This window comes from Colletotrichum abscissum, assembly GCF_030869225.1.
Source record: "Colletotrichum abscissum strain IMI 504890 chromosome Unknown Scaffold_38.1, whole genome shotgun sequence".
Lineage (NCBI taxonomy): Eukaryota > Fungi > Ascomycota > Sordariomycetes > Glomerellales > Glomerellaceae > Colletotrichum > Colletotrichum abscissum.
In genome coordinates, this window is record NW_026850298.1 from 107306 (window position 1) to 240996 (window position 133691).

At 53.7% G+C, this 133691-nt stretch overlaps 43 protein-coding genes across 43 annotated transcripts in view; 24 read left to right on the top strand and 19 right to left on the bottom strand.

Annotated features, from left to right (window-relative positions):
- Window positions 1-2412: 2412 nt before the first annotated feature.
- On the top strand, window positions 2413-3663 carry CABS01_12491 (Cys/Met metabolism PLP-dependent enzyme; the record flags this gene model as incomplete). Its single annotated transcript, XM_060545844.1, has 1 exon — window positions 2413-3663. The coding sequence occupies one exon, from the start codon at window positions 2413-2415 to the stop codon at window positions 3661-3663; it is 1251 nt and encodes a 416-aa protein (XP_060396379.1).
- A 511-nt stretch (window positions 3664-4174) lies between these two features.
- Window positions 4175-5894, bottom strand: CABS01_12492 (uncharacterized protein; the record flags this gene model as incomplete). The annotated part of the gene is made up of 2 exons (XM_060545845.1): window positions 4175-5577; window positions 5630-5894. The coding sequence occupies 2 exons, from the start codon at window positions 5892-5894 to the stop codon at window positions 4175-4177; spliced, it is 1668 nt and encodes a 555-aa protein (XP_060396380.1).
- Window positions 5895-6596: 702 nt separating this feature from the next.
- On the bottom strand, window positions 6597-7920 carry CABS01_12493 (arsenical-resistance protein; the record flags this gene model as incomplete). Its single annotated transcript, XM_060545846.1, has 4 exons — window positions 6597-7232; window positions 7293-7400; window positions 7459-7601; window positions 7653-7920. 4 exons carry the CDS (start codon window positions 7918-7920, stop codon window positions 6597-6599), a joined length of 1155 nt encoding a protein of 384 aa, XP_060396381.1.
- A 1609-nt stretch (window positions 7921-9529) lies between these two features.
- Window positions 9530-10153, top strand: CABS01_12494 (uncharacterized protein; the record flags this gene model as incomplete). The annotated part of the gene is made up of 1 exon (XM_060545847.1): window positions 9530-10153. A coding segment is annotated over one exon (624 nt), but the record flags the coding sequence as incomplete, so codon positions are not given.
- Window positions 10154-17466: 7313 nt separating this feature from the next.
- Window positions 17467-21581, top strand: CABS01_12495 (uncharacterized protein; the record flags this gene model as incomplete). The annotated part of the gene is made up of 2 exons (XM_060545848.1): window positions 17467-20240; window positions 20291-21581. The coding sequence occupies 2 exons, from the start codon at window positions 17467-17469 to the stop codon at window positions 21579-21581; spliced, it is 4065 nt and encodes a 1354-aa protein (XP_060396383.1).
- A 2127-nt stretch (window positions 21582-23708) lies between these two features.
- CABS01_12496 (ribosome biogenesis protein nsa-2) lies at window positions 23709-24950 on the bottom strand (the record flags this gene model as incomplete). The annotated part of the gene is made up of 7 exons (XM_060545849.1): window positions 23709-23747; window positions 23879-24098; window positions 24155-24172; window positions 24249-24704; window positions 24769-24803; window positions 24872-24877; window positions 24942-24950. 7 exons carry the CDS (start codon window positions 24948-24950, stop codon window positions 23709-23711), a joined length of 783 nt encoding a protein of 260 aa, XP_060396384.1.
- Window positions 24951-25373: 423 nt separating this feature from the next.
- Window positions 25374-26003, top strand: CABS01_12497 (uncharacterized protein; the record flags this gene model as incomplete). Its single annotated transcript, XM_060545850.1, has 1 exon — window positions 25374-26003. One exon carries the CDS (start codon window positions 25374-25376, stop codon window positions 26001-26003), a length of 630 nt encoding a protein of 209 aa, XP_060396385.1.
- A 440-nt stretch (window positions 26004-26443) lies between these two features.
- CABS01_12498 (uncharacterized protein) lies at window positions 26444-29027 on the bottom strand (the record flags this gene model as incomplete). The annotated part of the gene is made up of 2 exons (XM_060545851.1): window positions 26444-27247; window positions 27297-29027. The coding sequence occupies 2 exons, from the start codon at window positions 29025-29027 to the stop codon at window positions 26444-26446; spliced, it is 2535 nt and encodes an 844-aa protein (XP_060396386.1).
- A 969-nt stretch (window positions 29028-29996) lies between these two features.
- CABS01_12499 (60S acidic ribosomal protein P2) lies at window positions 29997-30392 on the bottom strand (the record flags this gene model as incomplete). Its single annotated transcript, XM_060545852.1, has 2 exons — window positions 29997-30173; window positions 30234-30392. 2 exons carry the CDS (start codon window positions 30390-30392, stop codon window positions 29997-29999), a joined length of 336 nt encoding a protein of 111 aa, XP_060396387.1.
- A 964-nt stretch (window positions 30393-31356) lies between these two features.
- CABS01_12500 (uncharacterized protein) lies at window positions 31357-32625 on the top strand (the record flags this gene model as incomplete). Its single annotated transcript, XM_060545853.1, has 1 exon — window positions 31357-32625. The coding sequence occupies one exon, from the start codon at window positions 31357-31359 to the stop codon at window positions 32623-32625; it is 1269 nt and encodes a 422-aa protein (XP_060396388.1).
- Window positions 32626-33824: 1199 nt separating this feature from the next.
- CABS01_12501 (uncharacterized protein) lies at window positions 33825-35802 on the bottom strand (the record flags this gene model as incomplete). Its single annotated transcript, XM_060545854.1, has 2 exons — window positions 33825-34626; window positions 34676-35802. The coding sequence occupies 2 exons, from the start codon at window positions 35800-35802 to the stop codon at window positions 33825-33827; spliced, it is 1929 nt and encodes a 642-aa protein (XP_060396389.1).
- Window positions 35803-36585: 783 nt separating this feature from the next.
- Window positions 36586-37359, top strand: CABS01_12502 (RNA polymerase III subunit Rpc25; the record flags this gene model as incomplete). The annotated part of the gene is made up of 4 exons (XM_060545855.1): window positions 36586-36597; window positions 36661-36856; window positions 36919-37069; window positions 37125-37359. 4 exons carry the CDS (start codon window positions 36586-36588, stop codon window positions 37357-37359), a joined length of 594 nt encoding a protein of 197 aa, XP_060396390.1.
- A 99-nt stretch (window positions 37360-37458) lies between these two features.
- Window positions 37459-38420, bottom strand: CABS01_12503 (uncharacterized protein; the record flags this gene model as incomplete). The annotated part of the gene is made up of 4 exons (XM_060545856.1): window positions 37459-37643; window positions 37697-37858; window positions 37912-38306; window positions 38374-38420. The coding sequence occupies 4 exons, from the start codon at window positions 38418-38420 to the stop codon at window positions 37459-37461; spliced, it is 789 nt and encodes a 262-aa protein (XP_060396391.1).
- Window positions 38421-38791: 371 nt separating this feature from the next.
- On the top strand, window positions 38792-39617 carry CABS01_12504 (microsomal signal peptidase 25 kDa subunit; the record flags this gene model as incomplete). Its single annotated transcript, XM_060545857.1, has 3 exons — window positions 38792-38828; window positions 38911-39194; window positions 39291-39617. 3 exons carry the CDS (start codon window positions 38792-38794, stop codon window positions 39615-39617), a joined length of 648 nt encoding a protein of 215 aa, XP_060396392.1.
- Window positions 39618-40182: 565 nt separating this feature from the next.
- CABS01_12505 (uncharacterized protein) lies at window positions 40183-44149 on the bottom strand (the record flags this gene model as incomplete). The annotated part of the gene is made up of 6 exons (XM_060545858.1): window positions 40183-41250; window positions 41305-43050; window positions 43105-43694; window positions 43753-43815; window positions 43876-44001; window positions 44062-44149. 6 exons carry the CDS (start codon window positions 44147-44149, stop codon window positions 40183-40185), a joined length of 3681 nt encoding a protein of 1226 aa, XP_060396393.1.
- Window positions 44150-45373: 1224 nt separating this feature from the next.
- On the top strand, window positions 45374-46590 carry CABS01_12506 (tetrahydrofolate dehydrogenase/cyclohydrolase; the record flags this gene model as incomplete). The annotated part of the gene is made up of 3 exons (XM_060545859.1): window positions 45374-45579; window positions 45709-46441; window positions 46498-46590. The coding sequence occupies 3 exons, from the start codon at window positions 45374-45376 to the stop codon at window positions 46588-46590; spliced, it is 1032 nt and encodes a 343-aa protein (XP_060396394.1).
- Window positions 46591-51268: 4678 nt separating this feature from the next.
- CABS01_12507 (uncharacterized protein) lies at window positions 51269-53938 on the top strand (the record flags this gene model as incomplete). Its single annotated transcript, XM_060545860.1, has 2 exons — window positions 51269-52006; window positions 52058-53938. The coding sequence occupies 2 exons, from the start codon at window positions 51269-51271 to the stop codon at window positions 53936-53938; spliced, it is 2619 nt and encodes an 872-aa protein (XP_060396395.1).
- Window positions 53939-55628: 1690 nt separating this feature from the next.
- Window positions 55629-56138, top strand: CABS01_12508 (uncharacterized protein; the record flags this gene model as incomplete). Its single annotated transcript, XM_060545861.1, has 1 exon — window positions 55629-56138. One exon carries the CDS (start codon window positions 55629-55631, stop codon window positions 56136-56138), a length of 510 nt encoding a protein of 169 aa, XP_060396396.1.
- A 670-nt stretch (window positions 56139-56808) lies between these two features.
- Window positions 56809-57853, bottom strand: CABS01_12509 (uncharacterized protein; the record flags this gene model as incomplete). The annotated part of the gene is made up of 2 exons (XM_060545862.1): window positions 56809-57759; window positions 57824-57853. The coding sequence occupies 2 exons, from the start codon at window positions 57851-57853 to the stop codon at window positions 56809-56811; spliced, it is 981 nt and encodes a 326-aa protein (XP_060396397.1).
- Window positions 57854-60280: 2427 nt separating this feature from the next.
- Window positions 60281-61613, top strand: CABS01_12510 (methionine adenosyltransferase; the record flags this gene model as incomplete). The annotated part of the gene is made up of 3 exons (XM_060545863.1): window positions 60281-60358; window positions 60432-61097; window positions 61152-61613. The coding sequence occupies 3 exons, from the start codon at window positions 60281-60283 to the stop codon at window positions 61611-61613; spliced, it is 1206 nt and encodes a 401-aa protein (XP_060396398.1).
- A 5677-nt stretch (window positions 61614-67290) lies between these two features.
- On the top strand, window positions 67291-67989 carry CABS01_12511 (uncharacterized protein; the record flags this gene model as incomplete). The annotated part of the gene is made up of 1 exon (XM_060545864.1): window positions 67291-67989. One exon carries the CDS (start codon window positions 67291-67293, stop codon window positions 67987-67989), a length of 699 nt encoding a protein of 232 aa, XP_060396399.1.
- A 1069-nt stretch (window positions 67990-69058) lies between these two features.
- Window positions 69059-71994, bottom strand: CABS01_12512 (uncharacterized protein; the record flags this gene model as incomplete). The annotated part of the gene is made up of 3 exons (XM_060545865.1): window positions 69059-69770; window positions 69832-71641; window positions 71700-71994. 3 exons carry the CDS (start codon window positions 71992-71994, stop codon window positions 69059-69061), a joined length of 2817 nt encoding a protein of 938 aa, XP_060396400.1.
- A 1866-nt stretch (window positions 71995-73860) lies between these two features.
- Window positions 73861-74661, top strand: CABS01_12513 (uncharacterized protein; the record flags this gene model as incomplete). The annotated part of the gene is made up of 1 exon (XM_060545866.1): window positions 73861-74661. The coding sequence occupies one exon, from the start codon at window positions 73861-73863 to the stop codon at window positions 74659-74661; it is 801 nt and encodes a 266-aa protein (XP_060396401.1).
- Window positions 74662-75062: 401 nt separating this feature from the next.
- Window positions 75063-75626, bottom strand: CABS01_12514 (uncharacterized protein; the record flags this gene model as incomplete). The annotated part of the gene is made up of 1 exon (XM_060545867.1): window positions 75063-75626. The coding sequence occupies one exon, from the start codon at window positions 75624-75626 to the stop codon at window positions 75063-75065; it is 564 nt and encodes a 187-aa protein (XP_060396402.1).
- Window positions 75627-77141: 1515 nt separating this feature from the next.
- On the top strand, window positions 77142-78620 carry CABS01_12515 (phosphatidylinositol-specific phospholipase C; the record flags this gene model as incomplete). The annotated part of the gene is made up of 1 exon (XM_060545868.1): window positions 77142-78620. The coding sequence occupies one exon, from the start codon at window positions 77142-77144 to the stop codon at window positions 78618-78620; it is 1479 nt and encodes a 492-aa protein (XP_060396403.1).
- Window positions 78621-80588: 1968 nt separating this feature from the next.
- On the top strand, window positions 80589-81875 carry CABS01_12516 (casein kinase II beta 2 subunit; the record flags this gene model as incomplete). Its single annotated transcript, XM_060545869.1, has 1 exon — window positions 80589-81875. The coding sequence occupies one exon, from the start codon at window positions 80589-80591 to the stop codon at window positions 81873-81875; it is 1287 nt and encodes a 428-aa protein (XP_060396404.1).
- A 360-nt stretch (window positions 81876-82235) lies between these two features.
- Window positions 82236-84380, bottom strand: CABS01_12517 (uncharacterized protein; the record flags this gene model as incomplete). The annotated part of the gene is made up of 2 exons (XM_060545870.1): window positions 82236-83846; window positions 83877-84380. 2 exons carry the CDS (start codon window positions 84378-84380, stop codon window positions 82236-82238), a joined length of 2115 nt encoding a protein of 704 aa, XP_060396405.1.
- Window positions 84381-85171: 791 nt separating this feature from the next.
- On the top strand, window positions 85172-88436 carry CABS01_12518 (CAP-Gly domain-containing protein; the record flags this gene model as incomplete). The annotated part of the gene is made up of 6 exons (XM_060545871.1): window positions 85172-85295; window positions 85456-86212; window positions 86525-86544; window positions 86622-86723; window positions 86789-87185; window positions 87245-88436. The coding sequence occupies 6 exons, from the start codon at window positions 85172-85174 to the stop codon at window positions 88434-88436; spliced, it is 2592 nt and encodes an 863-aa protein (XP_060396406.1).
- A 321-nt stretch (window positions 88437-88757) lies between these two features.
- Window positions 88758-90203, top strand: CABS01_12519 (uncharacterized protein; the record flags this gene model as incomplete). Its single annotated transcript, XM_060545872.1, has 1 exon — window positions 88758-90203. The coding sequence occupies one exon, from the start codon at window positions 88758-88760 to the stop codon at window positions 90201-90203; it is 1446 nt and encodes a 481-aa protein (XP_060396407.1).
- Window positions 90204-91306: 1103 nt separating this feature from the next.
- On the top strand, window positions 91307-92296 carry CABS01_12520 (aldo/keto reductase; the record flags this gene model as incomplete). Its single annotated transcript, XM_060545873.1, has 1 exon — window positions 91307-92296. One exon carries the CDS (start codon window positions 91307-91309, stop codon window positions 92294-92296), a length of 990 nt encoding a protein of 329 aa, XP_060396408.1.
- Window positions 92297-92951: 655 nt separating this feature from the next.
- Window positions 92952-95087, bottom strand: CABS01_12521 (WD domain-containing protein; the record flags this gene model as incomplete). Its single annotated transcript, XM_060545874.1, has 2 exons — window positions 92952-94913; window positions 94965-95087. The coding sequence occupies 2 exons, from the start codon at window positions 95085-95087 to the stop codon at window positions 92952-92954; spliced, it is 2085 nt and encodes a 694-aa protein (XP_060396409.1).
- Window positions 95088-95930: 843 nt separating this feature from the next.
- Window positions 95931-96496, top strand: CABS01_12522 (ATP synthase subunit E; the record flags this gene model as incomplete). Its single annotated transcript, XM_060545875.1, has 3 exons — window positions 95931-95954; window positions 96116-96305; window positions 96423-96496. 3 exons carry the CDS (start codon window positions 95931-95933, stop codon window positions 96494-96496), a joined length of 288 nt encoding a protein of 95 aa, XP_060396410.1.
- Window positions 96497-97438: 942 nt separating this feature from the next.
- Window positions 97439-100085, top strand: CABS01_12523 (oligosaccharyl transferase STT3 subunit; the record flags this gene model as incomplete). The annotated part of the gene is made up of 5 exons (XM_060545876.1): window positions 97439-97664; window positions 97805-97828; window positions 97887-98561; window positions 98611-99763; window positions 99815-100085. Coding segments are annotated over 5 exons (2349 nt in total), but the record flags the coding sequence as incomplete, so codon positions are not given.
- A 947-nt stretch (window positions 100086-101032) lies between these two features.
- Window positions 101033-103808, top strand: CABS01_12524 (uncharacterized protein; the record flags this gene model as incomplete). Its single annotated transcript, XM_060545877.1, has 4 exons — window positions 101033-101096; window positions 101157-101555; window positions 101670-102004; window positions 102057-103808. 4 exons carry the CDS (start codon window positions 101033-101035, stop codon window positions 103806-103808), a joined length of 2550 nt encoding a protein of 849 aa, XP_060396412.1.
- Window positions 103809-105162: 1354 nt separating this feature from the next.
- Window positions 105163-106720, bottom strand: CABS01_12525 (uncharacterized protein; the record flags this gene model as incomplete). Its single annotated transcript, XM_060545878.1, has 2 exons — window positions 105163-106175; window positions 106267-106720. 2 exons carry the CDS (start codon window positions 106718-106720, stop codon window positions 105163-105165), a joined length of 1467 nt encoding a protein of 488 aa, XP_060396413.1.
- Window positions 106721-110384: 3664 nt separating this feature from the next.
- CABS01_12526 (uncharacterized protein) lies at window positions 110385-114325 on the bottom strand (the record flags this gene model as incomplete). Its single annotated transcript, XM_060545879.1, has 2 exons — window positions 110385-111764; window positions 111827-114325. 2 exons carry the CDS (start codon window positions 114323-114325, stop codon window positions 110385-110387), a joined length of 3879 nt encoding a protein of 1292 aa, XP_060396414.1.
- Window positions 114326-115671: 1346 nt separating this feature from the next.
- On the bottom strand, window positions 115672-116674 carry CABS01_12527 (uncharacterized protein; the record flags this gene model as incomplete). Its single annotated transcript, XM_060545880.1, has 2 exons — window positions 115672-116417; window positions 116497-116674. 2 exons carry the CDS (start codon window positions 116672-116674, stop codon window positions 115672-115674), a joined length of 924 nt encoding a protein of 307 aa, XP_060396415.1.
- A 515-nt stretch (window positions 116675-117189) lies between these two features.
- Window positions 117190-118653, bottom strand: CABS01_12528 (uncharacterized protein; the record flags this gene model as incomplete). The annotated part of the gene is made up of 4 exons (XM_060545881.1): window positions 117190-117245; window positions 117303-117985; window positions 118056-118488; window positions 118554-118653. The coding sequence occupies 4 exons, from the start codon at window positions 118651-118653 to the stop codon at window positions 117190-117192; spliced, it is 1272 nt and encodes a 423-aa protein (XP_060396416.1).
- Window positions 118654-120459: 1806 nt separating this feature from the next.
- CABS01_12529 (uncharacterized protein) lies at window positions 120460-120759 on the bottom strand (the record flags this gene model as incomplete). Its single annotated transcript, XM_060545882.1, has 1 exon — window positions 120460-120759. A coding segment is annotated over one exon (300 nt), but the record flags the coding sequence as incomplete, so codon positions are not given.
- Window positions 120760-125093: 4334 nt separating this feature from the next.
- CABS01_12530 (uncharacterized protein) lies at window positions 125094-125276 on the bottom strand (the record flags this gene model as incomplete). The annotated part of the gene is made up of 1 exon (XM_060545883.1): window positions 125094-125276. A coding segment is annotated over one exon (183 nt), but the record flags the coding sequence as incomplete, so codon positions are not given.
- Window positions 125277-127295: 2019 nt separating this feature from the next.
- Window positions 127296-127631, top strand: CABS01_12531 (uncharacterized protein; the record flags this gene model as incomplete). Its single annotated transcript, XM_060545884.1, has 1 exon — window positions 127296-127631. One exon carries the CDS (start codon window positions 127296-127298, stop codon window positions 127629-127631), a length of 336 nt encoding a protein of 111 aa, XP_060396419.1.
- A 140-nt stretch (window positions 127632-127771) lies between these two features.
- Window positions 127772-132437, top strand: CABS01_12532 (PH domain-containing protein; the record flags this gene model as incomplete). The annotated part of the gene is made up of 3 exons (XM_060545885.1): window positions 127772-128315; window positions 128431-128588; window positions 128697-132437. The coding sequence occupies 3 exons, from the start codon at window positions 127772-127774 to the stop codon at window positions 132435-132437; spliced, it is 4443 nt and encodes a 1480-aa protein (XP_060396420.1).
- Window positions 132438-133637: 1200 nt separating this feature from the next.
- CABS01_12533 (uncharacterized protein) overlaps window positions 133638-133691 on the top strand; it is a gene marked incomplete at both ends in the record, with an annotated part of 4677 nt that continues 4623 nt past the window's right edge. Inside the window, one exon of the mRNA XM_060545886.1 lies at window positions 133638-133662. Within this exon, the coding sequence (XP_060396421.1) occupies window positions 133638-133662 (25 nt within the window). The remainder of the gene's footprint in view (window positions 133663-133691) is intronic.

Here is a 133691-nt window from a genome sequence, read left to right on the forward strand (position 1 = left end):
CGGGGAAGAAACAACTGGGAGACCTATACGCGAAAGACCTTCCGAATTGGGCCGAGCTGTGCCCGTGGTCTCGTGGCCTTGTTTTGTTGACGATGCGCTGTCGAAGGGGGGCGGTTGGAAGTTTCGTTTTTATTCTTTTGCTGCGACCCAGATGTAACATGTGAAAACGCTCACAAGCCCCCCCTTTCCCTCCCCAAATCCGTAGATGGAACTCATTTCCCTTGAGCTGTCCCAATGGCATGGGTAAGCTTAGGCGAATTCCCTCCTTCTTCCTCCCTGCCCCCTTGCGCACCCCAGCGCGCGCCCGCCCGGGTATTTGTCACTTTTCCCAGCCAGAGGATCTGAGAAGAAAAACAACCCCAAGCCTGTCAAACTCGGCCGCTGGCCCGTTTTAACGCGTCTACGACGCTTGCATTGTTTTGGTGTGTGGCAGGGATTGGTGAGTGTGTTGACAGTTTTTCTCGACGTGAAAGCTTGTTGTGTGTGCGGTGTAGTACAAGGTGAGTGTAAGGCAGGGAGTTGGGGTGAGGAGGCGGCTGTCTGGGAGCCGGAGGGGTGGTGATGGTGTGGTGGACTATCTATCATACTATCTAATACCTTACCTGTCCGTACAGTAATACAGTAAGGTAGGATGAGGTGGTGTGTGGTTGTCCGCCAGAGAAAACCTTGAGCTTCGCTTTCTGAGGTAGCACGGTGGTTGTTGGGGTTCGAGATAGGATATTGTAAGCGGTTGCATTAGTCAGGAGAGTGGGAAAGAAAGCGAGGAGGAAATGGATTATGAAGCCTGTACGCAGTACGTAGGGCCGAAGCTGGCCGCCGCTTGTGCCGAGCCGGGTTTCTTGTACCCCACCTTTCCGCAGTTCTCCCGGCCGCTCTGCTCTATTAGGTCCCCCCCCGTTCGGCCTTGAGTTTCTTCCCCGGTACTGGCCAATCTCTGGTGCGCAATGATACCACATGCAGCTTGCAGCTTTCTTCCACCTCACCATGCCTTATCTTTCGAGGTACAGCAAAAAAAAAATCCCCATACAAAAACTCGATATGTCAGCAATGCGGACCTGCGGAGCCAAGACCCCGAAAAAAGGACCCTGTTACGGAATTGTGTGCCGCAACGGTTGACACTTGCCTCAAGGTGCCCATGCCATGGTGTGCGCTACTAAGGTGTTGTCAGCAAAGGCAGCTTACGGATACATACCTACCAGTCGAGGCAGGTAGTATTACCTTGGTCGGCGAAAAGGGAAAGAAAAAAAAAAGGACAGCGACAGGCAAACTCTACATTGTGCATCATTGGGATTTGTGATGACGGAAGCTCATCGAACCACGTTTGCTCATCAAATTTTCAGCTCCAGCTCGTTCTCAGGCTTTCAGCCTGCGCCCTGTTCAATCGCGTCAGCTTCTAGCAGGAGGCGGTGTGTGCTTGGGGAATCTTTTGACATGTTTGAAATCGAAGGCGTCATCCAGGGGGAAACCGAGATATAAAATGTGATTTCATATGAACCTCTGCCCATTTCTGAGCTCTACACTACCTTACCTTGCCTTGCCTTACACAGTTACACTACTGCGTAGCCCCTCCACACACGTATCTTGGACCTTCCCGATCACTCCGATCACTCCGATCGAAAACCCTGGGGAATCCCTCGAGCACCTCATCACCTGCCTACAAGAGCTCAGTGCCTGGCATAGCTCCGGATTGCGCCATCCTCAACCATCCACGCAAAGCTGCAACCCGTGCGAATAATCGGGAGTCATTGGACCAGTTCGTTCTTCCCTGCTCGCAGACCGCCAGTCTCCGCCAAACAAACCCCGGTACCTCAACGTGCCCCTCCAAGACAAGGGCGCAAAGTAAATAAGACCAGAGGTTGACGATAATCAGAAACAACAAGCCACCGAAAACGTCTCTCTCAGCCCGTCTAGACACCTCAGCTACCACCCCCAACCACCAAAATCAGCCCATTGACTCACCAAAACCAGACCGTCTTGGTCAGCAGGCGCGCGATTGCGTGATTGATTCCTACTTACCAATTCGGAGCTTGGGGCATCCCCGACACAAAGCACCGTCGTCTTTTTCGGTCACCGGAGTGTAGCGGGGCAATTTCCACCTTAAACATCCTACCGAGACTCGAGCTACTTTTTTTTTTTACTCTTCATAACGTAACAAACTACAAGAAAAAAACGACCCCGCGACTCGACTCGGTTACCGTCGACTTTATTTCGCACAAACCCCGAGACGTAGCCCGGATATTTTTCTCTCGAGCCTACTTTTTTTCTTCTTCTTCATCCTTCTTTCTGCATTTTCTAGATACCCTCGACTCTTCATCCTTTCTTCTCACTTCAGAAGATAGTCGCAATCTATTACCCCGCCAAAGCTCTTCTTATCACGAAACAACGAACCCCTCCATCGCAAGTTTCGCAACAATGACCGTCCCCGTCGCCGAGCATCCCATCGAGACCCCTCCGCGGGCGCCCTCGCCCGTCCACAACTTCGGCACCCTCGCCGTCCACGCCGGCTCCCCCCACGACCCCGTCACCGGCGCCGTCATCGAGCCAATCTCCCTCTCCACGACCTTCGCCCAGACCAGCGTCGGCAAGCCCGTCGGCGTCTACGAGTACTCGCGCTCCAGCAACCCCAACCGCGACAACTTTGAGCAGGCCGTCGCCGCCCTCGAGCACGCAAAATACGCCCTCGCCTTCTCCTCCGGCTCCGCCACCACCGCCGTCGTCCTCCAATCCCTCGCCGCCGGCTCCCACGTCATCTCTGTCTCGGACGTCTACGGCGGCACCCACCGCTACTTCACCCAGGTCGCCAAAGCCCACGGCGTAAAAGTCACCTTCACTCCGGAAATCGAGGTCGACATCTCGGCCCACATCACCCCGGCCACCAAGCTCGTCTGGATCGAGAGCCCCTCCAACCCGACCCTCCGCCTCGTCGACGTCCGCGCCGTCGTCACCCAGGCCCACCAGCACGGCATCATGGTCGTCGTCGACAACACCTTCCTCTCCCCCTACGTCCAGAACCCCCTCGACCTCGGCGCCGACATCGTCGTCCACTCCGTCACAAAGTACATCAACGGCCACTCGGACGTCGTCATGGGCGTCGCGGCCTTCAACTCCCCGGACCTCAAGCAACGCCTCGGCTTCCTCCAAAACGCAATCGGCGCCGTCCCCTCCGCCTTTGACTGCTGGCTCGCCCACCGCGGCCTCAAGACCCTCCACCTCCGCGCCCGCGAGGCCTCCGCCAACGCCACCGCCGTCGCCACCGCCCTCGAGGCCTCGGACAACGTCATCGCCGTCAACTACCCCGGCCTCGACTCCCACCCGCACCGCGCCATCGCCAAGAAGCAGCACCGCAACGGCATGGGCGGCGGCATGCTCTCCTTCCGCATCAAGGGCGGCCACGCCGCCGCCGAGCGCTTCTGCCAGCTCACCCGCATCTTCACCCTCGCCGAGTCCCTCGGCGGCGTAGAGTCCCTCGTCGAGGTGCCCAGCAGCATGACCCACGCCGGTATCCCCAAGGACCAGCGCGAGGCCGTCGGCGTCTTTGACGACCTCGTCCGCATCAGCTGCGGCGTCGAGGACGCAGAGGACCTGCGCCGCGATGTCCTGCAGGCCCTCGACAAGGCCGTCGCGGAGCAGAAGAACGGCTCCAACGGCGTCAACGGTCACTAGACTAGCTAGAGAGAGAGAGAGAGAGAGAGGCGCATTTCTTGACATTTTGGATGGAACTTTATTCTACGAAAGCAATCTAGAATTCAGTTCGCCTGTTTTCTAAAGGGAGGGTGGCTGCATTCGATTTGGGAATTATCTTACGAGCTAGAGACGGAAAAGGCCATCGACTACCGCTAGCATTATGACCGAAACATCATCATCATATATAAAGGAGGGTTTCAAAAAAAGGAGCATTAGGCATAGTAAGCAATTGAAATTTTCTAGAACAGGGCTGGAGGGGTATAATGAAGAAGAAGAATGGTAGCACACACTCTACCAGAGAAACCATTTGACCAGCTTGCCATCGCTGCTATTAGGAAGCAAAATTTCGTGTCGTTCAAACGCTTGGCCGCGACCAATCCATCCATGTCTTTGAGAACATTTCAAAAAGAACAGTCCGTGTAATGTTGACAAAGTCGTACAATGCCACTCAGTAGCCTACCCATTATGTGCAACGTCTCGGGAAACTCCATCACTCCTCTGCAAAGTTCAGATTCAGCAGATTCTCTGCCAGGTTTCCTCCGCCGCCGCCACCATTCTCGCCATCACCGGCTCCGCCTTCGCCCCCTTCCCCTTGGCCGGCGTGCTCATTGCGCTGCCTCTGGATCTCATTCATGCCCTGGCAAGCAGTCTCGGCAATGTAGTGAAGTTCTTCGAGGGTGCCGCTATTGCAGTTGGGGAAAACGCCGTCGATGCTGCGTTGCCAACCGCTCGTGGAGTTCCGCACCGCCGTCTGGTAGGCATTAACGTCGTACTCTGTGACCCGCAACGCGCGTGTTCTAGGCCGCATCTGAGTGAGGAGGTAGTCGTTGGAGGCCAGAGCCGGCAGGTAGGACACGGGTGAGCCGTCCGACTGCGGCGGCTGGTAGTAGCCCAGTGCCACTTCGACGAAGCGCTGCGCGATGGAGCGGCCGAGCCCGCAGGGGTCAATGAAGTCGAAATCGGGGGATGAGGGCGCGGGTGACGGAGGCAGATCGTCACGGGTGTATAGGTCGTAGCCGAGGAATGAAGCACGGCACGTCTGGAGCTTCGGGCACGACTCCCGGATGATCATGGCCATCCAGTCATCGTGGAGACCAGGCCGCTGATTCGGCAGACCAACCCATAGGATTTCCTTTGAGTCTTCGTTGAGGTTATGACCCTGTTCCGCTTTCAGATAGACCTCATTGAGGTACAGCTCGCGTAGGGTCTGGCCAAAGTTGCGTGCGGCGCATCGAAGGACATCCGGTGTGATTTCGACGCGCTTCAGTTCGAGGGCCGTCAGGCATGGAAGCGTTATCGGTGGAGAGGGAAGCGCGCGGGCCCTCCACTCGTCTATCGTCATGTTCCAGGCTTTTGTTTGCTTGAGGCCTCTGGGTGGACGGTCGTCGTCGGTGCCGGACAGACAAAGGGTCTGTAGAACCTCAGCATTGTGGATTAGATCCCATAGACAAGTACCGTAAAAGGCCACGCGTGGAGGATCGACTTCATGACGACGGAAGGATATTACTAGGTGCTCGAGTTGGAGGATGGCGCGCATGATGGCAAGGACATCGGACGGGTTGGTCCATAGGTCGACAATAGCTTGGTCAGACACGTTCTCCAGCACAAGTGTTTTGAGTGAAAGAGAGTCCTCCGGGCGGCGGGAGAAGGCGGAGAAGGTGTTCGCGAGAATCATTGTTGCAGCATTGCAGCGGTGGCCGACGAGCTGAAAGGGGAGGTTCAGGCGTAGTGAGGAAACAAATTGGCAGTTGAATAGTATTGATTCGAGGGTATGACGGTAGTCCAGCGTTGTGAAGCTAGCAGGTGACATGCAGTACTGGCGTTGGAGTGTCTGGACGAAGTGCTTCATCGAGGGTATTCGATCGAAGATGGTTGACAGAAATTCTACTTCCACTATTGGTGAATCAGCAACAATTCGCGAACTCGGGACGGTGTTCTAGCTTACACTCATCGCGCAATACCATCAAGTCAATGTACATGGACTTGCAGTGGTATCCAATTGTCTGAAGAGAATCGATATCCGGCTGCCGCCGCCGGCTGTTCTTGCTGAGACGGCTGAATTCGAGGGCGATTGTCCTCAATGCGAAGGGCTTTAGGAAGCGGTCGAAGGCCCTGCATACGAGACGCAGGTCCAGGATGTGATTTCGGGGTGATAAAGCGACGCATTGCCGGAGGATCGCATCGATCAGCTCGCGGGGAAGCGACTCCATCGCGGGATCGTGGGAGGGAAGCTCCGGCAAGGCGTGGAAATAGTTCTCGGGGTTCTCCTAGGGGTCCAATGCGCGATACGGAGCCCCGCTGCTCTGACTCTGCCGAAAAGTTGACGATGAGAAATACAGTACGGGGTTCGCAGACTACTCGAGTCTCGTTGCGGAGGCGGATCGTTCGAATCGGTCGTGAAGTGGTGGTTGATGAGGGTCGGATTGGGAGATTGTAGGTTATCAAGATGAGTGTTGACAATCAAGTTGGCGGTCGGAACCTGGACGGATCCTGTCCAAGGCGGAACAAGAAGCGGACGGTGATAGGGAGCTTGGGGCACCCGAGGTGTCACTTCAGGCAGTTGCAGCGCAACGTGCGCTAAGGCCGACAAGGGTTCAGTCACTAGGGTCCCCGCATCTTTACCTTATCATTCCAAGTTCAGTGGACGTCTTGCAACACCATGGACCTGATACTTTCGAAAATCCTGGGAGTCGACGTGGACTTCGATTTATCAAAGCAGTGATATCCACTTGCTTCTGAAAAGCTATCATAGATGGCACTCGTTTCCCCTCAACATTGAGCATCGGTACTTCAGCTCCTTCGGCACGGCATCATCCGCAAACTTTCGTGCTACCTTAGCTCCTGCATGCTCTTAGACCCCATGACACCGACATGTGCTTTTGTCTCATCGCGCCGTTTGCGAAAGCTCCGACTCAGTCCTCCCAGTTGTAACGCTTAGCAAACCACTTGACAAAGTAGACCAGTCCAAGAAGCACCGGCACTTCGATGAGCGGCCCGACAGTTGTGGCAAGGGCTTCGTCCGACTCTGGCCCGTACGCCGCGACCGCGATCGCGATGGCTAGCTCAAAGTTGTTGCTGGCCGCCGTGAAGGCCTGGGTGCATGCGAGGCCGTAGCGGAATCCCAGTCTGCGAGCGACGAGCAGGGTCGCCGAGAAAATGACGGAGAAGTAGACCACCAGCGGCGCCGCCACTCGCACCACGGAGACGATTTGATGGACGACTTGGGAGCCCTGAGAGGCGAAGAGGACGATGATGGTGTACAGAAGACCGATGAGTGACCAAGGGGCCAGAAAAGGTATGACCTTGCTGTTGTAGGTGTCGACCCCCGTGGTGTAGACCAGTGACAGCCGCGTGAGGATGGCCGCACCAAGAGGAATGCCAAGAAAGATGCCAACTGCTGAGGCCACTGTCGAGTAAGAGATAGATGAGATACTGTAGTCTTGACCTATTACTCGAATGAAGAGCAGGGCGACAGGGGCGAAGAGGACGATTTGCAGAAAAGAGTTGACTGCCACGAGAATCGCGCAGTAGTTTCCATCTCCTCTTGCCTGCAACCAACAGTGTCAGCATACCTTGGGCGTATAAGTTATCCCTAGCGATGTTCTTACCAGGCTTGTCCAAATCAGCACCATGGCGATGCACCTTGCGACTCCAACAAGAATCAAGCCGTTTCTGAGACCCTGCTTGTCCGGTAGGAACGCCCACGATAAGGCAAGCTAAGCCTTTTGTGTTAGCAGCTATTCGATACTGTCTTTGGAAGCATGGAAGGCTGACCATAAATAACGGTGCCACTATCCAGTTGAGGATAATGCTGAAGCCGAGTTGGATCCAAATCTCTCTCGTACGGAAGATGGTGTGTAGTTTCTCATACTGCACCTTGCACAATATGGGGTACATCATCACCAGCAGACCAACGGCTAGAGTCTATAAGCATAACGTATTGAAGAGCCGGTTGAGTCAGAACTTACCTATCGGCACAGAGACGCCAGCAAACTTACCCTGTTGCAGCGCTGGCCTGGCATTGGGTACAAAGTTTCCAAGGAGAATGCCAATCAACATGGCGAGAAAGATCCAGACGGCTAGAAACCGATCAAGAATACCGAGAGACTTGAAGACTGAGGGACCTTGTTCGCACGTGGATTCGATAGACTGTTGCTGCTCGACATCTCGATTTGTACCATGTTCACTCGGTTTCTCAACCTGGTTTCCGTCTGTTTTCACTCTCAGATCCTGCATATTGCTGGGGGGAGTACTAGACGTTACAAGTACTATGAAAATGAACCAAGTATGAAGGAAATCCAAAACATAGATTTCGTGATTTTTTTTTTGTAATCTTCTGAGGTAGTCAATTTTGGAATTCTTGAAGTCTTCTTCTATGAGAGCTACTGGGAATAGGAAGGGGTGGGCACCTCATGCTTGAGGGTTTCCCACTAAAGGCGAGTCTTTCAATTCTGACCAATCAGAGGAGAGGGGTGACATTTCATTGAAGAAGAAACCGCACCGACTGATTTTCCCGCTTGAAGAGACTTCGCGCTGCCGTTCAGCTCGGGACGAAAATGGTTTACCCAATCACCGCGCCATCTGAGTTGTTGGTCTGAAGCCGGACTCACAACTATTCCAGTCCGAGACTTGATTAGTTCAGGTGCCTTTCGGTGCCGAAGCTCTTTGAACCCCGACGACGGTGATAGTTGGCATAGGCAATCATGCAAAGCTTGCAAGAACACTTTCCGTCTACTTGCCTGCTTGCATTCGTCATAGAAGAGTTGCTCTATGATCAGCTATTGCTGTGGACTCAAACATGAATATGAATGGCCCTTTTGGTATCAACCAGGAAGAGATCGTGCGGCGTTGAACTTTGCGACTAGCAGAGCGAGAGGTTGTGTATTTCCGGAATGCCAATGATCCGCGACAACTCCTTGGATGCGAGAGACAGGAAACGGAATGATTCTCGTCTTCAAAACTGTGATCTAAGATGTCGACTTGTTCAGAAGTCAGCTCTGTGTTGTTCTGCTAGCTCCAAATTTTCATCTGATTGACTTTGGCATGCACACGGGCCGGAATCTTCAGCCCCAGCCTCATTCATGCGTTATATCGATTAGTTGACAAAATACTGAAGCTCTGTAGGCTATAGTTCATCATGCATTCGAAACCACTGGACCCCTTAATTTGGGCATATAAACAACTCGCTCGCAAGGAGTTCCTGTGTAGTTTGCAAAGTGTGGAAAGAACAGATACTGCGCCTCAGCTCTTCCTCTCGAAGCACGGAGGGGATATCCTTAGGGTGCTGACCATATGAATGACTTAGGGCGAAAAGTAACGAGACCTTCACGTGCACTTAACCAGATGGTATAATTGCAACTGCTAGCAATGGAGAAAACACATGGCCATCCAGTCTACCTTACATGTTGAGCCTCGCTGTGGAGGCTGTGCTTTGGTGAGGCTGTTTGATTCAGGCAGAAAGTCGGTACATGAGGTGACTACTTAGTCATGTTGATCCAAGCTACCACCGCTATCGTTGAGAGTAAGTGACTGATCTTACGATCTCAGCCAAGTTACTAACTCATGTCTCCCCGCGATCGTCAACAAGCTAATTTCCCCCGCAGGTTTTCTCATGCATTCCTCAATCGGACACGGCAACGGAGCCGGCGGAGGCTTGGGACATCCCAGCTCCGATAGTAGGCAGGTGTACCGGCCAACGTCGCGACTTCCAGGTTGGAACACGACCATGGATTTAGGCGGGGCGGCTTTAGGTGTCGGGCCGAGAAACCTCCCGAGCTTGCTGTGCCCTCCATCCCGTGCCCACCTGCCTCAATCCTCATGATAAAATTTTCTTCAGCCTGCCAACTTGCCTGCAACTTTGTCCTTCCCTCACAACCACATTATCCGTCAACCGACCTCCAAAGCCGGTACCGCGACTGCGATTCACCTCAAATCATCCGCGTTGTTTGCACTGGACGGTTGGTCCGACGATGTGACGTGGGCTGTGGGACGCGATTTCGCCATTCGCAACGTCGTCATTCTCATATCAGCAAAGCGCCAACCTCAACGAGATGACGAGCGGTGCCATCTCCAAATGATGATGGGCATCCTCGATCTCCTCTTGCGGCGCGCTCCTGCATCCTTTCCCGCAACTTGGGCGTTTCTACCGCTTCGAAACCTCGGGAACCATCAGACCAAGCATCCCACCATCATTTGTCGCACCCCCATGCCGCATTGGTGTCGTTTCGGATTGATCTTCCCCACGAGGAGCGCAGTCTTGGGTCGCATTTCAGACGCGCGTGCACAATCGGCGCATCGCAAGTGTGAGGCGGTTACGCACAATGTGTTACTTTTCGAATATCGGAAAACGTCTCGCAGAGCGCGACAAAAATCTGCTAACCAACCTGCCAGCTTTCGTGATATCCGTCCCTTTTGGACACAGGCATTAGTGTGTACAGCAATGGGCTTCTCTCTGTGCCATTCTTGCTGAAGGAAAATTTCATCGTGCCAAGATCAAACTCTGCCCTTCTATTACCAAGCACCTACGTCGCTCTTTATCCGATAGCTCTGGTGCATGAAGTAAAGGCAACATTTTGTCAAACTATGCCTGAACATGGTATTTGCCCGAACCATGGACTTTGCGCATCCGAAATACCACAGTTGGACGCGTCTTTTCCAGCGGCCGACCTATTGCCAAGTTCTCGGTGGAAATGTCTCGAATCCGTTCGGACAAGCCTCAAATGAAGCCAAATGTGGACTCCACATCAATCTGCCCGGTTCCATTTCTGCTGCCCGGACTGCCCGGCTCACCGCCAACATGAAGTCAAGGCGATGCGAGCAGCGAGCAAGGGATTTGATACCGCCCGCCCGCGTATCGGCCACATTGCAGGCTTGCGCTACGGGACTGCGACCAGTCGCGACGGCAGAGATTTCAGCTTACATGTCCTGGCCAGGGTTGGAAAAAATACTACTAGTATTTAGTATTAGTCTAGTCTAGTACTAGTAAGTCTAGTATTAGTCCACCCTTTAAAATACTAGACTAGTATTAGTATAGCTAGTACTAGACTAGACTAGTATTAGTATACTAATAGTATACTAATTAGTATAAAATATACTATTTATAGTAATTTTATTACTATTTTTAGAAATTTAAATATTAGTTTTTATTAATTCTAAAAAGAATCTAAAAAATATAATATAAAATATTTCTATAGTAAATATAAGTAAAACTATTTAATTAAAAAATATCTATAGTTTAATTTTTAAATTCCTAAAAAGAATTAATAAGAAACTAATATTTTAAGAATATTTTATCTAAGTAATAATATTTAAGCTTTTAAAACTATATAAAAGAAGCTTTTAATAGTTTTATTTTAATATATATTAATACTTATAATTAATTATTAATTATAAATTTATAAAGAATTTTTCTAATATATACTAATTAGTATACTAATACTAGTCTAGTATAGTATTAGTCCAGGCCGTACTAGACTAGCCTAGTATTAGTCCTAGCCGTACTAGACTAGCCTAGTATTAGTCCTGGCCATACTAGACTAGACTAGACTAATTTCCAACCCTGGTCCTGGCGGCCATGATCTGATGGCGAGCGTGTCTGCCGGTGGGGACAGTCACTCAGGGGAACGCTATGCCTAATTCGCTTGTCTGCTAATATTGAAGCTGATGACAGATCCAGAGATACGGCTCCTTAGGACTTGGCCGCAAGGCTAAGTGCAAGTTCCTAACTTCCTCCTTTTGAGGCGGAGCTCAGCATGAGGATGACTGCCTGGAAAGGAGCGCCATCCGGGTCCACGAGCCTCGCTCACGGACGCTGTTTAATCTCTTCGAGTCGCCGCACCTTTCTTCTTCTTTCGTTCTTCCGACTTTCTTTTTTACCCCGAGGTCGCGCTCTCAAGTCTGCTACTTACGGATACCTAGCAGAAGAAATTCAACTATGGTTCATCCAGCGGAACCCAAACAGATTGTTGATGGGGCCGATTGGCAGACTGGGCAGGCGCCTCTATTCCTGGAGAACACCATTTACCTAGGACCCTGCCTGAAAGGAAGCCCAAGGAAGATCGGAGGATTCGGAGAGCAAGACGGACCCCTCCTAGCAGCCCTGAAAGCTGGCAGGGCAAGGCCCACGAGTCCCCTTCCCTGGGCGATGATGGCATAAGCCGCGTTGGGATACAGGTGGGAAGGTTATTGGCGAGCTAACGTTCCCACTCCCGGACAGGGGGGCATAGCAACGGGGCATGGCAATTCGAGCAAAGTCAGGAATTGCGATGTGCGATGCTTGACAGCTGACAAGCGGAACCACATTGGATGATGCCCTGCTGGCAGTCGCACAACGATTCCAGGCACTCTAATCCAGTGTAGATCGATGCATACCGGCGAAGCAAGCACGCAAGCCACCGGCGTATGACGATGGCACGAGACGGTACTTTAGCATTATGAGCCGAGACACTTTCATTCTTCCCGGCTTACCGTTCATGTGGAGGGAGAACAAAGTTTTTGTCTTTTTGTGCTTTGGAGCACGGGATATCCTCCCGCGAATTCCAACGGCGACGGCCCTGCACAGCTGAAAGGACAATGGGAACACTGGGAATTACTGGCCCCTGCGTACCGGTGACGCGCGCCTGGCTACTCGAATATGGGCCGCCAAACAGCCACAACTCCCAAGATGGGAATAATGTGGCGCGTTGGCAAACGCCAGAAGCGGAACTTTGAGTCGAACGGGGCGTACAATTTCATTACCGCCGTTACCCTCGATGCTCAAGGCGCTTTCACTAGTGGGAATGCACAAAGTGTAAATTGGTCGGATGCGCGGGAACATGATCAAACCCGAATCGGACATCTTGTCAGGCGACTCTCACACTTGCCAATTGCCCGCCATGGACAGATACATCTTGGAAGTTGGAACTGCCGCCATTATCTTCCTGCCTGCAGCCTGCAGGGGCCTTTCATCTGGCTGCAGATGCGCACATGCAGCTGCAGCAGCGCTTCAATATCGGCCGAATTACAGCAGGATGGCACGGTGGGCTGGAGAGAGAGAGCCCCCACGCACGCCATGCGCCCATCCCGAAGTGTTGCGAGTCGTGATACTTGCGGCGTTCTGTTCCAGCGTCCACGGTACCCTGCCGAGTACCGATGAAGCGAAGCGGGTCAAGCAACGGTCGACTCGTTTGATCTCCCTCAGGTGTTGGCTCCTAAGTACCTTATTATCGAAGAAAGTTAATTCTTTCTAAGTTATAAATATAAGAATATAGTTTTAATAAAATAGTATAGTACTTACTTAGTACTTAAATTAAAATACTTTTTTAAGCTTATTATAAAAAAAAAATAACTATATTATTAACTACTTATTATCGAGGTTTATAATTAGTACTATAGTTTTAATTATAATAACTTTACTTATAATAAATAAAAAGTCTAATTATAAGTCCTTTAAAAGCCTCTTTTTAAGGGCTATAAGAGCCTCTAAGTTAAGTTAAAATACTTATTAAAATATTAATAACTAAACTAACCTTATAATAACGGCTTTAATAAAAAAACTAAAAAACGAACTAAAAAATAATACTAAAATCCTCGCTAATATTAAATATAATTTATAAAAAGTAATAACGTAGCCGTAGAGTATTAATAATATATTTTATATTAAAAAGACTATTATTAATATTAATAAAATAAATAGGGCCGTATTAATATAGTACTTTAGCTTCTTTTTATAACTCGAGGATAATTATTTTAAATAGTATTAAAAATTTATTAAAAAGCTTTTTTAAGTACTTTAGTATATTTATTACTATTTTTATAATAATAAGATTCCTAATACTTATATATAAGAGTAAGTTACTTATTTTTAAATAATAGTATTAGCTTATTAATAAGCTATTAAAACTACGATTTTAGTAATCCCTTAACAAGGGAGAGGGTAGAATAAAAGAAAGGATAAATAACTTATAAAAAGGGTTAAGGTTAAATAGTACGGAATTCGAGGGCAGGGTAGCGTCTATATGTACTGCGGCAATCCTCTAGTAATACAAAACGATGGAGTTAAACAGTGCAGGTGTTGGCTCCCTCGCCTTGTTGTGCGCTGAGCCAGGAGGCCCCAGGACAAGGCCAGACGAAAATCGCCCGAACACATTGTCAGAACTTGGCGCCCTGAGAGAGACTTGGAGAGGGTCGGGGGAAGTTTGTCTTGACGGTCGAGCGTTTGCAGATGTCAGCTATCAAGGCTATCATGCAGAACGCGCGACTCGCACCACGCCCGTCCGTTCGACACATTTATTCAGAATGTTCTGTGCGTACCGAACGTATTACTAACTCAGGGGCTTTTTCTCACTGTCAATGCCAATGTTGAGAGTTGGACAGCAGCTGCTAGCTCTGCGCCTTCCCACTAAAACGCCGTACCGCTCTCGTGAATGCTAGCACGAAAGAGAAAGAAAGAAGAAGAAAAAACGGAAGAAAACGCTGGACGAATCCCCTCTCGATCGGTGAGACACCGCTGAGTGAAGAGCCGATGGGACCGGCCGCCGAAGCGTGAACGCTTTAGTCTTAGCCAGGGGCAGTCCTGAAGGGGGCGGACACGTAGAACAAGCTTGAAAGACAAGCCATCCGTCCCGCGGGTAGATCCCCCTCTCCCCTCTAACACTTCAAAGACGACTGACGTGGTGTAGTGGGAGGATTGAGCGCGCACAGGTCTCAGACTCAGGTCAGGTCGGTCCCTCGAGTTCGTCGCGAAGGGGATTGGGTGCGTTTGAGAGAGAGTAAAAGCGCGTCTCCTACTGATACTTCATAGGGTCTAGAGACTCGGAGATGCGGTATCATGATTAAGGTACGTGCTGGTCGGAATGTGCACAATGACTAGCGGCTCGTTTGAACAGCTGGACACATGTGCTGTTGAACAAAAGTCGGAACAATGGGAGGGCGTTTCCAGTACGAGTTGGTACGAGTACGGGAACACTGATCATAGGCACACAATGAACGAGCAGCTTCTCCTCCCCGCCCGCTCCTTGCAGGCATCTCGTGTCTCTCTCGGCCAGCAGAGCTGCCGTGGGCCAAGGCAGGTTTTCTTGTCTTTTTCTAGCTGTCTCTGATTTTCCTGGGACGGCACTGGTAGAAAGGGGAGGGAAAAGGCGGGTACCCTCGTTCGTATTAATCCCCGCTGGCGCTGGCGTTGCGGCGATCATCCACCCCGTCAAACCCATCCGTGGACCATGGAATCCATGATCCAACGCGCCAAAAGAGAGGAGCCCCTCCCCTCGTCACCCCGTCTAGCTTCGATCCATCCTGTTATCCGTACCGTAGTCCGTAGAGATACGGGAAGGGAGGAGGTTGGGCTTTTGTTGGCACATGTACAGGTACATTGATGAACACCTTTACTTTTTTTTTTTTGTCAGGTATTTTGGCGACGGAAGTGTTGCACGGCCGCACATCTTACACGCGTTCAAACATTTCGCGCGGGAAGGGAAAAAAGGGAGTGAATTGCAGTAGTCCGTTTTTTTTTATTCTCCTACATCAGACCGGACGGGAGGCGACTTAACGTTTATCTCTCCTGATTTTTTTTCTTAACGTGCCGCTGTGCTGCCGAGCTGCTTTAGGCAGGGTGCGGCGTCTGTGAGTACCTTAGGGAGGGCGGCGCCGCGGCGGGAAAGCTGACCGTCTCAATTCTAAGGATCTTTGCACATGAGGCGGACCAATCTGATGGATTTGAACGAAATTGAATCTGACATTGGGCTGCCCGTACCTTCTCGTGTGTATTAGAATCTGGTGGCTTAGCGGGATATCCTTCGTCTTCGTCTGCCTCTTCCGATTAAATCAGAGAGGCAGGCATACTTCATCATGATCTAGGACGAATGAGAATAAGAGCAAGAGACTTATCGAAAAAGACCAATGCCAAGACGAGGGAGGTACAGTACATGGCACTTCTTCTGCCTCGTACTGCGTACGGTGATGTACCTTTAGTCCGTATCCTCACCTCACTTTCCCAGCGACTACGTAGTACTACGTAAGGCACGTTGTATGTGGCATAGAGGGAGTAATATTACTACTCCAGTTGCTAATACCTGATTCCCACTGACGTATTATGTGCGCTCCTGGTTTCTATTATTACTGCTACTCGCTACTTGTTACTCGCGAAGGTACTTACTTGCTGCATCTCTGCGTCTACGTCTCCTCCGTCTGTGGCCGCTACCCCCGTACCCCCCCGTACCTCCCCCGTCCGTCGTGTTCCCGTTTCCCGATTGTTCGATCCGTCCCTGTACTTCTCTCTCTCGCTCTTTCTGCCTTGGACCTTGAAGCTTTCCCTTGTGTGCCTATCCTTCCTTCCAAAGATCATTCTGACATCTCGTCATCCCTTTCGCTACCGTACCTTGGGCAAACGCACGACTCTTACCAATCCACTCTCGCTACCTTGCCTACTGTCACTCTGCCTACCAGGCTGTCAGCTTTCTCTCGTTATTTTTTTGGTGTCATTTGCCTCTTGAGACATTGAATATCGGCCGATCCATCGAGTCCAAGACCCTCTTGCACAATTCTTTCCCCGTCTCCTCCTCCTCCCCCAACAAGCTTCCTTGTCTCGCCCGGTGACCGGAAAGGCGTTTAATTCGCATCATCTTAGCATCTACCGTCTTTTCTCTCCTGTCGCATCAGAGCAACAGCGCGCGTTCCCTGGCGACAAGAAAAAAAGGTGGAGGCCGTCATAATATTCCCAGCTCCGCTATTTATCGCCCTCTCTCACTTTGAAACGTTCCAGCTCCAGTCTTGGACAGGGAACCCTTCACCCCGACCGTCACCTCCCGCTGCGGCTGCACCAACTTTCAGATTTCCCAGTCCTGCTCGCTGCTCAGACACCCTCGCTCGACCTTGGGATTTCTCCGTGTACACTGCTACACACAGTACTCCGTACGGATACACAGCAGCCTCCTCTTTTTGCGTTGTCCTTGCGTCGACAGTTGATCCCCGACGACGCTGCCGCTGGATTGGACCTTGCAACGAACCAGGAAAGCAAAAACCCAGACAACCCGCTCAACCACCACCAGCACAACCACCACCACCACCACCACCGAATAACAAGACCTAGACCCAGACAGACCCGATCAAGGTTTATACCTGAGAAGGGACGCAAGAGAAGCAGCTGGTTGCCTCGCCTCACCACCAGTCGTTCGTTCCTTTTTCGCTCGTTTTACGGCTCCGCCGCGATTGTTCCTTCTTGTCTCGAGAACCTGAACGGTTTATTCCTACGGACCCCGAACGGATACTATTCATATCTCATTATCCACACCCTGGATCGCCCACCCTCAACGAACGAACCCTCCCGTCCACTTGCCGCCTTGTATCTTTTTCTCCCTCCCTCTGCCGGCCCAGAGCATACCTTACCATACCGATCGCCGACAAACCCAAAACCAAAGAAACACCTTTCCTTGCCTGTACACACCCCAGGTTTTTTTTTTGTCATGTCCAATTGAGGGGGAATTCCTTAACTTGACTCTACCACACCTTATCTCACAAGGCCGCCTTACTACATACCTTAACTTGGGAGACTGCAGACGTCGTGCCACCGTGACACACCGAGCATTCCGGCCGTCCTCCCTTACCCAACCCAAATCGACCCTCGTACATTGCATTCCTAGTCGCAACTGCATGCTCTAGGTCACTGTTGCCCGCGCGATCGCAAATAACAGCCCTCCAGAGCTCGGCACGGGCACCGACACCTGCACCTGCTGCTCTGTCTCTGTCTCTGTACCAGTGTGTACTGGCAGAGGAATCCTCTCTAATTGTGTTGGTGCGACTTGCCATGAGATGAAAGGCCCGACGCTGACGATGGCTCCGGCCGTTGTCCAACCAGTTAATGGTTCTTACCTACACCGATCCCATACCTCCGACGACCGTAACAACGCCTCAGCAGCGTCTACAACTTCAACAACAGCAGTACCCACACAGCAGAAAGGCTCGAGCGTGCAGGGACGAGCTGCATTCGAGCTTCCCTCATTTGACACCCTTCCCGAGTTCAACACCAACCTCTACCTCGACGGCAAGTCCAAGGAAGCTGCTGCTAAAGAGCAGGCGGCCGCAGCCGCAGCCGCAGCAGCCGCGCCACGACCAAACCCGGCCATGTTGTTAAAACCTCCAAAAGAGGAGGACAAGGAGAACACGAGAGATGGAAAGCAAAAGGAGAAGGACAAAGATGCCGAGAAGCTGCAGAAGAGGGGGAGGAGGGCTTCGTTGATGGAGCGTCGTAAATCTTGGCTACCAACATCTAGATCGCCGTCAAAGTTCAAGGAGCCGCCGGTGCCCGAACGACCCGCCATGCCCGAAAGACCCAGCACTCATGCCGGAGACCACGTGAGCGCTGCACCTCTTGCTGCGACGTCTGCCGCCCCCGTAGCACCGACACCGCCGACGCGACCTCTTGAGCCAGAACGCCCCAGGACGGTCTCGGAGAGTTTTGCTACCTTTGCGAAGAAGTCATGGATGTCCACATCCCGTTCCCCGTCCCCGAAGCGAAATCCAGACCCTCCAGCTCCACCGCCTTCTCGCCCTTCCCGAAGCAGGGCCCCGAGTAACGAGAACATCAAGGGTGTGGACTCGACCCGCAAGAGGCCAGTATCTATGCTAGTCGACACAGAGACTGCCGCTTCAAAGAGTGCCGAATCATTAAAGCCTGCACGCACCCTGAACAGAACCAGCACTTTCTTGACAAAGATTAAGCAGCGACCGAAAAGCATGCTCATTACCCTTGGATCAAACAACGAGATCGATACAAATGCCTTGCCCCCATCATCACTAAGCTTGCCCCCGCCCAAATCTGCTGTTGAGAGCGATCAGCCCAGCAAGAAGACCAAAAACAACAGCAACAATAATAGTAATAAGATCAAAAAGCCCGAGTCGAAACCAGCTTCGTTCGCCGAATCCCAAACAACAGCAACAGACGAGTCTCTGACGAGCGAAATGTCAGCCAACAAGGATACCATCTGGTCGGTTTTCCGGTCGCTCGACACCGAGAGTGGAAGCTTCGCCACCAAAACCATGGCCCAGCGCATGCACTCTGTGCGTGTTACATTGTTGCCATTTTTGCGGACCTATATGAACCACATCACCAACAAGGGACTCATTCTGGAAGATGTTGAGCGGAGGGCCATTGTGCTGAACAAGTGGTGGACTGGTTTGCTGGATATGCTGGACGGTCAGGGCCAGCAGCTCCCAGGCGTTGATCGGCCGGTTTTGCTGGAGGCTTTGACGATGCTGATGATGAGACCAGAATGGCGACAGACGACGACGTACTTCATGTCGTTGGTGGATCGCTCACCAAACGAACGCGTCCGACCGCGATCGGGGACCCAGTCAACAGCAGACTCATCACAGGCATCGAGCCAAGCTTTCCTCGCCGAATCCGCCGAGCACAATGTGCGGACCATGTTTGTGAGCAACCTCATGAAGCAGATGCAAATTGTGGTGGAAAAGATGTCGCTTCGACACGCACCTCTCAGTCTCGTCAATTGGTGCGGTAAGGCGTGCGCATACGCATTCTTCTTCTGCCCGTCTGTGGCCGAGATTCTCGTGCGATTGTGGGATTTGCGACCTGAGCTCATTCGAAGGACGGCTGACGAGTTTGGACTGCCCAAAAAGAATGGCGGCGAGAGCGAGGACATCATGGCCCTGTTCCCACCTAATGTGGGCGTATTGGGCTGGCAATCGCAAAAGACAATCAGTGCTCGCTTCAAGGAACGAGTGAAACTTTCCGTGATGGCGGCGAGGATCCCTTGGTTTAGCCCCTGGGTGACGCGATGGCGTGGTGGTGATACTGACTTGTTTTTCATCTTCTGCAAGTACTACCACATTCTATCTGAGGAGTTCATGCCCGAAGGCCTCCCTCTGCTTGAGAAGGCGCGGTCGCCAGGTTTCATACTGGTACAGGCCCAGATCCTCGCGTGTATCGAGTCCACGATCCACCGCCAGGCCGAAGTCGACGCTATTTACAACCCGCCCATGCCGACAGATTCATTTTACGGCGCCGATGCTGCTGCGACCGCGATGACAATCCCAGGGAACTTGTTGAAGAACATGGCCGAGAACCGCCTCATCGTGTTGTTGAAGGATATTCTGGGCGAATCGTTACCAGTCATTGCTGCCGCGAGACGAACCTTTGCCGAAGCCTTCCTCTCTGTGACTCGTGCTGCGACCCGCCGCGTATCCGCTTTCGACCACAGCGCCGTGTTCACGCTCTGTGATTTCTTGGAAGAGGCACTGGTGGCTTACGACCAGCTCGACGATCTCGAGAACCCGAATATCGCCAAGAGTATCGACTGGTCTTTTTGGCTCAATGTCTGCAGAAAGATGCTCATCTCCGACAACGCTATGACGGAAGTTCGGCTCCTGTCCTTCATCTTCTCGACCTGGGAAGCAGTCACGGCAAATCCCGTACGGAAGAAGGCTTTGTGTCTGGACTGGCTGCTTACCGAAGAGACGTTCGACACCTACTTCAACCACTGGTGCCCAATGGTCCGCGGCTACTACATGCGCCTGCTCTGCTGGCGTATCTGTCGTGACGGCGGCAGCGCGAACGAAGTTGATGCGTGAGTTGTGCCATATCCCGCAAGTCAACAAGACTTACTGACATTCACAGTGAAATCTTCCTTGTTGCCGCCGCAAGACTGAAGACCGTCTGGGCACATTACCTCTTCCTTCGCAACGCCGCCGATGCCGCAGGAAGGCTGCCGCCCTCGACATCACCATGCCTCCCCACGCCGGGCAAGAAGTTCATGATCATCCGTACGGAAGTGAACATTCCGCAGCCAGGCTACTTCAACCAGCCATTCGACTCGTTCTCCAAGATTGTCAATGGCGAGGGAGTCATGTCGTCAACGCCGGCGACAGAAACTAAGGAGGTTGCCAAGCCTGATAACAGCAAGAAGCGCTGGTCTCTGCTTGGCAAGGTGCTGTCTTTGGGTGGTAACGGTTCAGATGGCGAGGATAATGAGTCCTCGCGCAAGGAAACGACGTCGTCCAAGTCCGCCACTCTTTCCAAACGCCGTCAAGGAGGCCCGCCTCTGCCTCCCAAGATTTCCACTTCATCGGCCTCAGCTGTCACGACGTCGTCTGACGGCAGCTCGCCGGGCACCTCGCCGATCTTTATGGAGCAGAAGTTCGTGTTCAAGTTCACGCTGACCTGGCAGCCTCCTGCCGTCACCCAGCCTCGCGATCGCATCCTTACTCGCCCACGCCTTCCCGCCCCGGCGCAGGCCTGGGTCACTTCCCGTTCGAGAAGCGGCAGCACCCCTCCTCTACCTGCTGCTGGTCTTCCCGATCCCACACGGTGTGTCTCTGGCTCTAAGAAGAAGGGCCTCGTCGACGAAGCCAAGAACGCCAGTCCTCTCGCCTCCCCTACCCTCGAGCGCAAGTCTTCAGTCACTGCGGTGTCGTCATCCTCTCTCGTGCGCAGGCTCAGCAATAAGTTCGACTTTGAGAACAACCCGAACGTGGAGCTGATGACCTTCGACTTCGAAAGTGCAGAGAAGTCATCTGCTTCATCCGTGTCTTCCGACTCATCAACGGCCTCATCGCCTACCGAGAGCAAGACCGAGGAGGAGGCGCAGCAGCCGTCGGAGTCTGCGCCCCAACCCCCGCAATCCAAGGCCATGGCCCAGGCTCATGCCGTGCTCCAGGCTCAGCAACGGCCTCACCTGTCCAAGTCCGGAAGTCGTAGGACCGGCCCCGAGCCCCTTACACAACCCCTTCGCCCAACGGGAATTTACGTCAAGCGCGCCGTTTACGCCGGTCGTGCTTTGGCCGAGTGGAGCATCGTCGTTGCCGAATGCAACGGCTTCGTCGACCGCAGACGCGATGAGGGCGTTCTCGGCCTCAGCGATGTGGAAGTCCCGATGCTTACTGTCGAAGGCTTCCGAAAGCTCGGCTAAATACCTAGTCTACTATACCCGCCATGCTTGCTCTCAACACTCGAATGCATTCATACACGAAAATTGCGTATCTCTTTCACAGCAACGAAAGTTACGACATGAAACCGGAGAAGAACACAGAACGATTCTCTCTCCGCATGACAGCAATAACAGCAACATCAAAAAGTACGGCGTTGACAAGCACATCCTTCTCAGCCTCACGAGGCGGGCTTATCATTTCAGTCATGGAGAATTCCCTTGCATCACCACAGCATTATCTGGATCCGTCCAAGCCGACGGTCGCTTAACCCAAAGCTCTTGAACGAGCCCTCCTTTTCATCTCTGTTTCGGCGCTCCTGTTCAAGTCTTCGCAGCCCAGAGCAATTTCCGACTTTTTCTCCCAAGCTCAGGTGGCTTTTGCTCTTCTTCACCGTCAGTATTGTTCGAACCACCACATCATCAAAGTAATGATAGTTTAAATTTCTTCCCTTCTTACTCGTGGTCACTTGTTTTTATTTTCGGCGTTTTTGGGGTCAAACTGGAAAGAGCGGATAACCCAACTCCCTCTCAGTTCGGGATCTTCAAGGGATGTGTGTGAGGAATCAGGGTTCGCAATTATTTTCCGTTTTAAGGCCTTTCAAGGGAGCTTCTTCTACTTCCCTTGAGAACTTTGTCTCCTTGACTTTTTGCTTCTTTTCTTTTTGCGTTCGTCACAAACCGGGGAACACGGGACGGATTGTTTCATTTTTTCAACTGTTCGGGTCGCATTACACACACATGCCAATCTTTGTTGCTTTGTTCGAATCCAAGGGAAGGGATCGAGAGGAAGATAGGTATTGAAGGATATATCCCAAACAAATCAAAGTCCAATGAGAGACAACATTCTGAATCAAATACTGGCACCTTGCCTTGCTTTATATGCTTGTAATGGAAAAACTCTGATATTGGCATTGGCGCCATAGAAAGCATGTTCTTTTCGACACAGTGACGTCAGGTGAGATTGCGTCTCAGCGAAAGACCTCGGACTAGGTCTGGACTAGTTTCTGAACTAGAACGCCTGCTGTAGAGGCTCCGAGTTATGGTATAGAAGAACTCGGAGATGTGTCTTGCCACTGCGAGGAAGCATTTGTATGCAAAGCTTACTCGATCATGATGGTCTGTAGTGCAACGCTTACCTTTGCAGGTCTCTCTGTGAATTATCAGGTGCGACCAAAATCCACTCTGCAGGAGACCCATCGAATGCCTGCCTCGTGAATACTCTCAGGACTCAAAAGCCGTCGCCTGGGCTACTTCTAAGCGAGAGAACCCCTAATAGGCAACTCAAGTGAAGGGAAAGGCATGAGCGGCGCTTGAAGTGTATATGGCCCTAGTGGTGGATGGTTGAATGCCTGGTTTCGGCAAGCGAATGCGAGCTCGAATTTGGTGACCCTACGTAAAGCCACAGGTGGCTCATTTTTGTTTCTGTTTTGCTGTTCCTTGTTTCCTGCTTTCCCATCGTCGTTGTACCTATTTACACTCTGGAAACCAAACACCCTTGACTACCCGTCTCCTCGACTGTGGGCCACTCGACGGACCAGAACGTGTTCTGTCGCCATGGAAGCCTGGACCTCGATACCGGTGCCTCGTCGCAAGCATCGCTTGAAACTCGATAACTGTCCATATAGAAGGATTTCTATGATGCGGTTCTATTCAATGCAAGAGTTGATCTGAGGGAGGATTTTGCGTCTGATTCGGTGGAAGCCTTGGGGGGCCAATCCATTTTGAGCCGAGAGGAGTGATACCTAGATATCAAGCTGGCTGGCCGTGGGTAATAAAGGGCCTATTTAAAAAAAGCCCAAGCAGCGAATACCTTGCAGTCATCCTCGTCACCCAAGTCGTCCTTTGCCAGTCTACAAATGGGAATCTTGTTTCATCTACCTAGGTTGAAAACTTTTCATATTGTCACTCACGGGCATCCACCCATTCCCCCCTTACACGAGGTGACAGAACGCCTTAACGCCAGCTGGGACTCGACTGCCCCAAGTACCACTACCTCAATAGGCTTTTCCGCTCCACGTTTCGATAGAGGCACGGCGTCCCTGCTGTGCCCCGATGCCATTATGTGACACTCCTTGCGCGATTGCCTTGACTTTTTTTTCCTGTTTCCATCTAAACGAGCAGGACTGCGTTTACGCAGCCATCGTTCTCCTGATGAATACCGTGCGTTAGCTTCTCGTCTTACAAAAGTTGACACAGTGCCACGACCAGCTCGTCCGAGCAGCCAAACGAAGCAATCGAAATAGCAAAATCGCCGCGCTTTTCGATGGAATTTCACTTACTGGTGAATTCGTCACCTGGGCGTATCTGCCCCAAACCACTTTACCGCTCGCTGTCGTAAGGCCCATGTCAGAAACGTTTACTTCCAGCACAGTTCCTTTCGTGAGGACACCCAGGTTCGTGTAAAGAGGGTTCTGAGGGTTCTTCTTGACTCCCAAGATTGGCAGTTTTACGGTCACGTTGAGTTCCGGGTGGCACACGTGCGCGTGCTTGTAACGCAGACTAGAGATCATTGTCAGTAAGACGGAGGAGAAGACAGAGCGCTTCCGGTCACGTACCCCATAGGACGGATGAATCTGATTTTGGGAAAGCACCTCGTTAGCAAAGATCCTCAAACTGCCAAGTTGGCGCCAAATGCGTAGGAATGATTACCGTTCGTGCTTGGGATCTCTCCGGGTGAAGTTGGGCCCGACAAAAGTTGGCTTCGTAATCATACGCTTCCAGGACTTTTGGTGCGTCTTCTTTCCGGTCGAGATAACCTTGAACATCTCCTCTTCAGAGATACCCTTCACCTTGGGCAAAGGAACCTGGAACCGGGCAGCCTTTTCGGCGCGCTTGTTCTTGATCTGGGAAGAAATGGCCTTGGCGTTGCTCGGGTTGTTTCGGTCGAGCAGGTAGGCGGGCATGGGCTCGGAGGGCTCCTTCTCGTCGTTGGTCTTGACGTTGCGCTCCTCGTGGGCCTTGATCTGCTTGCGCATCTGGATCTTCTCGTTGTGGCGCTTCTTCGCGTGAAGCTTGGCGCGGAGACCGCGCAGGTTCTGCGCATCCTTGGACGCCTTGTGGCCCTCACGAGCCTCCTTCTTGCGGGCCTTCTCCTCGTGATCGAGTCTGAGAAAAGTCGGATGTCAGCCCTCCCCTCGTCAATGTTCCTGGTTGATTTCGAGATTCTAACCTCCGACCATGAAGCTTGCGCCATCTCTCCATATACTATAATTTCTTCGTTAGCGGGCGCCGCGATTGGGAGACGGAGAGGCCCTTCTGAGGGCGTGTCGTACCTCGTTCTGTTCGCGGATTTGTTAGTACAACAGGTAAGAATAGAGGGCTGCGAATGGGAATGCTACTCACCTGAGGCATCTTGAGTGATTTACGCCCGTAGCGACTTCGATTTTACAGGATGGTGTTACTGATCTGGACGAAGTCTAGTCGTCCGTAGTGTTGATGTCGGCGAAGCTCCTCAGGGTCGTCGTCCGTCGAAGTGGCGGGTAGCCAAAAAAAAATCCCATATCGATAGCGATGTGGGGTCCGACCCCAAAATTCGAGGTCCAGCCGCCAACATCCCTGCTTGCATCAGCGGAGCAACATATTTTCCGAGCACCCAGAGGAACTGCACTCCAGGTCTATCCGAACTTTTTTGAAGCTTCGTGTTGGCCGGGTCCCAGTCGCGCAGAAAGCTAAAGTCGACGAACGTGAGAGACCAGCAATTGGACCGACAAACGAGGTCCGACTGTCGCTCTGTCCAACGACAACAAAAGATTTCAAACCCTCATCAATCAAAAGATGAGTCGCACATTGCTGCGCTCCGTCCTGGAGCTCAGGACACCCATCACGCGACTCCCGCCGACCTTCCTCCTCCCGATCCACGCCCGCCGCTTCAACTCCACGGCACCCATCATCGAGCCCGCCGCAGCCGCACAAGATGCGCCTCCCGTCGGCGCGCAAACCTCCTCAATAGCACAACAGGCCGCCGCCGGCGCCGCCCAGCCGTCGACGCCGTCCGCAACGACCCCGATCTCCGAATCCGTGCAGGCGGCGCTGCCCTTCCTAGCGGCCCAGCCCAACCACTACATCACCTTCCACATCCATGGACGCCCGTACCTCGTCCAGCCCGGCGATAGCGTCCGCCTGCCCTTCAAGATGCCTGGCGTCGTGCCTGGCGACGTCCTCCGCCTCAACCGTGCCTCGGTCATCGGTAGCAGAGATTACACCCTCAAGGGCTCACCCTTCATCGACGAGCGGGTATACGAGTGCCGTGCCGTGGTGACGGGCACGGAGAGCGAGCCGATGAGAATGAAGGAGAAGACGAAAAGGAGGCAGCGGAAAGTGAAGACGGTCAAGAGCAAGCACCGCTACACAATGCTGACGATTAGCGAGCTTAAGATCAATGCGCCTGAGGAGATTGAGGCTTAAGAGGCAGGGCTGGGGGGTGTGCAAGCTTGTTCGAGTATGAATCAGGAATAGTAGGCCATGGATCGTATGATTTCATGTCCTTGTATTGTTCCCCGTCGGGGCTGTACCAATAGACAAATAAATACATTCACGTCATATGGGATTGGGGACTTTGATGGTCGCCGAAAATGTTGAAGCCAAGAGGCTGTAGTACAATTGATAAGACGCATTGTCTAGGTCTGCGTCTCCAGAAAAAACGTGCCCAATCACGGGGGAAGGCCGAAGCCTAGGGAATCAATATTGAAAACAGTGGTGGGGAAGAAAACGACTGCACGAAGCAGTTGAACAAGAAGTAAAACAAACAGCCCAAGAAACTCCGAGCTATGGATATTCCGATGATCATTAAACCCAAGTAATGTCTCCATGACGCCTGATCCAACAACAATGCTCATACGCTTTCATCACCTGCTAGGATTCGTTGCTTTTTTGACGCTGGTCCAGTAAGCCGACGGCCACACAGACATGGCCTCCGCATCTGTCGGCATGCGTTCTCGACACCTCGAGACAACGCTCTGGATGATTCTACCAAGCAGCTCTTCGTCAATGGGAAGCGCCTTTTCGCTCATCTCAGTGGGGTATAGGAAAGGATCGGTCTCGTGAAGGAGTTCTTCACATGAAGGTCGCATGTCGACGTCACGGTTGAGACACCGCCTCAAGGTTCGCAGCAGAGAAGGAGGTACTGGAACTCCACCCATGGCCCTGGACGGGAATTCAATGTCGTGGTCCCAGTTGATGATGGCTTGGCACTTTGCCATTTGATTGCTGATGTGGCCAAAGGGAGGCATTCCGTAGACCAGTTGGTACAGAATACACCCGAGAGACCAGACATCGCTCGGCTTTCCAACTTTCATCAGCTTAGGTCGTCCAGGAACTCGGCCGCCTCGAGGCGCATTGGAATCTAGGAGCGACTCTGGCGACATGTAATTCGGTGTGCCCACTTGCGTTTCGCGGTGAACGTTGACAGTCTCATCTGTTCGAATTGCATTGGCAATACCGAAATCGATGAGTTTCAAGCGACCCTTGACAAGAACGAAATTGGCTGGTTTGAGATCGGAGTGCACGATTTCGGACTGGTGTACCGATTGCAGGCACTCCAGCATTTCTTTCCAGTAGAAGCGGACCAAGACCGAATCAAATTTAGGCGATTCGGGATTTTGGCGACTCCTGAGAAGGGTGTGGAGATCCAATTCGCCCATTTCCATAAGCTGAGTACGGGTTAGCCATGCCATCACGATCCAACGGAGGGTGACTTACTAAAGTGAGCATTTTCTTTTCACTGTTCATCTCGTAGTCGAAAAGGTTGATGACTCGTTCATTGCCTCTCAGCTTGCCAAGTAGGTCGATTTCGCCCTTGTAGCCCCGGACGGTCAACTCGTCCGCATTCTCCAGCGATACTCTTTTCAGTGCAAACATTGCTCCGTTTTCGGCAGTAACACGGTAGACCTTAGCGCTACCGCCCCGGCCCAGACAGTCGAGCCTTGTGTAGGACTTTCCGTTGACACGGAGGATATTTCGCCTTTGCTTGCCTTGAGTAGTTGTCGCTGCGCCTGCGGATGTGGTGGCAGCATCAAGAACAGACATCTTAGGCGGAGGCGGAGGAGCGGCTCGGCGCGGAGTGTTGTTGGCCAGGGAAGCCAGAGGCTTGCGCTCAGGAGATGCCGCGGGTCTTTGTTGAGCAGCCTCGGGGTTGATCGAACGCCTGACTACTTTTTCCATGACCATTTCGGCAGGCTTGATGGCGGTAGGCCTCGTACTTCGTACTATAGACACTGGTTCATTCTCCTGATCGTGGGAGGAGGGAACTTGAGGGCGCGGCGCAGGCAACCTGTAATGAATCTCTTCTGGCTCGTCTCTTTCTTGGGGAGAATGGCGCGCAGAAGAAGGGGCCGGTGGTTCAGCATACGACGTAGGCCTGCGATGCGTTGCTCTGGAAGGATCGCTCAATGCGACTGGACTGCCTGATGACATTTGTCTGCCGTTGCCATAGAAGGATGATGCCACGTCGTTCTCCATGTCTGCGCCGTGTCCATCGTGATATTGGCTCGAGATCAGACCCTCGCCATCGCCATCGCCATTAGCCTCCGCCTCCTCCTCACTCTGCCTTCTGCGCCCACGTCGAGCGGGGCCGCTCAAGAAGCTTCCAGGAATCTTGCCTACTCGCTTGACGCGCATTGAGCCCTGCAGTGCGAGATTGTCCTCAGCCTTGGTGGTTCTTCCAGCATTGGAGGCTTGTCGGGACACACTGCCAGGGTTAACACCGGCGGCGTGGCGTGCTACTGTGAATGGCTCCTCCGGGTGGTCCTGTTCCATGTGGGAACCTGAACGCCTAGAATGACTGGATGAGTTGGTGAGGCGACTTCTATTGCCAGACGAGCCAGCAGCAATCCGGACGACGCGAATACCTTGGGCTGGTGTGTTGACATCTTGGGGCGGGTCATTCTTCTCATCCGAGGATTGGTTTCGGCTCTCTGGCCGACTTCTAGATTGGGGACGTTGGTTGGTTGATCGGGACAGCGAGGTAGACCTCCTCTTGGCGGGACGCATCTGGCCAAGGCTTTTGGGCGTATTGCTGAGTCTCACAACTCTTTTCCGCACAGGGCTATTCTCTCTGCTCTGTAGCGGCGACGTGGGTTTTGTTGACCTTGTGTCGTACGCTTGGGCACTTCCCGATCGGAGGGACCTTCTCTCCTCCGTTGCAGAGCTCGTAGACGCGGCAAGGTTACTGACGCGGCGACGTGTTCTAGGCGGTGAAGCTGCTCGTTGCGGTTCAGGGCCGCTTCCATCGTTGAGAAGTGCCTTGGTGAGGGCACTGAGCTTCATAGGCACGGGTATCTCGTCATCGGAGCTATCGTGCATGGCGTACTGCTGCGAGTCTGCCTTTTTTGAGAGCGCGGGTGCAGCGGCGGTCGCATGAACAGGGTTGGATTCGCTTCGATTGAGATGTGGACGAGAGGGCAGCCTCCTGAGGCCTTGTCGTACGGACATTTTTCGTGACAGGCCGGTTCCGGCGGTGCCCAGCGGCGTGGGAGAGGCTGTCGATATTTCGAGCTGGTGGGATAGTTTGTTGTTCCAATTTTGCGCAACGGGGGGCTGGGAATTAGTGGCGCGAATCTCCACGTCTCGACGGCCAAACACCTTCCGCCAGAAAGAAAGGGATTGATTTTGGCGATTGAACACTGTTTTACGTGTCAAATGTGCCCATGATCCGAAAGATTGCAAATGGAGGAGAAATTAGTTTATGCGGCGCGTCACTAGCATCTTGTATGTCGGAGGGATGTGTCGATTCCTTGTCAATTGAGGACGTTCCCAGTATTTGGGGCTAGCAGGGGTCGGCCAATGAGAAATCAAGACCGGGGGATGTTGTTGTCGGAGCAACGATGGGCTGAACAGCAAAGCGTAAGGCGACACATTCATCGTTGGGCACATGGAATTTGAGCTTGGGACTAGACGCTGAGCCTTGCCTGAGGCCACAACAAGTCTCTAATGCCTGCAGCCTACCTTCCATCTTTAAGTTGACGTAATCCCCATGTAAGGCGGCAAGGTATCTTTTCGCTTAAGATATACCGAGCGAGACCAGTCACAGTTTTCGGTCTTAGGTTTTCAAAAATGGTTGCGCCCGATTTACGTGCATCTTGTCGCGAACATGTTGCCCCACATGAAGCGGACTTTGAGCTTCGTAGCATTATGACGAGAGCGCTAACATTCAAAGCTCGAGTTGACATGCATTTGTTTCACTCACTAGTCAATCAGGGGGAAGCACACGACTAAATCATTTCGGGCAACATTGTTCAAAGAACCAGCGAGCTTTTTATTTGACCGAACCTAGCAGATGTTCCTACACAAACGTGTGCCGAAGCCCAACCCAAGAGAGATTTCCCCATGTCAATGACTTGTGAAAACGTCGGCCGATTGCTGCGTATATTCTTCGATGAGGCGAGGGCGTGAGAGGGGTATTTAGTCGAAGAGACCGAATCCCATGTCCTCGTCGGACTCCTCCTTCTCCTCCTCCTTCTCCTCCTTGGGGGCGTCCTCAGCGGCACCACCGGCAGCAGCACCGCCGGAAGCAGCGGCGGCACCACCAGCGCCACCAGAGGGAACAGAGGCAAGCTTGCTGGAGCCCTCAGCGATGAGCTGTGTACCTTGTTAGCATCTACATCCTTTGCGCCTATCGCGATCAAAGTCGTAACGAACCTCGTTGATGTCCTTGCCCTCAAGCTCGGAGATGAGCTTGTTCAGGCGCTCGTCATCAGCCTCAATACCGACGGACTCAAGGACGGCCTTGACATCCTTGGCAGAGGGGGAGGTGTTGCCACCGAGGCCGAGGAGGAGGAAAGCGGCGAGGTGCTTCATCTTGAATGATTTTCTGCGACGAACGATTGTTAGAAAAGAGGGATCGTAATTTTTTGCGCCGGCGTCGAGAATATGAAGAACGATTGGCGACGAGATGGAGATCAAGCGTAGAGAAGAAGGGGGAAAACTCACTGTTTGTCGTAAAGAACACGAGAGGTCAATCAATTTAACCGCGAAGTTGGGCGGAGACTGAATCTTCGAGTCTTGGGAGATTTTCGCGTGGTTGTTGAGATTCGGAAGGTTGTCGGAAATGGAACTTTTTTTTCGTTTTGTGAGCCAGAGGGTGCGGGACCCTACCTTAGGGCGGGGAGGGCGGTCGGTGGCTGGGATAGCCGACTAAAAACCTCACAAGCCACACTTGTCCTGTCTTTGGCTTCTCCAGCCACACTCAAGACCCCCCTACATCTGCTCGGCCCGTGGGCCACTGACAGCCTTCTGAATTCTACCAACAGAAATTGACCGAGAGCCCAGCGTCAAAGCGCCAAGGGCCCAGTGGATCTCACTCCACCGGAATCGGAGCCACTCCAGCTTCCGGATAGGCTAACGGATTGGACCACAGTCCAAGGAACCTAAGATAGGTGGACGGTACTGGAAGGACGGTACCAGTGATTCCACCCCCCAGGCCAACATATATAAACTTGCCGACTCCAACGCCACTTCCTTTTGTCCCCTACACCCAACTTTCGATTTTAACGACCGTCGGGTGTTTGTGCTGTGCGCTTCGCGACCGCCTTCTTATTTTTCGCGATTTTTCCTCATTTTTTCTCTACCATTTCTCGTCTCCCAGACCCGACGGACACGCCCGCGTGTTCAGTCTTTTGAGAGGGGGCCGCTGAAGCGCAGAAACTTGAGTTCTCGTACTTTCCACACTGATGACTCAAGCGTCCGCCTGATGCATCCTGACGGCCGCTGCAAGCAACATAGACACTTGCTTGACGATATTTGGCTTTAGCAGTCCGTCACCATGCCTGTAAGTGCTCTGGAGATGCGACGACACGTTTTAGCGACTTCTGGGGCAGGGCTGACGACGGGTGGTTCACAGATTGGAGATCTCCTCGCCCAAATAAGTGGCGATAAGTCACAGAGCACATCGCCAGCTCCATCGAGGCCAGCCCTCCCGCCCCCGAAACGGAAAGCCGACGACGACCTTCGCAGCACCGTCTCGAACAAGCTTCCGCGAACAAGCACAAACGGTGCCAGCTCGTCTGCACCCCCCAGATCTGCAGATGCTCAGAGACCCGCACGGCCCGCGGAGAAGTCTTCGACAACAACCACTGGCTATCGAGGCAGCGCCGGACGACCATCCGATCGATCCACGTCTGCGCCTAGGCCTGTCGGAAATGGCACGACGTCCGCGAAATCCAGCTCTTCCGGCGCCAGGCCGGTGAATGGCTCGGGCACGTCTAGGGTGACATCGACACTGCCTAGTCGACCATCTCCGTCAGCTCCTGCCGCGGCACCGAAAGGTGCACCGCCAAAGAAGGGATCTTTCGCCGAGATCATGGCACGGGCTCAACAGGCTCAGACCAAGCTGGGCCAAGTCGGCAAGATTCAGCACAAGCCGGTGGAAAAGGTGTTTACGAAGAAAGAGCGGGAGGAGATGAAGAAGGATTTTAAGAAGGACCCTAAGGGCGCAGCAAGGCCAGTGTCGAAATTCCAGGGTACCTCAAGGCCGTCTTCGGCTCCGCCTTCACGTAATGGGGTCAGTGCAATCGGATCAAGCGCCAGCCGTAACGGAACCGCCGACAGAGCGAGAGACCCCAGGGCCGGCGTAAAGGCACGCGCGGCTGCCGCCGAGGAAGAGCAGCAAAAGAAGCTCAAGAAAGCCGCCGTCGCTACCACAGGATACACAGGCACCGCCCGCCCGAAACCCGGAGCTACCTCGGCAAAGAAGAAGCCGGCACCAGGAGGCGCTCTCCTCAACTCCCGACCCGCCCCGCGGTACGGCGGCTCCGCGAAACGCTCACGTTACGACGAGGAAGAGGAGGAGGAATTCGACGACTTTATCGAGTACGACGAAGACGAGGAAGACGATCGCGGCCCCCGGTACCACTACGACTCTGATGGGTCTTCAGACATGGAGGCCGGCATGGATGACGTGTGGGACGAGGAAGCGGCGGCTGAGCGCGCCGCCCGCCGCGAGGATATCGAACAGGAGCGGCTCGAGAAGCGTCTCAAGGCCGAAAAGGAGGAGCGCAAGCGCAGATTCTACGAAGAGCAGCGACGACGCTAGGTTTTCTTTTCCCCAATCATCCCCATCACCCAATTTCTCCCATCATCTTTTATCAATAGGGATTTTGGATCTGGCACTACTGAGGTATTTGCACCGGTACAGGCGCGGCTCAGCATCACATTAGCGAAGGCGTTCATTCTGAACTTCAAGTTTGATTTGTCATTATTATTATGGGATATTACTACACTTCACGGCCAGTCTCTTTTGGCCTCTTTTCGTAAATCATCACACAGGGAACAGGTAGATACGTGCCACGGCTCAATAATACCTCGGCCACCATCAAGTACTAGCCTAATGTTATTACGTCTGTATTTGTTGACTGGCCAAACCTGAAAGTTTTTATCTCAACATGGCAACCAAGTTCCTTCTGTAACCCACGAGAAGCGAGACTTGGCAGGTCCATAGACGAGACCTTTACAGCATAATCACGTAAAACTTTCGTTGAATCACCACGAACCGAGGTTTCCAAGACGTAAGATTTATTCTTTATTGACTAAAATTCAATTTGCACCAAGACACCGAAATGTGAACCCATTGCAGTTTTCCGTTCTATAATCCTGATGCAAAGCCCTCCTTGAGGTATCAGGTACAGCCAAACCGGACTACAGTCAGTCCTAAACTCCTCTGGAAAGTTCCGAAGCGAATAACTCAAAGCCATTTCATGGAGCTACTCAGCCCCTTTCCTCAAGCCGGAAACTCCGACGGTTTTGAACTCATCAGACTGGTAAATAGAAGGTGCGCCATGCCGTCGTGTCTCCAGCCTCGTCCCCTTTGAATTGATAAAACGATCTTACACGCGATCTGGGATCGCAACTTTGCAGATGAAGCCCTGGAAGGTAACCGACGCAAACAAAGAAACCGAGATGTCAAAGCTGGAGTCGTCTGAGTGCGGTGAAAATCAAGGAAACGGGGGCTGGCATAAAATTGGTGATGTGATCCTCCTAACCATGCTCTTTCCACGCCCAATCTCTTTGATGTGGCTTAAAATTCGATCAGATATGAAACATGAACATCGCTGCTAGTTCGAATCGCTGCGTCAGGACGACTTCTCTGCCATAGCGAGAGACCTGTTGCATGATTCGAGGTCGCCATACTCAGGCAGACCGCTCAAAAAAGAACCGAAGCACACTTCAAGCGGAAGCAGTGCAGAGTTGGAGTATTTGGGTAAAACTCCGGCTTTGGCCGTTGATGGTAGCCATCTAAGGGAGATCTTCCGACTTGAGACCTGAGTTCCCATATCCACTCAAGTTCCAGCCTTTGTATCGAACCGTAGATCCGCCTGCAGAAGGAGGCGGTTTGTGGGGAGGAAGCCCGTGATGCTTCATAGGCGGCGCTGGGAGAGAAGCAGGTGCCGCAGGGAGACTGCTGGGGTGCTGGCGGGACTGAGAATGGGAGGTCTGTGACCCAGTGTGCCCGTTGGTGCCATTGGGCTGATCTTCAGGCTTCATCAGGCCTTTCTCCCGCAGATATTGAATTGATTGAAGAACAGTAAGGTCCTCTTGGTCCTTGTCGTTCAAGATCAAGCGCTGCTGGATGGTGAGGTGGCCATTGTTCATCTCTCTCTCCTTCATGGCTGCCTCCCTAACAGCAGGATCATGTACGAAGCGGCACTTGCCCTTCTTGCCGCAAGTACCTCCCGTAGAGTAGTACTTGCAATGCTTTGAAATGTCTGCTTTTTTTGCAGGAGGGGGTGGAGGGGGGGCCGGCTGAACACGACTTGACGCGACTTCTGGCTCATCGTCTTCAGACTTGATGTCAATGGAGGGGCTGTCTCTCATCTCATCGCCCTCGTCTTGCTGTTCACGCTTGCGCTTGATAGACGATTCAACCTTTTCCAGTTGTCTCCTGAGCTTGCTGGCGAGATTCTCCTCCTTCTCCAGACTGGAATGGATCTTATTGCCACTTCCTTGCGTGGTCTCGGCAGACTTCTTGGCCTTGACACGCGCAGCCGTGGGGAAGCGCTTCTTCCGCTCGGCAATGTATGAAGCGACATCAGTCACCCTACGAGACGGTTAGATAGAGCAAAATCTGACATGGCCATCCGACTTACTGTAGTGCATCTGCTCCTATCAACTTGCGAAGCGTCTCCTCTTCCATCTCATCGTCTTCCGACTCCGAGTCTTGGCCAGGTGTAAGACCAAGGGTGTTAGTCTTACGCTTCTTCTTCTTACCCGAGGCAGCATTGTCGTGCTTATCATGCTTGTGGTGGAATCCACCGTCTTGTCGGTTGTTATGATTGTGATTGTGATTGTTGTTGCCCTGTTGACGATGACGACCCCTGTCGTTGCCGTGAAACGAGCCACGGCCACGTGGGTTGCCACCACGATGACCACCACGACCTCGACCGGCCTGTCCATCATGTTTGTAGTACGGCTCCTGTGGAGGAATCGCTGCGTGAGGTGCCGGAGGAGGGGCATGATATGGATATTGAGGTGGAGCTTGGTATTGGACGGATTGCGCGCGTGGATCGGCATACGGCTGGCCATATCCACCATTCGCTTGATGGTGAACTCCTTCACCGCCGTAGGCTACCGGAGCAGGCGTGGCCATGTTAGGACCTCGGGAGCCGCCTCGATCGTTTCCGTAACCGCCTCGGCCGCGACCAGCGCCGTAGGGACCTTGAGCATGGGGTTCGTGTCCAGCCCACGGCTGGCCAGCGGTATACGGTGCAGGAGCGGGATACGGTTGGGCGTAGGGTTGCTGCTGTGGTTGTTGCGGCTGCTGTGGCCCGTAGGCTGGCTGGTGAGATGGCGGCTGAGGATGTTGTGGGTGTTGAGGATGAGCGTAGACCTGGGGAGCGTAGTTCGGATGGTAGTTGGAAGTCGACAGAGGCGTAGGAGCGTGAGCGCCATGCTGGGCGGCGCCATGTCCGTGGTCTTGATGCCACTGCTGCTGAGGAGGGTAGTTGCTGCCAGCAGGTGGTTGCTGCTGGGCGGGATATCCTGGGCTATGTTGAGGGTATGGCTGCTGGCGGGGATATTCGTACTGAGGCTGATGGGCCGGGGGGTACTCTGGGCGACCATTTGATGGATAACCAGCACGCCCGCCACGGGCAGCATGAGCACCTCCGCCTCGTGAATGCTGTTGGTAAGCGCCGCCGTGATGCCCATATCCAGGATGGCTAGCCTGGGCAGCCGGAGGCGGAGGTGGTGGGGGACCGTAGTTGTAGCCCGACATGTTGGCTCGAGGACGACGACGCGTTCTTACTATCTTCGCAGTCGAGTTGCCAAAGAGCGTTCGGGGGTTTTGAAGAAAGGAACCGTGAAAAAGTGCAGGAAACGCAGTGTTCGATTGCAACGACCTTGACGATTTGTGCACCAATCTTTATTTGCAAGAGTAGCAGGGATGGTTCAAAATTCGATCAACGTAGCAGAAAGCAGTATTGCCTTTTCGAAAGTAGCGTGTTCTATGCAGAGAGCACCAGTTTGAGAAAAGAAGAAAGGCGGCCGACCTGTAAAGATTGAGGTGATGAAGGAAGGGAAGCGAAAGGCTCTAGGATGGAAGAGACGGCTGGACGCAGTTTCCCTGACCTGACGTGAAGGTGAGGCGAGTGCGTGGAGCCCCTAGGACTTGAGCTTTCGGAGTCGCCCTACAGTCATTTCGGGTCCCGCAATAACAATTCCAGCGGGTTGCGACAGAGGCGGGCCGCCTAGACAGACCTCGAGCCACTAAAGCGTGGTAGGCCATAGGGATACACATGCACCCTGCAACCGCTAAGGCTAAACTCAACGTAGAGGGCGGTAAGAGTCAATCTGCTTCCCAAGACCAAAGCGCCCCGCGATTTTGCCGATTTTGCGATCTCACTGAGCGCCGGTACAATACACTGAACCACGACTCGAAAGACCCAAACACGACCCTCCAGAGGCGTTGAGGGGACGGACGATGATACTGGATCAATAATATATTTACCCGGGATCTTTTTGGTCTGCAATCCGCCGTCTCGAAGACAAAGCGCTCAACATGTTCATCCTAGTAAGACTCGAAAACTCACAAATTTCACCTGAGTGTGTCACTAACACAAAGGACCCAATCAAGACCAAGATTGCGGATCTGGTCGAAATCGCACCAGAAGACTTCCGCAAGAAGAGCAAAGCCGCCATTGAGGACAACATTAATGCGAAGTACGCCAACAAGGTCATACAGAAAATTGGTCTTTGCATCTGCCTCTACGATCTTCTGTGGACTTCTGAGGGCCTCATCGGCCATGGCACAGGCCTCGTCAACGTCAATGGTAATTCCACGAGCTCAAGCCCATCAGACTTTTTTTTTAATCATCTTTAACAAATGCGGCAGTGGAGTTCAGACTCGTCGTCTTCAGACCCTTCAAGGGCGAAGTCATGATTGGAAGAATTAGAAGTTCGACGCCGGCCGGCATCAACCTGAGAACCGACTTCTTTGACGATATCTTCATCCCCTTTGATGAGCTTCCCGAAGGTGCCGAGTTGTACGTGCCGCCAGACCTGCCTTGTCACCTTGATGCGTCACTAACACGACTCTAGCAACCACTCAGAGCAGCTATGGATCTGGAACATTGAGGACGACAGACTCTTCTATGATAATCACGAAATGGTCAGATTCCAGGTCATCGATGAAGAGTGGCACGACCAGACACCTGCAGGACCAAGCCAGGGCGAAGAGGCTGCTCCGCCAAAGCCGCCGTACAAGGTGAAGGGCACCATGGCCATGGAGGGTCTCGGCGTATGCCTCTGGTGGGACGGACAGGGCGGCGAATAGCCTTCAGATGGCTCCTGAAATCTCACAAGCGTTATTCAGACATGGAAAGGGCCCCGAGGCGTACGGATGGGCGCGGATTTTGTGTATTGTTCTACAATTCTATGACTTGATACCCGCAAGCAGTCTTGACTCCACATCATCCAAAACAGAGTAGTGGTCGACGACGGCAATGTTCTCCGCCTCGCCCTTGAACTGCTTGTCAGGGTCGACACCGGGTCCAAACATCTGAGGGGCACCAGCGGCACCTCCCATCTGCCCCATTTGCTGGGCCATCTGGCTGGCAGCTTGATGATGTCAGTATGCTGGAGGGGCAAGGCTAAGATAGTTTCAGACTTACCGTTGTCGCTTCCCAAGATGAAAACGAAGACAGACTGCAGACCAAAGATGCAGAGGAAGTACCAGGAGATACTGGACATCCAGCGGGGATCCATGTCCTTGGTCGCCACACCCGCCTGAAGCATGCTCTTGAACTTGATGGTGATAGGGAAGGGTAGTTTCACTAAGACAGTCAGCAGCCGCACAAAGTCCTGATGTTGATCATGCAAAACATACTAATGACGTATCCGCTGAAGAAGGCGTTGATCCAGCTCATGATCAACGTGTTGGGAATAATCATGGCCATGTTATTCTTCATCATCCCCATCATCCCGTCCATCGCGCCAGGGTCGGTAAGCGGATTCGCGGGCGGCTGGCCCTTCTGATCCGGGTTCTTCAAGTACGCGCCGGACTCGTACGCCGCGACGAGCGCATCGCGGCGGGCCTCAAAGGACTTCTTGGACAGGACGTGGTGGTTGGTGCGGACCGTGACGCCATGCATCAGGCTGCGCTGCTCCTTGAGCGCGGGCTTGTCGAGCTTCTTGGGTGCGGTGGCGAGCAGAACCGTGGCGTAGTGACGCAGGATGCCGGTCAAGACCATGACCACCGTGATCGGGAATAGGATCCAGTAACTGTCGGGTTTGTCAGGTCAGCATACGCGGTTGCAACTGAGGACGGGCAAGGCGGGACTTTGCGTACAGGAGCTGGGGATCCCGATGGATCGTCTGCACCGGGACTTGGGCCATTCTGGGCTTGTATGTGACGATTAGAGCCGGGCAATGGTGTATTAGAGACGGTAACGGCGCTCGTCGTTGCGATGCAGCCAGGTGGTTGAGAGCTCCGCCTGCATCAGTGTAATCTGGTGGAGTTGGATGTCTGTATCGAGTAGGAGCTTCCTCGGGTGCTTGTTTCGCCGAGCTTCCGAAAGACCACCTTCCACTTTCACCTCTGCTCACGGACGGGACTGCGCACAAGGGTCCAAGCTGTCCTAGACTCCTAGCTCCGAAAGCCAGGCTGGAGGTTACAAGCCAAACTATCACAACTCCACGCCTGCCCGCCTCACGCATAGCTGTCAAGTCTACTCGAAAGAAGAATCCCGAAAACTGAAGTAGACAAAATGTCTTCCGAAAAAATTACGGTCCATAATCTGGCCGGTATGCACTTCCCTTCACCCTTCTATGGCCCTGCGCTAGGCCTAGCTATCGCATCACACTAACACAAGCTCCCTCCCCCCAGACCTGAAGAATACCTCGGACGATGCTCTCCCCAACTACCTCAACTCTCTCAAATTCACCCAGTCCCATGCGCTCACCGATGTCCGCCTCGCGCTCGGCTACTCAGCATTTTTGATTGCGGGCGCATGTTTCCTTTGGGATTATAAGCTCGGCTTCGACAGCACAAAGTACTACACGGCCGCCGCCGTGGTCCTCTACTCGATCCTCAACGGCGCTCTTACGCTATGGATCTGGTTGAAGGAGGCAGGCACCGTGTATGAGGGCACATCACCCTCAGGCGAGAAGGTAAGGCCACTTTGCTTTCTTTCGTGCCCTCTCAGCAGCTAGCTGCATGTGCTCCCAGGATATGGACAAACCTTGACTTACACGCCCGCGAAACAGGTCAACATCGCGACATCCACAAAGAAGAACGTACCGACCTACAACATGAAGATCACCCTGACCTCGAAGAACGGCGAAAATAAAGTCATCAACCTCTCACAACCCTTCAACCAGTGGTTCGACTCACAAGGCCGCTTCGTCGCGGTTCCCTTCCAGGAGATCCTCGCTACCAACATCCCCGCCGTCGGCAAGCTTGACCCCAAGCGTATCGCATCCACCTCCCAGGGATACTCGACTGACGTCCTCGACGCGCTGTACGCGGAGAACACGGCGACGGGGAGCGGCGCGGAGGCGGCCAAGGGTGGCAGCAAGAGACGCAAGGCATAGACAGGGCCGGACTGGAGGTGGTTTGGACTTGTTACCGCATGGGGCTTGCCAATAAACTTTTTTGTGTAAATTACGGATAATTGGAACCGTCAAAAGCATGGTGTCTGTGTTTTTGCTTAGTATATTGCTTCAAAGTGCTACAATCGCACCATCTATGCCTTAGTGATAATTATCATTATTCGCTCCATTCCTCGGCCGGCTTATGCTCTGGACAGCATTCATGCGCAGCAACCAAAGTGTCTCTGGTGAAATCATTGCAATGCCTTGTGTGATTTTTATCTCATTAAACTGGATGCTGGTCGTCTAATACTGATGATCCATTGGACCTCCAAACGCCTCGCCATGCCACCAACCCTCACCATCATGCAAGTCCGCCACATACCTCGTCTCCCACTCTCTGTTCCAACACATGAGTCGCTGCCCTCCTATACCAACAAACCATCACTTTCGTGCCTCGATCAAAGCCAATTCAAACTCGACTGATCCATGCCAAAAGTGCAAAGCCATCACCTCGTGTTCAACTCATTCTTTCGAAACTACTTCAAGCTCTGAAAGTCAACATACGTCAGTTGACCTCGTCCCAAGCCTTACGAGACTTGAGGGCAGCCTCTCTGACCATTCGCGACTCGTCTCCAGAGGCCTGAGCCAACAAGCGCTTGGCCTGGGACGCCGAGTCGAGGAGATGGCGATGCTCAAAGTTGGGCGGCAGTTGTCCGATAAGACGAACGACCAAGGCCCGGCATTGCGCCTCCTGGAATCCGGAACGGTCAAAGGGTACGTAATTCTCCGGCATCCAGGTGTTGTCTTCGCCGGCTTGCGTCGTGTCTCTTCTAAAGATCGACAGGGAGGCATCAATGATGCTCTTGAGGAATGGTTGCATGCGTCTGGGCGAGTTCTCCGTGACGGCCACCAAGATCTGGAGACCGGCTGCTACATCTGCGCTAGCCGGCAGATTGCGGATCGCGCAGAGAATGATTCGGATAAGATCCTCCGTGTCGTCCTCGTAGTGCGCGTACTTGATGTGCCTGACTGCTCTCAAGACTGCAATGCTATAATTGGCCGCAACAAGCATGTCATCCTTGCTGTTCGAGCCGGCAGGCCAAGCCTTGGGCAGCATGGGCTTGACCAACTCGTAGTAGGCCCTCTGCACCCAGAGCTTTTTAAGCTGACCGTAGAACTCGGGCTTTGCGAAGTCCAGGTCACCGAAGATGAAATCCATGCTGCGAGCAAGCGTGTGGCCAATCTTCTTATTACCAGGACCTTGAGTTATAGCCGTGAGAACATTCTTAAGAGCGTTACCAGTGTAGCGTCGGAGAATGCCGACTACAATCGCGTATACAGGCCTTGCCAGAGCTGCTCTGAGGTCGTTGGGGCTGTTTCCAGCCACCACATTCTCCTCATGGTCGAGGTAGCCAGTGATTTGCTCCAGCTGGTCAGACAGTCTCTCTTCGCTGACAACGAAGTTCATTTGATATTCCATAATCTGGACGATATCGTTCAAGTTCTCAACCTTGTATTTGTTGGCGATGACGCACAGAATGGCCGTAACGACTTGCCGGCACTTTGGCGAGTCTGAGTGGTCTCTGGTGAGAAGGCCAGCAATCAAGATCTGGTGTGCGGTTCCTCTTTCAACCTAGAACAGAGTGTTAGCAAAGCTTCCCTGGTCTTAATGCGACGCTTATCTTACCAAACGCTCGACTGTGGTTGGATGGAAAGCTTGAATAACGCCGAAGGAGAGGATGACAGTACGGCCGTGGCTGAAACCACTGATGGGGAACTGGGGAGGATCTCTCATGTTGTAAGGAGTCTGCGGAAGACCCATGGTCCTCAGCATGGCCGCTCGCAACTCACTGTTGTTCCAGCTGTGGGTCTCGGTGGGATTGGGATGGCGATACTGGTCGGTTCCACGGAAGAGTGTTACGACTTCTTCGTTCAGAAGTAGGTTGGTCTGCTGGTATTCGCTCATGTGCTGGATAGTGAACACCGCAATATTCGAGAGGCGGTGCAAGTAGGCATCCTCTTCATTCTTGTCTTCCGGATCCTTCTTGCCAAAGTCGTCGCTCAAGGCAAGTGAAAGCTCGGAATTGTCGGCATAACTGATGATCTTGGTGGCCCGTCTATAGAGCTGCCGAGTGACGTACAGATTGATCAAGGCGAAATCACCTTGAAGATTGTCAACTTCCTTGCTCTCGTCCGTCGCTGACATCGAGACGATCTGGTCGTCAGGGAGGCGTGGCAGATTAGGGAAACGATTTGCCACGTAGCTAACCCAGTTGTCGTCGAATCGCGTGTCGCTGAAGTTGTTTTTGACGGGCAAGTTGATGAGTTCTTTGGCTCCTTCCTTGAACTGAATCATGGCCGAGAATATGTAAGTAGCAATGACCGACCAAATCTTCGGGTCAGCTTTGGCGTCCTGCATCTTGTAGAGGTTAACCAGAAGCGCTTGCATGAAGTATGTGTAGTGTTTGAGCTTCTCAGAGCGAGGAGATTCGGAGCAAAAGACGTAGGTCAGTCTGGCGAGATTGTGCTTGAGAACATTGTGCATGCTGTCCAAGTTGTTGGCCGAAGGGGAAGCACTATACGCGTCACAGACTCGGAAGCATATATCGATGAGCATGGGCTGCGCCGGCGGGTGTGCCATCGTAGCCTTTTGTAAAGCAATAGCAGCCTCGTCGGATATCTTGAGTTGATTCTTGTCCTTCGCCGGTTCGTCAGGGGCTTGAAGCGCAAGAGTTGCTAGGTTGTCGCAAATTTCGTTTAGTGTTTCTTCTGGAAGCATCGGCTGGTTCGACTGTCCAATTTGAGCTGCTCTCTGACACACCATCAACCCCAGACCTTTGGTTGCCTGTTGACCGATGGTGATATCTTCGGGTTGCGCAGTATCTTGCAGAGCTTTTTGGAAGAGAGGCAGGTACGTCTGCTTGTAGATGGGGGCAAGTAGCGGCTCGGTAGATTTGAAGGCCTCGGCGTCCTCGACACTCAGCTCCACGCCTCCTCCAATTAGGGCTAACCGCAACTCGAGTAGAGAATTCAGTAGAATCAGGAGATTCTTCGTGTGGTCAGGTGACTTTGTGTGGCGGAGATTCTCCTTGATATGGGTCACAGACGGGGAGATCATGAGTGCAAAGGCAGCTGGCTTTGCGCTGTGGATGGAGATCAAAAGCTTTCCTGAGGCTGCCGTGTAGATCGGGTTTGACAGGTCCTCCAAGCAGTCTCTCTGAACAGTCAGGGCAAAATCCCTGAGCTCGTCACCGGTAAGTCTCTTGGCGACTGTTCGAATGACTTCCAAGGTGGCATTGATGGTGTCCTCGATCTCCCCATTGCGGACTTCATACTTGAGACTGTCCCAAATCTTGTTGGTAAAGGGGGCGACTCCTTGCTGAACATGTTCATAGCCGCTCAGACATGCGGTCATGGTCTTGAGGATGTCAACCTACAGCAGTGTCAGCACAGGTATAAATGACATAGTCCAAGGAAGAACACAAACCTTGACGTTGACACTGACACTGTCCGGCTGGTCTAGCCTGCTAAGGAGGTATGGAATAGCCTTGTCAGCGACACGATGATGTGCCGAAAAGCAAGCCCTCAAGGCCAATTTGAGATCATCCGCTGTGATTCCCGAAGGATGCTGTGATGTCCTTAACGATATGGGGAAGTATGCTGAAAAGATACTGAAAATCTCATCCACGACCTCCGGTGCAGGGGAATAGTCTGAAAGAAAGACCTTCAGAATCTTGAACCAAGTCATCAGACACTTGGGGTCTCGCTCATTGCGACATAGTTGCAAAAGATCCGTGATGAAGCCCGAGGTTGTGCCGTGTTGGTACTGCAAGTCGTTTGCTACATCCGGGTTGGTGATAAGATGGTCCAGAAGTTCATATACTGTTGCACGGGTTTCTGCGACCTGGGACTTGAAATCATCACCAAGGCTGCACACACTCTGGATAATGTCGTTTCCCTTTCGTGGCTGGAAAGTCTTCATGCCAGCAGTTCGGTCAAGAGCCTTCGCAGCGGGCATAATGCCAGCCTTGTGGTCGACCTTGAACATGCTTCCAAAAAAAGCCACGAGGAGGTTGGCTGAGAATGCGGCGTTAGCAATGAGCCTTTGAGTACACATGCCTTCGGCCTTACTTACTTTGATCGGCTTTGAGGAATGCGGGATCCAGATGCTCAAGAGTCCCTGCTAGAAAACTCAAAGCTAAAGAAGGTGTCATAGTCAGTAATCATCTTTATTCCAATACGGTCTTTACTCCTGTACCTTTGGACCGTGCAATGACATCACCATCGCCGTCATCCTGGTCTTCATTTGCGCTGGGCATCCAGGGTCGAATAGATTCTACCCATCTTGCAACTGGATTGCTAGGTCTGGGTGCTGACTGGATCTCTGGGGTCATGTCAGCTGTTTGCATGGTTGGTGAAAGGGTAGGAATGGCCATATACATACCCGAAGCTGCCTCCTGTGTGATTGCTGTTTGTCTCTCAGTATCGTCGCTAAGCACGAACTCGAGTGCAAGTTTCCGAAAATCGGCCATGATAGTCGTGAATTGCGATGAAATCAAAAGCGTCTAATGGTAGTTTCGACTGCCCAATGTATCTTGCTCTATCGAAGTCCACTCCGCGTAGTGTGAAGATGGGTGAATGGCAAGCTGATATTGTCTAGATGCAATCGGAAAGGTGATGTAGTAAGAAGTTGTGAGATATTCCGTCGTTCCTTCTCATGTGCTTCCAAAGTTGACCCCGCGCCTGCTCAAAATGCGTCCCGAAAGAGTGAAAGAGAGGCAAGACGTGCTCCTCTCATGCAAATTGCTTGTCTAGATATCCAATTTTATGAACGTGGTAGTCGCTTTAGATTGGGGGGAAAATGGTGGTTTGGCGAATAGTCCGCTGGGTATTTGTCAGTTGCCGATACTGGGCTTCATACCACCGAAAGCCGGTGATGAGTTGTGAGATAATTACTCAGGCTTGCTGGGTTGTTGGTGGGGGACATCTCAATCGAGAAGGCGGTGTAGCACTTATCGTCATGATCGCGGTATGGAGGAACCAATTTCCGGTGGATAGACCTTTTTGGGCTTAGCGTTAATTGTCAACTTATCTTTACTGGTTCGCCATTTCAAGATATTTGTTGTCTCTGGTCATAAACTGGCTTGCTTTGAGGAAGAGCTTTACACTCGTGATTATTCTTGAGCTGTTTAGTCGCTGCGATCTGCTCTCTGTCAATGCTTTCAGCCTGGAGCGGAATTGCAACAGATGGGAGCGGTAGCGAACTAGTCTTAATTGGGTAAGAGGGTATGGAGGGGTAACACAGACGGGACTGCGCAAGGGCCGCGGGGTCCTGTTCCAGCGAACGGAGGAAAAAAAAAATTTGGACGTCGAAGTCGGAGCGTGCCCCTCCAAAAGACTCGGAGCCATTCAGCTTCACTTGATTAACCTTTCTTCACTTTCACTGCCCCAATAACGCGTCAAAATTCGGATTTCGAATCCTGATCAACTACCACTCCTATAAGCGCCGATATATTGGCTGTATTTGCCAGTTAGTCTTCTCTCCTCCACTCCCGATATGCTCTACAACGCGGCATCGCGGGGTCGGAGGTGGTGGGGCTTTCCCAAGTACTAATTCGGGGATAGAAGCCGACGGGCAACTCACTCCAACCACATATGTGAGTGACAGTTCTTATCAGCCGAGACTGAGAGACCCGACTAACAATGCTGTCAAGCTGCGTGTGTTAAAACTGGAGTTTGCCTCCCTTTCATAAAAGATGGCCTCCAACGAAGCTGTGCCCAAGACCTGCAAGGTCATTCTGGCCGACACCATCGCCAAGCGTCTCCTGACTGAGGTTCACGAGACCCTCGCCAAGGTGCAGGGCAACGGCGCCTCCAAGCCGACCTTGGCGGCGTTCCTGGCAAACGACGATCCGGCTGCATTGCAGTATGCTGAGTGGTCTAAGAAGACCTGCGTCGAAAAGTAGGCGAAAAACAAACCCTTTGTCGCTGCAAAGACAAGTTGTCTTTGTGTGACAAGACGTGTATAAAAAATGAGCAAAAATTGGATGCAAAAGGTAGCTGACGAGACGGTGTTCACCCCCCTTTCCAGCGGCTTCGACTTTGACCTGCGCCGTGTCGACAAGGAGCAGCTCGAGGAAAAGATCACCGAGGCCAACGAGGACGACAAGGTCGACGGCATCATCGTCTACTACCCCATCTTCCCCGGCAACCCGCTCCAGGACAAGTACATCCAGGAGACAGTCTCCCTGGCAAAGGACGTCGAGGGCCTCTGCCACCAGCATATCTTCAACATGTACCACAACGTCCGCTTCCTGGACCCGCCCCACAACCTGAGAAAGTCCATCCTCCCCTGCACGCCCCTCGCCGTCGTCAAGATCCTCGAGCACCTCCAGATCTACAACCCCATCCTGGCCTACGGCAACCGCCTCTTTGGCAAGACAATCACCGTCATCAACAGGTCCGAAGTCAACGGCCGACCCCTGGCCGCCCTGCTCGCCAACGACGGCGCCACCGTCTACTCGGTCGACATCACCGGCGTCCAGCTCTTCACTCGCGGCAAGGGCATCAAGCAGATCCGCCACCAGGTCGAGAACAAGGAGGGCTGGGGCCTGGAGCAGGTCCTCCCCCTCAGCGACGTCATCATCGGCGGCGTCCCCAGCGAAAAGTACAAGATCTCGACCGACCTCATTCGCGAGGGTGCCGTCTGCATCAACTTCTCCTCCCACCGCAACTTTGACGCGCCCACCGTCAAGGAGAAGGCGGCCATCTACGTCCCGTCAGTTGGCAAGGTCACCATTGCGTGCCTTTTGAGAAACTTGGTGGTAAGTGAACTAAATGAACACGGCGAACCAGAAACCATATCCCTGACTTTTCACAGCGCCTCATCGCCAACCGTCCCACGACCAAGGACAACGGCAATGAAGATGCCTCCACTGCGCAGGCTAGAAGCGAGGCGTTCACTGAGGGCTAGATCAGCGTGCCGCATCGCCCACTGGCAAGATGGGATATGAAGAGGCACATGGGTTGTCGACTAAAAGCATTGTGGACTGTTTATACGTGGTCAGCCATACGGGAGGATCACTGGAATTTGCGTTGAGGGCTGGCGAAAAGATACAGAAAAAAGCATAGACTATTGGGTATATATCCGGACATTTTAAGACGACAAGATAGAAAAAAACAAAGGCACGCGCGCTTACCCGTGTCACAATTGAGGGAGTTGGAACATGGCATGTCGTCGATTTGCTTCTTTGCACAACATGGTCAAGTCAGACATGATGCCACCCACTTGTGGATATTCATGCTGTTCGTGACAAGGCGGCTGTTATCAGACGCATTGCTGGACGGGGTCTGAGACATAGAAAGGGACCGGGCCCAGGCCCTCGGGAACATCATCTGGAGACATTCCAGCATCCCAAATATGCGGAGCAGAAGCATCAAGCACGCCACAACAGGCCACACGACGAATGCCTAGACCTTCGTGACTTCCTAGTCATTACCAGAGGTTGCCGCCGGCGCGGTGGCCGAGTAGGGCTCTCGGGGAATATGTCATCTCTTTGATTGGAAAGGGACAGAGCCCTAAAACCCCAAGACCGATCAAGATAGGCGACGAGATCCGGGCGCAACGCCTTGTCGACCGGTGCGTTGGGCAGGAGATTTAACATTCGAAGCTATTGACTTATGCCATCGGAAATGAGATTGGGAAAATCCTTTCATCGACAATCACGAACCTCTTCTCATTGAAGTTGCAGACTATGAGCATAAGGTAAGGTAGTGTGGAGAATAGGTTCGCGGCTTGCCAGTGCCAGATTCTTCCGCAAGTTCCCCCGCGCTCGGGATGCCCGTCCCGTCCATGGGAAGGCATGGTCCAGTAGTTTGAGCGTGGCAAGGATGCCGCTGGTTTGAGGTTACGACGGATCGCTGGATTCACCCAAGATTTGCGATGTGATGATTGGCGTCGAGATTGGTTCGGCGACTAGAGTCAATGCAAAGCAGGAGAGAAAATTTTGTTAGATAGACGAGCGCGATATATCTGACCTGTAGTAAGAATATACCGGGCGATGCCTGTGTCAAGTTAAAGATGCATGGCGTCACTACAGACGGGGAGCCGTGAGGTCGGGAGACTGGTGGGAGAGACGCGTCGGCGCGCAACAGAGTGGCAGCGGGAATGGGAGTGCTGAGGTGCCATTGGCATCCCATCTTCCGAGTCGTTCTCTCATTCTGGCTCCTATCGGCCTAGGCGCGTTACAGGCAAATTCAGCCCAGGGTGAAATGCAACACAGTGCATCCGACGAATGGCATAGCTGAAGAAAGGCTGGAAGCGCAACCCCGTAATATATTGTCATGAGATGGACGCGCCGATGTTCGTGCTCAACGAAGCAGTACCAACATTCCAGAAACCGCGAGGAATTTGGCAAGTTTGGGTCGGTTGTTCGATCGCTGATTCAGTACGGCGTGCTGGTGCCCCGCCCGCATCCAACGGTCTGGGAGTTCACATGGATGCCTTAATAATAGGCCGCTAGAACTTGAGAGGAGCCTCAGGGTCGACTGAGACTGTCCCTTGAAATCGGAGGAAAGCTTCAGATCATTGCCAAAGTAGGCCAGTAGGTGAGGAGTCCGAGGCCAATATCTCCACAGCTACAAATCCATCAGCGAGGTTGTGATGAAGCTTAACCGTGGTGGGATGGGTTCGTCTTAAATGGAGATTCGACAGCCTTCTGCTCGATCAGTAGCGGATTCCCGCGGTGCGTCCACAAATGGAACGAGAGGCGGTCGAGATGTCCTGGGAGGGTAGCCAGGCAGGTCAGGGTTCTGCATGCGGAAGGCTGATGAATTGCCGAGATTTGCGTGAACGTCCCAAGACTCCACCACCGTGCGAGTGCGGTTTTCTCTCGAAGGTGTCGGTGCCCGTGCTTGTCCAGTACGGATACCTGTGCAAGCCGTTGGACCTGCGAAGGGACTTGGAAGGAAGGAAGGAGGCAGCAGAGAATTGTTTGTACCTGGCGCCTGCTTCCTTTCTTCAAATTTGTTCACGGATACTTTGGAATTCGTACCTTCCCATCGTAACCGAAGGTACCTAAGCACCTAAGGTGGAAGGCGCCAGGGCCGGGACTGTTTCTTTCCTTGACGCAGCTCCGCTTCTCGTGCGCCAACTTCCCTGCCAAGCCCACTTCCACTTGCTGGCCAATGCTTGGGAGGAACCGGGGGCCCCAGTGTCTTAAGGGTAAGTTCAATCTTCGGGTCCAATCATCCTGGCAGTTTCAACTTTCATGCCAGGCACCGCAGGGCAGCACCTGCAGGAAAGCAACCGCAGAAAAGGAACCACGCTTGTCCCAACAGGGGTAACTTAGTACGCCCAGTTCAGCAACGCCAGGAACACTGCGAGGTGCGAACGACGAATTACATACGAACCCATGGAAGCAGCGCTGTTGACGCTTCGCATTGGTGCTTCCGACTGGACAGCCCAGGCCCCGAGGAAGAAGCAAGGCCCCATGGAAGTTTCCGACTGCTAACGCTGCTGGGAATGGAAGAGAAAGGAACGAGACCCGCACACGACCGCCCACGCCGCCATCGAGACCCTCCCATGTGCAGCGATACTGCTCTAGCAAGCCACCGCGGGCTAGGGTCGAAGCGGCCGGTCCAGGGGCGCAGACCAACTGCGAACCAGGTTGTGAACTTGCGCGAGCATTGGTCTCCTTCTCTGTTGGAGCAAGAGATTTGAAAATTTTACGAACGAAAGGGCTGCTGGACATGGGGAATGCCTGTTCCCTGTCTTAGCTATTTCGCGAATTAAGAGACGCGGGAAGAAGATGATGACTTGACCAGAAGCGAGACATCAGGCAATGGGGCCAGACCAGGATGCTCTAATACTGCGTACCTTACACTATGAAGAGAGGGACAGACATAATGAGCATCTGATGCCACGCGACATCTGCAGTTGACGGCCCAGAGAAGCCCCTTTGACGGGCATTGTTCTTCCTGTCAGTGTCACTTGCGCGTCTACGGATGCTAATTATTCTGTATCGTTACTTTGTAGACTACGAACAAACCCACGGGCTTTCCGTACCACGCACTTGGTCCTCACTCAGTCAGCTCGCCGATCAACAAGCCAAGACCGTTCTCGGCAGCTGGCTACTGCAGCACAAGTACGAATACATTGTTACTTTTCCCTTCCGGCTCGGCCCAGGCTTCGCCCATCCGCTCTCGTGCACCTCAGCCTGTCATTCCCACACCCGTTCGCTTCCAAGGAAAAAGACCTTACTCGATACTCCGTGCTCTAAAGGTACACATTTCAGCTGCGGCGAAGTGTACTTGTACTCTTGTTGTGTGTAAACTTCAACATACGCAGCACATTTGCTACAAGCGAGCAAGTACCTACATTGGATTGGACGCATCAACTGCCGCCTCAGGTCTCGAGCCCTCCTGCGATCCTGCTCTGTTCGGCTTGTACTGCGTACTCTCTACGGATACTCCATACGCATATGTACGCATACTCGATCCCTGGGCCGCTCATCTCCCGCAGCCTGTCATCTTATCTTGCTTGCACCGCCAACGCAGATCAGTGAAGGGGAAACGAACTGCAACCACGAGGCATTCACCAGATCCATCTTCCGTCTTTCACCTACACTTCCACTCGTTTTGTACGAATACTTGTGCTTTGCTCCTCCTGCGCCTGCTGCACCTCAGCGAGAGACAGGGCAAGCACTAGAGCACCCGCTGCATGTCTCACAAACATCGGCTCAGTCTCATTGGTCGACTTTCTCGATAATTTCAAACATCCTGCGGGACCCCCCATCGCTTTCGCGCCCCAAAACCACCAGCTGCAACCCCTTAAACTTGGGGCCTGTCGCGACACAGCTGTGCATCATCGCCCAACACGCTGCAAGAGGAGGAAAAGAAGGGGAAGAACAGCCGGGTTCGCTTACAACGGACGCCGTTTGCTCTTGCATCCCGATTTCTTTCTACGATCGACGATAGACCGGCATTTCGACTTCCTCGTTCCGGCCACCTACCCCGAACACGGCGGCCTGTTTGCTACCTATGCGCTTGCATACGACCAACGACGTCTCTATTCCCGCAAACGGACTCCCACTTGCTGCTACGCTTTCTACACTCAGCGCCCGCAAAAGCCACCACGCAATCTCGCATATCTACGGCAGTGCCCCAACCAAATCACCTCTTGACGACCTCTCCGGCGTTTCTCGATCAACCTGCACTTCTGCCTCGAACCCCGCCAAAACTTCCGCGACTTGCTTGCAGCTCGTTTAGCTTCATCTGGTCTGATTGTAAACCTGACAACCAGCTCGACCCTGGAAACCAACTCTTAATCCATCCGAATCACGACCGGACGGGCCACGGGCCAAGCAGACGTGGGCAGCGTTTTTGACTTTGCCCGAAACTTTGCCCAGATGCCTTCGTCCTGACTGTTGCTTATTGTTTACAAAGAGTGACTGTCCATTGAGGTTCTTGCGCCTCTGAAGGTTTACCGGTTAATTGCAGCTAGCCCCGTTGGGAACCGACTCGCTTTGTGTCGCTAGACTCCACGGCCGCTGCAACGACAATCAACGTCTTGCAGCTTAGATCATACAACGCGCAGGAGGCTGCACAAACGCAACCTGAGTCGTTTGCAACCGATTCTGCCATCAAAAACAATGGCAACTCAGACTTTAAACGCCCACGCGGGCCATGCTCACTCGAGCTCCACCTCATCGTACCCCCCGCGGCCTGCTTCTCCTACATTGACGAATCCCGACATGATTCTACCCGACTACGATCGCTCGCCCTCTCCCGACCGATCCCATTCTCCGTTGACAATGTGGAAGAATTCGCATGCTGTCGATATGAACATGCAGTTCCAATTCCCTCCAAGCGCCTATATCGCCGGGCCCATCACTCCTACGACACCAATAATCTACGGGAATGGAACTATGCTGTCCGATATTGGTGAGGTCACTGAGGCCGAGAGCACACCTGGTAGAAGATCACGCCCGACTTCGGTCATCTGGTCCAGACCCAATAATCGAAGCGGCGACGATTCACGACAGCCACAGTCACCCACCAAGATGCTCGAGAGCTTGAAGAAGCGGGCGGCTCAAGCGACGCGTTCGCGCCGGTCTTCCGTAGAGTCTACAAGCACCATCACCACCACTCAAGACCAGAATGCCATGTTCGCAGACTTTGACGATACCGTAAGCGTCGACGACAGCAACTTCCAGGGCGATGACGAAGAGAGTGTGGCAGAATCATATGCGGAAGATGTATCTGTGCATCAAGCACATGCCATACATCAACCGCCCAGGGAATCCCTCGACGACCCCAATAGGTACTCGACCGCACTCATCAGCCGACGAGCAGAGCAGATTCTGGCGAATGCCAAGCGGAGACTGACGGTAAGTTCTGACCCCGCTGAAACAGTAAGGAAGGCAGGCTGACATCTCCAGACCATGGAAGGCAACTTATCGAGAGCGCGAAGCTCTTTGAGTATCTCAACTCCTTCAATGTCCTCGTTTGACGGGAATAATTCGACCCCGTCCCCCACGATTTTGCGCCCTGCCTCATCCGCAGCTTCGCCGACTTCTATTCACGGGCACGCAAGGATGTTGAGTGATACGTCTCTCAATTACGACGCAGGCAACAACGGCACTATCCCAAGAAGGTCCGCTAGCGCCATGGGAGCGGCTGGAGGCTATCGACAACCGTATTCTGTGCGTAAGAACGTTCATGATGCTACGTTGGAGCGCCTGAACTCTGGAGGGGAAGGCCAATCTCGATACAAGGCAGCACAGGAAATAGGTCTGGAACCTCTTGGCGAGGATGAAGTCGCGCAAGAGTTCCACTCAGGAAGCGATAGCACTAAACGTGAAAGCTTGCTGAGCCCGGCACTCAGTTCCTCGAGTCGTGATCGGCCATTGGTGCGCTCGGCGTCGGTAGCGCAGATGCGTGACTTAAAGGGACAGGTACAAGACCTGAAAGGCAAGATCTCGTCCTTGAGAGAGCAGGCGCGCGCGGACACAATGCGACGGCGCAGTCTGCAAAGCTTACGAACGCCAAGCCCCTTTACTCATGCGCAGGTCGATCAGTGGTACGCCAAATCTCAAGAGGAGCAATCGCCGCCCTTGACTGCTACGTCGGACAAGAACCCATGGAACGCCGATGCAGTCAGTGTCGACGGGCTGGTCCAAGAGCGGGGGTTTCCATCCGATGTACTAGTCGAACTACAGGAGCCCTCGATCATGGAAGACAACGAGTCCGTTGTAGACGAGTACGACGCAGCCCAAGAGGCCATCCGACTGGAAGAGAGACAAAAGGCCCTCGACGCTATGGAGGCAAACAAGGGCCAGGATGACGCAATTGACGATGACGATGACATCTCTGACATGCATACTGAAGATGGCTTCGAAGACAGTGTGCAGGTCCAGGAGGGAGATGGATACGACAGCGAGAGTGGTGACTCCCTTTACCACGATACAGTCCAGACTTTTATGTCCCACGAAGATCGAGAAGACGCTTTCGATTACGAACACTTCTTCCTCCACAGCGCACTAGGCAACCTGAGCCAACAGCGTCGGGGCAGCGTCAGTTCCGAAAGCTCCGTCGAGACAACTCGCGGACCGATGACATCGGATGAGTCAATTCGACCGAGATCGCACCATCGAAGAGGCAGCGGCGACACTACTTCAACGATTGAGTCTTTTGCTACGGCTCGCTCGGGGCGAGGCAGCAGAATCAGCACAAACGACGTGAGCGAGGACTTGAGACATGGTATTCTCACCCCGCCAAGCGTCAGCCCAATCAGTGAGCACACTGAGAGCCCTCCTACTGCCAAGCGGTCAACGATTGGTAGCACCATGGGCGGCGAGGACGTTTTGGAGGAACTGAGAACACGCGCGCGGGCTGGCTCCACAGTCTACCGTCGACCCATGAGCACTCAAGCAACGATGGGTCACCGTCCGTCGACTGCTTCCTTCGACTCAACGGGTACCAACCGAAGCTTCCCGTTGGTGGGCAAGGCGCGTGTTAGCGTCGGTGTCCTTACGCCCCAAGGTTCTCCCGAGCTGGAGCTGAAGACGATTTCTGATGCTCTCATGAGCGAAACCGCTAGCATTTGTGACAAAGAGAGTATGCATACACCTGATCAGCTCGCACCCATGGAAGCACTGGCCAAGGAGGACCAAATCCTTGTCGAACGCTTCGTTGCCAGCCTCGGCAGGTGCGTGCTCGCCATGAGCGAGGCTGGTAAGGCGTCTTCGGAGAGTCGGATGTATAGAAGACGCATCGATGCGGCTCGCCGGATCTTGGAGGGTATGGGCGAAACTTCATAATGGTTTCATTGTTCTTTTCAACGCGATGATCTGTTGTATCCGTTAGAGTCTCAACAGTGGTAGGGGCTAGGCTGCAAGGCGCAGTGACGGCAACAGGTCAAGGACACCAGCGCCGGTGTCCAAAACGAATAACTGATAATGTCAAATGAAAAGTGGGAGGCTGCGATTGAGGGAGGCAACGGAGCTAGGCGGAAGAAGCTTGTTATTTTCCACGCAACCCACGTCGGTTGACGATTCATTTCCTATCTCGACTTCGATACCCTTCTTGTACGTTTTTACAGCTACGTACTAGCTGTTACTTTTCTCTTCTTGTATCTCGTCTATTCATTTGCTCAAGCTGCTCACCTTTCCTTTGTTCAAAGAAGACTCGACGTCTGAAGCGTTTTGTTGAGAATACCAGTGCTGGGAACGTGTATTATGTGAAGAGAGAGCTGGACGGTTTCTGATTACCATTCGAGTCTTTAGCCTAGTCCAAGAATACTATGCAATACCATGCATCGCTATGCCTTCTGAGTATTATTATTTCCTTGACATGGACAACACGGATAATAGTATGGTCATGCAGGAACTGCTCTAAATACTCACTATTTCCGTAGATATGGGATAGTCTAGACTTCTGACTGACCAGGAACCTTATTCCAAAGTCGAATCTGGAGCTTGTTATCCAGAATTGGAGCTCGAGGGGAAGGGACTCGGGATCTCGTACTTGGACCCCGTACTTTCCTGTCATGCCTTTTTTTCATCTTTTTCTTTTTCATTATTTTTCCAAATACCTTACCATTCATATCGATGCTCCCTTTTTGAATTTTGGATACAGTAAAATATTGAGATCTAATAAGCCTTGTCTAAGAGATACTAGTGGCTGGTGTCCCAGTCTCGATGTCATTGTGTCGGTGCGTTCCCCTTTCCACATGCTTGGAGAACAACGAACGTCGCGAATTAGCGTGGTCCCTCCATCTTCCCCACTCGGAAAACAGCAGCACCAACAACAAGTACACCTCGAGTGCACACCGCATTTGCTTGTGCTTGTGCCTTGTGCCTCGTGCTTGCTCTACTTGCGCTCAAGGTTCCAAGGGTCCAACTCCACCTTCCTTCCTGGCCTATTTCCATTCCTTCCTCCACCTACACAGGACCCTCTACCACATCCTCACCGCAACCGTTTTAATTTGTGTTGTTATGATTGTCGGTTAGGTTTTGAGCGCAAAGAAAAAAACAACACCCTCACCCAGTTTTCCTTCTGCCTTTCTTTCGGGTATATCCCAGTGTCGGGCATCAAAAGAGCCACGCTCATCTACAACGAAAAGTACGCACGCGCACGCGACCGAAAGCGAAAGACGAACAGCTACATACGAGCAGCAAGCGAGAAGCCGCAGAAAGACGTACCAGGGAAGAAACAACACGTATCGACAAACATCTACGACTGCTCCATTCCCTCAGATTACACCAAATTCCGAAAGAAAGCCCCCCCCCCCCCCCCCCCCCCCCCCCCCCCCCCCCCCCCCCCCCGCCCCCCCCCACCACCCCCCCCACACACCACCACCCCCCCCCCCCACCAACCCACACCCCCCCCCACCCACCCCACCCCCCCCCCCCCTCCCCCCCCCCCCCCCCCCCACACACCACCCCCCCCCCCCCCCCCCCCCCCCGAAGGTCTCCAACAGAACTCACCGAAAGACAACAACCACCCAATATGGCCGAACCGTCGATCACAAACTTCCTCCTCCGCTCCCTCCTGCCCCCGGACGCCGCCGACTTCATCCACAAAAATGCCCTCCACCCGTCCTCGCCCGTCCAGCAGCTAAAAGGCCACGCCCTAGCCGCCGCCTCCCGCGCCTTCGACGAGCTGTACCCGTACCTCGCGCCCGCCGTCGACGCGACGCTCGACTTTTTACACTCGTCGCCCGAGCTCGTGTCTTTCGCGGTGCTGCTCGCGCTGCTGGCTGCCACGGTGATTGTGCTCAACTGGATCCGGCGTGTCGTTGCGTTTTGGACGGCGCTGGTGCTGCGGCTCGCATTTTGGGGCGGTGTTGTTGTCGTTGTCGCGGCCGTGTGGCAGAGGGGCGTCTTTGAGACGGCGAGAGACGCTGTCGTTGTGGGCGGGAAAGTTGTGGGCTTTGCGGCTGCTGCGAAGGATGTGTGGGTGAGCGAGTATCGGAGGTATGAGGAGGAAACGAAGATCCAGGGTAACAAATATCGGTAAAGAGGGGCAGATCTAATGGGAACTCGTTTCGAAGAGTCGACAGAAATCCGGACCTTGAACAAGCTTCCTAACCTACTGGATATACTCGGGACAAAGGTTCCCGGCGTAAAACACGACGAGAAGATACTTGGCTGAGCAAGTCTGGGGAAGGGTCGCTGGGAATCGAATGGTGGAATATACCCCGGGGAAGGAAGACGTGGATTGTATTTTTTGGAGAAGGGGGATACAATTGTACGAGGCATACGCAACAGGACTCGATGCTACATTCGAACCGTTGACCAAGAAGGCTCGAGGCCATGAGAACGACTTCAGTGCCATGGGAGGGGTTAAAGAGACTGGACAAGCACCGTATATTTGAGGACTGAAGACAAGATGCTCTGTCGCGACTCTCGGTCAAGCAGGCAAATGGTATACGGTACAGTGGCAGACAGAATAACGAGCCAATGATGTTGTCGGACGATGATGAATGAGTCAATGGATTAAATAAATGCCAACGCCAACGCTATGCAACCTTCTATATCTCCTTGCCCTATTGTTTTTTCGTTGATATGCCATCCATGTTGAGCGCGCCTGGCACAACCACAGCCAAGTGAGATCCGCGCATTCGCGAGCACTGAACAGTTGAGAGAACCGCCCCTTCTTGCATCCCATGTCAACGCATTTTCGAGCTTCAATCGTCTTGCGGCTCGTCAAACTCCTCGTCCTTGAGCTCCTTTGGCTCCTGCGCCTCGTGGTACTGGATGATATCATCCACGTAGCTCAGGATCGCGCCGACGCTGTCCTCGTCCGTGTTATCCAGCTTGAGGTAGTTGACCATGCTGAAACTCTCAATCAGGCCCGCGACGGCGCGGTTGAGCCTCTGGAAGCTCCGGCCGCGCATGACGAGGTCGCGGTCGTGCACCTCGCCGCGGCCGTCGTCGGGCTCGCCCCCCGCGGCGGCGATGGAGATGGGATCGTCGTCGAGGAGGCCCGTGTCGGGCGTGAGAAACCGCTTGAGGTCCTTTTTGCGGACCTGGTCCTTGACGAGGTCCATTTTGGAGAGGACGTTGATGTGGGGGATCTCGAGCATGATCATGGCGGACATTGCCGACAAGGTGCCGGCGAAGAACTTGGCGCGGTCGACGACGAAGGTGGCTTCGAGGAGGTAGGCGGCGCAGAGGCGGATGTCGAGGCTGCCCGGCTGGGAGAGGAAGCGGGCGAGGGCGGGCAGGATGGGGATGTGGGTGTAGAGCTCGATCTGGCCCGGCATGTCAAAGATGATGAGGTACTCCTCTGTGAGGTTGTCGAGGGCCTCTGTGAGGAAGTCGAGGTTCTCCATGAGGAACTCGAAGCAGTAGATGAGGCCGCCGTTGGGGCCGAGGCCGACCTCTTCCATGGCGTCGTGGAGGGAGATGAGGTCTTTGATGTCGAGGTCGGGCGCGTGCTCGAAGGACTCGGCGGCCGGGTCGAGGTTGACGTAGAAGGCGGAGCGGCGATTGAGGTTCAGGTGGGTGATGAGGGAGGCGCAGAAGGTGGACTTGCCGGAGACGAAGGGAATGTTAGCTTTTCGGATGACATTTTTGAGGGATGTAAGCCGGCGCTCCGGCCGGCGTAACGGGGACGAAGAGATGGGACGGCGGTCCTGGATGCCGCGCGGAGGCCGGGTAACGGAGCGGAAGAAGGGTATTGGGCTTTGGAGTACTGACCTTGCCGGCTCCGGCCGGGCCCATAACCATGACGCCGTACTTGGACATGATGGCGTGTGGGAGGGAGAATACGATGGGCGGTTCGTTTCGTGGGTTGAGACTTGCGAGCAGATATGTAAGGGCAGAGCTAAGCAAGAGGCTGTGTGTGTGTGTGTTTTCTCCTGACGAGTGCCTGAGTCTGGGTATCGTGTAGCAGAGTCGGAGTGGCGGGAGCTTCAGCGGCTCGGGTAGGTGGTAGATGGTGGTGGTGGCCTTGGATCGGCAGAGTCACTTGTCGCAGACTTTTTGGGCAGAGGAATGGACGTTTGCCTATGAAAAATTACCCCGCCATGCAGGAACGGGCGCGCGTCAAGGGTCGCGGTTGATCAGCAGCGCCTGTCTTTGCGCGCCACTTTAGGATCCAGACAAAAGAGTGTCCGTACCGACAGGTACCTTATTACTAAGATATCAGAGAAGCTACACTTTGACTCTTTGGGCGAGGGTGATGTAACTCTGGTACTGGATGGGCTGAGCAACGTGACGCGGTGAAGAAAAATCGGATGCGACAAGGTTGCACTGTGATATCAGCGCCGGTGCCGGGGGTTGGATGTAGGATGGCAAGCGACGAGAAGAAAAAAAAAATTAAAAAATTTGCTTCGCGGCGGCGATAGCTTGCGATAAGAGACAACAGGATGCCAGCTCGAATGAGATGGCCCCCCTCCCCTTCCCATGGACTATTTTGCTCCAACAGTGAGAACAATGACGGGCGGCTTGCTGCGGAATTACGGGCCAATGCCGCTCGCACGTGTAGAGCGCGGGAGGGGCATATTCTCACCAGGCCCGTTACAGATGTTATACAGCGTAGCTCCCAGTTGGGATTAGCCTGTTTCGGCGGGGGTTTCTCACTTGTCTCCAGAGGTATTGGAGGGGTGGCTTCGCAGTCTTGTTCGGAATGCGAGTCCTCGCAGGAGGGATACGCCGAGGGAGTCACTGCTGTATGTTAAGGACACATTCAGATATCTACCGTATGGGAAGAATGGAGGATGGGAATGTCGCCGAGAAGTATGCGCGTGCCGTTGACATTCCGAACTTTGAACAGGGGGTTGTATTGCCCAGTCTCGAACAACTCGCGTGTCTTATCCAGGAAGAAAGGGACGCCTCGTGGAATGTCATTAACTTGACAATGCATTGGTAGGAGAGACAGAACTAGAAGAGTCTCAAAGGAGACAATCTCAGGTCAGCAAAGTTCCCGTTGGGAGTTTCAGCTCCCGTGCTTGACTACAACAATTGCGCGATGCCATCCTGCTTTTTATGTCCCGTACTTTGCTTACCTACACACAATAGAAGCTACCTTATCACCTTACTGTGTAGTTTGTGAGGCGAGGATAAGGTTCTTAACGCCATCGGGCTTGTGCTGGCCTTGGCCAAGAGGAAAGAAAAGGACTAGGGAAAAAATGGGAAGGACGAAACAGAAGGAAGCCCGAGCTCCCTCGGGGAACGATCACCGCTGCTCTCGTTAAGGTGCGCATCCTGGCGACTGTGTAAATCCGAGCTTTTACTCCCTTCCAGAATCCACGGTACCGTGGGATGCCCGCTATCTTGTTGAACCGCAACTCACCGACCAAGAGGTGGCCGTAGCGGTACACGGAAGTGCTGTAATGTGGCCTGAAGAGTGTTTTGGTACGGCACGTACGGTGCCTTTTCTGCTAATGGGAGCGTGCCTGACTGACACAGGTCACAGATATGCTGCGAAAGGTGAAGGCGGTCAAGGGAGAGAAGTCGTGAGGATGGCGCAATCTGGAGAATTTTGGACCCTCCCCCTCGACAGGGCTGGTACATAGGGATGGAGGGGTCGACCGGTGAATATACCTTCCCACCACAGTAATTTACTATGCTGGTGTGGGTACCTTCCCTGCCGTCCGGCCCTCGGCCAATGTCTCCCACGAATAGTGCCTCAAATCCGCTTGAGCTTATGGCAAGGTACGGTACGGAGCAAAAGGTACATCCAGATACAGAGGAGCACCAAGCAGGAGCAAGAGGAGCAAGTGAGGAGCGAGAATTTCTTCCCAACCGGCCACCATCCCAAGTCCCAAGTCGGGTCCCAGAGTCCCCATCCCCAGGTCGCGCGCTCGTCTTGTGTTTCTTTTAAAACCCGAACGGCCACATCTTCCTCTTCCTTCCCTCGCACTCTTTCCTCCTTCTACATCCTCAAGCCTCACCTTCCTCCGTGTCCCTTCTCCATCTCAAAAGGTATGCAATTGACTTTGCGTTGAGCTTCCCTCCCCCTCCACGCAGACCCAGAGAAAAGAGGACAAACCGCTGACCCATTGGATCCAGAAGTAGCTTTTACCCGTTGCTGTCTTCATAGCCCCTCGGAACCCCGCGTCGGTATTTTTTCACCGCACCGAGCTTCTCAAAACTTTTTTCTTCTCTTCTTCACATCTTTTCACATACACACTTCCCACACATCTATCCAAGATGTCTGCTACCAACGGTGTCAACGGCAACGGCATTGCCAGCCGCAAGCACTTCAACGAGGGCAACTTCCTCTTCACCGTAAGCAAACCCTTTTGGTCGCTAATTGCCGACAACCCCTCAGGCCGAACACCCATGCTAACTGCCGAGATAGTCCGAGTCTGTCGGTGAGGGTCACCCCGACAAGATCGCCGATCAGGTCTCCGATGCCATCCTCGACGCCTGCCTGAGAGAGGACCCCCTCTCCAAGGTCGCTTGCGAGACCGCCACCAAGACCGGTATGATCATGGTCTTCGGTGAAATCACCACCAAGGCCAAGCTCGACTACCAGAAGGTTGTCCGTGACGCCGTCAAGGACATCGGCTACGATGACTCCGCCAAGGGCTTCGACTACAAGACCCTTAACCTGCTCGTCGCCATCGAGCAGCAGTCACCCGATATCGCCCAGGGTCTCCACTACGAGAAGGCCCTCGAGCAGCTCGGTGCCGGTGACCAGGGTATCATGTTCGGATACGCCACCGACGAGACCCCTGAGCTCTTCCCCCTCACCCTCCTCTTCGCCCACAAGCTCAACGCTGCCATGTCTGCTGCCCGCCGTGACGGCACCCTCCCCTGGCTCCGCCCCGACACCAAGACCCAGGTCACCATCGAGTACAAGCACGACAACGGTGCCGTTGTTCCCCTGCGCGTCGACACCATTGTCGTCTCTGCCCAGCACGCTGAGGACATCACCACCGAGCAGCTCCGCAAGGAGATCAAGGAGAAGATCATCAAGAAGGTCATCCCTGAGAAGTACCTTGACGACAAGACCGTCTACCACGTAAGTTCTAACCCCATTGCGCTACTCTCTGGCTATCCGACTAACATCCATCAGATCCAACCCTCCGGCCTCTTCATCATCGGTGGTCCCCAGGGTGACGCCGGTCTGACCGGTCGCAAGATCATTGTCGACACCTACGGTGGCTGGGGTGCCCACGGTGGTGGTGCCTTCTCCGGCAAGGATTTCTCCAAGGTCGATCGTTCCGCTGCCTACGTCGGTCGCTGGATCGCCAAGTCCCTTGTCAACGCTGGCCTTGCCCGTCGTGCCCTTGTCCAGCTTTCCTACGCCATTGGTGTCGCTGAGCCCCTTTCCATCTACGTCGATACCTACGGCACCTCTGACAAGACCTCCGATGAGCTCGTCAAGATCATCCGCGACAACTTTGACCTCCGCCCCGGTGTCATTGTCCGCGAGCTCAGCCTTGACCGCCCCATCTACCTCCAGACCGCCAAGAACGGTCACTTCGGTACCAACCAGACCTTCACCTGGGAGCAGCCTAAGACTCTCAAGTTCTAAGTCAATTAGTACTGGACCGAGCAGGATTTCTTCAACAAGCTTCCTGCATTGCAACGACCTAGACGTTTATAATAATTTTGATATTCATGCGGACAGGCACTCAAACATGGCGTACGGTTCTCAACGAATCCCGGTTTCCAGCCTTTTCGGGTAAAGGCAGCAACAACAACATCAAGACACGAGGGCGTGGTCTTTTTGGTAGGATCGTTTTTTCATTTTATGTCAAACGGTGTTAAAAACAATCGGAACAAGGGAGCGGTGGCGTCTTTCAACAAAGACACAAAGCGGGTTACACAGGAACAAATCCTGAAGCGATTTTCTTCGTTTTCTTTTTTCCAAAGTCACAAAAAGAGCAATGCATTATGAGAAAGATACCCTTCGGATTGTTCGAAAGGGGAACAAAGCATCTACAACGGCGTTAACGGGGAAACAAAAGAACTTCAACATCTTTTCTTTCCTGGTTTTCTAGCCGACCATCTCTTGCGCGGTTGAGGGTGGCAGAGGCGAATAGCCGGGGGAGACAGGCCTCAGAGGTTCCATCTTTGGGCATGGGGATGATGTGGGCTTGGAGATAGCTCATGATTTGTAGATAGGTAGACCATTTGGCTACTGGCAATAGAGATGAGGATCTCACGAACTTGACTTTCTGAGACATGCAACTGTGAACCAATGACGCGAGCCAGACACGACTACCTAGGACCCAGCAGCACCTCTATCAAGCTTCACCGCCTCAATTCCACGAAGTGTCTCGGGACGTCCCCTTGCAGTTCTAGAAGGAAACCTGGGCTCAACACGGCCGGGCAAATCCTAGACATGTTTCTCAACAGCATGAAGCGGATCGCACGCCATACTTCGGTTGATAGACTGAACGCTACACTGCCCGCCCGCAACTGACTGTCTACATGCTCGGATAAGGAGGGGAAAATGACTTGTGGCCCAGAGACTCAAAGTCGGACTTTCAGCATGCAGGACGGAAAGTCTAATTCGGAGTATACCTTTTTAACAAAGTTTCCGCCGGTGGGAGGGCCGCGAAATTTGACGTGTCACAACAAGAACGGGCAAAAGTTTCGCAGTGTCAATCGCTATGAGAGTCCTCCAAGTTCGTTGTCGTCGCCCTCGCGAGATATGCGAAAATTGGATCCTTGATATAACCCTTTCTCGCCGCTGCCGTCACACAATGTCCGCCGGTCCCAGTGGAGCTATCCACCGGAGCTGGCGAGATGCACACGGAAGGGTGGCCGAGTTGGTTATGGCGCCAGGTTAAGGTCAGCTTAACATCTGTTTCCTGGTGGGGCAACCCGCGCGAGTTCGAGTCTCGTCCCTTTCAATTTTTGTGGTCTTGGGGTGATATTCGTATGAGGATGGTTGGAATTTCATACTTTTATGCCGTGCTGGTCTCGTATGTGTCTTGTACATACTGAGTATTGTCCAATGAGTGATTGCTGGGGAGTTTGGCGTGTTCTGTATCTAGCTATGTCCTCTGAATTTTGACAACGGAGCCACTTTGTCCCAATGACCAAGCGATCCACTTCCAAGTATAGACGACTATGTTTTGAAACTGTTAATGGCTTATTGTATGAGTTGTCGTTTCTTGTGTACTTCCTCATTCCTTGGGAGGAGTACTTTTCCTTTTCATGCACTAACAATTTCAATGAGACAAATCAATGTTAGCCAATATTTCAGTCTCAAATGTGTGTGGCCCTCGTCAAGAACCAGCCGCCCGTTTGCGCGTAGGCGTGATATTCTGCGCACAAGTACAAAGACTCGAAATCCTTTTTGTGTCACTTTCCCCAGTATCTTGATGCGTGTACGAGAAATCCTTATTATAACATCATCTGTCTCCCTTTCCTCCGAACAAACGTATCGTATCAGCCAACGCCCCCAGGATCTAAATAAAGACTTGAATAGACCTCCACCTCCGGAGACCGTCACACAAAACTCCGGGCCGCAAACACGGGAACCACGGGAAATGTGGAAAGTCTTCCGGTCGATGGATACGTCCTCGGGCCCCGTTGCGGTCCGTGAAGTTCGGGAGCATTGTTCAGTATCAAGGTTGCGGCCCGGTGTCTCTTCCCGAAGTTGACGATTCTCCGGGAGGGTGTTTGCGTTGCGCAAGGTGCGGTGAGACTGAGAGAATACGGGTGGTTTTCAGCTCCACAAAGCGCAAAGAGACAACTTTGGTATTGCTAATGCGGTCAAGTGATCAGCGTAAGCAACAAATTGCTTTAATTTTGGATATCGACATTCTCACCGGCGACTGAATGGTAGCTGCTGCCATCAGCTGATGCTCGAAATGCCCGTAAACCTGGAATTACCTCACACGAACATGTTACACAAAAGTCACGACAATAGGGCTGAAGCAGACCCCGACCTGGCTGGACGGAATCTTTCCCTCTTTACGCTTCCCGATCGGAACAGTCGTATCGACTAAAGTTGTAGTGGGATGGTACTCGTGTGTAACCCCAAACCCCAAAGCACTCGATCCTGTCTCCTTGTCGTTTCCTCCTACAATTGAGCAGGTGAGCTTGCTCCTGTGAGGTTCGTGACACAGACGCGTAGTAGCGTGCATTGCGATGAGATCTCCATCTAGAGGGAAGTGTGGGGAGTGGTTCGAGCAAATGGGGAAACGAGGGTGAGAGAGGGAGAGAAGGAGAAGAGAAAGAGCTGGTGGTGGGATAGGGGGAACGTAGGTTTTGGGCTTGACCTGGCAAGATTAGGTCAACCATCCCAACGGTACCCAACCAGAGATGAGGGGAACCAGGTCCGTCTCAACGATGATTTGTGTATGCGTTGTACGCTTTGAGCCAGACGTATGTCTACGGCCGAATCGCATTGGACAGATGGCCTGTTTGTAGCAGGCAACCTCGAAACACTTTCGGCTTTCAGAGTGGGTATGCTGAATGCCGCAAGCGGATCCGCGCCGGCATTTTGAGATTGCTGTTGTTGTTCATGTCTCTTCGTGGGCTAATTGATGCCAATCCACTGGAGTAGTAACTGAAATATCTGTGGGCAGGCGGTTCAGCGGGAGAAAGAAAAGCAACAGCATACAAGCGGCACTCTACTCATGAACATGTGTGCTTGTCCGCGATTACAGGAGTAGGCTAGCCCCGCCAAGCAAACCAAGCTGGATCATGTTTGGCAACTTGCCATGGCTTTTTGGTGGGTTGGTCGGCACTATGCCGAGTAAGTCGAGCGGCATCAGAAATGTCCAGTTGGAACTACTTCGTGATCGCCACGTTACGTGCAGGCATGTTGGCGTTTCATGGGTCGGCATCTGATGGCCATCTCGTCGTGGGGCTAGGGCTGTGGAGTGGTAACTTAATCACACCGAGCCAAGTGACGAGGCGTACACCGGTCTACGGGAAGCCGGCCAAGATGGGATAATGGGGTTAGAATCGGCGATCGGATTTGGGAACATCAAGCGTGGTACGTTACCTGAAGAGCCCGTTGGCTGGTGGAAAGTTGATGACCCGGTATCAGTGGGTTCATGATTGATCCGTCAGTCCTTTGAAATCATTCTAGAACATGCATTTAATATCACTAATGGACTTGATGCCAGAGCAGTCCATAGCATGTTCATTTGCGAGAAGCCCAACGAGCACACAACCCTTCCCATTGACATGCAGATGCAGCCGGCATGCTACGTTGTGTCATCACAAGCCAACGCGTTCATGATGGAATGACGAAGATCATTCTCTGGCGATATGGCAAACATTTTCCAAACACCGTTGAGGGATTTGATCTTCCTTACGGCCGGGTGTAGAAGCGTTGGATGTTGGAATGGATGGCAGCCTAGGCCCCAGGGTACGATATGCTATGCCGCACCCAACCCTGCTTATTGAAGCGAGCGAACGAAAGACAACAGGGACGTGTGAGGCCGGTCTAATTCCGCGCTACCCTTGAAAGAGCATCCAGACTCGCCAAAGCTCACTATTTCTGCCATGGCATTGCTTTGCGGCTTGCTGCCAGCCTCCCGGAAGATGGGGGGATATTGTGCCGAGTGGCCTGCCTACCCGTCGAGGTAGCAGGTGATTGGCAATGTAAGTATCCTCGTCAGCCAAGATTCACCCAGAGGAAATTTTATCCTTGAAAGATCCCGGCACCATGAAAGACAGCATGCCGAGAGGAATGTTGCAAGCCTCTGAAGCTCTTGTCCGGTATCAGCCGCAGCCGACCAACTTTGCCTTCTGGAAATATCGATGTACGCCGGAATAAGTCACAAGGCGTTCCAACAGCTCAGAACCATACCAGTTCCAATGACGCCAACAATGGCCGGCGCCGGAGTTAGTGGCCTGGCAGGGGCTGTGTGATTTACCGGGGTGAGTGAAAGGGGATCTCTTCATCTTGCTTAAGAAAATTCGGGAAGGGTAAAATGCATCAGGGGAAGGGGTGGGAAGGACCGAAGGAGTGGTTCGTGGCTGGGATATCCGAGACTCGATCCAACTCATTCGGTACGGGTTGCCGCTGGGGTACGACGGGCGGTGCGATCCCTCGGCCGGCTTGTGTGGTTGAGAAGCACAGGGGCCGAAGGCGTTGGACAATAGCAACGTTGCCCCGCACACATCCGAGAACAATGTCAATCGGGGGGCTCCACCGTGCCACCACAATGGAAAGAGGCGTTCGGCAAAGTGGGTCGATGCTCCGAGTGGTCCTCCCCCTCCGGCTTCCGCACCCCCCTACTCTACGCCCATCCAGCAATGCAGCTTTCCGGGGAGAACAATAAACTGGTAATGCCATTCAGCCGTGTGAAGTGTCAAACTTTCCTTTAGTGTTGGCCGGCTTTTAGGTACGTAGGAGACAGGGGTGTGTTGCTCCCATTGGCAAATGTCGTAGAGAGGACCGGACATCTTCCGCCTTGCCCTGTTCAGGCATGGGGGCATGTCCCTCGCCATGTGGGCACTTGCTCTTTTGAGGATGTTATCTGGGTTAATTTGTTCCTTCGATCGGCGTGTTTTTGACGCAACAAGCATCGTCGGGATCCGCCACACCCTTGTTCTGGCTCCGAATGCTTGGGTCTCGTTTCGCTGTCAGTTACCACAAAGGTGTGGTCCGAGCAAGAGAAGTAGAGAGGAGGCCTGATTTAAACGGAGATTTGCGGGAAGCCGGCCCAACCCATCCTACTCTGGGAGCTCAAACAAGCTCACCGTGGCTGGTAGTGGTTGGATTCTAGCTTTTGCGCTTACACCGTGTGTCTGTGAAAGAATGTCCCAGGTGGAGCTGGACAGCGAAAAGTGAGAGATGATGGATTGTTGATGAGTGATGGAACGGAGCCCATTGTGCTTACCTGGTGTTTTCTTCGGCCTACCCACTGAAATGGGGAGGCACTGCCCATTCGAACGTTCCGTTCTACCAACTGAACAGGGAAAGCTGAGTTTCAATGTTACTTCTCACGTCTGGCGTCTTTCTGTCACATCTCCGCTAAAGAAACCTGGTCTTACCTTGAATGTGTTGTCATATGCCTAGGGAAGTGGTTATATATCGACTACTACTGCTTCTCCTTCTCATCTCACATACGCTTTGCATCTTGTTCCACTCCACGTCTTCATTTTGAGAAAAAGTCGAAAGATAAAACGACTTCAGGCATCTCTATCAGCTTGCAAAAAACTTGGACGTTGAAGACACAGCTGCGTGCCTTACCTCATCACCACTTATTCTCTACGCATCGCCATAACCGAAGATGGCTTCATCCACCGAAAGCGCCCAGACCCAACACCTTGCTCTACTGTCAGGCCTCCATGCTCTGACGATACCCAAGGATAATGATCCCTGGAGACAACCTCAGCCTCCAGCATACTCTCCGCAGGCACAACCGACGGTCTTTGGCAGCATCGCATCCCACTTTGTAAGACGAGATATCACTCACGAGAGCCAATACAGTCAACGGATCTGTCATCTTCCCCAAGGCTCGATCTTAGATGCCGACGAGGAAGGGGAAGAGGAAGAACCATCACCCATTTCTCTGCGTATCTCAACAAGAATCGACGTGGCCAGCGATAGCAACCTCATCGCCCTGCCCTATTCGCCTGCGGCACAGGCAAATTCCATCGCAAAAGCGGTAGTCGATGCCATTTATGAGAGAGATTGGACAGCGGGGTGCCCCTTGATAGATGAAAATGGGCGGTCAAGACCATTGAAGCTGGAAGTTGATGCAGGTATCACTGTGAGGGGATCGTCAAATGTCATCGGCACGGAAGCAGTCATCGCAGAGTTCCTTCGTCGTGGAACGTACACACAGAAGAACCCAACCAACCGACAACCCCGGAGACAGTCTACCGATTCCACGGCGTCTCCTTCATCGCCAAATCGGAGAAGGCCGGCCTCAGAGCTAGATGCACCAGAGCACCCAGTATACAAGCGCGCTCGGAGTGAGGAGTGAGTCTAAGTCCGTCTGTGTCTGGGTTCTTCTCGAGCAATGCTTCTTTGAATTCGGCGGTTCAGCTTTAGTGGCAATGGTAGGATGAAGGGAACACAGAGGCATGTCAAGCTGAGCCCGTTGATCTTCAGGGGGACCTTAGTGGTGCTCGCCTGTCAGTGTCACTATGTGTCGCTGTTGGTGTAACGGCGGTGCAAAGCTATAAGGATCTCGCACAACCTATGTACCACTGGGATTGAGGAAAATAATAGTGCCGAGGAATGGGTGGGATTAGAGGGAGCCGTCTAGATCGATCTAGATGAGGTCGAAAGCTCGATCATGGTCAGCTCGCTGTATTCAAATTTCAGCAATTATACTGAATCGACTTTGTGTCATGAATCGTAAACCCACATCTAATGTATTCTTTAGCAATGAACCAATGACTTCTCAATTCCTCTTTATGACAAGGCTGGAAATCAGTATAGCTTCTCCATTGATCTGTGAGACCGGGGTCCCGAGTATCGAGGTTTGAGCAATCCGGCATGTGATAAAGGCCCAGGGTACGAAACAATTGACGTATATCCTCTTCTTTCCTCATCCCGGTACATCTATCGCACTTCCTAGACGTTGGCCATATCCACACCACCTGTTTGCTCCGTTTAAGGGATGGTTCTTCCGACGGTCTGGTAACCAGATCCTAGCGCGCCCGGGGAGCTAAGCCGCGCTCCTTTTCTTCCCCGTCATTTGCTCTACATCGTTACACACGCATTACGCATTGCCTGGTTTGGGAAATTTGGCCGCGGAGGGGGTTCAACGACAGGAGATCGATGACCCCACAGTTCTACAACACAGCATAAACCTGACTGCGAATACTGGCAAGTCAATAACTGCTAGCGACTGTATGAGTGAGCTCATCCGTCTGAGAATCGGCTTGACAGGACCAGTACGTAAAAAAGTGTCAAATTCTAATAATAATTGCTTCGCCAAAGGTTCTTCCCATGAATTGTTGTATGATTCCAAACTTGCGGCGCAGCCCTCGATAAGCGCATCAATGTAGGAGAGCTCTGAACATTGGATTAAGGAACATATCAAATCAGCCCCGGCCATTGGGAGCATTACTCAAGTTGAGGTAGCTCTTGGCCTCATGGGCACCCTGCATCAACACTAAGGCAAAGCAGTCACCAACCCGGCCACCGGTGACAGTATACATGAGGTCAGGACTCTTGAGAATTTCGATCCCTTCAACTGGGTCACGAACCAGGAAAAGCTTTGACGATTGCCCGTCAACATAGTCACAGACCGCAGGATAGAAAACATCGCCAAGAGGGTCAACAGCAACGAAGTAGTACTCTTCAGGGCCAGGTCCGCCGTAGTAAGGAGCCCACGCGACGACAACACTATCGGTAGGGCCATGCAGTCCAGGTTCGACGCGCAGCCTAGAAACGCCGAGCTTTGCCATGGTGGTGCCATAGTAGTGCATCAATCGCTGAGCTCCGTCGTAGATGAGGGCGTCATTCTGATGAGCCCACAGCTCCGAGCAGAGTTCATTGTCTGGTCCGCCGGTGAGGACTGCGTACAAGTTGCCGTTGCTGCAAGAAATGATCATGGTAGAGCCGCTAGGGTTTACAAGAAGAGAATACTCGTATCCGTCGGTATCATTGTAGCCCGAATTCGGAAGGGACTCAAGCTCATAAGAAAGGGTAGAGGAGCCCCCCTTATATTTGTGTGTAATGTCAACAATTGGGTTCGTGGGCTCGGAAGTTTGCCGATGTCCAATATGCCGCTTTGTGAAGTTGGAGGGTAGCCTAACCTTGTCAGCCCCGAGTATCTTGTGAAGCGGTAGGGATAGTAGAGGAGGCAACTCACGGTATGCATTCACGAGTCAGTAGACGATCGTCGGTATCCAACAAATTTATCTCCTTCAAACCCAAGATATCGATGTACAGTCTGTTACGCCAGCTGATTTGCGTGCTGATGCCTGTACAGCCATCCGTCTCGGTAAATCCGCCCTGGAAGCTGCCCGTCTCAGAGAGACCGATCGAAGCTGCAACTTGAGCAACACCCTTGATGGACGGCTCATCAATGATGCCTACGGACTTATCCCAGGACGCGATCTGAAGACCACACTTGATACCTATAGGCAGACCAAGTGTCGTGGAGAGCATCAACTCACCCTCCGCTTCGAAGACCGGCTTGAAGTAGGGCTCCCAGCCACTCTTCTTGCTGTTAGCCGAGTGAACAAAGTCTATGAGCACATGGGCGTCTTGCAGACCCATCTCAGCGCCCGCCAGCAGTTTTCCCTTGGCCGCTGCTTCGACCTCAACGCGTGATCCGACGTTGATACGTGGCCCGATGGTAACAACACCGTAGGACAACCCAGGTAAACCCACGTTGATCAAGTCATTGTAGAACTCCTCCTTGTATGTGATCTGGGCATCAATCCCTATCTTTAGAACAAACTTGATATCCGTCCTGATGTCGACTTCGCCCTCGAGAAACCCGCCAAGAGGAGTCCAGCGGGCTCGGCCAGCGATTTTGGCGTTGCCAGACGCACCGCATCCGACGCAGAAAATGTTCATGTATCCGTTAACCGTCTTCTCAGGGTCCTCCTCCTGAGAACCTAGCGCTTTCAGAAGGATCGAATCACCCCATGGGGATTTGACCTGCTTGGTCTTGGGATCGGTGAGCGTTTTTCCATCGGGGTTCGACGACTTGGAGTCGGGTAGCTGCCAAGAGATATCTTTGTTGATGGAACCTCCGATTGAGAGAATTTGTTGCGTGGCGTGGTAAATTGCCTCAAGGGGCTTCACTATGACGTCTAGGAAAGACCAGAATGAGCGCCCACGGAGATGCCGGCGTTGTTTCCAGAAGGTGTCCTCTGGATCAATATCGTACTTAAAATCCTCTGGAATAGACTCCTGGATGAACTGAGGGGCGATTTCCTGAACGAATCTGATACTCTCGGCGCTCAAATGGGCGTGCCCTAGGTCATCATCGAGATCCTCGTCGAAGTAATCACCAAGACAGGCCGTTGGAAGTCCGTACTTGGTGTCTACCGGAGCGTCGCAGTTGCGTGATGCCTGCAAACTGGTGGAGTTCCCCGTAGAGGAGCTGTTTGAGAGTGGACTGCCAGGAGTTCCGGACAAAGCAGTTGAAATAGGCACAGGTGAAGTTGATCCGGTCGTGCCAGGGGCAACAGATTCTACAGAAGAAGCGGAACCAGGATCGAATGGACTACTGCCAGATGTGGCGGCCGGTGCGGATCCCCATGTGAATGTTGGTTCAGAGGCTGAGGAAGGTTGCGGGTGGTGCCCTCGAGGTGTCCAACGGCCCCATTCGGTTTCACCGACAGTGATAATATCGTCAGGATGACTAGGAGTTCCGGAGGCTGTTATAACGAAATCTCCTTCGTGAAACTTGAGTGAAGATACGCGGAAGAAACAGCGGTCGCCTTTCTTGTAATCACCACAACCTTTGGCGAAGGCGACCAAGATCAGGCCGTCATCAGTATTCCAGGTATCCACGGCATTCTGATATCCATCTTGGCTGCCAAACGAGATGACCAGATCTGAAGAGTCATATATGACGACTGCTACATGATCGCAATGGTCCAGGTTTACTGACGGCGCAGTGAAGTGGTAGGTGACAAAGGCATAAGCTCCTGCCTTGGCCGGATCTACTCTATTGCGTGAGCTCATCGGGTTGATGAGGATAGGTTGGCATCTTCGACTTACCTCCAACTCCGTAGTACATCTTGGAGCCCTTGCTGGGAGGAATGGGGATGACGTTGGCCGCCGGCGTTGTATCGCAAGACCAATGGATGTTTGGCGACAGGGTGACGTGAGGCCCATCGTGAGCAAACGTTGCGGTTTGTTCTCCCATAAAGCCAAACCTATTGGCCTTTTCCACGGGAGATGGGCAAGGCGTAGGGACAGCAGTCTTGATAAAGGTGCCGTTGCTACCGGGTGCAGATGAAGCCGGATATGCGCTTGCGGCGCCAGCTATAGCTACTAGCAGTGCGGCTCGCATCTTGAGTAACATCATGGCGCCCGGTCGAGCATCCAAAGACTAAGTGAGTGACTGAATTAGAAGAAAAGATGAACGATAAGCGATGAGACCCTGTGAAGCGTAGATGAATGCGGCGGTCAGCTTGGCAGAAAGACATACAGCGTATTTGCTACATGGGCTGGGACTTCCTTAAAATGTTATGACCATAGAGTTGAGTGCAATGCTACTCCTCAATGTGATCTCAACAGAGATTTAGTATGCGATCTCACCAGAGGCTGAATGTCAGGGAGAATTTTGTAATTCAAAGCTGTTTCTTGAAGCCAAGACAAGAGATTCCTCTCTCATCAAAATCAGCCGTCGATAATTCCGACGGCATATAGGATCAGAATGCCGTGGAGCACTAATCAGCTGCAACAATCACAAGAACGAGCGGTCCTCACATTGCGAGACTCACGATTTCGACGACCTGAATGTCCCCAGACGGACCACAAGGAAAAAGAAGCACAAGGCAGTCCCAGAGGTGTTCAACTGATAATGGCTTCCCCGTTCCGCACGGAATCTGCCATTCGAATAACATCCCACTTCGACCGGCTGATCAGACTTGTCACATTTATCCCTTGCGCCAAGCCAGCCACACATACAAAGTCAGTATTCAAATGGGCTGCTAATGATGCCTTCTGTCTAGCTGATGAATGTGATGACATCCGTATACCTTTCACAGATCTCAGCGCACGAATACTTTGAAGATCGCTAAGTGACTCGTCAATGCACGCGCGAAGAATATTCTCACCTCTCAGACTACATTCTGAAAGTCTCTCTCTAGCAAAGCGATCGAACTCGCGATACCAACGCCGGATAATCTCTTCAAGGACGATATCCGGTTCCAAACATGTACATGCACTTGACCAAATGGGACAGCACCAATTGATGATGCCAGAACAGAAAGCTCCTGGACTTCAGCACGACTCACCTCAGCGGAAGCAGGGCACGCCGGTTCAAACAACTACATTCTTCGTTACACTAAAACAAGCTTAAATCTTAGCTGGATTTGCAGAATTGGAATGGGAAAGTCCCTTACCATTCCTGCGAGAATCTAGACGAAATGCCATACCACTTTGCGGTTCAAAGGACAGCACAATATTGGCCAGCTGATGGTAACCACTTCTTGGCGGTTTTCATTTTGGCTTGACAGCCGTGGTCGCCATGACCGAAATGCGGCTGAGGTCTCAGCCACGTTTCTCACCTGATAGTAACGGAATTGCTATGGCACCTGTACTCCCCATATCGCCTTACAATGGCGCACACTACAACCCACGTGCCATTCACGCGTTGGAAAAGTCTCAATACACAGGCTTCCAAGTATAAAGGGACCTTGAGAGTGGATACGAGGTGAGTTTCGCTATACTGTTGTGCAAATCGCACTGAAGAAAGAGGAACTAGGTGAATACCATGGATTCCTCCTAAGTATGTAAATCGGAATGGCCAGTGGGTTACATTGGAAGCTTTCTCTTCGTTATTAGGCGCTCTCGGAAGTTTAAGTAACTCTTAATAATATGTTCATACATTTTTAGCGAATTTGATGTAGAATTATCATATTGATCGTACCACGGAAGAAAATGGAGGACGGGGGCCAAATTATCATCAAAATCGCCCTTAGCAGTTGAGGTTACAACAAGACCGCTTATCTAAGACGTGCGGCACAGTTCTTTATCCTCTTCTAGCCTGTTTGCCGTCTTTCCATCCTCGCTTTTAATATTTCTGAACACTTTTGGCTCAACTCTTGGACAGCAAGTACAATTTCATACAACTCCTTCTCCAGAAACCAAAAAACGCCGAGGTGGAAAGCGGGCACGGCGTTAGGGTATTTGACCACAACACGAAGACGAGATGCGGACGCTTGACCAAGTCGAGTACTCTGAGGAGGCTACAGTCGCCGCCGTGACCGACTTTTACGTCTTTCTGACCAAAATGTACCTTCCCGAGTCGGCTGTCGTGCACCCGCCGCCAGGAGGGTGGCCAACGTTGGCCTCTGATTTACAATGCCTGGGGAAGTCAGACGAGGTACTGAGCCTACTTTCACAACTACCGTACATCCGCCAAGATCTCGACGACAACGAGATACCAGAAATCACCCCTGGAGGTCGTTGGATAGACTGGCGCATGTCCGGCACCTGGGTACGCGAGGGCGGCAGCGACATCGACGAGCTTCGCACCATCACCGAGGGCCCCGCCATCACGGAGCACGTACCCGAGAGCGTCGTCGGGCTGACGATGAGCGAGCACCACACCTTCCTGATTGATACGGAGCTCGGCGTCATCTACTGGCCAGAGTGTCCCGGCCGGCTCCGCGACGGGCCCCGGTGCATCGAGGACGACCCGTACGATTACTGCGACGATGAGGAAGACGCCGAGTGGCGTGCCGACGGCGCCGCCTGGTCTGTCGCCGACTTCTTCAAGGTGCTCAAGGCCGAGTACCGCTTGCTGCGCTGGGTGCCGTGTAACGAGTACGAGGTCTTGGATTCGGAGAGCGCGATGACGAGGAATCCTATTCCGGCGCTGCAGGAGGTTTACCGGCGCCACGGTTGGCCCGATTCGCAAGAGTATCGCAAAGAGGACTGCCTCGAGGAGACGAAGGCTGTTATGGTTGTAATAGAGCAGGGAGTGGACGAGGAGGAAAGACGCGCTTAGATTTATGCGAACGAGGTGTGCTCGTTTGCGTGCTTGACGGTATTAGGCTCGTTTCTTAGCCGCGTTCACTATTGTTGACAGCCATACACCAAATGAGCTGGTTACTCCGGTAAAAGACCAAATGAGTGATCCTCACAAGCTTAAGTTACATTGGGCCTCGTAGAAAAAGACAAGACGTAAAGCAGCCTTCATGCTTATTATGGTTTGATTACATATTCATTACTTTCGTGTATATGGCTTAATGGCGTGAACAGCCTCTCGACTAAATCCGTCCGTGTCTCTTAACTCCTCCTGGCCACCATCTCGTGCATGGCCCGTCTTCCTCAACAATTTCCTAATCTCTTCTCTAATTGTGACTCCAGTAACCTCCTCGTATTCCAGCAACGAACAGTTCAGACTTTCTAAGCAGACCACCTCTTAGTCTTGGCGGCAGGAGCCGGGCAAGGAGAGGTGTTGTTCGGGTAAAAGATGTCGTCTCCAACCCAGACGGGCCAGACCTCGTTGATGACGGCCCGCGACGCATTATTCCTGGCAGCGCTGACGTCGATGAACATGGTATCGGTGGTGCTCTTTGTGTTGGGCAGGCCGTCGGGGCCGAACAGCTGCACAAAGGTGAAGTTGCCTTTGGCGCCGCACACCTTGCCGGTGACGGAGGGTCTGCCCCAGCCGTAGCCGACGACCTCGTAGTCGGTGATGAAGTCCTCGCCCGAGGACAGGACGTAGAGGCCGGCGTAGGCCGGGTCGACGCGGTTGAAGAGGAAGGAGAACCTGGCCTCGTGGATGGACAGCGGGCCGGCGTCGGTGAATTCGGGGGCGCCGTAGGTGGTGATGTCGCCGTCGGTGTGGTTGTACCAGCCGCCGTAGTTATGCTGAGGCCAGGTATTGAGCTTCGGTGCGGTTGCCGAGGCGACTGTCGTGGCGGCGAGGGCGACGAGGCCTGCGGCTGTGGATGGGATGTGGACCATTTTGAGGAGTAGATGAGAGGGAAGTGAGGTTTTGGAGGAAGACGATCACGATGAAGAGTGGCAGAGAGGCGAGAGGACGTCAATTACACGATAGAGATCAGGAGGTCAATGACTACTTATACACGCATATAATAATCCTCAGGACGCGCTTTGTGAGTCTTTTTTCCCTTCTATGAAATCTTGGCGAGAATAGGCAGAAGTGCGGGTAGAGAAATTTCATCTGGGGACCTTGAAGCTCGACCGGGGCTCGCCGCCCGGGTCTGATGCCACGAACACGAGCGCGGCGGGTGAGATTCCAAGTTGGGATTAGCTGTGGAGGGCCTGTCAGTGAGAGGTCTGGTAACGTTTCTTTTCTCCCTGGCCGGTGGTTCGAGAGTTATATCTCGCAAGGAGGAAGATGTGGTGAAGGGGATAAGAAGAACGAGTAGCCGAACCAGCAATGACTGAATCATTCGGCAACATGGAGGAGAAAATATAGAGATTAGCAAAGTCCGAGGTTCCCAATAGACTCGTACGGATACAACAGGATGTTGAAAGAAGACTGGAACTGGCAATCAACGGGTACCGTAAATTTAATATTGACTGTGCCTCAGTTCAGGGATTAAGAGAGACAGAGATGTTATAGGTCGCCCTGCCCGTTGTTATCCACCAGGAGTAAGCCGAAGGACCGAGGACGTGCACCCTGCGGGAACCTAAACGTGACCTTATCTTATTATTTCCCGTCCCGTTCAGTTGGCGGCTAAATCGTCTCTTCTTTTGACTCAGCTAACTCTAAGCACCAGATCTTGATTAACCTAACCTTGGCTGACAAGACGGACAACTGGTCCCGACCACTTTGTCTCTGCTCCAGGTCTGCCCTTCCTTGCTTGCTACATTACACCTTGCCTTACTTCAGCTCCTCTCGGTCCGAACTGTCGCCGTTAGTCTCAACACGGTGAGGTACCAGCTAATCCATGGCGTAGGTTGCAGGACAACCAGGAACACCCTAGAGTTCAGCTCTTACACGCAACTGGCAGCTCACAACGGCCCAATAAGCGGCGCCAATTGCAAGAACAGCTTCTGTCTGTCACTGCTGGCGAATCACGTCCAGTTTCAGGACACTAATCGGCCAGCTCTACTCCAAACCAGCAGCGCTACGGCGCATCATATTGCGACGTCAATCGCACCAAAGACATCTTTGCTGCTTGCGGCGTTACCGATCTTGAATCATTGCTGTGACTGTGAGGAAGCCCCGGTCAAGCTGAGCTGAACATACAGTGCCTACCTATCCGTAGGTACGAAGTACCTTGCTCGCGTCGACTCGGCATGCATCCCGCGACGAGACATTCAAATCCCACCCAGCCAACCGTTGCAACGCCCTTTCCTTGGCCGTAGGTCAGCCCAGCTCCAAAAGAGCCCCATTTTACATGCAAGTAACGGCCCTCCCAAGCCTTCCAAGACGGCTCTGTACCCCGGAACACGCGTACATGAAGCCCGCCGAGGGGCTCTAAACCCCCGTGAAAATCCTCCTCCACGATGGGTAACTGCTTCTCACTTCTTCTCCCCTCCCCCTCCTCTCCCTTACTCGAGACCACCGCCATGACGAACCTCACCATCCGCAACCTCACGGCCCTGCCAGTCACCCTCAAGCGTGTCGAACGCTTCGAGGGCGAGAGGAAGCGCACCGGAGACTTCCTGGGCAACACCTTTGGTACCATTGGCTCCTTCATGAATGCGACCAACTTCACCACCAAAGAGACCCACGCAAAGGGAGATGCCCACCAGACCGAGGATGTCGATGTTCATGTCGAGCCATTCGCCATCGGCGGCACCGAGATTGGCGCACCAGATATTGGAAACCACGATGTCGTTCGTCTCCAGTTCGAAATTGAGGGCCACCGTTATGAGATTGACGCCCCGAGCCCCACCAACCGCTCTTCCGTCATGAAGAAGCTCGACGATGCGCCTCTGGAGCTGACGGCCGTCTACGTGGCCAATGGCGCATTCCTCGCCATCATGTCGTCCGCAAACCTCAATGCCTGGATGCACGAGCTGCGCGACGAATACCCGCTACCCCTCCTCTCCATCCCCGGCACCCACAACTCGCCGACGTGTTACACGGCGCTGCCCTCCGTCCGCTGCCAGGCCGTCGGCGTCCGCGAGCAGCTCGACAACGGCGTCCGCTTCCTCGACATCAGAGTCTCCGTCTCCCAGGACAACGACGACCTCGCCCTCGTCCACTCCGCCTTCCCCATCTCCCTGACCGGCAACAAGTACTTTGCCGACATGCTCTCCGACATCTACGCCTATCTGGACGCCAACCCCTCCGAGACGGTCCTCATGTCCGTCAAGCGCGAGGGCACGGGCAAGGGCAACGACGAGCAGCTCAGCCGCTACCTCCGCGACCGCTACGTCGGCCGCGACGCCCACAGGTGGTTCGTCGAGCCGCGCATCCCGCCTCTTGGCGACTGTCGCGGCCGCATCGTGCTCATCCGCCGCTTCGGCCTCGACGAACCCCTGCGCGGCGAGCACGACGGCCGCGGCTGGGCCATTGACGCCCAGAACTGGCCCGACAACTGCGAGGACGGCACCGTCGGCGGCGGCCTCATCCGCGTCCAGGACTTTTACGAAATCGACCAGTCGACAAACGTCGAGAAGAAGATCAACTTCTCCCACGGCCAGCTCGAGCGCGCCGCCGAGCAGCTCTTCCACCTCCCCGGCATGCCCGACTTCAACGCCGACGCACCGCCGCTGCCCTTCTTTGTCAACTTTTTGAGCGCGAGCAACTTCTTCAACGCCACCTGCTGGCCGGAGCGCATCGCCGCCAAAGTGAACCCGGCCGTCATCGAGTATCTCTGCATACGCCACGGCGAGCCGGGCAAGGGCCCGCACCAGCTCAATGTCGGCGACGCGGCGACGGGCATCATTGTCACGGACTGGGTTGGCGCGCACGGCGATTGGGATTTGATCAGGTGTATCGTGGGCATGAACGCGCGTCTGCAGCTCAAGCACTAGGTGTGTCTGTGCCGCAGTGTGCGATTGGAGACTGGCGCAAGGGTTGTCGATATCAAGGGAGGCAAGGCATCATTGTTACACAATCAGAAAGCGAAGCGACAGAAAAAAATGTGATGAGAATATCATGTTTTATTATCAAGTCATCAAACTAAGGAAGATAGATCAGGTCTCATTGAAGAGTCCAGGTTCCTAGAAATTGTCATGTTAGCGAGGTGCTTTGACAAAGTAATGGCAAAACAAAATGTAAAAATGACAGGTCTCGATCAGTTCTCCAAGGTGAATCGGTTTATGTTTTCTCTTTCATGATATTCAGTACTAGAGCTAATAAAAGGTCATCCGTGAGACGGTGGGCGTTGCGCTTGCAACAGAAAAAAGTGCGGAAAAAAATTGTAGACCTACCATTTGGGTATCAAAGCAAAACGAGAAACATCAGTACAAGCAAGTTACCTATGTCGCGGGTCAGCGACTTGTCAGGCATGTGTGAAGCAAACACAAAGTGAACGATCTGCGGGCTGTTAGTGATGCTGTCCAAAAGATGTGAGATGTGAGTTTGAATTACCTCAATATCAGAAAGTGTTAATTACGTTCATGTCCAGCAAACACCGAAGTGAGCGCCAGTCAAACAGTGTGAATACTTGATCAACTCATCATAGTATCGAGAGACTGAACACGGTCGCCGCCTGGGCAGCAGAATAGGAAAAAATATTTACCTGCGTCGAGAACAGTCAGCATGGCCAGCCTCGACCAGATGAACGCAAGCTTTCCAAAGGCCACTCTCCTGCGCGTAAACGCAGAGGAAGAGTACCTTGAACACAAGCAAATAGTGGTAACCACGATCAGTTGACGATCGATCTCAACAAGAAGCCCCGACACCCAACACCACAGAGTTTGTACGCTCCGTTTGTTTCTGGCGAGGGGCATCGAGGTTCGTTTATGTCCGCCCGTTCGTTCAAATCTTCCTCATTGTGGTGTTTGCTTGTGGGGGGAAGGAAAGCATTGAGGCGGAGCCTGGAAAATATGTATTTACCTATCCGACTGATGTTAGCTTGGATGCTACCTGGATAGATGCGAACAAAAGAAGGTAAAATTTTGGCTCTAGATCAGACAAGGCTGAAACTATTGCACCGGATTCAACATTATGTATTCTGCATGAGGAATCCCTATGGTGTACGAAGTGTTCATCATATAGAGGCGAAGGGGAAATGGGGGTGAAGAGACCGGAAAGTGCAAACGAACCTTTTGAAAATAGTGTCAAAAGCAAGGGCTTCGAATTTGGAAGCGATTGAAGATTCATAAGAGAAAATTCTGTTGCGCGTTAGCTTTGGTCCCACAACTCCGTAGACGCGAAAAGACAGGAAGCTGCGCAAGAATTTGCTCAGTTCTAAGAAAAGTGTCACACCATGGAAATAGGTCTGATTTGGATTGTTCAATGTTGTTTCCAATCATCATGCAAAAAGACAAAAGAAACCAGGTGAACTCTCGTGAGACAAAGAAGATCAAACTTACCAATTGAAAGTATTCCCAATGCCTGCCAGACGCGCGCCAGTCTGGCGTTTGCGCAATGGCAGGCAGAGGGAGAGAGGTCTTGGTGATTGACCTTGTTGAGTATGGAAAAGAGAAGTCTGCAGCAGTTGGAAGAGCTTCGTGGAAAATTTAAAGGAAAGAAAAAAGTCCAGAGTGGGGGTCCTACCACGAGATGATGCGCTAGCCCCTTTTGGACTAGCGGGAAATATGGCCACTGGCATGGCTGTGGCGGTGCTTTCGGGAATCTGTGCTAACAACCTCAGGTGGCGAAGTCTATCTTATCGCCTCCCTCTTTATAAGTGCTCCCCGCGATCTCCCGTCCTCCCCCAGGCTTCCCTCCTTTCCCAAGGACATAGCTCCAGACACGACACTGTTCGACTCGACCTTGACGTTCCCCTTACCGGTCGTGATCTCTTAGGAGTCACTCCAAACAAACCCGCCAAAATGTCTGCCGCGGGGGGTATATGGGCTCCAGCAGCCCTACGCCTCCTCCGCGTGGGCATCACCAGAACGACAAAGATGATACGAACCAAACTCGCAAACGCAACCCGCCCGGCCGTCCAGGGCGAACTCGCACACATCCCCATCCGCACGACGCCGACGGGCCGACAGCCCATTCACCCGGCCGCTCTCCTCAGACAGAAGCGCGCGGGACGCTGGTACTCGACCCAGAGCATCAACAACACCGTTCGCAGATGGATCTCCACGAGCGGTAGCCCCGGCGGCAGCAGCACACGCTTCAGCCGGGCATCGTTCCCGAGCTCAAACACATCCCGCCGCGTGGGCCAAATGACCGGCCGCGCGCCATTTGCGAGCACGCTCCGACCGAATCTCACCGGCGGTGCCATCGCCCGCACCCAGGGCGGCTACAGCGTCGGCGGTGGGGCCCGCTACTTCTCTCACACGCCCGCGGCGCCCGCGCAAGTGATCCAGAACGTCTCCGTCGCCATGCGCGCCTTCTGCCTCTCTGGCCAAAAGGTACGCTACGACGGCCTCAACGCTCGCGGCGACAAGCGCTACCGCGCCGTCTCGGAGCTCGAGCAGGCCGCGTACGTCAAGATGATGGGCGCCACCTCCCGCGGGAACCCCGGCTCCTTCATTGACTTCCACATCAGCCCCACCGTCACGGCCCTCAGCCCCCTGGCCGCCGCCGCCGCTGCGGGTTTCACCTCCGCTAACGCCGAGGCCCCCACCACCACCCTCAACGAGGATGGCTTCCTCGACGTTCTGTCCATTGACTTTGCTCGCGCTCTCAAGGACCTCGCCGTCGTTTTCGCAGACCTGAAGAGGCTTGCCTTGTTTGGTGATTTGCCAATCACGATGGAAAAGAAAAATGTGCTTCGGGTGCGATTCCCTGGAGTTGACGCCGAGACCGTCGAGCGGCTGTGCGATGATGCTGGCGTTCAACGCGGTATTGTCGGTCAAGACGCCGATTTTGAAATCGAGAATGGCGTCTCGGTGGCGCTTAGATTCCCATACGCTCCTGACGACGACGTCAAGACCATCACTTCGCCCGGCGGTTCACTGCGGTCGCTCTCCGGCATCGATGTCGACCTGGAAGAGGCGTTCATGGATGAGATGGAAGAGCGCTCTTGGATGTCAGACCCCGAGGGATACGAAAGCTTATCGCCCACTCCAAAGACCAGTGAGGACTGCTCTGAAGGGTATGAGGGGCTTGAGGGCATATACAGATTCCTGGAGGAGTGTGACCGCAATAAGGGACGTTTTTAACGGGTGGGTCCCCTTTGTGTTTTTATCAACGGTTGAAGCCGCAGATTGGGTTCTGGGCGATGTAAGGATCTACGCTCTTTGTATAACAACATGGGACTCTGGCCTCACGAAATAGCCGAGTAGTGAAATGAGATTTCCTATATCCACATCAAGGCCAAGTCACTATTCAGTAGTGCATCGTCACACGGTGGACGCCATAAGTGATATGTCTTGAATTGCCCTCATCTCCTATCCATACACGTAAAAAGCAACCCCGCAGACCTCCTTAGGCGCATTCTGTTGACATTTAACTCTGGGACGATGCTGTTTGCGCAATACTGCGAGCCAATACAATCTACTCCAGAGATTGGCGAACAATACTTAGCCCTCGTAATCCAAGCCCACTGCCTTGTACCAGCTCTTTTTCTCTTGCTCGAGCATTGCCTTATCCTCCTTGAGCACCTTCTGGAGCTTCTTGGCTCGCTTAGGGCTGCCCAAAAGCGCAGCAAGGTCGCTGCTGGCACGGGCACGTGGGGTTGTTGCCTTGGCAGAGGAGCCCGCACGGTGAGGGCTCACAGGGGCAAGAGGCTCCTTGACCTTCTTGGGTCGTCCTCGCTTCTTCTGCTCCTTCTTGGGAGGGGGCGTCGGGGAACCCTGATCGAACTTGTGTGGAGTGTCAACTTTACCAATGGTCATGGTCACGCTCTTCGCGTCGTCCTCATGATTCTTGTTCTGCTTGCGCGATCCAGTGGTGTCAAGAACCCAGACCTGGCCGTCAGGAGATTTCGGCGACTTCTCAGGAACGAAGCTAGGCGCAGGATGCTGAACGCTGTGCGGCTTCAAGTTCAAGAAGGGGTTAAAGGGCGTACGGCCAGCTGTGCGGATGAAAGATCCGCGATTGTCCGGGGTGGCTGGAATAGGGATGCGAGTAGGTCCTTTCAACGCTGTGCTGGGGGACGACATCGCCTTCTGTGGGCCGTCGACGGAGGTCTTGGAATCCTTAATCTTGTCTGGCGAGGCGGACTGTTCATCCTTCTCGGCGATTGAGAGCGACGTGCTTCGCAGTTTCTTTCTCTTCTTTCCCTCGATGGTCGTGGGCTCATCGACCTTTGCATTATGAACCAGTGTGTCTCGCTCAGTATTGGCTTTGTCGTCCTTGGCGACAACATTGTCCGAGACGTGTCCTACCTTCTTGGGTTTCTTGTATTTCTGGAATACCTCGCCATCCTTGGCGTCCTCACCTCCAGGGCTGGCTTCAGCCACACTCAGGTGCTCGTGTTCATTGACATCGTCGATAACTGTGACAGCATGGGAAAACTCTGCATGCTTAGTCTTCTTCTGCTTCTTCTTTTTCTTGCCGTTCTTCGCCTCGTGAACGAGAACAGGCGTGTCCTTCCTCTCGAATACTTCAGGGGTGGGGACAGCCTCAGAACCGTGCTCCTGCTCCTCTTTATCGACATCAGCGAGAGCACTGGAACGAGACTTCTTGTGCTTCTTCTTAAGCTCCTTTCCCTTCACCTCGGCAGTAGACGCAGACGCGTTCTTCTGGCCCTCGGCCTTCTGGTGAACAGGTGAAACCTCGCTAAAATCAGCTTCGTTTCCGTGCTCAATGGGATGAGCTGTGGCCGACTTGGACTTGGACTTGGACTTGGAGGACTTCTTCTTCTTCGTCTTTTTCAGTCCCTTTGCGACATCAGTACCAGAACCGGTGTCCTCGGCATGCTCGACGTCATTAGTTGTAATGCTATGTGAATTGGCCTTCGGGATATCGTGTTGGTCCTCGGTACTCATCTCATTGAGTGAGATGTTCTTGGACTTTTTGTGCTTCTTCTTGCGCTTGCTGTCACCGTCGTGCTGAGCCTTTTCTCCCTGTAGCTGGTTATCCTTGTCGAAATGACCGTTCTTCCACTTCTTGGAGGATTGAGGTGTATCATCGTCACGCTTTCGCTTCTCCTTCTTAGTACTGCCAATCACCGCGACATCCTTGTCCTTCTAGGACTTGGTGCTGATAGCGTCCGGCACAAGAGGACTGGCACTAAGATCATTCTCGAGAGCGCTGTGGTAATCGTCATTGTCGTCTTCCGAATCTTCAGTGTCCCACTCAACGGAAGAAACATCGCCATTCTTTGATTTGTGCTTAAGTCCCTCGCTTGAGGTGCTGGATTCGTCTCTCAATTTCGACAGAAGGCTTTTGAGTAGGTCGACATCCCTCTCTCTAGCGTCCGAAGGATCCATGTCCAGCATCTTCTGTCTTCCTTCCAGGACTTTGGTCTGGCGGCGGATGAACTTTTTCTCTTTGGCCTTCTCGCGGAGTGAGAGCTGAAGTAGAAAGTCTTGCTGATCCTGGACATCGCTGGACTGAGTGGGACGCTCCAATGCCATCGTCATCTTGCTGTTGATTTTGCCTCTCTTGCGCATGAGGTCGGCGGCGGTCTTTTGCAAGATCCTTCGAGTATCTTTGTCAAAGGGCTTGGCCAAGTCGAAATCGCGACCCTTTTGTAGCTGGGCGGCTTTCGGGGGCGCCATCGTGACTTCGTGTAAGCCTACCTTACACGAGTAACGCGGCGATGAAGTGGGAATGATTTGGGTGATAGTGCAATGGTTGCTCGCTTGACTCGATATGGTCTGGGTGATGCAAAGTGGAAGTTTTTGCTAGGCCGAGGGTGGGGACGCGGAAAGAAAAAGTTGGTTAAAGGACCTGCAGGTGAGGTGAGGTGAAGAAAGGAGCTCCCGCCTGTCCGGTGAAGGAAGGCACCTTCCACCACTCGAGAGCTCCCATCCCCAGGCAGGTAGTCGGTGTTGACACCTGCCGACCCCCGACGTTAAGTGGCAGCAAAGGGACGCTGCACCTCGAGAAAACCGCAACGGAAGCTTCTTCTAATCTGCCATGTGAGGTTTTCCAACAACACGAGCCATGATAACTCAGATTACTGATACATCGAGAGAATTATCCACACTAGCCTCCTCTAGACCCTGCAATTCGGTGTCCCTGACACAGTAGATCCCGAAGTCGAGATCCGGGGTAAAGCCCAAGATGGCGCAACTCCACCCCCACATTTGAACCTCGGCATTGGCGGCCCTGGGTTTCACTGCCACTGGAGCTGCCCTCTCTGTCCGGTTAGCTGGCCGGTTAGCTGACCATCAGCTACGCCGAGGGCAGCTTGGCCATCGCCTGTTAAAACCGTCGCGAATTCCCCAGAGCTCGGCCGAGGTGCAAGTCTGCTCACGTCTCCCCGCCTTTTCTTTACCAATTGCAATTCAGACTCGCTCTGTATCGCTAGCTGTACATCACACGTATTCCTACAGAAAACTTCACAATGAGCGGCCCCGGTGTTGGATTCGAGTACCCCCGCCAGCCCGTTTCCTGGGTCAAGCGCGATGTGCTGCTCTTTGCGAACACCATTGGTGCTACCGACGACGAGCTTCACTTCCTCTATGCAAGTTTTCTCCTCTCATCTGACTTTTATGACTGTTGATTGCTGACCGTTTGCCAATAGGAGCTTCACCCCAACTTCGCCGTCTTCCCTACCTATCCTCTTATTCTCAGTGAGCTCCATCGCCTCAATCGACACTGCGATCAACCCAGCTAACACCGAGCCAGCATTCAAGGGCGACACCCAGGAGGTTGTCGACTTCTACGCCGCCCAGAAGGCCGTCCAGATCCCCAACGTTCCTTCGTTCGATGCCCGCCGCGTCGTCGATGGCCAGCGCAAGATTGTGCTTCACAAGACCATCCCCCCCACTTCGGCCGGCAAGAAGTTCGAAGTCCGAACCAAGGTTCTCGGTGTTTACGATAAGGGCCGTCCCGGCTCCGTCGTTGAGACCCAGACCGACCTGGTAGAGCTTCCTAGCAACGAGGTCTACGCCAGCGTCATCACCAGCAGCTTCTACATCGCCCAGGGCAACTGGGGCGGCCCCAAGGGCCCCGCGACCGAGAACTTCCCTCCCCCGAAGGACAAGAAGCCTGATGCTACCTTCTCCCAGGCTACGAACAAGGAGTCAGCGCTCCTCTACCGCCTCAATGGAGATTACAACCCCCTGCACGCGACCCCCGAGCCCGGCAAGAAGATGGGCTTCCCCGGAGCTATCATGCACGGACTGTACTCCTGGAACTCGACCGCCCACGGTCTGCTGAAGGCCCTCGGTGGCAGTGACCCTGCCAACATCAAGGAGTACCAGGCGCGCTTTGCCAGCCCCGTCATGCCTGGTGACAAGCTGGTGACAGACGCCTGGAGGACAGGCGATGTCAAGGATGGATGGGAAGAAGTTCGCTTCCAGACCAAGGTCGAGGGCGGAAAGATCGTTCTGAGCAACGGTCGCGCGCTGTTGAAGGTTGTGGAGTCCCCCAAGTCGAAGTTGTAAAATAATGGATTTTGGATGAAATTTTGGAAAATTACAGTTCAGATTCAAGCACAGCATTCTATAACGTCATAAAATTACTTTCAAACACTTTGGGAATCTTTCGCTGTAGTGTGGTTGTTGGCATGTTTGTGATTGGTATTGATGACCACTCTTGCGCTCACTAACAATTTTGACGTCCCGGATCAGCTACAGCGAAAGAGCTCACGTACTCGAATCTCGTGGATCATTCTGCTGCCTGCCCACTAGGTACCTCAGAACACCGAACCAAGTACACAAAAAAAATGCGCAAAGCATTTTGGACATCTCAGCGGTGACGACAACTTGCTGGGTAAAAAATGTCGTCAAGTAATTACGTTGGTCAGCGCCTGTCTTACGATAATGCACTTTGCACTGTCCGCTACATAGGACCCGTCGCTGGCACGTCAGGCAGCTGGCTGGGCGTAGAATGGGACGACACCGGACGCGGGAAACACGACGGCCAACATAAAGACGTCCGATACTTTTCATGTTAGCTCATTTGCCCCCTCTTGAGTCGTTGCGCCGACAGTCAAGTCTCTAACTGTGGCCGCCAGGTCTCTCAAAAGCCCCCACCGCCGCTTCATTCGTGCGGCCAACCCGCCGCGCCGACGCTGCGCAGAGCTTCGTCGCCGCGTTACACGGCAAGTATGCCTCTGAGGCGGTCGCGAAGCGCGAGGCGGAGATTCAGCAGATCGTCTTCTTTGGTAAGAAACCTGCTGAGGAGGTCGGCTTCGACAAGATCCGCCGGCAGCTCGCGCGCGTCGAGGACTTGACCATTGTGATTCTCGACGGCACGCGCATCCAGTCGGACGTCGTGGACGGGGACAAGAGCATCAAGGAGACGAGCCCCCTCATTTACGAGCTCGATATCAGCAGGAACCTGTTTGAGGAGTTTGACCAGGTGATCAAGATCTGTCAGGAGCTGGACGGCTTGAAAAGTCTGAGACTAAAGTACGTTTTGAGGCTTTTCTTCGTCTTTTTGGTCAGCTTTGAGACTGACTCGTCCCCAGTGGTAACCGCTTCCGAGTCATCGAGACGGGAGAAACGCAGGCCTTTGCAAAAGTGACTGAGCTGGAGCTTGAGGAGACACTGTTAGGCTGGGAAGCGCTCTGCGGTCTTGCTCGCAAATTCCCGTCCCTCGAGACCTGGAGCTGCAGCTTGAACCAGTTGACCGTGCTGCCCAGCGTCTCGTTCGGATCGCTCGCTGCTACCCTCACGAACTTGGATCTCGAATTCAACGAGTTCACATCACTCTCTGACATCGCGGCTCTGTCATCCCTAGAGTCCCTCCGCAACCTCCACCTCAAGGGCAACAGCATCGCCACCATCTCCTCTCCTTCCGGCCCGGTCCCGACATTTTCAACGAGTCTGCAGTATCTAGACATATCCTATAACGCCGTCGCAAGCTGGGCCTTTGTAGATGCCCTCCCCACCTCATTCCCGGGCCTCACGGCTCTCCGTTTCGCCCACAACCCAATCTACGACCATCCCGACCCGGACGCCGCCGCCGGCGACAACCAAACAAAGTCGACGGACGAGGCACACATGGTGACCATCGGCCGTCTCGCCTCCCTCAAGGCCCTCAACTTCACAGCAATCTCGCCCAAGGACCGCGAGAACGCAGACATGTTTTACCTCTCCCGCATCGCCAGGCAGCTCGCCTCCGTGCCCGAGGCCGCCGAGCCCGAAGTCATTGCCCAACACGCCCGCTACAAGGAACTCTGCGACCTCTACGGCGCGCCGGACGTCATCCGCCGCGACGAGATTAACCCTACCTACCTTGAGGCTCGTCTCATCACCGTACACTTCACCCACGTCGCGGCAGCGGCAGCACATACAGACGGCGGCAGCCGGGACGAAGGACAGCAAGTGACCAAGACGGCCACGATCCCCAAATCGTGCGACGTCTACGCCGTCAAGGGGATCGCGGGACGGTTGTTTGGTGCGGAGCCTCTGCGGCTGCGTCTGGTGTGGGAGACTGGCGAATGGGATCCCGTCGGCGGGTTCGACGATGAGGAGAATGCGGATGATAGCAGCGACGAGGAAGATGCTACCGGAAGGAGCGGTGAGGGCGCTGCTGGGGCGCAGGAGGCGAGAGGAGGTAGATGGGTCAAGAGGGAGGTTGAGCTTAGGGATGGGCCGAGGCAGTTGGGGTTCTGTGTGGATGGAATGGATGTCAACATCCGCGTGGAAGACAGGTGAGGATCTTGGTGGCCATAGCCCTGGAGTGGCCTCGCGGCTTAATGCATAAAGATTGCGGCTAGACTGCATTTTGCTCCGTTTGTAGCGTCTAGACTGCGTATCGTTGCGTTTGCTGCGTCTGTACAAGCGATATGGGCATGTATGCATCCTGCCGAGCAGAAGATTGCAACAAACGGAAGGGCGGAGAATAAGACAAGACAGAGCTCCTGACAGAAATATGACTTCACGGTCCCGTCTCCTCTTAATCTAAAACAGCCTCATATCCCATTTATTCGGGTTGAAACCCTTGAGAGGTCCTTAGAATCAGTACACGTCCCAACCATGCCGCCCAAAGTCACCAACGCCACTACTTTCAACGCGGCCGCTGGCAACACCAGGAAGGGCCTGTCTCACTCGATTCACGGCCCACAAGCCGACGATGGCCCTCAGATACGACCGACACACTTCATCATTCGCGAGGGAAGCGACAGCCCAGGGGCTATTGTACCCGTCATACCAGTCGACCTTCTCCCAGACTATGTGACCATCGTCGGCCTGCCACGTACACTGACCATCAACGACACCACCGGCATGTCGAATCTGGGCACATTCGCCAAGCCGCAGAGTCACTTTCAGCTACAATTCGTATCCCCAGCGCATGATCGTCCCACCGGAGGAAGTCCCGAGAGCCGAGATTCTGGCCGTCCTCTCGAACCCCAGCGGCTGGGACCTGACGCTGCAAAGGTTGGCAAGCAGTCTCATGTAACAAAGCGCGGCGGTGTCACTGAGTCTTCAAAGTCAGCTGCCTCGCAACCAACTCCCAAAATCATGACCGACGTCTCTCCACTCGCTCCTCCCCCTCTCCCACCCCGGGTCCTCGACTGGGCCGAAGACGACACAGACTCGGTCTCGACAGACAACTTCTCCTCGGCCGAGCTCTCCGCGCCAGACTCCTCGTCAAAGTCCTCCTCCGGCTGCAGAGACAAACGAAAACCGCTCCGACGAGTCCCGGTCACGGCTGCGGCCGCCATCAAGGAGAGATCGGATGCCGAGATCGCGGAGCGTATGCTCGAGCTTGGTCGCATCCAGCAGCAAGCAGTCGCTCGCAACCACCATCACCATCCTGCCCAGGCCCTGAAGATGGCCGCAGCAGCGGCGGCGGCGGCGGCGTCTCACAGCAGTGACGGCAGCACCAGAACCAGCCCCAGTGTTGCCGCCGGAACCTCGAAGCCTACCCCTCCTAAGCTCACCGCAGGGAAGCAAAAGGTAGTCCGGCCGGACGGCAGCCTCTGCCGGCACTGGTGCCAGACGGGCCAGTGCAGCTGGGGCAACGAGTGTCGCTACACGCACCAGATGCCCCTGACGCTCGAGGGGCTCGCGGACGTCAACATGACGGAGCTGCCGTCCTGGTGGCGCAAGCAGGCCGGCTTGCCTGCTGAAGGGACCATTGACCCGCGCATCTTTGCTGTCGCCACCGTTGCCACCGGTCTAAAGAAGAGCAGCAGCAGCCCCTTTCCGGCGGCAGTAGGCGTCTCTCACACTGCTCCGCCGCCGGTGGCTCTTGAGTCGTCAAGGAAGGTTGCTAGGGTGAAGCCGGGAAAGGCTGAGAGGAAGATGGCGAGGGAGCTTCGTGGCGCGCAGTTTCGGGTCGAGAGGACGCAGGCGACAATGTCATCTCCAGTTGTTGCTATTGGCAGTAAAAAGAAACTGAGTTTAAAGCGAATGCAGAGTCAGACAATGGGGATTCGGCAGATTGACGAGGTTGTTGAGAAGCTTGTGGATATTTGATCCTAGGTCAATATCTTTGGTGTGTGTGGTGTCTTTCTTGATAGACTTGGTTAGGAAGTAGACGATTGATGAACCGCCCAGTCAATGCAACTCAATTTGATGTACTTCTCTTTCGAAAGCCACCTTGTGATGGACAAGATATCTTGGAAATCGACTCTCGTAGACCACTCCGTTCGAGATGACGGCTATCAAAGGCGCAATTGCTAAAAGCCGTTGTCAAGCTTGCTTGTAAACTTGCCAAGTCCAATGTGACTCGCTCAAAATTCCCAATATTGAAGCCGAACTTGCATAATCTCCGTTACGCTGTAATGCACCGCCCAATATCAGACCAGCAAGGCGGCGGGACGACTACTATGCGGGAAGGAATATAAGCGTCTGACAGCATGTCGATCGGACTTGGAGGGTTACGTTCACCAGTTCAAGTTGATAATGTAAGCGGCTTAAGTCCATCCCACAGGCTCCCAAGCCCGTGGACGCAGCGAATTTCTCACATTTCCGACCGATCGGGAATCGAGGGTTGTGGTAGATGCTAAATCCGTCTACTGGTTCTTAACCCCGTCTAGACTCCAGCGAATGGAAGCGTGCCAAGGCAGTTAATCGTCCAGTGTACGGTACCTGCGCAGACGACCTACTGCACCCCCACACTGCACTTTGGCAACCTATCTGCCGTGGAAGGAAGTGCTTTGGTGCCGTGGCGGGGGTGTAAAGCATTTCGGTCTCCGCGAATTCGTCATTGAAGGTAGGGGGTACCTTAGCACCTTAGGTAGGACTGCTCCGTGAAAGCGGGAAACCGTTTTACAATTTGCACATGGGGATAGCCAGGAGGTAATTCTTAGCTCCCTTCTCCTCTTTACCGGTAACACTGGTGATATCATCTCGAAGGCTTGAACACCATTATATAAATGGTAGAAACCCACGTCTTCGTCTAGAGATTAGGTTCGCTGTACACCACTCTCGAGTCTCGATATCCACTACATCTCGATAGCTCGATAACAGCATCCATACCCCGCAGCTCAAGTCTCACGAATTATTCAGCAACTGGAAGCCGGCATCTCCTTTTACACACAAATTTTCTTAACATCGCCAAAAAGCAGCACGCAAACATGCCCAAGCTCAACGGACAAGAAGTTGGCCAGATCGGCTACGGCCTCATGGGCCTCACATGGCGACCCCAACCCTGCTCAGAGGAGCAGGCTTTCGAGGCCATGCGCACCGCCCTCGCCAACGGCAACAACTTTTGGAACGGCGGGGAATTCTACGGAACGCCAGAGTACAACAGCAGCACCCTCCTGGAGCGCTACTTCACAAAGTACCCCGAGGACGCCGACAAGGTCGTCCTGAGTATGAAGGGCGGCCTCATCCTCCCGCAGCTCAAGCCCGACGGCTCGCCCGAGAACGTCCGCCGCTCTCTCGACAAGATCCTCTCCCAGCTCGGGGGCAGGAAAAAGGTTGACATTTTCGAGTGCGCGCGGCGGGACAAGAATACGCCTCTCGAGGTCACGTTCGGCGTCATTCAAAAGGAGTACATTGACACGGGCAAAGTCGGGGGCATCACCCTCTCCGAGGTCTCGGCGGCCACCATCCACGAGGCCGTCAAGGTAGCCAAGATTGTCGGCGTCGAGGTCGAGCTCAGCTTATTCTCCACCGACCCTCTAACCAACGGCGTCGCCGCCGCGTGCGCGCAGTACGGCATCCCCATCATCGCCTACTCGCCCATCGGTCGTGGCATGCTCACGGGCGAGGTCAAGTCGCTCGACGACATTCCCCAGGGCGACATGAGGCGGCACATGCCCCGCTTCCAGCCCGACACGTTCGACATCAACATGAAGCTCGTCGAGCAGGTCGAAGCCTTGGCTAAGAAGAAGGGCGTCACGCCCGCACAGCTAGCCATCGGCTGGGTCGTCGCCCTCTCCAAGAGGCCCGACGTGCCCGAGATCATTCCCATCCCGGGTGCCACGACGGCGGCGAGGGTCACGGAGAATGCAAAATTGGTGGAACTCACCGAGGAGGAGATGGCAGAGATTGACGCGACGCTGGCCAAGTTCGAGGTCGCAGGTGGCCGCTACCCCGACGGTGCCCCCGTCAACACCTAAGACATTGAACGAAGCCGTATATAGAAAGCATTTTCAAAAACTAGTCAAATCTTTTGTCCCAAACGTTAGCTTGACATTTCCCTAAGCGTAGCCTGAATGTTTTGAATGAAGAAAAGCTTCGAGAAGCGGGCTCAGTGTTGCTAGTAAGGCGAAGATTTTATCCACAGAACGACCCGGAGGTCTTCAGAATTGCAGAATTCTTTTTTGATCATCATTGTGCCATTGGGTATCAAAGCAATAAGAATAGTACGTTGCAACTTACCATTTGTAGTCCGAAGCTTTCGGCTTCGCAAAATATTGTGGTTGGACTTGGGTGAGAGGGATGCAGTGTCGGAAGAAAAAAGTTCTTGTCTGGCCAAGGACATTTATGTATACGATGACTAAGCAAGCTATCCTCAATTCCTAGGCGGCCAACCGAGATGGTGGATGCTCTTGGTTTCCACTTACTTGACGGATACCTCAACCGATGGCTACTTGTACATAATGAGTATCACAGCAGTTCGGTCAGTGGACGGCGCAAGGAGTGTAGTCTTCAAGAAGTAGATTGATAGGCTCAACAACAACACGGTATCAGGGTATACAGCAACGCGCCTTTTACCAACAAATCGAATATAGTGGCTCTCGCCCCAGAAGGTACACGAAGAGAAGTTGGCTTCTACACCATCGCTCCATTCAAACCGTGAGCCTCAACCCTATTGACCAGCTTCTTCACGTTTGTCCACTCCTCCGCCTTGAGGTCGTCTCTTCCTCCTAGGCCAGACGCCACCTCGAACACGGTCAAAACTCCGTCGATACCTCCCGTAGCCAGACGCTTGCCCTCGGAAGGCTCCCACACAACCTTGTTCAAGCTCTTGGCAAGCATCGTTCTACCATCCTTGCGAGAGCTCGGGGATATTCTCGCGACAGGCTCCTCAGTCTCCACTGTGATGTCCCATAGCTCGAGCCAGCCTGCCCCATCAACCAGGGCGAAAACACTGGGCTTGATCGGCGACCATTGTGCATCATATACCACGTCTTCTCGCACAAAGTCGATAAGAGGTGAAACAGTCGGCTCAACACCTGCTGTCGATGTCGCCGCGGGTGCGCGAACCTTCCACAGTCTGACGCTCCAGTCGAGAGAAGATGAGAGAACCAAGTCACCAAGATCCACAGGACCGCGGGCAGGATGGAAGTCCACCGACATGACCGGTGCCGTATGTCCCTTGTAGCTGACACGAGCATCAACTCCGGCCTTTGCGCCGGCTCGGTCGTATCTGTGGCAAGGGAAAATAGTGCCCTCCTCACTGCCAACGAGGAAAAACGTAGGATCCGTTTGGGGAAACGCTAAAGAGGTCGGGCTGATATCGTCCAACTTGTAACCGGGCGGTGCCTTGAGCTCCAACAGCTCTTGCGGCTGGGCAAAGACGTCCATGCTCCAGCCGCAGACCACACCGTCCGTAGAAGTTGAAATGATGTTGTTGGCGTTTTGAGTACCCACGATATCGACCGAATAGATGGGGTGCGTGTGGCCGTATCCTGTAAGTGGCGTCTTCTGGACGGGTGCCGACTTTGCTCTCATATCCCACAGCAGTACTTGGCCGCTGTAAGTGCCACCGATAATGAGGTTTTGGTGATAAGGGGAGAATTTCGCTGTGAGAACATCAGACTGTGCGTGAAAAACATACTCTGGTCTGTCACGCAGAGCCAAGCTCCAGACTTGGACCAGGCCATCCGGCTCGTGTGGTGCAGTTGGGTTTTTGGTGTACGATGCCAGCATCAGCTCAGAATGATGATGTGAGAAGTCGATGCTGCTGATCATGCGTTTCTTCGACCATCTTTCATCGAAGAACTGGGCCACCTCCTTGACTCTCCGCCGCCCTTTGCCACCAACGTTGCCGCTATCATCGTCATCATCATCCACATCTTGACCTTGGAGGGCGTAATCTGTGAGAATATCGTATTCCTGATCAAGAGCTCTCTCGATCACCTTCGTAGATTTCTCCAAGAATTCAGAAAAGTCGGGGGCGCCAGTAACGGCTTCCAGCTCCTCGGCAGTAAGCTTGCGCATGGGATAATTCGCCTTCGCCGGGGTATCGCTAGGAATCACACCGTCCTTGAGCAGATCCAGCGAGGCCTTGAGCTCCTCTTCCACCTCCTTTCGAATGTCCTGTCGCAGTTCTTCTTCGCGATCCCGCTGCCTTCGGCTCAGTCTCTTGCTGGGCGTCGATGTGATCGGAGGGATGTCTTCGGTGTCGGAGAGTGACTGGGCTCTAGGTCGGGTTGGCGAAGTCCATGCTTCCGCCGTTTGCACTCCCTTGCTGTATGAGTGCACTTCCTTGACAGGAGATGGGGGAACTTCGTAAATTGTCGTGAGCGGTGCCGTCGTCAGACTCAGCTGCACGGGAGTTGCAACAGGAGCTGGGGCCGGAGTTGGTTGGCCATTGGCGGGGGTTGCGAACTCCGATGTTGCAGTACTCAACTCTCCTGCGCTGAGGACGCTGTTGGGCCGGCTTCCCCTACGGGCCGGTGACGCAGCTCCTCCCGTCGTTGATCCAGGTCGACTTTCTCCCACCAAACTGTTGATCAAGGTTTCGATGTCGCGGCGGTTCTCGGCTCGGCCTGGGATGGGGGAGACCAGCTATACAACACATCAGCAGATTGCATCGGTGAAGGGACCGGCTCATCTCACGTCGCCCGGGCTTCCTGCACTTTGCCGGCTTGCTGTTGCCTGAGTTGCACGAAGCTCTCTCTGTCGCTTAAGCTCCGCAAGCTTAGCCTTCTTTGCGAGGATTTCATCTCGTCGCTGTTGCATTTTGTCTTCTCCTTAATCCCATCGCGGGACTGGCCGACTGTGGGGTGGATTGTCGCGGGGCAGACACTGACGTTGCAAAATCAGGTAGGTAGAGTCGAGAGGTCGCAGGTGAGGCCGAGAGCCGGGTGCACAAAGGTCAACTAGGAGCTGCCTTTTTGTTGACGATGTCGGATGCCTGTGACAGTGTTTGGCAACCGCAGCGACGTTCGGTTTGATGGGGATTCCCTTTCCATGCGCGTTGTCCAGTCGCGATTCCAGAGGGACCCCTGTTTGGAGTCAGGTACAGCTTCAGCCCAAATGCTGCAGAAAGATACCTCGTTGGCCCCTGCATTAAAGTTGACCTCCCGGTCCCCATTTGCTAGTAGCTTGGTGGACATTTCCACCAAGAAGCAACTAACCTTGCAAGGCAAGTGACGCACGTGATTGCGACAGATCGGCAAAGCGTCGGCGAAATTGCACAGCGGTATTCGGTCGCTGAGGTAAGGAAGGTCCCTCAGCGGCACAGCGGCTGGGTGCAAGCTTCTGGGCAGCCCACCTCAGTCAGCATGGCGACGGGCGCTGGGCGCTGGCAATAGGCGGTCCATTAGCACTGGCGCTGGGATGGTGTTCCCCGTCCGAGCTCCAGACACCCGGGAGTGACTTGACGGCCAACCAGTGGAAAATCTGCGAGTTTTCCCGAGCATATTTTCAACCTGGAAAACCTCACACCCTGCGTCCCCTAACGTAATTCCCTCGACAGAGCTCCGAAAGGGTCAATTGGCAGCCATTGTCAACCCGCGCACTGTCCTTTCCATCGTTCGCTCCCTCTCGAAAGCAGTCGCGCAATCCAGGCAATTGCCCGCAATGTCTTCCTCCTCAGGAGTTAACGTACGTCGTGTCCTTCGCCCTCGTCCGCATATTGCGGAGCACCCAGCCACCTTGTCTCCCTAAGCCGACCGACGACCCTCCATCGCCACGCCAATCGACCATGAGCATTGAGCTTGCGCTTTCGAGATTATGAACAACTCGGCTGATTGATGGATTTACAGGTGCTGAGATACACGGCCCTTGGCTTGGGCGTGTTCTACGGCTTCACACATCAGCGAACGATCACAGCAAGCCAGAAGGCTGCCGCCGCCACGAAGGAGTACGAGCGCAAGCAGAAGTTGATCGACCAAGCAAAGGCCGAGTTCGCGAAGAAGAGCCAGCCCGTTACGGCGGCGGCTGCTGATGCCGGTGGTGCGTGTCTCCCTCGATAAGACGTGGCCGGCTTTTGGACATCGCAGTCCTCGCCCGTCACTTCTCGCCCTTGTCGGCAGCTCGCATAGAACTCATGAAAACTGACATCAGCCACAGCCAACGTCGACCCGATGGACCCCAAGTTCGACCTTGAGGCCTACTTCAACAACCTGGTGAAGCAGAACCCGTAGACTGGATAACCGAATGGGGGGAGGGGACGGCTTGCACAACGGATAGACAGGGTCAGGATTGGGGATACGCCTGCTCACGGAGAACACGAATAGTCCTAACAAGGGACGAATAATCTGGTCTTTTGGCAGCAGTAGGTGCATGGTAGGCACCACGCCCGATGTCACCGCATAGACATTTCCTTACGTCTGTTTACCGGATGTACATGTGTACAATACGCTCAACTAGATGACAATTCCAAGGAACGAGCCATTGGATTCCATCAATTACTTATATTTCTCGCGCATCAACTTCCCAATCTCTGAGCCTGAGCGGGTTCTATATGCATTGACAATCGACACATAGGTCCATCGTCGCCTGTAAGACAGTGAAATGCTGCTTTCCCTGACGTTGCTGCAATTGGTTCCAGCAGATGGCTGAAGGTTATGGTAGCTGTATATTGGCCGACTGAACCATAACATCAAACTCCGACGGTATATCTAGGTAGAAGCTGGGCAGCCATTTGGAGGCTTTCGCTCGTGACACAGATTAGATGACTCGTCTGATGCGCATTCATCTCTAACAGTATGGTGCTGTATGGTCATTCATCAACTTTCCAGGGATCTCCATGGAATGCGCCGAAGCTGCAATAGTGGACTGAGTATTCTTATTGCCCGTTGTGCATGATGCGTCTTCTTCGATAACGTACTTTATGGACCGCATACGCCATCTACTCTCGAGGCCGGGATCCGGCACTGACCCGGCCACCCCGGACGGGACGGGATCCCTTAGCCCGGGATATTCTTTGTCCGAGACACGTGACTCTACCTTTTCCAGACTTACGCGGAAGCCACGACTTGGCTGCTGTCAACGGGACACACCACTGAACGGGTCGGCTCTCCATGGACCGTGCACGCTGCCCCTGCACCACCGATTCAGGTGCATAAGCTCCAAGCTGTCCTTCTCAGATACCTTGCTGTGAGACAGAAGGTTGTCGTCGCCAGCTCCATTTCGCAACCTTCAACCTACACGGCCACTGCCTTTCTACACCAAACGCGGCCACAATGACGGCCCAATCTCTTGGACCCCTCTCCGGAGGCAGCAAAGAGAACACACGAACTGTCCTCAGAGTCACCATCTTGTCTCTGATCGCAGCTGCCGCTGTTGCTAGTCGTCTCTTCTCCGTCATTCGTAAGTGCCCCTCGACACGTTGCCAAGGGTCTCCTTCCTGCCATCACCAACACCAATTGGTGGTTGGATTGGTTGGAAAGGAATTCGCTCATCGCAATGCTTCTCGCTGCAAAGGAACCACGCTGACTCAACTTTTACAGGCTTCGAGAGTATCATTCACGAATGTTGGTCTCTTCCCGTTTCACGTCCCTTCCTTCGTACCCGAAACTAATCGTTTACCAGTCGACCCCTGGTTCAACTTCAGAGCAACCAAGTACCTTGTGGCCAATGGATTCACCAAGTTCTGGGACTGGTTCGATGATCGGACATGGCATCCTCTCGGTCGGGTTACTGGAGGAACTCTTTACCCCGGTCTCATGGTGACCAGCGGTGCCATCTACCACGCACTTCGAGCTCTTACGGTCCCCGTCGATATCCGCAACATCTGCGTTCTTCTGGCGCCAGCTTTCTCCGGCCTTACCGCCTATGCCGCCTACCTTCTTACCAATGAGATGACCACTTCGCCCTCGGCTGGTCTGCTTGCGGCTGTCTTCATGGGCATCTCACCTGGTTACATCTCCCGATCAGTTGCCGGCAGTTACGACAATGAGGCCATCGCCATTTTCCTTCTTGTCTTCACCTTCTACTTGTGGATCAAGGCATTGAAGCTGGGCTCCATGCTCTGGGGTGCTCTTTGCGCCCTTTTCTACGGCTACATGGTCGCCTCCTGGGGTGGCTACGCCTTCATCACCAACATGCTTCCTCTGCATGCTCTGACCTTGATCCTCATGGGTAGATACAGCGCCCGTCTCTACGTCAGCTACACCACTTGGTACGCTCTGGGTACATTGGCTAGCATGCAGATCCCCTTCGTCGGCTTCTTGCCCGTCAAGACCAGCGAGCACATGCCCGCTCTCGGTAAGTGAAACGTGAGAGCTTTGTGTCCATGTGAACTAACACGCGCTAGGTGTCTTTGGCTTCCTGCAGCTCGTTGCCTTCATCGACTATGTCAGAGGCGCTATTCCCAGTCGTCAGTTCCAGACCTTCGTCTACACCTTCCTGGCTGCGACATTCGGTCTTGCGCTTGCTGGCTTGGTGGCCTTGACATCGCTCGGATACATCGCCCCTTGGGGAGGTCGTTTCTACTCTCTCTGGGACACTGGCTACGCCAAGATTCACATCCCGATTATTGCATCAGTCTCTGAGCACCAGCCTACCGCTTGGCCTGCTTTCTTCTTCGACCTGAACATGCTTGTCTGGCTCTTCCCTGCTGGAGTCTACCTTTGCTTCCAGAACCTCCGGGATGAGCACGTTTTCGTCGTCGTCTACGCCCTCTTTGGCACCTACTTTGCCGGTGTCATGGTGCGTTTGATGCTTACTCTCACTCCCATTGTCTGCGTTGCCGCGGCTATGGCGGCATCTCAAATCCTCGACACCTACATGGTCGCCAAGTCCCCCAACCCTGAGGACTACAAGACCGATGATGCTGTCGAGGGAGCCTCCAAGAAGGCGGCCAAGCAGAGCGGACTCAAGTCGACCAGCAAGCCGGTCGTCGGTATCTACACCTTCCTCTCCAAGGCTGTCGTTGTTGGTGGCATGTCCATCTTCCTGCTCCTCTTTGTGCTTCACTGCACTTGGGTCACCTCGAATGCCTACTCTTCGCCCTCTGTCGTCCTTGCCAGCCGACTGCCCGATGGAAGCCAGCACATTATTGATGATTATCGCGAGGCTTACCAGTGGCTCCGTCAGAACACCAAGGAGGACGCCAAGATCATGTCTTGGTGGGACTACGGCTACCAGATTGGTGGCATGGCCGACCGTCCCACTCTCGTCGACAACAACACGTGGAACAACACCCACATTGCCACTGTCGGCAAGGCGATGAGCTCTCGTGAGGAAGTCAGCTACCCCATCATGCGCCAGCACGAAGTCGACTACGTCCTTGTGGTGTTCGGTGGTCTGCTGGGCTACTCCGGTGACGACATCAACAAGTTCTTGTGGATGGTCCGTATTGCTGAGGGCATCTGGCCCGAAGAGGTCCAGGAGCGCAAGTTCTTCACCCCCCGTGGAGAGTACAGAGTCGATGACCAAGCGACCGACACCATGAAGAACAGCTTGATGTAAGCGAAAAGATACTCCTTCAGTCTGAATTCCTACTAACAATCTCATAGGTACAAGATGTCTTACTACAACTACAACTCGCTCTTCCCCGCTGGTCAAGCCCAGGACCGCGTCCGTGGCGTTCGTCTCCCGGATGTCGGCCCCAAGCTTGACACCGTTGAGGAGGCGTTCACCAGTGAGAACTGGATCATTCGCATCTACAAGGTCAAGGATCTTGACAACGTTGGCCGTGACCACCAGGCCGCTGCAGCCTTCGAGAGAGGTCAGAAGAAGAAGAAGGCCATTAAGAAGCGCGGCCCCAGAGTCCTCAGAGTTGACTAAAGAACGGGGACAATAAGGCACTCTGAGGATGTTGCCTCTAGAGTGCCTCTCAAATTTCTTTGTATTGGGACGGGGATAGGTGGTTCTAGATTCCACATGTAGACACAAAAAGCACGCCTCGGCGAATGTACACTACTTGATCATGATTCATTTCGCACCCTTTTTAGGCTACTGTGACTGCCGATATTGACGAAGGTACATGACACTTCATATGTTCTGCCTCAGCAGGCTTGTGGTGTGGTAAAGATCTGTGAGGCAACAAAAGGCTCATCAGCACACAGGAGTTAGATAAGACGAGAACCGCAAGCAATCAGGACAGGTGAGATAGGTACGTTGTGAGTACAGGCTATCTCCATAAGTAACTCGAGAGATCTCCATAGTCCTGATCCCCCAATACCCACCAAGGTGTTTGATGACGCCGAGGATCTTCAGGATATTCCGTTTTCTTCGTATCCCTTCTTCTGCTGGTACCACTGAAGCAGCGATTCAATAACGTCAACATGCTGCACGTCAAAAAGATCTAGGAAGCGCCTGCGAATATCCCTTGCTTCACCGCCCGCCAGGGACTGACTTCGGGATCCTGGAAGAAGAACTTCATAAGGGGAGGAAATCCCCAGCAGGCACCAGAAGCCATCTCAGTACCATATTAAGGGCACATGGAATACAAAAAGGTACGTACCTCCCATTTTTCTTCAAGCCTTAGGGTGTTGCCTGATTTCGATTCCTTTTTTTGGTGGTACTTGAAGTTGTTTTTCCGGGAAAGGAGCGCCCTCAGCGCTCTTTCCATGGTGTTGCACCTGTGACCTGCCTCACCACAACAACCCTTCTAGATCTGTGGCACCGATAGCTTTCCTTTCAACCCTCCCCAAACTTATTCCAACTTGCTTACAGGCGCCCCATCCAGGAAATTGCCGATTCTACTGGAAACCACGGGATACTCTAAGAGCATGGCACCAAAGGAGAGGCCTCTAGCCTCGAGGGCTGGAGGAACAGACTCCTCTCGGCATCGTTGTGAGGCATTCCCATTCGTAATTTGAGGTTCGGTTACCGGAGTACTGATATTGCAAGCAGCGGCACGCAATGACGCCCCTCATCTGACTCACCATCAGCCGTCGGACGGTCAGCACGAGCGTCAGAGACGACTTGTCGGAGCACCTCCCCGAAGACGCATCAGATCCAGTCGCGCTTCTGGCCGTTTCAAGGGACTTTCGCAGTTCGAATCGACTTACTCTGATGTCTACTCAGCCTCGCAACGCTGCCAATCTGTCTGCTTTGATACGTCGGAAGCCGCGACTGCTACACCCCCCATGTATGCGTGCTCTTCGGCAGCCTTCACCCAGAGCCGCTTCAAGCTCACTCCCGAATCGCTTTCGGGTTGCCATGTGGAAGAGGCCTTTCTTGCGGAGCCTGCAGAACTTCAGAAAGATGTCGAGACGGAGGCCTCGGATAGAACCATCACCGCAGCCACTTGTCAAGAGTCACGACGTGGAAAGCATGCGTCGCATTATCATCGCCAGGATACCAGACGGGACACCAAGCGCGGCAGAAACGAGGCATCTTGCGACTAGGCGTCCGAGATCGCAGTTCATATCGACGACAACACCGATGGGTTCTATTGTTTGGGCTGTGGCATTCGCCGATCTGACGAGCAACACAAGATCCGCAAGTTTAGAGCTGGAGACCCGGCTTGGCGCAACTTCTGCAAACCCTGCCACGAGAAGCACCTAATCAGCGAGGATGGCAAGACGGTGAAGGCAAATGGTAACTTTTGCTTCGGCTGTGGGTTTGCCCGCTCGTCTCACTTCAACAGGGAGAATCCCATCAAGCCCAGCAAAAAGCCGGCCAAGAACTTTTGTGCTCATTGCATGAAACGTCTTTCCAAGAGAGCAGTCATTCCGACAGAGACCTTGCTTGGTAGCGTGAGTATTACCACTACTACACCCAACAGCTCTAGACACTAACGATGTCCAGTCTTCCGATGAGAGTGACACGGAATCGGATTTGCACGAGTTTGACGCAGATCAATATGGTGAACAGAACCCAGATCATGCCAGTCGTTCTCGCACCGCGCCCCAGCAGGAGAAGGCAGAGCCGAAGAAAGATGCCACAGACTGTTTTGTTGAGTGCAACAAATCTGGAAACGAGTCGGATGAGCTTTCTCCATCAGAGTCTGTTCAAAAGCGACTGAGAAAGCGCCGTTCTGCTCGAGCAAGCGATGCAGTGCCTCTGGGAGAGGTTCAGCCCAAGTCTCATTGCTCTACGACCCGTCATAATGATGATCTTGCGAACAACGTCGTCGCAGCGAGCACTGGCCATAAGGCTCCTTCGGTTGAGGACGTTCCTGATACTGAAGCGAATTCACAACCCGAAGACGACATGCCTGCCGACTCTTGCCGCTCGCCGGCCTCAGACCGTTCCACCTCTCTCAAGGCCGCGCCTGTTACACCAGTTCAAACGATATCACAGGCTATAGCCAACGAAGATTCCCTTCATCCCGGCCCGCCCCTGGACTCGGGAACCGGTTCATCTTCCAAGCGAGCAAGATTCAGCGAGCGTGTCGAGGTCCGCACATCTCCGACTTTCTGGCAGCGAGAGCATCCCGAGGGTGATAACCCATATGCGCAGTTCCAACACGAGCAATACAACGATGATCTCCGTGATGGAAAGAAGGCTGTTCCCCTCAAAGATCCACTGAGAGACCCTGATGGCAGGACTGCAGGAAGGCTCTATGTACCCTTGTGCAGCATCGACGACCATAGCTTCAACTCTTGGAGCAACGAGGGTGCGGCAGGATGGGATGACTTTGCTGCGAGATTCACATCCAACTCAACCAAGGTCTCTGGTAACAACCCGCTTCATTCCAGCGCTTTATATGCCTCCGGAGGAAACCTGCCGCGGGATTGTTCCACCAGCAATAATGATCAGTATCGTCTCACCGGAGATCGATCGAATCCAAACAATCGACAGAAGCAGCCTCAAGGCTCCGGCGATTTCTCCTACGGCCAGGGCAAAGAGAATCAGCCATGCCCACCTAGTCCTATCGCGCCAACTGGCTGGGGTTCGCTGCACGATTACTTTGATGACAACCACAATTTCGAGAACCATCACGCCTCGAACTGGTCATCCCGCCGCGATGCTCGTCGCACTGAGCGAAACCATGGCCCATGTGCTAATCAAAACGGTTCCTTCCGCAATACACAAGATCCATATCCCAGTTGGGATCACCAGGCAGACGGTGCACATAATCTTTTCGGCTCCTTCAGGCATCCTGACGACTACGATTCTTTCGGAAGACTCGGCTTCAATTCATCATATGATTCAAATGATCATGAGCGATATTCTGGAGAGGATGGCTTCCATCACGGCAACTACGGTTCTGCTTCCGCTCATCAGCAATACTACCAGGGCGACCAATCAACTCCACCGAGAAAGAAGCAACATGGCTTTGATTTTGGTGCTTCTGACACCCAAGAGAACCTTCACACTCGCTCCTCTTACAACTTCTCTGGTCATACGACTAACCAAGATACGACGACCAGGAACGGTGCTTCGTGTGGTATCGAAATCCCGTTCAAGTCATCAACCGCGAGCAACGACGCCCTTCAAGAGCCCAAGCTTCCTCCTATCGGCATTGTCATGGAGATTCCGGATGACATGTCCGACAGCGATGTCCACACCCTTCTCATCCCTGGCTGCGACGACTATGTTCCCATGGCGTACTGAGCTCGGATTGGCTGACAGCTATTTGTCGCCCAGAGCAGCTTGACAGCTTATTTTTACTGATTCTTTCATCATGTCTGAACTTCAACGATCGAGGATCGTTTGCGAACTTGTCACCAGCAAAAAAGCTACAGACGGCATCACGACTATGTGACGACGGACCGATATTGTCGACCTAACATTCTGCCTGCAAACAGATTTGCAGAATCTTGCTATGGAATACTCCAACTTTTGTTTCGCTTGTCTTTTTTACGTACTTTCCTCCAGCTGGCCACTTCCCCTTATGCCATTACCCCTTTTCGACAAACACCGCTAATTTCATACCCCTCTTGTTGCTCTCATTTCTTTTCCCCGTACACTTTTTTGGCACGCTTCGCCACAAGGCGATTTGCTACGAGGTATGAGAGGAGACGCTCTTGACCATAAATCGTCAGTAAGCAAGACTACATCACCATTCAACGGGATCTCTTTCCGATACGATCGGACGCAACCTCGTGGTTTTACCATAGCCGAACACCCACAGACGCAGCTTGCAGAGGCTTGGTTTGAGAATACTGTTAATTGGAGAAGCATCGATTCCACTTGGGTGATGGTTTTTGCCTTGTGCCTGCGAATTTGGGCAACGTTTCCGTTGAGTTTGGGAATCATTATTCATTTGGACCATGGCTCCGACTCACTCTGGATGATTGAGAGTTTTATCAAGTCGTCGTGCAGGAGTGGTTGACCCTGTCTACTCCGGGAGGAAAGAAAATCAAAGACGACTACGAGAGTGTTCACTTGTACTTATTTAGTAACGCAACCAGAAATGCGACGAAAATTTCATAGACGAATCGCTTTAGTGCTGCAACACTCCGAAGTGATGATATGGGTGTTGATGTCGAGGGTTATTCGTCCCTCAGGCGAGCTAAAGAGCCTCCCCGAGGAGCGAAAAGGGCCAGAGCTGCAGGGAATAGCACCGGGATCTATCGATGTGACGATATCAAGTTTGGGCCATCGTTACCTTACCCCAAAGCAACGGATTCTATTCTCCGATGGGGCGCTTCCACCTCAAGACATCAAGATGAAAAGGCAGTCTGCGATGAGAACCTCTCCTCTCTTTCGTCTCTCTGTCTCTTGCCTCCCGAGCCCCGACAATGCATATCGACAAGTCCCCTTTAAGAACATTTGTGGGAACGATTGAAACCATCAACGCCAAAGACAGGTCTAGCAAGTTCACAAAGGTTCAAAAGACCCAATTGAATTATTCAACCGAAATAGTATGAAACAAGAAATGACAATACACATGTGGATATATATTGCCGAGCGTAAAAACAAAAAGGTATCAACGACAGTAGACTCTTGACACACGCATATCTCTCTACGGCTTCCTCCGCGGTCCGGCTTGCTCAATGGCCGCGTCCAACGCCATCTCCTCCTCTTCTAGCCTCCGGATCTCGTCCTCCGTCATGCCGTCCTCAATCAGATGCGATACGTTGGAATTGACGTTGGGCGTTGACGAGCGCGGACCGCCGGCGCCGCTGCGGGTCATGTCCTCGACTGACCGCGAGGCGGTGGACATGTTTTCCTCTCGGTATGGTGCAAAAGGAGGCTGGTGGTGATCCGTGGCACTGACGGCTGAGGCAGGTGCTGCTGCTGCGGTGGTGGTCTCAAAAGCGTCGTCAGGATCGTCTTGATGCAGTTCCCGGGAGAGGTGGTGCTGTTCCTGAGGTTGCGACTGCTGCTGGTGAAGCTGGTGCTGGGAGTGCTGGTGCTGCCCATCGTCCGTGTACGGGGAGTGCGGCGATTCGGTCACCCTGGCGTGGGTCTCCTTGTCGGCGAGGTACTCGTGGGGGTTGTGGCCGGGGCCGTATGCGCCGTCCGAGACGTGGCCAGCGCGGCGGCGACGGCGGCGGAGGCAGAACCATATTAGGAACGCGATGAGGGCGAGGCCGAGAACACTCCCGATGACGATGCCGGCGATGGCACCAGGCGCAAGACCTCCGTTGCCGCCGCCACCACCATTACTACTGCCGCTGCCGCTGCTGGAACCGCCGCCGATGGTTGATTGTGATGCATCAGGATTGAGAGAGGCCGTGGAGGAGGCTGCTGCTTGAGTAGTGGTTGTTGGTAGCGGTGATGTTGAGTCACTTTCGTCTTCACTGCCGACTCTCTCTACTTCACTGGCACCGCGTTTATCCGCAAGTTTTCCGACTGCCTGGTCATACTCCACAGACGGATAGGATCCAGTGAAGACGGCAAAAGCCCCGCTGGTCGTCGTGCCTGATTTGGTTTCTGATGTCCACTGAAGCTCAATATACATAGTGGAACCTGAGTAGGTTGCCATCTTCTTGGCCTCTATCGGCAAGACAAGAGTCTCGTTGCCGAGGATCACTGTTGTTCGATGTCAGCAGCTGAAATTGAGCAAGACTGACGCGAGCGATCTTGGAAGACATCCACGAATCTGGGCACGGAGGCAACTCACTTGCATATTTTTCTTGACGTTTTACAGCGGGAGCTGTCGGCGGTGCGAAACCTGCCGAGCTCCTCCCAGAAACCGCTCCAGGGTTCTCCTGACTTGGAAACGCTTCCATAATGAGTGACTCTGTTTCTTCATTCGATTTTGCCAACCAAGAGGCCTTGCTGAGCTTGACTCCGCTGGCCAGCTTCCACTCAATAGTTTGGAATGTGCGGTCCACCGTGATGACGTACGATGTTGATTCGTGTGAACTGAAGGTAGTGGTGTTGAATGTGATTTTCTTCCCCTCCTGGTCCGTGGTTGACCTTGTCGGATCTCCCAAATTGGATGTGAAGTCAATACCACTGGAAGCTTCGCCCTCGAAGGCGACGTTGCCATTCTCGCCGCCGCTGTTGATGACAATGCGCGCCTTTTCGGATGTGTCATCGCGACTTAGCTGAACAGGCGCTGGATATGACATGTTGTGATGTCTGTCGTTCTTCCCAGCAGTCTACTTGTATGCTATGTGTGTAGCGTTCGCCTCGATGATTGCGCCACTCGAGTCTGTTGGCGTCGGCTATGTTTGATAGGATTGTATCCCCGGCTTTAGTCGTGTTCGTTTCTCTATGCTGAATCGACCAAAATGTCCAAAATCTTTCCCAGACTGTGATTCCCTTGATATTCTTCTCGTCGAGGGAGATATCCCGTCACCAAACAGAACGTGTAAATGAGATGAAGTGAAGCAAGAAGTGAAGACAATGCGGGAAACGAAGTAAGCAGGAATGGAGAAAGTGAGTGGCCAGGCTGAGAGAGAGAGAGGCGGGAAGGTCAGAGAGAAGAAAGCCACCGAGGCGTGTAAGACGGAGAAGAAATGAGACAAGTCGGTAGGACAGAGACACAGAGACAGATGCAATACCAACCTAGCAACCTTGGGGCTGACAAGGATCAACGAGACGGGCACCTTTTTCGTTGGTCAGGTCCCGGCCGGTTTGCTGCTGCTGACCGGGGGGAGGGGGAAGAAGGAGAAGGGGCTCGGGCTCTTGCGCGCGCGCTTTCGTTACCGAGAGGAAAGGTCTATTGTCAGGGTTCGCGAGCTTTCTTTCGCTTCTTCGCTTCCTTCGCCTTTTGCAGTCTGTTAGTCGTCTCCCGATGTAAGTGCAGGGTGCAGGGATTCGAGGGGATGGATCTGCGCTACGCCAACTACAACAAGCCACGCCGCCAAGGCAGCGCCGCCCAAAGAAATGAGGGAGGAATGGATCCGCGGGTGGTCGAAGGTCAGATTGACAATATGAATACCGTTCGCCGCCGCCTGTCCGTTCTTGATGGTTGATGTGCTTGCTATGCCTGGATATTTAGAGTGAGGCGCTGTACATTCCCTCGCGAGGCACCTTTGTTGGTGGTTGAGGCTGAGGTTGGAGTGCTTGGTATCAGCTAGACTGTCTACATGGTGTACCATATGTATGTAGTAGGAAAGACGAAGACGGTCACGAGGTGCAAAGGGTCCTTTCCTCGTCTCCCAACTTCGGTACGGAGTACATCTTGACAACATCTTGCAAGGAAACGACTGATGCGTGCGTGCCTACCAACCGGGTGGGTCTGTCCAACAGGCAACTCGACGCAGGGTTGGGAATGCCAAAGAACCCCCCAAACGTCTCCTTCATCTCTCACCTCTCTTCTCTCCCTTTGGATGATCAGTCTACACTATCCTTCTCGATTGAGAACCCCACCCACGATTCCAGGATCGGCACACTGGATTGGTGAGATGTTACACTGCAGCAGCAACAAGTGCTGAGTGCAATCACCAGTATGCTCCGCCACCAACCTGTCTCGATGGTGACGCCATCCCCAGAACACAAGACGAAGAGGGGCAGCACAGACTGCTTCTGGACACCATACTCAGTCGAATTATTCCCTCTCAACGGAAGCCAACATGGCCATTGACATCTCCAAGATTTAAGGTGTTCAGTGCAAGAGGAGAGAACGGGAGACGAAAAGACACAGAGAAGGGCAGAGAGGTCGTGCGTGGTAAGGCTGGAGAAAAGCGGGCCACGCTTCCAACGCTAAACCTTGGAGGAGCCACCCAAACCCAGCCCCAGCCCCACAGGTCAGCAAATAAGCACCATCCAATGGAACGCGGCGCAGGCAACACACCAGGGACCTGAAGTGATGCTATTAATTGAAACAAAAAGAAGAGGCGCCGCCGCCGCCCCCCTGCAGACATGCACACCAACGTCTCTCTAAGGAGTACTTCCATGGAAGCAGCCCAAGTTCCAACCAACCTGCCAACCCAAAGACGGACAAGACAGACGACGACCCTTACCGTTTGATGGAAACCCGCCAACGGTCTAGCGCTACCGCACGCTGAGCTGCTAGTGCCGCTGCGGCTGATGTGAGCTTTGCCCAACCCGCCTTAGGCCTTGGACGCTCACCGGGGCGATGCCCACCTCGACAGTCGACACCAAATCCTTCTCCCGCTGCCGTCGCCGACGATATGCAGTCTCTCAATACCACCTCTGCTCCGTGCCGTGGTCAGGCTCTCATCACTCTCAGACCGGCGGGTGGTGACATGGGCCTACGTATGCCGTGGACCATGTCATTAAAACAAAGTAAGCTTCCTCTTCAAGCTTTCCCGCTGCTGTCCATACTCTAACGGTCTGACCCCGTTCCCTCGCACGGTTACTCGATGTCAAGCCCCGAGGCTTACTTCAGATGCTGCTCGGTGGATAAGAGCCATCCCATTTCCAAACGAAGAATGTCACCCGGTTTCCAAAACACGCTTCGTCTGTACCGAAAGCTCGCGAAAAGCACTCTAAGATGAAGAGACGACACACTTCTCTTCTCCATGCCATCCCATGTTCCCAAAAGTCCAATTCCCCTCCCCCACCCGCTACGTCGCATCGTCCACACCCTCTTCTCTGCTGCCTGCCGATCCTACCACACCAACCCGGGCTCTGCGGCCTGCCTAACAAATCCCTGTCCCGAAGCTCCCACAGCTCCACCCAATGCGCTCGATGCCAACAGCGGCGCATGTAAGCCAACATCCAACAACGACGAAACATGCCACACACGCACACAAGATCCCAACTTCCAACGGGCGCGTCGCGAGAAGAAAATGATGTCCCACTCTCCGAGCGAGCGACTCGCCTGGTCAAGGCCTTTATGCACATTGTTGGCTTCGTCGGCGCATGTTTGCTATCACGGGCCCTTTGTAATGAGAACAAGTCCGGGCGCGTGTAAGACGATGCGCTCATTACGACGAACACATTAATTGAGAATAGCATTTGTGGGATGGCATAGCAGTTGCTCAGTGACCTAACCAACTCTGTTCCTTCTTGTCCCTTTTGCTACCCCTATCCGTCACTCTGGCGCCCGTTTTCCCCCGTCGCATGCGAGCACCTGCCGACAGACCCCCAATGTGATACACATTTATAGATAGATTGCCAAAAGAAGCCATTCATGGTGACCGGACCAACAGGCGCAACAAAGGAACCCAGTTTGTAGCTTTCACAGGACTTACACGCCCGGCCATATTCCCATATCCGGGGACGGAAACCCGGAAGAAGTTTCCACGATTCTCACCTTGCCTCAGCCCACAACTTACGCACAACCTTCAGAGCTTCCCCGTTTCCTGACATCAACCACGTCGTCAGTTCCCTTGATCCACAAAAAAGTTGCATCTCGAAAGTTCAAAAGACGTTAAAAGTTTGAACACTTTCATCTCTTTCTTCGTATTACTTTGCAACCGTCCTCGCAGACAGTCTAAAATAAAATTATATACTCGAACGGGTCTACGATGGCTTTGTAGTTAGTTAGTTATAAAGAACCATTTCCCCAAAACGCTACCCAAGAGAGAACCACAACAAGCATCCTTCACCGCTCCCTCTCCCTTCCTCCCCGAGATCATACAACAAACATCGTGATCGACTGTCCTTTGTAAACATTGTAAACACGCCTTTGTTAGGGTCGGGAACCAGGGCTACACCAGCAAACATCTTGCTCAAGCAACAAGACAGAGCGGAGTACTGCGGCACCATCGTACGGAGACAAAGTCCCGATTTCGCTTCCAAACAAGATCAAACTCATACGCCGCCAAAAGCCATGCCCCATGCTCGCTTGCTCTCCCCATACCGGGGACCGGGGCCATTTTATGCAAAAGTCATCTGGATCTCCTTCTCTTTACCAAAATCATCATCGTCATCAACGTCCGCCCAGGGGTTCGACGCCCCCATATTAGGCACCGTCTGCGCCGACTTCATCTCCGGCCGCGACGGCGGAGGAGCGGGATCGTCCTTGGGCGGCGGCCGCGGCGCCGGCGGCGGATCGTGAAAGGAAGTGTCAAACGTCATCTCGACCTCCTCCTCGAGCGGCGACGGCGCCGCGTGGTACGGCGACACGGCCCTCTGCTGCGACAGCGTGGGCGAGAACGTCTGGCTGCCCTGGAACGTCGGCGTCCTCTCGGGCGTGTACGAGTAGGAGCCCGTCGTCTCGTACGAGGCTCGACCCGGTACCGCGTACGCGCTCTTAGTCTCGCGTAGGCTGTCTCGTGGGTTGAGCGATCCGTTTGACGAACTGAGATCGAGTCTCATGGGCGGGAGCGTGGACTTGAGCTCCTTTACTTGGAACTCTGCGGGCTCCTCCTCTTGCGTCGTGGCGGTCTTTTCCTTTGCGACTTCGGCTCGGATGGCCTCGACGTCAAACAGCACACCGTGGTTGTTACCCTCCTTGTCTTCTGTCCTCGGGTTCGGTTTGTTTCCGTCCTTTGCCGAGTCTTCGTAAATCTCCCACTTCTCCTTGTCCGCCTTCTTCCCCCGTCCGAAGATGGAAAAGCGGCTCTTCTTCTGCCCCTCCCTCTCAAGCTCCTTGCGAGCCTCCTCGATCTCGTTGATGAGCTCTCGCTGACGCTCCTGATGATTATCGGGGTCGGCATCTTCGATTTCGGTGAATTCGTCACTCTCCACGAGCCAGCCGCACTCTCGGAGGAGACGCGGCATAGCCTTACGGTACTCCATGTGACCTTTGACAAACTCTGTGACATCAAAGTTTTCAATCCACGGCAGGTCCTCAATGGGAGCCAGTCCAGCCACCTTGCGAGGGCCACCGCCAGTCAAACGGAAAAGGTAGGCGAGGATCCAGTCGTTGCTGCTGTACCCATTGACAAACCTTCCTGGAACAACAGTGCGGGCTCGGAGGTATTCGTCCTTCTTGATGATGAGGGGAGAACCGAACAAGTAGACGTTCTGAACCAGGCCGTAGGCCCCCTTTCTCGCCAGCTCCAAGAGGCAGGAGAAAATCACTCGCGAACCGAGTGAATATCCGACAAGTGTGACTGGGCGTGTTCCCAAATTTCTGTCAATCAAAGAGTCCGCCAAAATGAGACCTGCAGACCAGGCTCTGTCTTGTGATACACTCCAAGGGTTATCAATCAGGTATGCCAACTTTGTCAAGACAACGGGTAATGACAGGGCAGCCATCAAACTGGTCAAGATTGTGCTTGCAAGAACTTGTTGCAGACCTTGTGTCAGAGCCTAGGAAAGGTTAGTGAGAATTGAAAAAAAAAAAAATGTGATTGAAAGGGGCAGCAACAAACCTCCGTAGCGAGAATGTTGATCGTGTCACCCATACTCCTCAACATTTCGGGTTCCCAGTAGACAGAGTACAAATCGCCCATAATGGGGTCCACGGTGCTGAATGGCAAACGGACGTCATCCACCTTGCCCGTCATCCATCCGGCTACTGTGACGACGAGATGCACCCTCTTGTTGTTGTGCAGCGGCCGATACTCGAATGTCTTGACGGCTCCCGTCCTCCTGTTTGCCGCTCGGCCACCGATAACGCTACCGGATGCCGCGGCACTGGATGTGATGATGGCAGCTCCGCCGACTCCTCCGAGGAATGTAGATGTACCCGTCACTCCAATGGTGGTGAAGCCAGCAGCCAAGCCGGCGCCAATGACGGGAGCGAGAAGGCCAGCCGAGAGGCCAATGACTAGACCACCACCCACGGTAGCCAACCCCATCATCATGTAGCGCTTCTTGAGAGCTTGTTTCCTCCGATGCTCCATATGCTCGTCCTCGTTCCAGTTTTCTTGCTCTGCGGCCTGCTGCATCTCCAACGCGTCCGTCACCTTCTTTTCAAACTTTCTGACATCCAACCAGTCGATTTGAAGACTCTTGCCAACCCGCTCTAATAGAATTCTTGATCTGCAATCATACACCGAATCGGCAATCAAAAGAAGAAATAGGTCGCACAGCACCGTCCAACGCAGGTCAATGTCAATTTTGTCCGAGGTAACCATCTGGGCTGGGGTCTTCACAGGAGGTAGCTCCTCTCCTTCGTGCGCCTCGTACGGCGGTGGCGCTTCGGCCGCTTTCTCGGTCTGCGAGAGCGCGGGTGAAGGGGGGCCCATACTCCTCGGCGAGGTAACGGAAAGCGAGCTACGGGATTCCCTTGGCGATGTGACGGAGAGAGAGCTGCGCGACTCGTTTTCGTCCTCGGCCATGGGGTTCTTGACACGGGCGTTGGCCATCAAAATCGGAGTCAAGTCCGACGGCACCACGCCGTGGTCGCTGAGTTGTTCAACCATGATCTGCTCGGCGGAGCTGATGTCCATGTGTGTGTAGAGACGGATCATCATCTTCTGACCCCACATCTTGGTCGCTTCGGCCGACATTGTGACATCCTTCTTTGCGCTCCTCGTGTGCTCGACGCTCTCGGCTTCCTTGACCATGTTATGAACCTCCAGTCTCGTCAGCCCCACGTAGGCGATTCTCTGCCCTTCCGTCAGCAGGTCCTTGGTTGCCTGCATCTGAGAGACAGCATCGCGGGCCTCGCTGTCGTCTTCGCCGATACTCGTGCCATTCACTTCCTTGAAGAGGTATTGGGTATTGTCGTCCATGCTGGTGGCTGATTCGGCATCGTCGTCCATGATTACTCGGGTATATCCCTTTCCTGCACCGCCAAGTCCGCCGTAGCCGTATGTCTCGTCAACTTCGTCGGCCTTGAACTCCTTTGCGACAAGTCTATTGTCCTCGTCATAAATATCGTACGGGGCGAATGCGGGCATCGTTTGCCAGTCGCCATCATCGTTGTTATCGTCCTCCTTCTTGTCTGACGTCAGTTGCTGATGGGAGAATTCGGAGACGCCGACGTTGCTGGTATTGCTCTGGTCTCTCTTGTGCTGCGTTTTAGGAGAAGGAGGCTCTGCCACCTTGGGCTCGGGCTCGTCTGCCTTGTCGACGAGCTTTGCAGGTGATCCTGGTTGCTGCGGCTCGAGATTGCTAGGCTTAGTCTCTGGTGCCGTCTTTTCCGACTCCTTTGATTCGACCCGGTCGGTTGCACCTTTTGTTGTGACACCCTCCTCCTTGCTCTCGCTCTTGGTTGTTGCTGAAGCTTCTATTGTTGATGGCTTCTCGGTACTGCTCTTAGCAGCGACCACCTCTTTGGCTTCGACTTTGGCATCTCCCTCGACTTCCTTGTTTGCTGGAATTTCCTGGCCTTTGACATTTTCTCCATCCGTTTTGATTGTCACATTCTTGTCCTTGGCCTCGTCTTTGTCCAAATTTGAAGTTACAGGGGTAGATGGTGTATTCGAGGTCGCCCCGGAGGCAACGGCCGTGGCCGGCTGCTCGGATTGAGCGTCTTTGAACTCGTCGTCGTCGCTTTCCGACTCGCCGTCTTTGCCGTTGACTTCCTTCCTCGCTAAAGCAGCCGTCTCATTGCTTGCGTCTGTTGCATGCTGCCCATCGTGGACCGGCTTCGGTTGGGACTCGTTCGGCTCGGATTGATCGTCGGTCGTCTGATCGGTCTCCTGAGGCGGCGGTGACACGTATCGTCTGATGGGTAGGCCGAAATCGTCCACCTCAGGCATGTCGCTCGTCATGGCCGCAGCGGGAGTCTGCTTTTGCGTAGATGCAGGTGCAGTTGCAGTCGCAGTTGCGGTTGCGGTTGCATCTGATGCACGAGTGCCATTCGGTAGCTGTTCAGCTGCCTCCGTATCGGCAGCGGGAGCGGCGGCGGCGGTGGCTGTCGTCGAGGAGGGGTTGTTGGTGTTGGTGTTGGTGGTGGCAGACTCGTCTGAGCCCGCCATGTTGAGATGTCGTGTATTGCCTCTTAGACAAACATGCGAGCTGTTTGTCTCAATGTGCCAGAAAAAGATTCAGGTAAAGAGGCCAAGGCAAGGGTGGGCAGCCTCTTTTTTCCCTTTTGTTTCGGGTATTGGAAAACGAATGGGTCGCGGGCTTATGCCGGGTTGGAGTAAGGTCGGTATCCGTAGGGGACGACGCGCAATACCTTGAGCAGTGGAACGAAAGCGAACTAAAGACTCCGTAAAGTGGCTGAGACTAGAATTACTGTGGGATATGTTTTCCAGGCGTGCCGAACGCGCAGTTTCCGTGAGGTAAGGTACTCAGACGTGCTAACTTTTGAGAGGATTCGAGCCACGGGAACCTCCAACTGGAAGTCAAATTGGATGGACCAGGGGGGAGCAACGACTTGAAGGGTACGTCCACGTGTTTTTTCTGAGCCTGAGTCTGACAGGGTGCTTCTCTTCACGAAAGGGGGCCCGCGGGCTCGAAAGGGATGATGAAGAAAGTCCTGTTGTCGGTTGTTGGCGAATTTGATGGTTGATTTGGTTAATCCATCAGGGGAACAGTAAGCCAAACATCAAATCCCCCCAATTGCCCCCCTCCGCCCCCCCCCCCCCCCCAATGACGATCCGCTAGAGTGCCGCGACTGCCATTTCCTGTGGGGACCGAACAAGCCATGCGAATTGGAGAATGTCAGTGCCCATGAGGTGGTCACTCAAGGACTGTGCCCACCTCACGCAGTGTTAGTGCTCACTGAGGTGGCTGTCAGCCAGATTGAGGCACATTGGCTCACCGCCCAACACACCACGACAGTGACCGTTTCAGCGGTCGAGAGCTCTGACCTCTGACCAGCCCTGCCGCCCCTCCCAAAGGCATCACACTGGACCTTCCAGTGCCTCCTATGGCAAACTGACGACATTGGGAGGCCTTTGAAGGACGGAGGGGTGCCCTGGCCTCGATATTATCGTCATTGGGCTTTCATACACGACATCTTGGTGAGTTTAGACGTGTTGTCGCATCACCTCAGATAAGCCATCCTCCAGGAGGGAACATCACCGAGTTCCTGTCCTACCAACAGACACTAAGACCTTCAAGCGCGATCCCCCATTATCCCGTAGGTAGCATATCAAGGGGTCACATTCGAGATGCCGGTAATTTCAAAGACCGCCAGTTCATGAGACGATTCAGAAACACATTCACTCGACGATCCTCCCGTACGGTGTACCTCGCTGTAGCAAGAATTCCCCATTAAATTGGTATCTCTGAGCTTTTGTTGTACCTTTTACATTCCAATCATTTTAATAAGCCCCCACCCGAAAACGCCCTTTTGGTATGCAATATCGAATCCCTACGAGCTTTCCGCCGCCTGCTCCGTCGACGCCTCGCCCTGGTTCGCGGCAGGCGTACTCGACGAGTCCGCCGCATCGCCAGCGGCCTGGCCCTTGTTCCGTCTTCTGCGCTTCTTCTTCGCCGGGCCTTCTCCCTCTCCCTCGCCTCCATCTGCGGCGGCCCGCGCTTCCTTTGCTTCCTTGTGCGCCGTGTCGCCGCCGCTCGTGGCCTTCTTCGCCTTCTTGACCGCCAAGGGGTTCGGTCCCTTGCGTCCCCTCTTCTTATCCTTCTTCTTCTGCTCTTGAGCAACTCCTCCTCCTCCTCCGGACTTGCCCTCCTTTCCGCTTTCATCGTCGTCGTCCTCATCGTCCTCCTCGCGCTTCCTCTTCCTCTCGGGCCTGACGAGCCCGTCGCGGAACTTGCTCTTCTCCTCCTTGGTCCTGATCGCCACGCTCTCCGTCGCCATGGGTTCGAGGATCATGACCGATCGCTTAATGTAAATCTGCGGGACACCCGGGATCTCGCGGAGCATGCGGCGCACGTCGCCTGACTGGCTCGCGACGCAGTAGCGGTGCTTGTTGACGAGGTTGCTCTTGGGGTCGACGACGGCCTTCATGCATTCCATCGTGCTTAGGGGTTCCGGGTAGTCCTCGGGCAAGTGGCCGCAGCGTCTCCGCTCGAGCGTCTTTGCAAAGTCGATGATTTTGTTCATGTCGGGCTCGTTCTTGCGCAGGTACAGCTTGCGGATCTCGCATTGTGTGATCACTGTGTGCGTCAAATAGTCAGCCTTCGAAGCACTCGTCCCCCTTCCTGATGTTTAATCGAGGGTGTGCTGTTTACTCACTTGGCTTGACCTTGCCGTGCAGCGTGCGCTCCAGTCCGGCGAGCAGGTCGTATCTGAAGTTGTGGCAGTCGACCACCATTTCAGCGTCGACTAGACATTGGTACGGTTCGCGGAATCCCCATGTCAATTGGTACTGGTTCATCAGCTTGCGATACTGTTTGCTACGTTTTCCACGCATTGTGAAAGTATGGGTGGCGAGGGGAAAATGCCCTTGCCGTCGAACGGGAGGTGGTTTGATCTGATTAACGCAGCAAAGACGGTGGTGGAGGCAGATGTTTGCGTTGAAGTCGCGAAATTTCTTGCTGGAAAAATTGCGATAAGATAAGAGGTCTGGCCCATGGAGGCCGATCTAACCCCACCATGGTCCGGCCACGACCGTGCGCAACGTCACTTGAGGAAAGGTATCATGGATTTTCTTCTACAGAAACGAGCATCGCAAACGCTTCCATGCGAGAAATCGCCAGATGTTGGTGATATGTGTTCAATTAGCGGCAAACTTTGCACTATCCATGGATTCCTGTGAATATCAAAAGCCAATTAAACGCCAAGTACCTCCCAAAAGATGGCCACTGTCATCCCGACTCGGGTAAGGCGTATGTATGCCATAATGATTGCAGCCTGCCCCTGCGGGACCTTTTCCGTAAATTCTATTTCCCATGATTGCCCTATTTCGTGATATCGCCCTCCTCATCATCATGCATCCTGTTTCCTCACGAGCGCAGCTACGACGCTGATGTCATCGAGTTTGCCTGTTTCCTTTGTTAGCCTCAGTGAAATATCACGGCCTGGCGGAGCCGATAACTTACCTCCAACGCTCGGTAGCCCTTCCTCAATGGCATGCTCCATAAACGGGCTTTCCGCGAATGGGTCCGTCGCAATCTTCTTCGCGGCCGCGACCAACTCCTCGGCAGCGAGCTTCATGCCCCCGTTTGCGCCCCCCGTCCGGTCGCCCTCGACTCTGTCGCCCCCGCACTCCCCATTCTCCCAGCGTTCTATGCTCTTCTGAATGCTGTCGACAATCTCGTGCTCCCACAGGTTGTCGATGACGCCGTCCGACATGGCGAGGACCACGTCCCCGACCTGTATCTCCACAATGTCCAAGACGGCTTCCGTGTTGGGGGTGTCGGGGCTGTTGGTGCCCAGCTGGCGGGGGCAGTCGAACCAGTGCCACTGTTCCTTGGTTTTGTAGACGACCTTCTCGTGCCTGGGTCGGAGGATCATGACTTGGCAGTCGCCGAGATTGGTGACGTAGACCTGGGGCACCTTCTCGCTGCCTCCTTGCAGGGTCTTGTAGTGCAGCAGCGCTCCGCTCGCCGTCGTGGTGCCTTGCCAGTCGTTCGGGTCCGAAGTCGCTTTCAGGGTCTGCTCATACGCCGTCTGGAGATAGGCTACCGGGTCGGGCTTGTAGACGTCGCCCGCAGCGCGAGGGTTGGTGGACTCTTGCTGAATAGCTGTCGCCCAGTAATGTAGAATCAAGCGAGACCAGAGGCTATTACTCCGACATCAATATTGGGACGTCCGATCAACGGAAAGGGGGAGGGGGAATATAAAGCACCTACCCAGCATGGCCCCTCGGGCGTGTTGACCAAGCACCGACACCATCGTTCGCACAAATGAAGTTGTCGCTGGCAAACACCGCATCGTCTCCGTTTGTCTGTCCGAGGATGATCTGCCCGTCTACTCTCGCGCGCCGATCGCGGCTTCGGTGATGGGTACTGAGCGGGTCGGAAAACGAGCCCGACGGAGGGGAGAGGAAGGGCGGCGGGAACGGTCGCGGCGCTCGCTTGGCGAAGAGGGAGACGCCGGTCTCGAAGCGGAACGGTTGTTGCGTCTGCGGTGGTGATTTCTGCTCGGAAGAATTTGCTTGCGACGGCGGCGGCGTTGTTGTTGATGTTGTCGTCGTCGCCGTCGACAGGCAAGCCGCCCTGCTAGGTCGGTATCGCTGCGGCCATGATGCTGGAGATGCGCCCTGAGGCACTCTCGGCGGCCGCGCTTTGAAGGGGGGAATCGCCAACAAGGGCCCGGGTAACCTCCTCATTCCCACGTGTGAGGCAGACAAGGCGCCTTTTGCGATGTTGGATCGCAACGAGACGAAATCGCTGGGCCTGTTGCCGTTATCTTTTGGCGCTGGAAGGGTGCCGCAGGAGTGCTGGGCATGGCCGGGGGGTGGGCTTCGATGTGTTGGTTGGGGGCTCTCCGAACCGGGGGTTAAATTGGGGCGCTACACGTGCAGGCGCGTTTTGGTCCCAGGCCGGTGCATTGGGCACTGGGCTGCAGAGTCGTAGCTGGGAATTAGGAGCTCTAGGCGGCCTTAGAGGGCTGGCACGGCTGGGTAGGTAGGTGCAAAAACTCTGAACTTAGGTAAGCACAGTCAAAACACCCCCCACCTCTCCTTTTTGTCACCAAGAAGCCCAACATTTAGGTCAACACTCTGTAAGTAGGAGCATTGGTTGAGCCACAACATGCTGTTTCTGTAAATGAAGTTCTCACAACTAGGAGCTCCCCTGTCCCACATTGACCGCATTTTGAATAGAAAATTCCTTCACTAGCATCACCCTTCACAACACCAGGAAAGCAAGCAGCACACAAACAAACTACAAACAGAACTGAAAATTTTCTGACAGAAAACTCTTAAAGGGAGTGTAGCGTGGCGGGCTCCTGATGGGGCTGATAAGTGGCAATCGATGCAACTGCAGAAATTGTTCCATGTAAAAGCCGAGCACGCCGGCATTGGCATGTCGTAAGAAAATCTTAGCCGTTCCGTATCTTGATCATTAACAGGATACGGAGTAATATCCCCTTCCCTATAACCTCATATCGCTCTCACTCGTCCCCGTCGGCATTTCCGATTAGATACGAACGCGATGCACGTCCAGTCCCCTGAACTTTGGAAGGCAAACTTCCGCCTCGGTGCGGTCCACCGATGCAAAAACCTGGAAACAGGCTCTGAGGCTCCTCTGTCATCAACAGATCGACATTCGGGATCGACAATAGCTTGGCCCGGTCGAGGTGGCCGTCGCTCAGCTGCAGCCTCTGCGGGTGTAACATAGCTAAAATAAACACCATGGCTGGTGGCCTGGAACAGGATGGAAGCATGGCATTGGAGCAATCTGCGTCACACTCGAAGCCTGCTGCGTCCGTTGAGCATGCCGGAATCGAGTAGTCATTCGTTGCGTGAGGGGAACAGGATCTTTCGTAATATATACGAGAAAGTAAGCATGCAGGTTGTGCAGGTTCAAGAAGCTGTGATTCTAGAAGTTTGCAGCCATTGCCGATCTTTTCTAACAATAACCTCCGAACCACACAAATGTCAAGGAACCAAACATACGCGCACAAAACTGACAACAGTTCGGATTGCCTTCTTTTGACGAACCGTTTGGTCTTTTGAAAGTCTGTACTCTTCGCGCCACTGCCTCCCTACTTGTGTCTAAGACTGTAGAGAGTGAACCGCGACGCCCGAGACATTCAGCTAGAGCCATCGGGCCTGCAATTAACTATGGACATCATTTACCATGTCTCGCCCTTGCAAGATATCTGCTCGGTACTCACGCATCCAAGAGTCCAGGCCAGCCTTTCTCGTGAACCGCGTATCCCAACTCAGCACGGTCTGTGAATTTCGTAGATCGGTAGGGATAGGCTTGGAGCCCCCCCGTTCACGGCTCACGGTTCACCGGACATGACGTAACGGGGCTGACGCAAAGTATCGACACCGACAGGTAAAGATGGTAAGGTGCGCTCACTCAGCAATCGGGAAGCCGGGACTATCGAGTTTAATGAGCATACGTTGTCAGTGAGATGAGCACGCCTTGGTTTGCTTCAATAATCTTTTCGTAGTGTTGTCACTGCCCACAGTCGATCAACGCGCGTCGAGGAAGGATCTGCCCGAGCCGCCAACGAACCCGTCCCGTAGGCTGGGAGTTGTCTCATTTGGCGCCAAGCTAACCGGGGAACTGGACTCTTACGTCAGCGCAGTTCGTTCATCGCCAGCCTGTCGTATCTGTGCCGTTCACCATTTGTTCGGCACGGGTATAGAGCTCGGAGGAGCCAGACTCGATAGGTGGTGACTGAGCCCTGGACGTTGCATTGCTTTAGCTCATCGACACAGTAATAATCCAGTGTAGGCGGGGGCTGGGAATTTCGTATCCCGCCGTATTTTTGCTTCGTCTCGAGCTTCGGTCTCCGACGTGATTGGATCAGAAAAGCCCTATTCAACAGGGCGGAGTTGTGAAGGGTAAGCGCTTTCGTGGAGAAGCCCAGAAAATACAAGATACCCTCAGATACCTAATTCGATTCGTTTTCGCAATTCCACAGCCAGTTGCTGTTTGCCAAGGGCCCGACATATGATACTCGCCTTCCGGTTGGCTTTGCCAATGTAAACGTCCTACCACTACTCCATACACCTAGGCTCATCTTTCACCACTCTGGACTTTTGTGCGGATTCCGAGTTCGCCTTGCCGCCTTTCAGCGGAGGGGTCGAAATTTGACTGCTCGGGGTGGGACAACAACCCTTGCCCCCGGCCGCATGGCAATGGATCCCAGAAGAGGGGGGCAGAATATTGACGCATGCGGGAACACAGGGGCCCTCGTATGGACCCTTCAGTTCGATTTCCTTCAATGTCCGCGTTTTCGGAATACCTGCGTGAACTTTGCTACAGCGGTCAGGAAGTGGGCAGCGCGCGGCGGAGGAGTCTCAGAAAGCGGTCGACATCGACCAACAAGTCAATGACTACGTACGTGGGCTGGATCTGTGGGAGAGAGAGAGAGAGAGATGGAGCCACTCGTCCGATGTCATTCGTGCCTAACTTTATGCTTTGAATTCGTACAGATGATGCACAGAGCAGTACAACATCCTTGCGTTCTGGTTTGGAGGAACCTATCAATGCATACCTACCAGCGATGACGGGGGGAGAGAACGCCCGGTCTGGCGGTTTCACATCGGACACAATTCTGACGGCAGATCTCACCGGAAGGCAGTGTAAACGGCGGCAGCAAGCCCTCCCCTCCAACCAAACGAATGGCCGGCCGCCGCAGCCATGTCGCTGACTGTTCGTACGGATACGCTGTAAGTCTGTGTCCCGTACCCGTACGATTAGAGAGAAGAACAATCAAGAGAAACAGGGGGATCACGGCCGGCGTCAACGGCCCCTCTTCGAACCCTTGGGAGACCCCCCTCTTCTACTCCGTACGGATACACACGTATGGATAATGGATGTCGATGCCCCAGCTCTTCGGAGTACTCGACCCGCCCTGGGAGGACCCAGTTTGTCTCCTTTGGCGCCAGCAACTCAATGAGGCAGGCGCATCAAAGTCGGCGAAATCATGCCATGCTGGACAAAATCTGCCCCGGAAATACGTGTTGGCGAGCGGGCTCGCTGCGTTCTCGCTCCGAGATTGAATAGGGTCACTTGGGGTCCCTGCGATCGTGGTCCACGGGTTAGTCGATTCCTTTGGGTTACTGACCCTCAGCTGGGGTTCCTGAACAACCACGGAAGAGGTGGCAGAAAAGCCCAGGAGCCAAGTCGGCACTGGAGTTCCTTGGATGCTTTCTTACTTTACAATTGCCGCCGTGTTGTACGTCTCACAGACGGACGGTATTGGGTATGTCTTGCTAGTGGGACGCGGACCTCTGAGAAGTGAGGACAAGAGCGGTAGACTCAGGGTTACAGATGGCCATGAGGCCGTGTTGAAGTGTCTTGTAATCGGGATCAAGGACCAACCTTGAACCAAGATCTCCGGCAAAATGGCACTCTAATGCTTGAGGTCACCGATAGCCAGGGAGTTTAGCTATAGAGGAAGATACTAGGCATAAGTAGATATCTGTATCGACCTAAGCACTAGACGATACAGGGAAGGAGGAGCTTTGTCGGATAAGGTTCCTCAAGTACCTAACCACACGTGGTTCATCGGGCCGGGGAAAGACGCTGTAGCGTTGGAAGACTATTAGATTCCCTTCCGTAACTAAAAGATCATGGAGTCTAGAGAGAAGCCAACCTTACTTGTAAGAACTGAAACACAGTTCCCGGCCGACACTGGAAGATCGAGTAGGACCTTGTGATGACGATAAGATGTTCCTTGTTAGAAAGTGATGTTCTAGCATGGACTCATGGCGAGTCGCGACTGGGTGGTCAGGACGGATCGCCAAGCCAGCAAGCGTAGGTACACTCTCCCTCCCGCGACACTGGCTGATTGCAGCTGTTTGGAACATGTCTCCCTACGGAGTACTTTGCCAACATTACAATTACCCTGCTCGTAATTCCATGACCACCATTGACTGTCATGGGCATGCGGAATTCGATTCTGGAAAAGGCATACGTAGCGGTGCGAGGCAGGCCGCGAGGCAGAGATATCATGTCAAATCTCCAACGGAACTCGCAAGGGCGACCGACACAAGAACCGAGACCGAAGCGGACATTACTCTTGCGGTGACGGCCGAACCGGGTGGTTCTGTCACTTTGTGAAGAATAGCGGCGGCGACGGCGGGCGGGCATCTGACAACTCAACTTGGGGGCCCAAACAACAATGCTCTCTCTCTCGCGAACGTGACACCCGACAACCCCGATCGCTTTCTGCGGGCACCGCATGACTTGCGATCCTCCGTCCGAAAGAGAGATGGGCTACGGCTACTGGTTACGGAGAGTGCTGGCTCTCCAAATCTCCAACCACTTTACTTTTTTTTTTCTTTGCACAGCCACGCGGGACTCAAGACAAGTGCGGTAGGTGAATCAGAAACTCCATGATTAGACTAGCTCCGTCTGTCTCTATGTACAAGTTGCGACTTTACTTCGGGATGCACGGAGTTTTAGCCTAGACGCCCAGCCCTGCTTCCTAGCTACAGCCTACAAGCAAGTGAGCAGAAGCAGAGCTTCCTAACAGAAAGCGTTCGGCAATGATTTGCACCGAACACATGATATCTTCAGAATAGAGACAGTTGAAGAAGCCAGTGAGCAGAAAGAACCTGAACCATACTGCGTAGGTCTGTCCGTTTCGGTTCATCCCCCCCTTTTGGCCCCCAAAACCTAACCCAGCCTCTTTTTTCCAAAACCTGAAGCCCTCCACGTTCTGGAACAAGACGGTCAGGTGGTGCCTTAATCCGTCCCAAGTAGCCCCAGCCCACGCGCAAGAGCCACGGTGTGTGGCCCAGGGGGGGGATCTGGTGTGGACTCGTGGATCGGGCAGGTGGCGCATCTCCCGGGGCTCTTTTCTTGCCCCCTACAACGGCGCATCATACTGTGGTAGACCGTCGAAGAACCAAACTCCCTTGCCTCTACAAGCAAAGAGTTAAGACGAGACACTGGGAAACGAGGTTTATCTATACGAAAGAAGGAAAATACACAAACAGAACAGTTGAGAATAGTCCAGTAGACGCAAAGAGGAGTGTCGGAACAAAGGACTACGGGATATCTCTCACCTCGAACTTGGCAACTTTCACACCGCATCGAAAAGAACGGATACATTGTCCCGAGATATCTCACGGATAATACCTCATGTCTAGACCACCACCCCAACCCCAACAGCCTGCCCCGGCACGGATCACGAATACACCGGCGCCTGCGCTGTCAGATCCCTAGTCCGCTACTAGTGCGCCTTACCTTATTCACTCGTACGGGTCGACTGGTTAGCCAAGGAGTTGCGAGTTGCGAGCTAGGCGTCCCGACCTCGCATTTATTTCGTTTGGAACCGCCCACCTCCCCCCATCTGCATGCATGCAGTGCTCCGGCCGGTCCTCTGCCAGGCGATCGCCTCATCCACCCGATCTCTTTCTCTCTACGTAGAGTCTTGTCCACTTGTGAAGTTGTGTGTGGGTGAGAGGGAAGGCGTTGCGCGTCCACCCACCCCATTACCCCTGCTTGGGAACAACAGTGGTACGCTAGACCTACGGACCGCCGTACCCTGGCACGTTTTTTTTCTCGACGAGCCAAGGTATCGACAACTGCAACCGCTGTCCAGTTGCTCGCGAGTTGTCGAACTAGTGAGTTGGTAATAACTCGCTGTTGTGTACGGAGTACGGATGAAGTATGGAGTAGCGCCGAAGCCACTTCCCATTGCGCCGGCGCCAGTCGTTTGGTTCGATTCGAGACTTCCCGTCTTACACGCTTTTGCGCCCTCTGTTACATCCTATTTTTTTTTTTGCGGCTCAGCTTGTCGTACCTAGGCGCCAGAGCAGTGTTTACGACGAGACCACCCATGGCACACACAGTCTCGAGGACCGAGTCGGAAAATGGCTGGGCTGGGCTGGGCTGGGGGGGGGGGGGGGGCATGGGGAAAAGAGACTAAGAATGAGCAGATGCCGATGCACGCAGCAACGCATCCCATCGATCCCGTCCAAAAGAGCACAAAATACCAAGACCCTAAGCCCGCAGAGCCCGGATGCTGGCTCGTCTTGGCAGGCCAAGGGCTTGGATTTTCCGTGTGTCTCTCGACGAGTCGACGGTCAACCTCTCTGAGCCCCGAAAGGCGGATCAAGGAACCTTGACGTGCTGCATCGTCCGGCTCATCCGCAAGCTATTGAACTTTTTGGGGCCGGGGGAGAGAGAGCGAGAGAGGTAGGTATGTATCTGGAAGTACCTTTTGACCGCATTCATCGTCTCCTCTCTTTTTTATTCTCCATCTATCCAGCCATTTACTTTCATGAGTGAACAGTATACGTAGGCATGTGTTATCCCTTGCAGGAACCCCAAGAAGAGTCGGTAAAGTGAAAGAAATGTCTTGACTGCAGCTGAAGCAACAGAGACAAACGAAAAGGAAGTCGGAAGAAACCAGGAAATGGAATCAAGCACAACCTGAAAAGTTTCGAAAAAACCGGGAGGTCGAAGAGGCTAAAAAGACAACCGAAGAGAACTAGCAACGTACCCCAAAGGCCCAAGGTGGAAGGCCGGCTCATAGTGTTCTCCATAAAGTTCCCACCTCACAGACGACAGTAGTGACAGTCCACAATCAGATAGTGCGGCGCTTGTCGGGGGGAGACTAAGCACCGCCGACACCGAAAGAGTAGCGGGAGAGACAGAGTCATCAACATCATCATCGTCGTCGTCGTCGTCGTCGAGATCACGGCCGCCCAGCCCAGCCCGAGCGACCGCCAGAGCCTGTGCGTACGCAAGGACGGCAGCAAGGTAGACAGCACAGCAGACCCCCCGGCATACCCAACGCCATTACGTCGTTCGGGCTCTTGTTCCCGGGGGAAGGGCCTTGGTGTGTTGCTGGTCGTGGTCGCCTGTGGCCGTGCCTTTGCCTTGCTGTGCCTGTGCCTGTGTGCCTCACCTTGCCTGACCTTTGAGCTGATCTTTCTGGTCTGGTTTCTGCTGGACCGGGACCTTGACCTGGGAGTCTGGGACCACCTGCCAAACTGCTGCTACCTTGCTGCAGCGCAGCCGACTGACCTGCGTGACGGTGACGGTGACTGGGTACGAGAGAAGAGTGAGGAAACAGCAGGTCGCAGAAGTAGGCGGTGTTGCTAATTCTTGTTGCATAATACGCCTCCGTACGTAGGTACCTCACTCACTCCCCGTACTCCCGGAGGTACTCCCGTACTTGGTACACCTCTCAAAGTACCTCTCAGAGTTTCTCTCAGAGGTACGCCTCGTGCTTGGGGGTCTTTTTTGACACGTTCCCGTCGTTTCCATGCTCTCCATGCTCTCTCTCCATCCATCCATACCTACCTTACCTTGACACTCACTCCATACTCGCTCGGGTACGGATTCATACATCATCTCGGGGATTCTCCTACCTTTTTCAGACTTTCTTCCCTCTTTCTGTTTTCCTGGTTTCCGATTTTCTGGTTGTCCTGCTTCTTCGATCCGTCTCGTGTCATCTCGAATCTCTCTCTTCATCGACTACACTTAACCTCGCTCTAACACCAACAGCGCTGAGACACGTACATACATACAGACAGACGGAACCCGAAGATGTCCATGGCTGAATCCTAATCGCTGCCCGTCCCGAAACTTCGTTACTTGTTCGCCTGGGTCCCTTTATTCGTTCCATCATCCATATTAATTCCACCTTTTTTGTGCTCGCCGCGCAAAGAAGTGTGTGCTTCGTCGGTCAGTCGGATCTTAAGATTACCTTACAGACCGCGCAACCTCCCTCCCGGCCGCCGAGTCACCCGTAATCGTACGGATACAGCACCGCGTATTGCGTACTGCGCACAGCTCGTCCGGCCATTACATCGCATCGCATCCACTACCACCACACGATAATCTTAAAGCCGGAGAGATCCACGAATCCAACGAACGACCTTCCAGTCTCTAACTCGCCCCGATTCGTAACGTCCCCCCCTACCGAGCATTCAGAGGAATTGCGCTAGTCCCAGGGCCGAAGCTGTCGATTCCGAAACCCTCGAATCCCCGAATCCCTTCCCGCGCGATCGCATCTCTGTCCATTCCTCGCATCCTCGTCTCGACGGGCTAGAGGGGGCCTTGTAGGCTTGTCCTGCTCATCCAAGACCAATCTTGGTCGCGCACGGCGCAAGTGGTTGTCTCTCAGTAATTTGGTTGCATGGTTGCTGGCTTGGCAAAACGTCGAGCAAGGCGTCAAGCAAAGCCGCAAAGATGGGCCGTAATCGAGGTTCGTGCTCCCACATTCCCTTCTTCCAGCTCTTGTCGCATAGTCTTCCCAAGTTCCCATCTTGTTAGCCTTCTTAGCGCAAGTTGCTGCAGTTGGCACACACCCCCCTTCTTCCCAAGCTTCCCAAGTTTCCCAGCCCAGCCCAGTCCTTGCAGGCTCGCACCGGACCATCATGCGTAGGAGGCTTTTTTGGTTGCGCGCTGGCGCGTGTTGCTGGCGTGCATCCCAATCCTAATATGCCCAATATCCCTTTTACTGCGCAATGCTGTTGTTTGGCGGCATTTACATCAAATACCCTTGCCCGGCCTTGTTTTCTGTCCTCCGCTGGTCCTGGATGGCTTTGCATCACCAGAATCCTGAACCATCGTCCTCGCCATAAAACACTCTATTCCTGCCTCTGTCTTCCCTGCCGCTACCCGTCCGCCCCAGTATCGCCCTGCTCGGCCATCCTCACCATCCGTCGTCCTTCTCGCTCGTCCACCGGGGATCCCTCTCTTCCCCTTGCGCTCCTCCCTTCGCAATCCCCCTCACATCCGCTCACCCCCGGCCAGTTGGTGGTCCTGGCCAATTAGTCGGGTACCAGGGCGATATTGTTACTTTTTTATGACCCAGTGGCTTTGATTTTTTTTAATTGCCTGTATTTGGTATCACTGAGGTGTAGCTGTGTGGATTCGGAAGGAGACACAGAGAGAAGAGAGACACGCGCGCAACCATGCTGACCAAATCCGCTTCCATGGGCACCACAGTCCTCTCATTCATGTCCCAATTTTCTGCCACTTCGAGGGACGGCAGCAAGACAAACCAGCCAACTCCCAATTCGTCACCTCCCCCCGACGCGGCGACACCTTTTCCTCCATACAACCTCAAGTCACACCCGACTTCAAATCCACCAACAACACAACATCAACGTCAACAATCTCAATCCCAAAAAACAGAACCCTTTCCAGAACCGCCCGCCAGTTTCGGCCAGCGCCCCGCAACCCCTACTTCGCCCGCGCGTCCACCATCCGAATATGCGTCATCGCCCGCCAACGGAACTGCCAACAGCTCGCCCGTAAATAGCCCTAGATACGTCACTGGCCGCCAACGCAGCTCCTCCCGCCCACTTTCGATGGTAATGCCATACCAGCCGCCCCTCATGGATATCAACGAAGATACCATTCCCGAGCTTCAGCCCATCTTCACTTTCCTGAACAGCCATGCGAACAAGCTGTACCAGGAGGGCTACTTCCTAAAGCTGGACGACCAAAACACACGTGAGTTTTATTTTTTTTCCCAGTGCTTTTTATTTTACCTTTGCGCCTGCAGCTACCTGAGCTGGTGGTGGTGACGCGCATAACACTCGGACCCGATCACTGACCAAATTTATAGAGGGCAAGCCCAATCCCGACCGCACCTGGACTGAGTGCTTCGCTCAGCTTGTCGGAACCGTATTGTCACTATGGGACGCCGCAGAGCTCGATGCCGCTGGCGAGGACGGCGAGATCCTCCCCAAATTCATCAACTTGACTGACGCTTCGATCAAAATGGTATGTCGAGCCCCGACTGCCATGCCCCAGCCAGATTTGGCAGCATTGGCAGGTACGACGGTGCGGGGGATGCAACGAGTGCTAATTTACCATGTCCTTGGCGTATAGATCGAATCCCTACCAACACGATCGAATGACGAACAGCCGCTGCAGAATATCCTCAGCGTCTCAACTGCCGGCAGGAACCGTTATCTGCTGCACTTCAACTCGCACCATTCACTAATACAATGGACTGCTGGCATCAGGCTCGCTATGTACGAGCACTCGACCCTGCAGGAGGCGTACACCGGTGCCTTGATCGCCGGCAAGGGCAAGTCTCTCAACAACATCAACCTCATCATGGATAGACAAAAGTTCAAGACCGAGGAATGGGTGCGTGTACGATTCGGCGCCGGAGTCCCCTGGAGACGGTGCTGGTGTGTCATTTCTCCCCCCGACGAGAAGGAGTATGCAAGGGCCCAGAAGGAGATGCGCAAAAAGTCGCCTTACGATCGTTCCACCCCGATTCTCAAGGGAGACATCAAGTTCTACGATACCAAGAAGGACGGCAAGAAGCAAAAGAAGGCTCGCCCCATTGCCACCATTACCGATGCCTACTCTTCCTACGCCATCTACCCGCAGGCCAAGTCGCTGATTGATGCATCAACGCTCCTTAAGATCGAGGGAAACATCACCATCCACTCTGACCCGCCGTCGTCCACCGAGGGTTTCGTCTTCATCATGCCCGAAACTCACCCTGCCGTCAGCGGCTTTGAGATGCTGCTGCGCTTCCTCTTCCCTACCTGGGATACCTTCTGTCTCTACGGCCGCCCCGGCAGACTAGTAGCCAGTGTCCTCGACCCGAGATCACTCATGTTTGCCATGCCAAAGCACCGAAGATACGGTTACCTCGAGATTCTTGACGTTACTGGATTGATCTTGGAAGAAGGCAGCTCAAGCTGGTCCGAACGTGATTGGAGAAAGAAGCTCAAGGAGCTCACTGGTAAGCGAATGAATGCGATGGATGAGTCCCAAGCCACGCGTCAAAGAAGTGGAAGCAAGAAGAGCAACCGTCTCAGCTTCGGCAATGGCACCTCCAGCCCTGTGCCGGCCAAGCCTAGAGTCGGCTTTGCATCTGATGCCATTTCAAACCGGTCTTCTCGATCCATGTCACTGGGCGCACCCAACCGCTCAGAGAGTACACCTGTCACGACTTCTCGTGCGCCTCCTGCATTGGCTGGTATCATGAACAAAGCAAACCATGCACGCAACTCTTCGGACCCTCATCTGCTTGGTCACACACCCCAGCGCCCTGAGGACCGTGGCTACGACAGCTCCTACAGCAACTCCTACAACAACTCACCGGCACGTTCGCCAGCCAGAGGTCCCTCACCAGCGGGTGGCCCGCCCCCGGCGAGAGGTATTCTTCGCTCAGGAACCCAGAGCTCTGAAGAAGACACAGCCCGGAGCACGCCGGTGCGAGAGATTGAGGGAACTGTGCGCCAGATGGAGTCGCCCGAGCCTGTTGCCGCTCCCCCTGCATTCAACTACGGTCCTAACTCCAAGCCTGCGGGCAAACCTTACCACTCTCCAGATCTTCGCAGGGCTACTACTCGATTGTCAAACACTACCCTTTCCCAGTTGACGAAGGCAGGAGGATTCGTGATCCCCCCCGATAGCCCATCTGATGCGTCGTCTGAGCGGAGGAGTGGTGAGGATGCTGCGCCATCTGGTCCTTTGGTACATCCTCAAGCTTATCCCGACCACCATGTAGGAGGCACTGCTAACGATACAATGTCTCGTGAAGCTCTGACCCCTAACCAAACCCCTCCTCCCTCCGGTGGTCTTCCGCCCCCTATTCCGCCCATGAACCAGAAGCGTTCCCGATCGCCCCTTGCCCAGCAGACGTTCGGCCCCCCCAGCCCTCACCCTCAGGGTCCCTTGCCTCCCAATCCTCAAAGTCGAGGCCCTCAAGATGCGAGACCCCCTCCCCCTCCTGAACACTTGGAAGGCCTTGAGCAGATGAGAAGCCCAGTTGAAGGACATCCCCCTCAGATCCGTCCTCAGCCGTCGTTCAGCAACTTTTCGCGACCCGATGGCACAAGAACTCCCCCCTTGGGTGGACCAGGCCGAGTGCCTACTCCGGAAATGCGAAACCGCGGCATGAACCCTCAGGCGATGGGACCGCCCCCACCTCCGCACGGTAGAGACCCTCGAGCTCAGGGCCGCGGTGTCCCGCTCCCCGGAATCGATACGAACCCCGCCTTCCAGCGCAAACCGCTGCCGACTCGATCGGACAGCTTGAGAAGCCCTCAGCAGCAGACGCCCATCTCGGCCTCCAGCGGTGGCAGTTGGGGCAACAACATTATCGATCAGGCGGGATTCCAGCAAATCCAACCCCGCGACCCCAGACAGCGGACGCCGGTCCCCGAGCAGCAGATCAACAGAGCTCAGACGCAGAGGAGCGATGCTAGCTACTACGACGACGCATCGTCAACTGCAAGCCCAGACTACGCCAGCCGCAAGTCCAGCGAGACACAGCGCTCTCAAAAGTCTTTCGAGCGGCCCAGAGCAGGTGTTTTGAAGACCGTGGGCGGCGCCGACTCTGACAATGGAGAGTTCGCCATTCCTGATGTCAACTTTGGGCCTACCGTCAACTACGGAGCCAATCAACCCGCAAGAAACAAGACACCTACGCCCATGACCTATCAAGCCATGCCCGGCCCTCAGCGACCATTCTCCCCGGCGGCCATGAAGTCTCCTACTGGCAATGACCCCAGCCATAACCGTCAAGAGTCTGAGGAAACGGTCAGGAAGGTCGCTTGGCAACCAGGCGCTGCCGCTGTTCCTAGCGGTCCAGGCATGAGCGCCGAGCAGTTTGTCCAGCAGCGCGCTGCCCAACCGACTGCTCCCATGTACGCGCACAACAGGACGCCCTCTGGCAACATCCTTACTATGCGATCGATGACCCCGACTCCCGCCATGACCCGGAGCGGTTCTCAGGAGATGCTCGCTCGTCACTCTCGCAGCAGCTCGGCAGACCTCCTGCAGCGTCCCGGCTCTCGCGGCGCCAACGCCGTTCTCGACATGACTAGCAGTGGTGAGGTGTCATCTCACCTGTCGGCGCGGGAACAGGAGCACGTCGCTCGCATGACGGGCTCGCCGCTCATTACGATGGCCGGCAACCGCAATGCGAACCAGCAGCAGCAGGGAGCTGGCTTGGTTGGCGCGATCCACGCCCGTGAGCAGGAGAGACAGCGGGCCAAGCAGGGTATGAACACGCAGGCGGTGCAGCAAGCCATCAACCAGCGCCAGCAGCAACAAGCCATGGTCTACCAGCAGCAGCTTCAACGTCAGCAGCAACAGCAGGTCTACCAACAGCAACAGATGTATGCCCAGCAACAGCAGCCCATGTCTCCTGGAGGCATGATCCCTCAGGGCATGTACACTCAGAGCAACATGTCTGTCGGCCAAATGAGCCAAATGGGTCCAATGGGACAAATGGGTCAGATGGGACAGATGGGCCAAATGGGTCAGCCGAGAGGACAGCCCAACGGATACGCAACCGGGCCTGCGCAGAACTTCGGCTACGCTCAGGGCAGCAGCTACGGCCCCGCGAGCAACTACGGCGGCGGCGCGGCCAGCACTTACGGAGGTGCAGTCAGCAACTTTGGCGGCCAAGGAGGCGGATACAGCCAGGGAGGTTCTTATGCTAACCCGATGGCCATGCGCCAGGGTCGCCAATCACCCGGACCTCAGATAATGGATCCCCGATTCATGCAGCAGCAACAGGGCCAGTACTCCCCGGGCCCTCGTCAGGGTGGACGTGGACAAGTCTACCCGGCGACATACCAGGGACAGGCTTTTTAGAAGACCTGAGAGGTTCAATGAGATGAAGGGAGATACAGATGGAGAGAGGAGAAGAAGAAGTTTGGTTTTTATTGACTGAGTAGATACCAGCAGACGGGGCAATGTGCCCTTGTCTTGGAAGAAGTGTAACATCATCTGGAACGGCCACATGGAAGGCGTTTGGAGAGACGTAACTGTAACCATGGGAAAATTGGTTGTAGCTTTTGGTCCTAGACAGGACAAGCATCTGGGATTTTCTTTTGTTGAGTAGAGGCTGGGTAATAGCATGGCCGACGGTTGGCATTGATGACTAGCAGAGACGGCCGAACATAAATGACGAGAAAGAATTAGCATAACAAGACGAGATTTTCTCAGATTTTCCTGGTCTTGCCTGGCTCCTCATTTCGAGGTGACAGTACATGGTTGCCATCGTTAGCTGAGGTAAGGTGTGCGTATGCATCTGTGAATCGTCACAATTCCCAGTCCTGAGTTGAAGCCTGCGCACGGGCGAAAACCAGGCCTGGATCGGCGAGGCAAGTTCCTCCCTTGTTAGGCAGACATGTGAAATCGGTGAAGATGATTCCCACTCGAGAGTTCACCAATGAATTCTACACTAGGAAAGTGTTCTGAGTGTGTACGGAATAGGAGGTGGCCATTTAGAAATTAGGCATTTATGATGGTGGCTGGTCTGGGGCAGAGCGAGCTGCGGCCACCGGCAACCAACTCAATTCGTACTGCCCGAGCTTGTGTATCTATCTGTACCCGCCCTGACTACTGTAGTTTATCGCCACTTCAACTATGGAGTACGGTAATTGCTGAGGTGTCTCAATGGCCCGGAGCTCTTCAGCCGTCACGTCGCCGCGTTCTGGCTTGAGGTTCTCCCGACTGTCACGTCTTTTGGCGCGTCTTGGTGGCAGCTACCGTGTAAGTTAGAGTACCGGTGTAGGTACCTTACCAGTATACTTTTTAGTGGAGACTAGGTACAAGGTCCAAGTACCCAAGGTTTCTAAGCACCGACTGGCTGACAGCGGCTGCGGGTGCTCTTGCTGCCTCGTGGCCACTGATTACACAGGACCTGACGGGACGGGACCAAGACCCCTCAACGCCCCCGGGCGGCGGGAGGACCAACCTCAGCCAGTGGCTCGTCGCATCTTTCCACAATCAGAGACATTTTTTTTTTGGTGTTCTCGAGGGTCGAGTCCACGCCTCACGCTCACGCGCATGCCCGCCCACGCCTCGCGGGTCTGTAGGAAGTCTTGCATCATCTGACTTGCA